This window comes from Conger conger, chromosome 11, assembly GCF_963514075.1.
Source record: "Conger conger chromosome 11, fConCon1.1, whole genome shotgun sequence".
In the NCBI taxonomy this organism is placed as follows: Eukaryota; Metazoa; Chordata; class Actinopteri; order Anguilliformes; family Congridae; genus Conger; species Conger conger.
Window position 1 is genome coordinate 25,915,169 of NC_083770.1, and position 144,179 is coordinate 26,059,347.

A 144,179-nucleotide genomic window follows, 5' to 3' on the forward strand; every position below is an offset into this window, starting at 1 on the left:
CATTGATTCCAATTTACCTTTTTGTTTGTAGCAGCTTTTGGCATATGCAGTGTATGTTTTCATTGACAATTCAATTCAATCTGCTGCTCCTGGATGGATAATGTTTTAGCTATTTTAAACAAGTGCTTATATAGCACCAGCAGATAATGGCACATAATGGATACATGTGAAGAGTGGATTAGAACAACAGGTGGAAGTGCAGAAAAGACCTTACACAGTGAATTTACCAGATTAATAAGTAAGTAAAATATACACTCAGTGACCACTTTATTAGGTAGATTGTACACCAGCCTGTTAATGCAAATATTTAATCAGCCAATCATGTGGCAGAAATTAAATGCATAAAAGCATGCAGATGTGGCCAAGATGTTCAGCTGGTTTTCAGACAAAATGTCAGCGTGGGGAAGAAATGTGATCTAAGTGACTTTGACCGTGGAATGATTGTTGGTGCCAGACAGGGTGGTTTGAGTATCTCAGAAACTGCTGGTCTCCTGGGATCTTCACACACAACAGTCTCTAGAGTTTGCAGAGAATGGTGCAAAAAGAAATAAAAATCCAGTGAGCAGCAGTTCTGCGAGTGAAAAAGCGGTCAGAGGGCCAGACTGGTTGAAGCTGATAGGAAGGTGACAATAATGCAAATAACCACACATTACAACAGTGGTATGCAGAAGAGCATCTCTGAACACACATCAAACCTCTAAATGGATAGGCTACAGCAGCAGAAGACTAAATAAAGTGAAGTCTAATAAATACCTAATAAAGTGTGTGTGTATATTTGGCCTAAAGTATATACAATTTTTAAAAAGCTGATACCTGTACATTTACTGTATGCGGTTTATTACATCATACAGATTTTGGTGAAATATGCAGCTTTGGAGCACAGAGTGACACATAGAGTATAGGCCATATAGTAATATATCATACTTTAATAGCAATATTCACTATAGTGATATGATACACATTCAACTCCAAACACAGGTAACTATCAATCCTCATCAATGAGAAATACAGTAAGGGGGGCTCAAAGAAATGAAAGGGGAAATTACACCTCAATTTAACAATACATTACAACAGACTGATATACCACTCAGACAAAGGCTTATTTTTATGATTCCACTGAGGGTAATGCACTGAAGCTATTTTATATTCATAACCGCATAGTTTCATTAAGCATATGCAAAGCACATCACATCTGCACCATAATGTCAATGAAGGGACAAAGATCCAAGCACTGTAACAGGCCAAGAGGCATGTCATGGACCGCCTCTGCAGATCCATGCCCCTAAACATTTTCTGAAGAGCCAGAGCATGCGAGATAAATTCTACAAACACAATTGTTCTTGGAACCTCATGAAAAGACAAGTACGCCATGTAACATAATGCCATGAAGTTGAGAAAGCAGAATGCAGTTGCCTCCTCATGAAGTGTTGCCATGGAACTGTTCATGTTTATTGGGTGTATAGGTGGCATGCACTGGTAAACATGTAGGGTGGTCGCACCCTGCTGACTTTGGGTGCCAGTCATAGGTCAGAGGTCACGGTGGACGATGTCAGCCAGGTTGTACCTTCACTAGTCCTTGGGGTTCTGCGTGAGGAATTGAACAGCAGCCAGTGGACTCCCCAGACCAAACCTCTGGATGAAGGCCTGTGGATCCCAGTTCCCTGAAACAAGAGACTAATTCCTGTGACAAGCTCACAGAATTTAACATCAACAAAATTCTGAATACATTTTAAAGGATACCATCAATTGCTCCATTATCCAAGAGAAAGATTGTACAAATTGCAGAACAAGAAGTAATAAGAGCCATTTTATTTGATTAATTTAACAGACCTAGTCTGTTAGCTTTGGGATTCCCCGCCCCCCAATCCCCCACCCACAAGCACACTCTGCCCTTGTGTCCCTTTCTTGAACGAAAAGGACATCCCAAAATTGCTTCATACAACGTGTTCTGCAGTGTGCACTGTATAAGGGCCGAAACCGAAAAAGAATAATGGAGGGGAAACGGCATTAGCTGAAGCCTTTTTCAAACGTCCATACCCGTAACAACCACTTGCTCCACGTTTTCAGAGAAATGAGACGCAGCAGTGAAGCACGTGGCTCTGGGGCGTGAGTCACTGCGAACAGCACTGCTGAAAATAAAACATGTTGCCGTAGCGCTGGAGGTGGGAACGCGAGCACTTTTTGGCAACTAGAGATGATTCGATCGCCTGTACTGTTTTTTTTCTTCCCTTTTTAAAACAAACACCAGACGGCCGTCCGGCTGGTATGACAATATCACTTCATGGATTTTGACAACCACCCCATTCCCACCCCCTCCCCGCGCACAAAATCTGAATTAGAATTCCAAGCCGACAAACTGATTTTATTTTCTTGCCGTCGGAGATGAACTTTTTTCTTTGTAAATAAAGCTTGGGGTGCTGCAGGAGGAGGAGAATGTTGGCCTGCAGTCTCATGGTAATGACGGCTATTTTAAGTCTTGTGCACAGAACGCTTCTCTCCCTGCTTGGACCTGTCACTGCACCATCTTTCCTATTTGCAATTCAGCAAAGTGGGTGTGAATGCATTTATGAAACCATAAAAAAGGGCGCAACATGAACTGTATGCAACACGAGCAGAGAACTTGAGAACAAGGGGACTCACAAAAGACGCAGTGAAACAAAAGGCACGTGGTGGCAGAAACCAAAGCATACAGAAATTATTTGGCAAATAATTTAGCCAACAAACAAATGACGGGGGTGGCAAAATCTTAAGATGTTGAGGGAAACCCCAGTGACTTCAAAGCTGCAAAGCTCGCCACATCCTGGAAAGAGTACACTTCAGTGACAATGTGCGCGAATGTATGTGTGTGCATGTGAGAGAGACAGAGAGTATAGGTGTGAATAATGTGCTTGTGAATGTTCTCGAATATGCATTCCCTGTGTGTCACAATGTGAGGGTTGAGACTGGCATTCATGAAGTGATTTTATGCGAGTGTCTGTTGTGAACCATTCTGCAGGTGGAAAATACAAAGCGTTCGGCTTCGGTCTCATAGGAAATAAAAGCTTTCCACCGCGCAACCTCACGGGACCAAACCCTTCCCAGTGCACTCATCCTCGGCAGAGAGGCAGGGGAGCACTCCCCTCCAGCACACTCACCTTCTCATATAACGGACTGACTGCCCAGGCAGCCATAATCCATTATCAGGGCAAGAGTTATTTCACTGCCATACCACGGCCTAGCAATTACCTTCAGCTTCCTGATGTCACCCCCTCTTCATTCCTCAATCTGTAATTGGATACACTCATTGCAAACTTCACCTGAACTTTACATTCACTGTCTGTGTCCAATTGACTGTAGATACATGTATAGTCCAATATGCCTTTACTGTACTGTTGAGTGCTGTACCAGGATGAGGTCCTTCATTTTAGTGTTGTGAGGTGTCCCAATGACCTGGTACTGTGGCCAGGCCACCCTGTTGTTCAGTGGCATTTTACAACGAATGTCCGACATGGTCTAAGAACATCTGAACAAGATGTAAAATAAGAGTTCTGTGTGTGGTGACCAGAGGGGAGGTGGTCAGCTAAGGTTCAGGTAAACATCGAGTCCATGATTTGGAAGAATAAAGAGAGGGCACAAAGGTTCATCTGCGCTCTCCTGGAAAACTGTCCGAGGCCATTTTCCGCTGAACTGCATGTCGCTTTTTGGAAAATCATTTGAATGTTCAAAAAGACCATCCATTGTTGTGTGTGCATTGTTGTTGGAAAGCATTGCTCACATACTGTCCAGACCCTGAGAGTCTGTGAGTGGTTCAGAGGCCGTAGTGGGTCTGGAGCTCAGCTGGAGGAGAAGATGAATAATAACCCAGAGCAGATTAGAGCTGGAGGCCCCCCTCACTGACCCCCGCCGCGCGTGCAGGGGCTGCCTGCAGAGGGGGCTCTTAATTGAGAGAGGGAAATGGGGTTGGCTGACCTGCAGTTATGAGATGACATGGCCGCTCGGGCCCCGTGCTCTCTGCACCCCTGGAGATAATGTGCCGCCTCTGCAGATCCGGACCCAGCCTGGGTTCAGCCCCTCACCCCCCTCCGCCCCCCCCCAACCCCACACACAGGTGCCAGGCCATTCTGGAGCATCTTTCAGCCATACAGTATTCCATATCGAGAAACAGGTCCCCAGTGACCTGTCAGTGCTGCCTGCTTTAACGCTGCTCCTTTTCACTACATCTATAGCAGCTCCCAATGTATGGCCTGCTGAAGCCCTTTACTGATTGTGTGAAGGAAGCATGAACATCAATGACTAAAGATTATGGAGAGATATACGGGCAGCAAGCAGACCCAAAGCCTCATGTTTGAGAATTTCTACCAGGAAATATTATAACTGAACATTTAAAGGCCACTTTATTAAGTACACCTACTGATTAATAGAAACAACCTGCTCCTCCAATCAGCTTGGCTGAAACTCAATATATAACACATTCAGACATGGTGAAGAGGGTTAGGCGTTAGAATGGATGATCTAATGTGTTTTAAGCAATTTTGACCGTTGTATGACTGTTTGTGCCAGACGTGGTGGTTCCAGCATCTTTTCAGAACAAGCACACACACACACACACACACACACACACATACACATACAAACACACAGACACACACATTCAGACATCACATACACCCACACACACACATACACAGATAACCTTCATGAACTCACGGGAATGAAAGGGTACATCTGAGTGGCAGGGGGAAAACCCCTTCTGGAGAGATGCTTTGCTAAGCAAATATATACACACACACTCGCATTCAAAAACACACAGTTTACAATACGGCATGTTGTCATCCAGGCCTGGGAACCACCCCGTTGCTGCCCAGATTTGCAGATGTCCTATAAATAGTTTTCTGTCCGTTTTTACATCCTTTCATAGCAGTTACACTCTTTCCATTTCCCCAATCTGCCAGCTCATGGAAAGTGCACACAGCCCTGTGAGTGACGCTGCGCTTCTGTCCCCTTTCTCCTTTCTCTCTCTCTCTTTCACTCTCTCTCTCTCTCTCTCTCCCTTCTCTCTCTCTGTCTCGCTCTCTTACCCTTCTCTCTCTCCTCTCTCTCTCACTTCTCTCTCTCTGTCTCACTCTCTCTTACCCTTCTCTCTCTCCTCTCTCTCTCTATCTCTCTGTCTCGCTCTCTCTTACCCTTCTCTCTCTCTCCTCTCTCTCCCTTCTCTCTCTCTCTCCCTTCTCTCTCTGTCTCGCTCTCTCTTACCCTTCTCTCTCTCCTCTCTCTCTCCCTTCTCTCTCTCTGTCTCGCTGTCTCTTACCCTTCTCTCTCTCCTCTCTCTCTCCCTTCTCTCTCTCTGTCTCGCTCTCTCTTACCCTTCTCTCTCTCCTCTCTCTCTCTATCTCTCTCTCTTTCGCTTGTGTAATACAGGAAGTGAATGGTGTGACTGTTGCCATGAGGGGGCGGAGCTGGCACACGGAGGGAGATGGAGGGCAGTGTGGGTGGTGTTCCGATTAACCATTTCAGCTGCCTGTTGTATGTGTGTGTGTGTACAGGCATACGTGTTGATTTACAAACACACTGTGTGGCTGTGACCTCAAATGAACTTGTTCTCAGAACAGAGGTAATGTCCCTTTAAGCATGAGTGCTTTAAGGGGATTCTTTCACCGTTTAAGATGTTACTCATCGCATCACACAGACCGCACGAGACTCTGACCTTCCTTCTCTCAAAGCTGCACTCCCACATAGCCATCTGCAATATCGCTGTCGCACAACCATATCTTTAGTAGCTGCAGTGGAGCGTCTCCCACAAAAACAAACAAACAAATGACGAAAAAACTGTCTCCAAACCTACATTACGCTGATGGCTTGTCTCTCCCCAAACGAGATGTTTCCAAGGGGATATTCAGCAATGCAAATGAAACCCTTCACAGCTATCGCAATTCCCGAGCCAGGAATAACCGCGAGTCATCCCGGGCAATGCCTGAGTGTTAAGCACCATCAAGGATTTGGCGGAATCAGAAAGTGAACTAATTTTTGTGTGGGTGACACACTTTTAAATGTCCACTGGGGTGCCATCATATCAACCAGGCTTTCAGATCCTCGTGAACACGCAGCCAGACAGCGTTTAGCACCGGGTAAGTGAAATTCCGAGACTCTGGTACAGCGTTTCCAGTACACTAACACATTAGCGCAGTCCGCTGAGTCTGACACAGTGTTAGCGTAGCTTCCTGACTTTCCCAGACTCTGAAACAGCGTTGGTATATTTTTCTGTCTCCAGCAGCTCTGATTAATGGGAGAATCTGTGGGTGGGTGGGAGACACAGATCTGACCATTACCACACAGCAACATTGCAAATGGTTTCAATTACTGCGGGAGCGCAGCTCTGCTGAGCTGGCAATATCATCCCTGTAGTCCAACGGGGGACAGTCCGACATAGCCGTCCACCCTGGGCATCCAGATGCACCCTCACATAGTGAAGTTCATCTCAGCACCTCCCTGCCAGAGGGCAGAATGGGAGGGGAGATCAAACTATCCGAAAATATGCTGTATCAATTATTTTCATTCACAGATATACACAAGTATATCTATGTACATACAGTCCCATTTATTTTAGTGTTCATTTTCCAATTGAATGTCAGTTCTGTACATAAACATTCAAAAAGAAACCATAAATATTTCAACAGTCTATCTTATGGGGAGATTATAGCCCAATTGTTGGCCTATGACAGAAAAATAACTTTTAAATTAGTAGATATAATTGTCAGTGCTGGATTTTGAAACTAATCAAGCCACATATATATGAACCATCCTTTTAGGTTGAATTATATTTCCCTGTTTGAACTACTTATTCTTTACTTTATGTCTAGCTCATGTTGTCATACCACCATGCACCCTGCTGTGCTGAATGGCTGAAACTAAGCAGGTGTGGGCTTGGTTAGTATTTGGATGGGACCTCCTGGTAAAACTAAGTGGTACTGGTCGCCCAGTAGGGGGCACACTTCCCTTTGGTCAATAAACCACATTGCCCCAGTGCAGTGATGTGACACTGTGCTGTAGGAGACGTCATCTTACGAATGAGATGTTAAACCAAGGTCCTGACTCACTGTGGTAATTAAAGATCCCATGACACACATCGCAAAGAGTAGGGGGTTCCCTGGTGTCCTGGCTAAATTCCAAATCTGGCTCTCAGCCTGCCACCTAATCTTCTCCTGATTTAATGGCCAAAGAACTCTCCCTCTCCACCTCAGCTAATGTGCGGTGAGAGTTCTGGCACAAAATGGCTGCCATGCATCACCCAGGTGGGGGCTACACAATATTAGTGGTTCAGAAGAATTTCCCCCTCATCAGTGTAAAGCCCTTTGAATGTGAGAAAAGTGCTATATAAATGCAAGGAATTACGTTTAGATTTGGCTGCAGGTAAGGCTGCTCTGTTCTGGTCTGTCCCTGATATTACGAGCATTGTTTGAGGGGGAAAACCCAGTGCCAAAACAGTAAAGATGCAAAGGTTGCATTCCTCCTCTGTGGTTTTCTGAGCGTCAACAGAGCCTGTGGAGCTAACCATGCTGCTAACAACAGAGTGTAAAATGGAGTGCCTGCACTTCCAGGTCACATCTCTGGCCTGATTTGTCCCCCGAGTGGGGAAATGAGGTCCCTACTGCAGTCTGAACAGAAGAAACCCTGCCCACCTTCTGATACAAACTGAAGACCCAACTCTTCAGATCGCAACATGGCTCCCCTGACCATGTTTATACATATATGCTTTCTTTCTTTTTATTTCCTTTTATTATCATGTTAGGTATAATAGACAGATATAGCTGTGTAAAGATGATTTGTCAAAGGTTATCAGTCTTGTGGTATTTTCTTTTGTTACAATACAAACTGTTGTAATGTTACATTACATAACTCACAATTGTCATATGCTTTTCAAGATCACAATCACAACCACAGCTAAAGTCAGCATTTTGGAAGGACTGCGCTGTCACTTTTAGAGCCCCACCACAGTTTGAAGGATGAGAAATGGCTTTGTTGTCGTGCTGTCACCTCTAGGACGGCAGACTGGGCCTGTGCGTTCAACTGCGGAGTTCCAACGCGATGCCAGCTGGCTGCAATGTGACACCAGGCTCTGTGTGTGCCCACGCCCGGCCCTGCCCCCGCCCCCGCCCCCGCCCCCGGCCCCCGGCCTGGTGAAACCCCTGGCACTGCGGCGGAGCACAGGGGGGATCCCCTGCTCCTGCGGCCTCTGGCTCCGCCCGCCAGATCACGGCCTTTCGATCAGCACCCGCGCAAATACCAGCTGTCTCGCTCCGCCCGCTGACCCACATTTCACGTCTCCCAGCCTGCACTGTGAGCTTCTGCGTCCCCTCAGCCATGACTCGGTCCTCCATTATTGAGGCTACAGCATGACTCACTCCTCCTTCTTCACGCACCCCCTGCTGCTAAACAGATAGTCATTATTTCTCTCATCGATTTGAAAAAGAAAAATAACCCAGCAGAGCAAATTGCAGTGTAAATTGAGTCAAGGGCCGAGACGCTGGAAATGAGCGAGATTAAAAGGAGGAATGTCCCACCCATCCCACCGGTCCTCTTCCCCTCCAATCATACGAATTAGTGTCGGCTGCCGTGAAAAATGCCCTCTGTACCAGGAAGGGCCGCATTGGGGCGGCGACTCAGTATGGCTTAATAAGGAGAAGGGGGAATTCCCCCTGTCCCCAGAAAGGCGAACCCCCCCCACCCTCAGATCCACGTGCGGCTTGCGAAAGGAGAGCCAGGGGACATCAGCAGTCTGGGGAGCTGCCACTCTGGGTACGGCGACCATCTGTGCCGCAGAGGTACACAAGCAGGTCTGCCGCGGGCCGCCATTCCGTCTCACCCGCTAACAGGAGTGCGGCTTATTAGTGTCCCATATGCTCGTTAGCCACGAGTCCCCCCATTATTCTCATTGTGTGAATCAACGAAAGCGCGCTGCAATCGCAAACGCCAATCCGTACAGAATGCAAATCTGAGCGCCAGCGCAGATGAGGCCTGAAGTTTGACGTGCGTCGGTGGCACACGCTCGAAAACACACCGTAGCCTCCCTCTCGTTCCCATGCACCACCAGATCAAGGGTCATGTTTAATTATCTCTGTGGAGCGAGAAGCCCTTCGTTTCACTTCCTTGTGCTGTCCAGGGGAAGCGCTTCTGAGGGAGCCGTGGTGATTTGTGCGGCGGTGTGGGCGAGGGCTTTCGGCGCCGACGGGACTGATGACTGATGTGCTGTCTGGTGTGTCGGAGGGGGGCGCCAAATGCAGAGGAGCTTCCTGGGGTCTCCTCTTCCTGGTGCATTACCAGAAGAACTCGGTTCTCACCAACATCTCCACAAACAAAAGACCATTGTCTTCACTGTCCAAAATATTATTGTTCATTTGTACCGAGCAAAATCAAGAGAATTTCCCCTGCCAAGATTAAATATTTCCCAGTGCAAAATAAATAATGAAAGCAGAGTCCATCTGTTTTGACACTTCTACATGAGGTTTAACTTCACCTTAATGTAGAGGTATAGTTTGCTGGCAAAACTGTCAAACACGTCAAACAGGAGGAAGACTGGGAGCTCTGCTCACACAGGGCGGTGACCACCAAGTCTCAAACCACACTGATCTCCCCCTATCTCACTCACACCGCAGCTCAAGCAGAACAGACAGCTGGACACACCACGCATGAGGTTCGGAGAATAGTAACATTCTGTGGAAGTTTCTGGCAATAAGACGACAAAAACACAACTTCTTCTGATATCGCAGCTGATTTTTAGCTGCACCCTTAACGTCCATAGAATGTTTAGGCTACTCTTAGGGACACAGCTCCACAACGTAGTTACAGAACAGAACAGTTATCAGCCTAGATGTCCTCCAGCCGTGACTAGCTTGTAGCATTGTGTGGGTTGGCACACTGAATGTAACACTTTCTCAGTAAGACCTGGGCTACTCAGACCGTCGCATAGATCCCTCAGCCTGTCCCATAGGTCCCTTAGCCTCTCCGGGACTGGAGACTTTCTCTCCGGGACTGGAGACTTTCCCTCCGGGACTGGAGACTTTCCCTCTGGTTCGAGTGGCGAGGGGGGGCTCTTTAATGTGGACGAGGCACTGCAGGTGTGCGTGGGCTCAAGGACTCTGAGCATGACCCTATTAGCCTGCTCTCCAAGATGCACACTGACTCACTAACTTCATTAGCATTTCCCTTATTAGGTTCGAGCACTTGGAGAAAATAATCTTCGGAAACTGGCTGCAGAGGACCCTGATTAAGCGCTGGCAATTATGTGTGTGGCTGGTGATGCCCTTTGCTGGAAACAATGGAGAAATGAGAAGGAGCAGAGCGGCGCAATAAACAAGTGCGCCAGACCCATGTCTGCTTTGATGCTCCCATCAACAGAACACTTCAATACATCAATGCAGCACTTACATTTCAGTTCTATAGAGATAAACCTAACTACAGAGACAGGCATGGAGGCCCATAGGAAATTTGATTTAAAATGTGCAAAATGGGATGTGGTAGCTTCAATATTTACTAAATATTTTGTAAATAACATACAGTAAGTATGTCAGTGTCCTATGGGAGTGGTGTGTTTAGCATGTCGCTGTTGTAATATTGAATTCTGAGTGCATGGGCTTTATGGTGTCATGGTGTGGTTGGTGTAGTATTGTGTTTAGAGTGTGGGCTTGCTCAGTCTCAGTTTTTAGGTTTTGGGAGAGTTCAGAGCATGGGTGTTGAGTGTTTCTTGTCGTAGGCGTGCCGAACTTGATGTGTCTGTAATTTCACTGTGTTGGTGTGTTCAGTGGGTTGTGAGAGTTGAATATATGCGTAGGTTTAGAGCTGGGAGTTTCATTTGTGTAGGTTTGTTCAGTGTGTTGGGTATGGTCAGTGTGTTAAGTGTCAGGATGAGTAGCTGTGTGTGTGTGTGTGTGTGTGTGTGTACATTTTGTGTATTTGTGAGTTCAGAGGGATGGGTTTATTTATTAGATAATGTGTGTATTTGTGTACTGAGTGTGCTTGCGTGTTCATTGAGTGGGTGTGTTTGGTGAGTTTGGTGCCTTTGTTTTTTCAGCGCGTTGGTGGAAGCCGACCACATCATTCATACCCAGTGAGGAGGACTCCTCCTGGCTGAGGTGGAGGGTCTCGTCGGCCGGCTGCTCAAACAACATAAACTGGTACCGATGGAGACCAGAGTTTCTTGGGGGGGTTGGGCGGCGATATTCTGTAAGAGACACATTTATTTTATTAACCTTTGTGCATACAGGCTAGATTCACTGAGCACTAATACACTTGCACAGATTGTTGCCCCCCCCCCCCCACACCCCCCACTTCCTCCCAGGTGTCCTCTGGTCTACCCTCTCTGACTTTTCTGTTTTTCTCGCATTGGCTTTGGAAAACTCTCAAAGGGTTAACAGCCGCTTTGATTATAGTAACCGTGTGGCCATTAGTGGAGAGTGGTGGGCTCGGGCAGAAAGTGACGGTTCGAACCCATTAAATGTGCCATGCTCACACCCCAGACCACAGCCTGGGAGGGCTGAAGTAACAGCAACCCGCCAGCACAGCTGTCACAGACAAATAAACACACCACTGCTACTGTCACCACCATTAGCACTGCTAGGCTCTAATGTCGCTTGCACACTAGATTATGACAAGGCTGAAATAGATGAGTACAGAAGACTCAGGTAAGTTGTCTTACAAAGGAAGCATTATCCATATCTGTACTTTACATAAAAATACAGATAATATTTTAAGTGTTCCTTCTGGTGTGGAATCCAATTAACGCCCACACGAAACAAACAAACAAATAAACAAACAAATAAATGCAAAAATTCTCACCAGACAGAACCGAGCCTTTGAAATCACCTTTTTTCAGGTCACTTCCCTGTAAGACGAGAGAAAAGGTAAGCGAGTGAGAGAGAGACAAAATTGCTCATTTACACCTGAACTACTGTGAGATACATAATTATGACAAACACATATTAAGACTGAAGGAACAACAGACAAAAACAACTGATTGTAATCATAAAGAGTCTGTCAAAAACTGGAAAACTGGAAACACGCAAGTAAATCAAACAAAAAGAAAACTTCATTTTGCTCTGAACAAATTCCAGTAACTGAATTAGAACAATACTCCATCTGTGAAAAATGAAACAACACAGGATTATTGGCCGATTAAGAACAACCAAATCTCTTGGATTCCCCTATTGCTCATAAGGAGACGGAGGAGAGACAATGGGCCCTCCAATCAGAAAGAATAAGGGAGCCTTATGGCATTCTCAATGACATGCTAAAATATGACAGCAGTAAACTGCAGCAAGCATTGTTATGAGCATGGTCTATCTACTTCCCTACAAGAATAATGGCCATCCTTAAGCGTGGAGATGGATTTAACCTCATCAACCAGGACATTAGTATGAACAGCAATGTGTGGAAGGTGTCTCTGTAGTATCATAAACAAAATAATTGTACACTTCCTTAATGAGCACAGTACCGTGAGTGAGTTGTTTTTTAGCTACAACATCAGATCACATTTACATTATATATTGCTATACACATTTACTATATTTGCCAATTGATAATTACAGTTAAATACATTTCATTTTCATAAAACACTGAATTCTGTTTGGATGCTTTTGTTTCAACTCTTTTACAAGGTTGTTGAAATAAGAGCTATGTACAAATTTACAGAAAATAAAAGTGGAACAAAGAGATAAAAAACTAAAAGAGAAGAAAAACTCCCTTACTCCAGGCTGTGGAGTGAGACCTTGAACCCTGTTTAATATTCATATATTAACAGACTGGTAACAACGCAGAAGCAATCTACAAACACTGCAGCTTACTCAACATGACAAGGAAATTACAATACATTTCCTTCTCGCGTAATGAAGGAAAATTAAGTAAATTACATCATACACACAAATCACCTAACACAGGTAATCATACACACAGATCACCTAACACAGGTAATCATACACACATATCACCTAACAAAGGTAAAAATAAAAAAGTGCCAACAAAGAAATGTCAAGAGCAACATTTTCCCTTCAATTACAAATAATGTTCTTTCACAAAATGACAGTTTGCCCAAATTTATATTTAAAAAAATCCCAATGAGGAGACACTTTCAATTATCTCTGGAGAAAAATGCATTGTTAATAATTATTATTGTTATTAATGTGGTACTCAAGGATTGACAAAGCGATGCCTTGTTTTTAATTTGTTTCCCAGTGATTGTTGTTAATGCCTTGGCAACATGTACTTACTGTATGCTATGCCAATAAAACCCTCGAATTGAGACAAAGAAAGTGAGAGAGACAGCATCAGCTGTGCAGCTGATTACCAACATGCAAGTACTTTGTGGATTATGCAAGTGCAGACCTAAATCTGTCTCTCCAAAATATCTAATCTAATTCCTAACTTCAAAAGCCAAAAAAAAGGAGTAATTAAAAACAATGAAAAATAATCTGAAAGCGACTGCAAATATTTTAAAACAAATACGTACTGAACAATTAAAACATATTGGATTAATATACAGCATTTCTACGAGACACAAATCAGAAAAGGCAAACTCAGAGTGAAGAAAGAGCAACATGCAAAATGAGAAACATGGCACTTCACCAAAATACTACACAACCCACCTTCAAATCCTACACAAGTCATTCACTACATCCATGAATAATGGAGGGTATTTTCATGAATCTTTTTGTTTTTCAAAATATGATACTGAGATGCAGTTTATTTTTGAGAAATTTCCCAACTTCTTTATAGTTCTTATGTATTTGGATAATTTCACATATACTACTATTAGCAAGTTGTATGCATATTCATCTTTGAATATGATACATTAAAATGCATGATATATTCAGAAAATAAATGATAAAATGGGCAGCAAGAGTATGCAAGGTTTCATCACAACCGATTGTGGCTGTACCTCCAACTGGATATAAAAGGAGCCGATGATTAGGACATTCACAAAAATCAATTAATAAATGTTATTGCATGTCGCATAAGTAAAAGAGCAACTCAGGGGCACTATTTGGTTTACTGCAAGACAGTTTCTCCATCACATTGTATTATTTCCTGGAACCTCGGATAAATATTGTGTGACATGCAACTGTTCTTTGTCCTGCATGCACGTTGCCAGGCATAAATTTGAGTGTATTATTTTGCACTAAGAAAACGTGTGATGATGGGGGTGAGAACATTGTCTCCGCAGAATTCTACAGTCAATGAGCATTTCAGAAACACTGAAAGCGATCTCCTTCCATATTGTACTTCGGCCTGCAAGTTCATTCCATGTCAATGCCTTGCTAATACAGTGACATCTCCTTGGAGTACAATATAATATAAGCAGAGAGAGAGAGGGAGAGTGTGTGAGAGAGAGACAGAGACAAAGAATGGGGGTTGTTTTTGTGTTTAATTGTAGAACAGTAGCTAATATGTCAGTATTTTAATATTTGAGTTTTTAGAAAAAAAATTTATTTGAGATGTTCAAAGGGCCTAATGTGATTCCTTTCTGGAATGTTGAGTTATATGTTTTCGTACTGAAGCAGGAAGGACCATGGGAGCCATTGAGAGATTCAACGCATTAGTCACCTGTGGGCTGAAAACCCTGGCTTAGTGGGAGCTGGACATAAGACTCAACAAGGCACTGGGCTGCAATCTCCAGCAGATCTGGGCTTAAGTGTGTCGATGCTCGCTCCACATGGGATCTGCAATATTCAATATCTGGAGACAAAGACAATGCCCAGCCAAATTAAGTACCTGATTGGATTTCAGGATGGAAAATTCCCATATTATTAATTGTATATGAACTCCCAGTTGCCTAGGAACAGGAATTCTGATGGAGATGAGTTGAATGAAATGTCTTTTTCACAGGCCATTTGAACGTTTGAAAATGAAGCCCCATCTGCTGGGAGTCCTGGCGGACAAGCACTTCACTGCACGAAGCCCTGAGGAAGGCCTGCTCCATACTGCTGAGGTCACTTACCTGCGTGGGAAGAATGAGCCTAAAACACTGTTTATTAAAACTGCTAAAACCCAGTCTCATGGTGAAGCCGGGAATCTCCCCTCAAAAACCATATGACTGTCGGTAGACATCTACTGAACTAGAGACTCACCCTTCCTCAAGGCCAACCTTTATTCACCAGACACATGCGCCCCCTAAGGGATGTCAGGAAAACTGCATTTTCTGAAAAATTAAACAGTTCTAACAATAGAATGAGGTTTTATACATGTTATAAATAGAGTAAGCAATTAAAAATATATGAGATTCCTAATTCATGTGCAACAATAAACAGTAAGTTATTTGTCATTCTATTTTTTATTAAAGTAGTTTAATTTGTTATGCGAGTCAAATCCCAGCTAAAGAATCGATTGAGGGGAGAGAATGTGTTAAATGAATAGTTGGCCATAACCCTGACTGTACACATACTGTACACAGTCTGATACTGCATACGCTATGAAATTGTGCTTATTGCCAACAAGGCATTATATGGCACCAGCTACCTGCATACTTGCACATTCTCACTACATGCATGCTACATATTCGATACTTAAAATCCCATTTTTAATTCTTAAGCCTTTTTGCTAAATCTTCACTTTCAAATGTCCCAATAGCCACACTGATCCCTCTTTTGTGTCATGTTGTGCACCCCCTTGCCTTTTTAATAATGTACTTAAAATCTGGTTATTTAATTCTGTAAATATTAATCAGCTGTAAATAATAATCTGTGTTATTTTGCCCCTGTGGTTTGAGTGTGAGGCAGTCCCAGTGATACTCCGCTCAACCTCCCTGAACAGTCAGTCTATTTAGGGTGCACTAGTTGCTGGCGGTTTTGGAGGCGATGACAGTGACATGGTCCTCACCAGCATGGCCTTATGAGCTCCTGCTGGCAGCACCCGATGAGCACCACTCACTAACTAGGCCCTTTCCTGGCACAAAGGCCCAAGACGATTGGGAGGGGGTGTTTGGAGAGGTCAGTCCGTCTCTAATACTGGGTTGTCAGACCACAGGACGGTAGCGAGTTTGGGAACCACTGCTCTATTATGCATTGTCTCTGGCACGGTCTGCTCGTGACAGTAACATCTGAAACAAGTGCTGGGTACCGAAGTGTAGGTGAAGACACTTCAGGCCTTCTGTTAGTCTGAAAGTCTCCCTCACCTTAAGACTAACAGAATCAGGTGTGCAAAATTACGGTTGAAATTAAAACGTTCAGGATGGTAGATCTCCAGGAGCAGTGGGAACCACTGCTGTAGAGAATGGAACACACTTCAGGGACGTGCACACTGCCTCAATAGTGGACCAACTCAACTAATCATTATGGAAGCAATGAATCCAGGCCTGGAGGGCTGGTGTAAATGCAGGATTTTGATAAAATAAAATGCTTATTTTATCAAATATCACAGAATCTGGATACAAATGACAGATCATGTAAATGATTGGGCTAATTAAATAATTAAGAGCAGAAGTTGATCGGAAATCCAAAACAGATACATATGGCCTGCCTTGCCCATCCCTGACCAGTAGCATGAACATTTTGATGTTTCGTTCATTGTAGGCCAACACGATCATTTCAACTTAAATGGTAAATGGTTGGCATTTATATAGCGCCTTTATCCAAAGCGCTGTACAATTGATGCTTCTCCATTCACCCATTCATACACACACTCACACACCAACGGTGACTGGCTGCCATGCAAGGCACCGACCAGCTCATCAGGAGCATTTGGGGGTTGGGTGTCTTGCTCAGGGACACTTCGACACAGCCCGGGTGGGGGATCGAACCGGCAACCCTCCGACTGCCAGACGACTGCTCTTACTGCCTGAGCCATGTCGCCCCCCCGAAAGACCAAAAGACCAAAACAGCATTACAATTTTGCTTCATGCAAAATTGGATTTTTCAATGACATTTTAGACACTGTTGAATCCTCCTCCTTGACATCATAATGTATAAATGAGAACCAACCCCTTAAACAAGGATATCACAATCAATTCAGTTGTACACAGTGCTTAATGGCTGCATTGCTTCGATGTGTAAGGCTGGGAATAGTTAGGCACATTTTGTATTTAAAGTGTTTTTTTATTACTCTTCCCAACTGTAACAGCTGCAAGTATCCACGTAAATCAATGTGATAACTATAATGAAGATAATATAAATTATGAGCACAGTTATTGCTTTGGTTCATTCCTATATCCAGTGTGCCTTAGACTGCATTAGAAATTACAGTACAGAAATAAGCCATAAATTTGTCATCATTACAATGAAACTACTTTCTTCCTGCAAAACATGAGATTCAAATTCAGCGACATCCATCACATGATGCAAAACTATTCACTGAAACAAGCGGCTGAAAAAAATGAACATAAATCTACTTTTAGACGGCCAATGATCAGACAATCTTGGTGCATTTATTTTAAAACTAAACTAAAAAGAAAGTAGCTGCTTGACAAGACTAATGTTGAATGCAAAATGCACCTTTAATTTTTAGTGTTCTTGAAAAAATATCTTGTACAAAAAATGTCAAAATGTCAAAGACAATGATGACGATAGTAGTAAAAATAATTAATTTGCTTGTATTCAACTGAACTACAGATTTCCAGAATATTCCAATATTCCACTCCATTTGAGCGATAAACAAGCAAACACAGTATCCATGTTTCAAGTTATTTTTTCTGGGGTGGGGGGGTAGGGGTATATTTTTGCCAAATCTTTCATTGCAAGATCAATTTCAATAGAGTCTTTGCAGTCTAATCACTTAAGTAATGGGAAATTACTTGGTCATAACCAACTAACTAAAGCCACAGGGTCTGATATGCAAGAATCCGAACTCTGAATAACTGTTGCCTAACCCACTGTGAGCAGTGGAAAATGCTTTATTTAGAACAGCTAAATAGATTTACACAGCCTGCTGAATCTCAGCTCATTGCCATAGCAACAGGTAGTCAACATTTAAGAGCGAAAGTCACAGTTTCCCCCACTGTGATGGTTTCTATTGATCTGTCTAAGCCTTTTGAAGACTTAGTCTGTGGCCTTTCACTTCATTTATTCTAGGGGGCCTGCTAACATCACCACCTGCCAGAGAAAATGATGAGGAATTGTCGCAATCAAATAAGTTACAGTGAAGAAAGAAGTGGGATACGCGTCACTGTGCCTCTTTAACGTAGGTTCTTGTTCTTCACTGTCTGCGTTAGCGACTGTACCTGGTGGTGACAGGCACCCAAATACTGAAAGAGACATCGTTTGGCCCACAGTTCCTGAACAGGGGAAGGACAGCATAGACTACTCCCAGCTAAAATGTAGAAATGCCAGCACCAATGGCAAGCAGAACAGTCTTTAGTCTGCGGTACAAACCTTTTGTGGAAAATACACCCAGAAAGTTTGAGACAAACATTTGGTGGAGTGATCAGTAACCCGCATGAGGAAAGGCCCCTCCAGGGGGATTCACACTTATTTACACGGCATTTTCACAAAGGGGACCCGCTACTCCCTAAAGCTGTGGGGCGGGGGCGTGACAGGGAATCAGTGTGAAAAGGCTAGGACATGGAGGCCAGTCCCTCAATTAATCCCACAACAGCCCCCCTAGGGGACTGCCAACTTTCCCAATCTCTGGATCACTCTCTGCACATGTATAAACATAAAGATGAACAGACAACTGAATGACTCCAGGAGTGCTTTTCCCTCAATTTCAGCTGCAGAACAGGGGATGGTTTAGCGCAGCTGTTATTTTCAAGCCAGAGGAGTTGCTTGAAAAGTCTGTTACAGTCCTGTGAAAAAGGTCCTGGAAAGGTTCTACTGCCTGTGGCTTGTATGGTTTAAGCTACAGTTACTGTACAGTGTGCATGATAGTTAAAGAGCCATAGAGAACAGGAAGAGCAAAAAATGGATCAAGGGGGTTGAGGAAGCATTTGGCAGACAGAAAAAACACAGCTTTTCGTCTTCTTAGAATAGTGAGGCTAAACTACAGGTAGTAATGCTTGCCCATACACTTTAACTGTGTGGGATACCAAAAGTCACCAGGCTGACAGCCATTTTGGAAGCTGAATCACAGTGATTAAGAAACACACTGTACACACCACCATCTTTTTTTGTTCAAGAAAAATGGTATTGTTTTCTTTTGAGTGTTGTCTGGGCTGAGAGAGGGGAAAGAACAGGATTACAGAATTCACAAGTGAAAAACACGAAGCCAAGCTGAGTTCACAGAATGCTATGGGCATTTTTATCGGGAGAGAAAATCAAAACACAACTTGCACTCAGTTGGTATGATTCAGAAAAACAAAAGACAGACACTATATCAAACTGAATATGTGAATTAGCCTATTAACAAAACAACCATTGTTATTGGGCTTTTTTCCCTCTCCGTCAAGAGTGAGTCATTCAAACTGAACAACTGAGTGTTTATCTAAGCTATCAGAGCGCTTCACTCAGGAAACAAAAGAGAATCCACGGCTCTGAAATGGAGTTTACACACTATACAATTAAAAAGAAAATCTGGGTCCAGCTGCATTAAGAGTAATTTTGGAAACAGAAAACACTGTCAGAAAGTCATGAAAAGGATAGTCATGCAACTTAAGCTGATGCGCAAAGTAGATTAACATATGGCAATATCTTACTAACAAAGCTGTAACAACACTGCGTTGAAATCAGACACTTGCAAAAAATGCACAGAAAAAAACTAAAATGTGCCCAAATGACCTGTGTGCAACTGCTTCCAGATTTTATTTGTACAGTAAAGACAATACTACATTCATACCAACAACATTTCAACAGCTTGAAATGCATACACTATCCATCTGTGGGGAATGGAAAAATAACCACTAGAAGTTGAAAGCCAAACCAAAGACGGGGGTGAGTCAGCTAATGTTACCCATATGTACCGGGCTTGCTAGGTGATGTTCTTAATATCTCATTAATGTCTCTTCCCTCAGCGTGTATGAGATGGCACATTTCAGGCAGTTGAGCGGATGAGTGTCCAGTAGAGCTGCCTCTGGGTGGAAGGGCACGGCCTGAGTCAGCAGGCCTGCTCGGGCTGTCCTCAAAGCGGGTTCACCAGTGTCGCCACCCCTCCGTGGCTGAGGCTTGAAATGACAGAACGCTTCATTAAGACCTGTGTGCTAAGCCCACAGCAATTACCAGCACCTCCTTCAATATGAACACATAAGGCAACTTCATATACTCACTGAGCACTTTATTAGGAATTATTATTTACTGTCCACCTACTTATTCATTGGACTATTTAATCAGCCAATCGTGTGGCAGCAGGGTAATGCAAAAAATCATGCAGATACGGGTCAGGAGCTTCAGTTAATGCTCACATCAACCACCAGTATGGAAAGAAAATGTGATCTCAGTGATTTTGACCATGGCATGATTGTTGGTGCCAGATGGGCTGGTTTGAGTATTTCTGTAATTGCTGATCTCCTGGGACTTTCACACACAACAGTCTCTAGGGTTTGCAGAGAATGGTGTGAAAAACAAAAAAACATGCAGTGAGTAGCAGACTGGTCGAAGCTGAGAGGAAGGTGACAGTAACACAAATGACCATGCCTTACAACAGCGGTATGCAGAAGAGCATCTCTGAACACACAACACATCAAACATGTAAGTGTATAGGCTATAGCAGCAGAGGACTAATAAGTCTAATGAATGCCTAATAAAGTGCTCACTGAGTGTACAGTACTGTACAATAAAAACAATAACTTAAGTGTTCTGCAATAATTATTGCAAGGTGGTATTTATATTTCACATATAGATATACTGTAATAAGGCAACAGTCCAGGGGTCCACACCAGTCATAATTACTTCTTATGCAACTGTCGGTCTTTTTAAGCAGCAGTCTATTCAATTGGTCTTACAGGCAAAATAAGCCTTGGACTACCCCTATCCATGAGGATGGGCCTGAAATCATTTCTGGATCCAACAGTCAAGTGCTGTAGCCGTTCCGTTCTGCCTCGCATAAGAGGCATAGAAATACCAGACTCGGGTGTTGCATAATGACAAAGGTCTGGCCTCCACAGAGCCAATGTTCCAAATGAGCTCAATATATTTAACTCTAATTAAAAGTATTGAATTTGCATGGCAATGTATTGAGCCAATTTCAGCGATATCCGTGCAGTCAGTTTATCACAGAAAATTGAAGGTCAGTTCATCCTTCGGCATCCTTCGCCGTGTTTTTTAATCTCTCGTTTAAGCGGCAGAGCCGTTCTCAGAGCTTTCCGTGTGCCAGCCACCGACGGGCATGGAAAAAGCCGACGGAGTGGAATTCTCCGATAGGACTCACCTGGTGGGAGGCTGGCTGGCTGGGCGGGTGGGTGGGTTTGGGGAGGGGGGGGGGGATTTTATCAGGGATGCCCGCTTGCCCACCCACCTCTCTTCTTGTCTGTGTGGGTGAGAGCTTCCCTTTGTCAGCAGGGCTTACTCACGCACCCTATCCCCCCTCCCTCCCTCCCTCCCTCCCCCTCTCTCCTGCTCTCCGCACACCCACACCTACGACAGTGCGCACCCACGTCCTTCCAGGCCCGGGATGAGGGCACGGCGATGCGCCGCTCCACTCGCAGTCGGGGGAACAGACGAGGAGAGGGAGCGTGACAGATGGCGTTCACAGCTCTATTTCTGCCGCTGGACTTTCACTACCGCTGCTACCCCTCCCCCTTCCCCCGCGCGAGCGGAGCCATGCCAGCCTCTCCTCCTCTCCTCTCCTCTTCTCTCTACATAACTGGAGTCCATTCATCACAGACTAAGTGTGAATCGAGTTAGCCGAGCGCTACGGCACAGCTCCCGGCTTGCTAGCCTTCCTTTAAAGGGAATTTGATTGCACATGCCAAAGATCAATACACCATCTTTCAATTACCCGTCAACTAACCTTCTGGTATATACAGTGGTCTCCAAATGTATTTCTGAGTACAAGTAAAATTGTCCTACATAGCAAATTGTTAATAGAGTGGGCTCCAGAATTATTGGCACCCCTGACTGGCAATGCACAAAAAATACTTAAAGAAATAAAAAATAATGAACAATATATACTCACTGAGCACTTCATTAGGAACACCTGTACACCTACTTACTCAAGCAATGATTTAATCAGCAAAATCACGCAGATACAGGTCAGGAGCTTCAGTTAATGTTCAGATCAACCATCAGAATGTGGGGAAAGATGGCCCTCCAGGCAAGACAATGCAAATATTTGACTAATGTTAGGTTCACCTAAAGTAGAGTGCCTTTTAAGGACTATTAAGACTATATCTGGTTATATTTATTTAGCGTTACCTAGCTAGCTAGCTTGCTTTCATAAGGTGACATTATCGATAACATTAGCTAGCTAGTTTGTTTTCATAAGGAAGTTATATATGCTTTTATCTTAACTTGGCTAACTAGCTAGCAAAAATTACTATTGCATAAGTCAGCATCATCACATCATAGCAAATTGACAGTTCTCATTACCATGCCCGTATAGTTTGGGTGAACTTTTATATTGGGATATTTAGGCTTCGAAAAATAAGTCTTAAAATACATTTTAATGACTGAGTAATAAAAAATTATGCATATTTGTTTTGTTGATGTCTAAAGACAACTGGCAAGTGTCACATTTAACCGCCATGTTACTCCTTTCAATGGAACTAACCAAAACCAAACATTCATTTAGTAAAAAAACAAAAAAAACTAAATCAAGGTTTCATAATTATTGGCACCCCTGTAATGCTTAACCAGGGTAAGGAACGCATTTGGAGGAATTTTGGACCATTCCTCTGTACAGATACTTGCAAGATCCTTCACATTCTTGTGTTTCATATCAACTGCCCTCCTCAGTTCAGCCCACAGGTTTTTTATGGGATTGAGATGGCCATTGCTGAACATAGATTTTGTTGTCACAGAACCATTTCTGTGTGGATTTTGAGGTATGCTTTGGGTCACTGTCTTGCTGGAAATTCCCCCTACTGCCAAGTTTCGGCCTTGCTGTAGAGGAAACAAGATTGTCAGCAAAACTGTAATGATACTTGATGGAATCCATTATACCATTGATCTTAACCAGTGTCCCTGGACCTCTAAAATTAAAACACCCCCAAAACATCACTGACCCACCATCATATTTCACTGTGGGTATGAATTGCCTCCTTTTATGCAACTCAGTTTCATAGTCTCATCTGACTACAGCACCTTCATTCTATCTTAATGGAGCAATCTATTTTTTATAAAATGAGTGTTTGATTTTGGTTGGTTGCATTGAAACATTAATATAGTACAGTATTTTCCACATTGTGAGTAAAAAATAAATTATATATATATACAGAGCATCCAGAAAGTATTCACAGCGCTTCACTTTTCCCACATTTTGTTATGTTACAGCCTTATTCCAAAATGGAATAAATTCATTTTTTTCCTCAAAATTCTACACACAACACCCCATAATGACAACATGAAAAATTGAGCTCAGGTGCATCCTGTTTCCACTGATCAACCTTGAGATGTTTCTACAAATTAATTGGAGTCTACCTGTGGTAAATTCAGTTGATTGGACATGATTTGGAAAGGCACACACCTGTCTATATAAGGTCCCACAGTTGACAGTGCATGTCGGAGCACAAACCAAGCATGAAGTCAAAGGAATTGTCTGTAGACCTCCGAGACAGGCTTGTCTCGAGGCACAAATCTGGGGAAGGGTACAGAAAAATTTCTGCTGCTTTGAAGGTCCCAATGAGCACAGTGGCCTCCATCATCCGTAAATGGAAGAAGTTCGGAACCACCAGGACTCTTCCTAGAGCTGGCCGCCCGTCTAAACTGAGCAATCGGGGGAGAAGGGCCTCAGTCAGGGAGGTGACCAAGAACCTGATGGTCACTCTGTCAGAGCTCCAGCGTTCCTCTGTGGAGAGAGGAGAACCTTCCAGAAGGACAACCATCTCTGCAGCAATCCACCAATCAGGCCTGTATGGTAGAGTGGCCAGACGGAAGCCACTCCTCAGTAAAAGGCACATGGCAGCCCACCTGGAGTTTGCCAAAAGGCACCTGAAGGACTCTCAGACCATGAGAAACAAAATTCTCTGGTCTGATGAGACGAAGATTGAACTCTTTGGCGTGAATGCCAGGCGTCATGTTTGGAGGAAACCAGGCACCGCTCATCACCTGGCCAATACCATCCTGACAGTGAAGCATGGTGGTGGCAGCACCATGCTGTGGGGATGTTTTTCAGCGGCAGGAACTGGGAGACTAGTCAGGATTGAGGGAAAGATGAATGCAGCAATGTATAGAGACATCCTGGATGAAAACCTGCTCCAGAGCGCTCTTGACCTCAGACTGGGGCGACGGTTCATCTTTCAGCAGGACAACAACCCTAAGCACACAGCTAAGATATCAAAGGAGTGGCTTCAGGGCAACTCTGTGAATGTCCTTGAGTGGCTCAGCCAGAGCCCAAGACTTGAATCCGATTTAACATCTCTGGAGAGATCTGAAAATGGCTGTGCACCGACGCTTCCCAATCCAACCTGATGGAGCTTGAGAGGTGCTGCAAAGAGGAATGGGCGAAACTGCCCAAAGATAGGTGTGCCAAGCTTGTGGCATCATATTCAAAAAGACTTGAGGCTGTAATTGCTGTCAAAGGTGCATCAACAAAGTATTGAGCAAAGGCTGTGAATACTTATGTACATGTGATTTTTCTTTTTAATAAATTAGCAAAATTTTCAATAAAACTTCTTTCATGTTGTCATTATGGGGTGTTGTGCGTAGAATTTTGAGGAAAAAAATGAATGTATTCCATTTTGGAATAAGGCTGTAACATAACAAAATGTGGGAAAAGTGAAGCGCTGTGAATACTTTCCGGATGCACTGTATATATATATATATACAGATAAAGTACTTTTTGTGCATTTCCAGTCAGGGGTGCCAATAATTCTGGAGCCTAATTCTGCCAATGCTCCACAAAGGAACATGACAATATACAAATGTAGGTTTTTTCACCTGAAGATTAAACTTATCCACACCCCTGCAGTAAGTATTTTTGCATCCTCTATTGACATTAATGAACCTGAAAAAAAATCCCTTTTTTTAAAGAGGTTAGGCAGATCGGTTTTTCTGTTTTTGTTTATATTTTTAACTAATTTGAATTCCAAATTTTGTCTTTTCTCTTGTTTTCCATGTCTATTTGTATTCATAGGCTTGTCTTCTCCCCTGCCGTACATACGGTCTGTCATAACCATTCTTCTCAATCTGCAGTCCACCAGCTGAGCCGTACTGTCATCGCGTTGGAGGTGCGCACAGTTGGCAAACGCAAAACGTAGGCACCGGAGGAGTCGCTAACAATGAAACTGGAACAAACCCACCAACTGAAACCTTCCCTCACAAGGCAATCTCATTTCTGGGTTTTTCCACATGTGAATGGCTTTCCTGAGTTCAAATTTTGTTCACTCGAACAAAATTTAGACTTGAATCCGATACGGTAATACCGTCCCTCTACACTTTGGCTCCTTATGTCAGAATATCCACCCTTGGCTGAGCTGGAACTTCCTAATAGGAGGCTTCCAGCCAATGTGGGGGAGGGGGGGGGGGGGGGAGATGCAAATGTTCTCATCGTTAGCTTCCATTTAAAGCTCTTGCTAGAGAAAGCAAAGTCAAACCACAACCATCTTTCATGCTCCTTCTGCACAGTGCACCTGTGGCAGTTCCTTGTGGTTTACCAAGAAACTTCCAAGAAAAAATACCCTCAAATGTCAACCTTAGGTCTGAATTCACAGGAACATTAACGTATTTTTTGTGTCCTCCTTCTAGCAGGGTAAAGATAATTTCAGCACCTCTGAACTAGAGGGCCCTCTGGTGTATGGCATCATTTTAGAACCATTACCTGATTTTGGAGGTGAAACGCCATGAAATTAGCATATTTTTGTGGACAGCAGCTTGACTTAAACTACAGCAAATAAATAAATGTGATCTGTTTTCAAAAGTGTAAAGACAGGTTTTAGAAACTTGTTAAAATTCCTCTGATAAATGTGCTTCTCATAACTTTCAAATAAGAAAAGATCAAAGCAGGATCACACAGAAAGGGTTTTATTTAAAGCAATATTTTTATAAATATAATCAACCTTTTTTAAATATATAGCTGTGGTATTTTGGGGTCTTGATGGGGTAGATGAATGGGACAAATTCTAAGTAGGTCCACTCCAGCCTACTACTTCATGCATGTACATTTCTCAGAGAACCATTTGAAGAAGTACTAATGAAAAAAAAAAAATGTAATCTGATTCTTTACTAAACAAATATTTACTGATGGTTGGACATATAATTATGACTAGAGCGACAGTGAAAAATATCTCTGAGCATAGTGGTGATCTAAATGAAGAGCTATCCTTATTTGAATATAGTGAGCATTTTTTAAACTGCACCCAAACCACCTTAGAAAACTAACATGCAATTCATTGGGCTGTTCCTCCAACAAGTACAGTATCTTTAATCAGATGTGTTTTACTTGGTGTTTGCAAAAAATCAGTAAATCCTTGATCATTATGTTTAAAAATGAAAAACAGCAGCGTTGTGGCTGGGCTCAAGCACTCATTCTGGAGTGCTCGCTCAGAATATGCCAATAACAACCTAGCACTCCCTGTCTGTGGGTTTTATTCTGAAACACAAACTGCCGTGTCCCAAAGAAATTATGTTAGCTTATTTCTAGCTCCATTTGGACATAATATTTCAAAAGATAACAAGGGAGGGAATGAGCTGCTATTACCTCATAAAGCGCCTGGGAGCCCGAGGCCTTAAGACGAGGCTGTAGGCCTGAGCCTCGGGGCGATCAGCCAGCCCACGGAGCGTGATGTGGCGTGGGCCGGACAGGGCTGAGACAGTGGGGGAGTTGCCCCAGATCTGCTCCAGTGCCTCATCAGTTCTACAAATTAACTCCCCTAACAAGTCCTCCACTAGACTAATGGCTTTAGAAAAGAAACTCATTTGCTCCTGGTAATGAACAGTTAACAATGCAAACAGTTCAGTTAATAAGCCAACTTCCACCACCACCTACACTACCTGGCCCACCACGCATCTCTGCTTGAGATTTCAATGAGGCCTACAATGTAAGGCCTGCTCCAAACCAGCAGCTGTCCATCAAGTACCAAGTGGGAACTCTTGAAGAAACAATGAGAGTTCAAATCAGTTGAAATCATATATAAAATGCCGTGAGGTCCGTAAGTATTTGGACAGACATAATGTTAATGGATGTACAGTACATACCCTCAAAATAAAAGCACGTTAACGTGAGGGTATTTACATCCATATGAAGTGAATTGTGAAGGAATTGCAGTCCTTGAAAATTGTGCCACTGTCCAAATACTTACAGACCTCACTGTACTTATAAAATAAAGACACTGATAAAAGTTTTGTGTCTCTGTGAGCCTGCTGCCTCAGTCCAGCCGGAGATGGGGCCTGTTTGTTTGGAGCGGACCTGGGGGAGCTTGCTTGCATAAGCACTCGATAATGCTAATTCGGTCTCCCGTCCACGCCTTCCGCTGCAGCTCGCCCGCCCGCCTCCCTCTCTCACAGTCAGCGGTGAATTTGCCACGCAGCGGCGGACGAGGGAAGCCCCCAGCCTGAGTTCCCAAGGTAACAGTCGGTTAGACTGGGGGCTGTCTGACTCATTTGGAGGGAATCCTAGAACATGGCTGCCCACTCGCCTCCCCCCTCCCCCGGCCTCATCAGCACAACAAGCAAACAATGAGCTGACATGTCCCCACGCAGGAGCTACCCAACGCGGGGGGGGGGGGGGGGGGGGGGGGGGGGGCACCGCGGGCACGCAGCCGGCACCTCCGGCATCCGGGGCACACACAACCCCGCAGCCCTACACCAATTAACACCTACGGGCCCGGACCTTTCACAGCAAGGATCAAACACCAGGACCCCGGCCCTGCCCCAGGGTGCTGAGGGAGGAGGGTAGGGGAAGAAGAAGAAACCGTCGTCAGCAGCAACACAGAGCGCATTTCCCAGAGGCACAGAGGATTTCAGAGACTTATAGTGAGGCGACTCCTCAGATGAAAATGGCAGAAGTTCAGGGGCCTGCTGCTGACAGAAGAAGGTAGGCCACTGCACGAGTAACAGTCGAGGGCATTGGGGCACAAAAATATTAATCACAAACCACTACAATCCATTTAAAACATACAAAGAATAAGATGGAGTTTTTATTTTGGCATCATACAAGAAGAGATCACAGTCTCTACACTGATATAAACAGAGTAAGCAGTCAGCTACACATCCTGGTCCACAACATCCAGGCACACAATGCAGACACACAAAGGAAAAACAACCGTGCCAGTCAGTTGGCTTTTCAGAACACGAGGCGTGAACATTGGCGCTAAATGCAACCATGAAGCTACAAGTACATACATACGAAAGTCATGAAAGTACAGGCCCTGCATGACCTCGGCCAGACACAAATGAGGTGGAGGAGGAAGAAGGTAATGATGAAGGTTATTTAATTGTGAGGGCAGAACAATCTCAATTAAAGGCGCTTCAATTAAAAGGCCATTAAAAGGGATCAACAGGCGTGTAATTAAACTCCTAATTAGTTCAAGGTCAATCGATTCCTGTAGGAGTTGGAGGAGGGTGCGGGGGCAAATTGGTACGAGAGACAAGAGGGGGTAGAGGTGATGCCAACCCTCAAAAATGTGAACTCTCTGGATTTGTGCAAGGCTGCGATACTTAAAGGTAAAATAGATAATTTTGGACTCCTAATGGTCAAGGGAGGAATTACAGCAACAAACACCCTAAAACCAATGTTTATCCTTCCCACAGTCGATGAATTATTATACAGTTCAGTGTTCTGTTTTAGAAAGCTGACAATGACGTGACAGAGCCTGCCATCTTTTCGTAGTGTTCTAGTAAGAAAATGTCCGAACAGGTAACTTCATGAAATGTTGACTTTAGTGTGCTTCACAACACTATATTTTTTGTCTTTTGTCTAACTAATTATATTATGAGCAAGCAACTTATTTGGCTATGTAACTAGCTGGCTATATAACTAAGATGTGATAGTCTACCACAAACGATGCAACTGTAACTTAACAGTTTGAGACAAATAAAGGTTTAGCTAAACCCGCATGATTGAAGACACAAAGAGAAAAAAGGAATGTGCAGCTGCCCAAATTGCACTCCAGACAAGCGATCACTGAAACTCTGTTTACTATTGCTTATTATCCAAGCAAAGAATACATATCTAGTTATAAAACGATAACAGTTTGTTATCGGTAGCAACAAGCAAATTAGTTATAATTTTAGAAGTTATAATAACAAGCTATTAGTTAGCTTGCCGAATTTACAAATAGCCTATCCATTCTTACGGATAGCAAACTGGTATTGTTTTATAACTAAATATGTAGTCTTTGCTTGGATATAAAGCAATAGTATACAGAGTTTCAGTGATTGCTAGTCTGGAGTGCAATTTGCACAGCTATATGCAAACAATCAGAATAAGCCCCCATGCCATTGGCTGTGGCAGTCAGAACCAATTTTCAACTAATGAGCTTGAATTATTGTACAGCTGTTGTTGTATTGATACAGAGTGACGGTATATTTTTAAACCCGAATTTAAGGACTATAAACACAGGCAGAGGGTGAGTTAACATGTCAGTAAGCCTTTTTCAACGATAGAAAGGGATTTACAATGGTCTTGTAACAATGTTTTAACACAAAAATCACCTATTGTACCTTTAACACACCTTAAAAATGCTACTATGTCATTACATTAATGGCATTTGGCAGACACTCTTACCCAGAGCGATGTACATTAGTACTGATAATTCACCAAATTTCAGATGATAATGAATACCTATATACTAAATATATACTCAGTGAGCATTTTATTAGGTATTTTTAACTTAAGTCTTCTGCTGCGGTAGCCTATCCACTTAGAGATCTGACGTGTTGTGTGTTCAGAGATGCTCTTCTGCATACCACTGTTGTAATGCGTGGTTATCTGCGTTACTGTGACCTACCTGTCAGCTTTGACCAGTCTGACCCTACTCCTCTGACCTCTCTCATTAACAACGCAGTTCTGCCTGCTGCTCACTGAATGTTTGTTTTTCACACCATTCTCTGCAAATTCTAGTTCTCCTGCTGGAGATCATCAGTTTCTGAGATACTCAATCCACCCTGTCTGGCACCAACAATCATTCCACAGTCAAAGTCACTGAGATCACATTCCTTCCTCATTCTGTCATTTGGTCTGAACCTCTTCACCATGTCTGCATGCTTTTATGCATTTAGTTGCTGCCACATGATTGGCTGATTAAATATTTGCATTAACAAGCTGGTGTACAGGTTTACCTAGTAAAGTGATCACTGAGTGTATATGCAAGTGTGTGTGCATACGTTTGTGTGAAATGGCTGTGAAAGAAACGGTGCGATCTTGCAACAGAAACGTTCAGAAATTCCAAAAGTTATGCTTTGATAAGATTCAGCTAAACTTCGGCCTCTGGCACGGTCAGACGTAGCAGAGGCATCTTTTGTTTATGCAGTTAGTTAATGTGTGATTCGCGGAGGCCGCGCGTCGCGCTCTTTGTGACTGCCATGTTTACTGAAGTCCCATTACCAAAAGAAAATGATCCCTGCATATTTCATGCATATTAGCACGCCCATTGTGTCCTGTTCAACTCTGGCCATTACGGCTCTCCTCGGCTTTGTGTGCGATTCATTCAGCATCCTCGCCGATTACCAGGCCCCGGCTGCGGCAGAGGCATTTAAGAGCCTGCATTACTATTTTGAATCACTGGATATTTAATTCTTCTATTATAATGGAGATCGGAACGGAACAGAGGTTATGGTGACTGCTGAAAACCAGGCCCACTTCACAGAGAGGTTAATGAACCGCAGTTCCTATGGGAGATGGAGTATGCTGTTAATTTGACAAACGTGGAAAATAAATGCTTTTATGCTTTTATTGACAGTGACCAAAAACGGCCTCTGCTGGAATGAAAGGTGTCAGACTTGCGGGTGCTTCGCTATCTGATGCACAAAGATTGGGGGGTGGTGGGGGGAGGGAAGCCAAACAATGATGCGCAACGCATTTATACGAAGGAACTAAGTACATAATTGTCTGAATAGCAATTACGGGCTAAAACGATTCTTCATTAATTCCTTTTTTTAGTGGAAAAACATACAATGAAAACATACAATATAAGTGCCACAATCACCGTGTTTGATTTGAATAAAATTTGCATTGAATGGGGCTTTTTACGAGATGGAAATTTACAGGCGTACAGTTGCAAAGTCAGTATTTTTCTTTGCTTTCCCCCCTTTTGTGAAACATTCAATTAGGGGTCCGGTGGGGACAGGACTGCGCTGGGGGGGCCAGGGTCACGTACCCTATGACTGACACCTCTCTGCTCCACTGTCTCCCGCGGCAGGGGAGAGAGGCCGCCACACTAACAGACCAGCTCTCATGAGAGAAGGGACCATGCTGCACGCTCCTCCATCAAGCAAAACAGAAAAACAGCATCGTGCAGAGGCCAGACGAAAAGTGCTCCACAAAAGCGACTTTAATGTTTGTTTTTTTTTGCTAACAATCCATAGCACAGAACATTAACTCTATTGACACTAAGACAGGGACCTACACTGCCTATTCTCAGCTGTTCCTGCACGGCATATACAACAATAGCGGCTATAGCTTCTCAGTCTCCACACAAGTATTAGCATTACCTCCCAGAAGCTACACCCCCTCCCCATCATGTCCAATTTAGCTTCCGTTGCACAGCGGCGGTACCGCGTCTGTGTGTGCTCTGCTGCACCGCTCTGCTCTGCCAGAAGATGCAGACCTCAGGCTCAATGATCCCTCTTAACCTTTGACCCCTGGCGGTTCTTACCTGTGAGCGGTAATGCGCGCGACCTCTCGGCGCAGCCCAGCGAGCGGAGCGAGTTTGCTAACGTGGAGGGCAGGGGGAGAAGGAAACAGAGAAGCCAGAGATTTAATCCACCTCAGAGGAACTCCCCTTTCAACCTGCGCAGCGAACTCTCAGGAAAACCGTGCGCCTCGGGCACATCGCTGTACGCTGCGCTGCCATTTTAATTTAATCGAGAGTGAAAAATCTATACGGTGACTTGGAATTTAACAAGGCTGAAGATGGTGGTGGGTTTTAACAGCCGAAGATTTACCCAACTCTTGACTAATCACCATGAATGTAGTCTGCATTGTTTTTGTGAACACTGATCTACCGCTGAAATTAGCAATGGCAGAATTTGAAGGTCTTGTTCTGTATTCAGACCAGTTATGCTAACATTAGCAACAGTTTGAATGTATGATCATGAGGCAGACACAATTCTGCCTGGTATAGTATCATAGAGTACATCTACAATATATCTCTGAATGTAGAACACATGTAAATAAATCTGTAATACACATTGTGCAGTTCTTGTCAGATTGTGACTCGCTCAGACGTTGGGTACCGGCTTCATGTGGACTGACTAACCCCCCCAGGAGTCAGGGTACATTTGGTGGAATAATGACAGGCTGCACTTTGCCTATAGTACAGCCAAGGCAATCTGGTGCAGGCCTGGGACGGTCTGGTGATCTGCTGACTCACTGCTCGACATCCGCAGCCAGGCCCTCGCATTACTAACGGTCACATTCTGCACAGTCACTCCACTCAATCCTCAAACACATAAACAAAATCACTTTTTCTCTGGATCAAGTCCACATTTGGCTCTCTACACAAGGATAATTTATTGCAAAACAAAAAACCAAAAGTAGCATTTTGAAAAACAAAATTTTTCCAGTATTAGTCAATAATGATAACACAAAAAGCCCCAAAAAAAGTATTTAAACAAAGAGATCTAAAAAAAAAATTGTAGTCGGGGAGAGCGGGGCACGTTGTTACACTTTCTTACATTTCTTGGACGCAGGGCATCACAATGGAATAAATGTCATACCACATTAAAGAAAGAAGTCTCAGGCACGTACTGTATATTGCATTCATTACATCTTCATATCTTATTTCAGCACAGTTAGAGACAATGAAGTAGTGGGTGTGCACTTGTGACAACTTGCTCCATCAGTGGGAAAGTTGTCACACTATGAGGGGTAAGTTGTCACATTGAATATTTCAACAAATTAGAACACAACCAAGTTATAGTGAATATATATTTTTATTTATTAAAATTCAAAACCAAATATAACTTAAAATGTGGGAGGTGCTATGATAGTACTAACATTAGTACTATAAGAAACCGACTTGCTGATTACACCATATCACAATGATTTTTCAGCAAGTTTTATGTGTCAATTTATAGTGACACACAGACACGTGACAACTTGCCCCAAACTGACGTGTGCTAATATTGGTGAAATCTCAATGTCCGCTTAATATAGGACTGCAGCTGAAGTATCAGAAGACACTATCCTCTCCTCTACTAGAACAAAAATATAATTTTGAACATTCATATATAAAACAGTTTTATTACATAAATTGTGATGTGCCATTTTATTTATTTTTGAGGGTGAGGGACTTTGACCACACATAAAGAGGAAGTTGACCTCACACGAATTCACACAAAAAAGCTATTGAATTTTTGAGGTAGGGAATGTCTGTGAACTTACCCATGTGACAACATACCCCACTCTCCCCTAAGTCAAACCATGAACAATAGCAATAATTTGGCATTAAATTAGAAAATGAACCTCACCCTAAAAACTAGGTTACTCTTCTCAAAACGCCATTTTTGCGTTCCCATACGCCGACCTACTGTGCAGGATTGTCCACAACGTGACTCATAATAGTATAATAGGGAGAGTACAGTCATGTATGATACAACCTAACATGAGCAACAACCGAAGGAGTTTGAGCAAGTTCTTGGTAGGTCTACCTTTTTTTTGTTAATAACTGACACAGTTCCATATTCCAGAATTAGGCTAGCGATCACATTGCAAGGTGCGATTTGCCCGCCTGTCTTGCTATTTTGAGCCAGCTTAATTGCGGACGAGGCGTTTTTAAAAGCCGGCCTCCCTCCCCCTCGCCGTGCCCTGAGAGGTGTCACAGCCCATCCCCCAGGGAGGAAGGGTTTTCCTGGGCAGCCCCCCCTCCGCCATGATCGTCCGGCTTATGCAAGCGCAGTAGGCGGGCTCCTCCGGCCGGCGCCCTGGAAACGCCGCTCGCATCATTGGCGAGGCCTGCCAGAAGAGCCCGCCGCACTGACTAAGGGAGCGCTGACAGCTAGCGTGGGGGAACATTGTCTGTAGCAGCATGTGGTGATCTTTTCAGGGAAAAACTGGGATTTTATACACAATAGTGGTGGGTGTGAGGAAAGGGAGCACTTTTTATCGAGGCATTTGTGTGCACGGAGCCGCGGTTTTAAACTGCGTTTCCGTGGAGAGGGTCCAATTTGTTTTTCCGAGTGTCTGCGGCATGACGGACTGGATTATGGCGGGTTTTTTTCTTCAAAACAACAAGACCCCTTTTTTTCTTAGAAAGTCAATGCATCTAGGACAGTAGTGTGGTGTGTATGGTGAGATAACACACTGACATACTACAGGCGTGAAGCGAGAAGTTTTGAATAACCCTGATGCGTACCGTGCACAGATACACACAGACAATAATGAGAAAAGCGGCCTTCATTCATATAACTGCCGTATGGAATGTTCTGGAAATCAAACCATGCCGTTCATTCCAGCACCCACTGGATTCCTGAAGGTAAAACCCGCTGACAAAGAAATCTATTCCTGGCCCTGCATGCTCACCTTCCACCAGCCGCTCCTCACTCGACCCGCTGAGCCACCTCACCACGGCAACCGCGCGGCCCCGGCGCCATGCGGAGCGCAGTTGTTATGGTGATGGCGAGAGGCTGCGAAGGTTAGCGGCACGAGTGCGGTGTGCGGACGGGGGATGGAGATGCTGAGGAAGCGGAGGACTCTTATGTAATTTCCCCTTTAGGAAGAAAAAAAAGGCAGCAGCAGCAGCCCACACTCAGCATAACCTGCGTATAAGTTAGCTGACAACGAGGGCGAGCCACTCGCAGTAATTATAATGTGATTACTACCTCTCCAGCAACTGCCTGAGGGGGAGCAGCACACAGGAAAGACCTGCGCCACACACTATAAATATAAACAATACACACACACACATACATATACATGCTCACAAACGCTCACTCACTCACACGCTCACACACACACACGCTCACTCACACTCACACTCACTCACACACTCACACACACATGCTCACAAATGCACATGCACATACTCATTCACTCCCTCACACACACACACATACTGCAAGCATGCACACATGCTCACACACACACACACACACACACACACATATACATGCTCACTCACTCACACACTCACACTCAGACACTCACACACACACTCACTCACACACTCACACTCACACACACACACACACACACGCTCACTCAATCACTCACTCACTCACACACACACATACATGCTCACAAATGCACATACTCATTCACTCACATACACACATACATATACATGCTCACAAACGCTAACTCACTCACACACTCACACACACTCACTCTCACTCACTCACTCACTCACTCACTCACACACTCACACACTCACACACACACATACATATACATGCTCACAAACGCTCACTCACTCACACACTCACACACACTCTCACTCACTCACTCACACACACACTCACGCTCACTCACTCACTCACTCACACACACACTCATACTGCAAGCATGCACACATGCTCACACACACACACACACACACACACACACGTGTGCACACACACAGGTGCAAAAACTCACACACACACAAACACAAGCACAGACAAATACACACAAACAGACACACAGTCAAAGCCTCTGGAATGGGGTGGTGGGAGAGGGAGTGCCGGGGTTGATGGAGGTTAAGAACTGTGGTTACCCTAAGATGAACTCTATTCATGGGGGGCTGCTTTGACTATTGTCTGGTGTAGATATGGAATTTGTAAATAATGAAGAAACAAGAACCACGCAGACACATGTGCAAGCACACACATTTACAGACACACACACACACACACACACACACACACACACAAACAGAGCTCTTGGCAACTTTCTTTGCAAATTCAGTATCAGGGAACAGCCGACTGCTGCTGTTGAACTTGTCAGAGTGTGAACATAGCTCATTAAAACATGAACTTACTTACATTTAAGAATATAAGTATGGCTGAAATATAAAATACATTTAGGCTTGGAGGCGAGAAATGACATCAATTTAAAAATAACAGAACCGTAAAAGTGCACATCCATTCTCCCCTTGATAGCTGTAAGTAAAAAAAGAAACTTGCAGAAAAATGGTAAAAGGCAAATAAAGAGCAAATATTAAGAAAACATTGGCGGTTAGGGTGAAAGATATGGTTGGGGTGATATGAAGATAATTTAACTGGCAGTGCTGTAATCATGACTTTCTATGTTTTTCTTGTCTAAAGAAGCTGAAAACAGAAATGTCTAGAAAGATCTCCATGCAGGATGACTGTTTTAGGGATTTGAATGTATTTAATGCCCCTATATGTAACAGAAAATCAAAGTCGCTTTTGAAATCTAGGCAGCTTCATCCTGTTGGAAATTTATCGTTGCTTAACAGTTACAATGTTAGAAATGATGCTGTATATTTCACACTACTGCCAAACCTCTTAAAGAGGAACCTAATGCCGTTCTGTCCAGTACTGCACAAAATATCATCTCCACAGCATGAGAAATTATTCTATAGGCACATGGAAATCGCAACACGTTCCAGCCATGTGTATGGCAGGAACGATAGACTCAAAGACTGAGTAAATTGGCTCTGCTACTCTGAACATTGATCAGTGACATTTTTGGTGTTAAGACAGCAGACGTTTGGAGGAACATATTTCATCCTATTTTCTGCGGCAGCAGCCTCATCCTACAAAGACTTGATCACAGACGTGATTTTCTGCCAAGTTTTTGATTTTAGCACATTTTTCCAATCTTGATGCCTTGTTACTGAAATCCTTGATGTGCTGCACAGATATAGTTTTCACACGTGTTCTTGTTGTTATTTTTTCCCGGTAATATGCATTCAATCATACTATCCTTGAAGGACGCTCTCAATAGGATAAATAAATTCACTTCAGAATAACCTTCTACTGAACAATATTATCCTTTGCTTGATTAAAACTGTCTTGCTATAAATATTCTTCTCCAGTGCACTCCATACTCAACAATGGCAGTTCTGTTTGCCAATGTTGTAGAGTCTCAGTGAATGCTCTACGTGAGTGTCCAGGCAACTGCCCTACAACCTTTGTCCATTTCTCGGTTTCAGTCTTCATCTGAAAGACGTTCAGGGCCTTCCCCAATTTAGAATAAGAAATGACTTCCTCACTGGTAAAAATACCATTGGTGGTAATGTCCTACACTCACACATACACTTTGAAGGGTTTCAGTATTGCCAGTTCTAAATTTCAGGTGACTTTAACAACGGCGCTCCAACACCGAGGGCTCATCAGCAAACCACACAGCCCCCAGGTGGTCATCGCTGAGGATTTATGCTGGCTGTGCTAACAGACACAGATCTGGGATGCAGTGCTTTCCAGACAAAACGAAGCAGGAAAGTGACACGCTGTATCTTCAGCCCGCGGCTCAAGGCACTGCACGCGGGAGAACAGAGCCTGAGAGGGGGGCTGGAAGTCAAGTGCATGGTGAATTTAACAACACAAACGCAGAAAAAGGCGTTTATAGAGGAGATGGTGCACATGAAGGTTCAACTCCAGAGTTACTGGCTATGGCAAGAGTTTATTTTTAAAGATGCAAATCAGTGTATTCTTTACAGAGAAAACACATACCTCTCAATATTTCTCAACACGGCCCGACTTCATTACCTGCATGCAATGCAAGGCACCAGCTAAATACTTTCTTCCAAGTTCCATAAATTCTCCGCAGACATATTGCAAACCTAAATGTGTGCATATTTAGTATGTCTGCTATACAATGACTTGAAATAAATTGCTCAATTCCCCAGCCCCCCTCTACCCCAACCACCTGCAAAAAAAAAAAAAAGAGAGGAAAAAAACACACTCATGTCCCGTAAGGTTATCTGTGTTTGTTAGGAACTGAAGTGCTCCACTGGAATTAAAAATATGCTGCATATGTTGGGAAATCTGTTTCCCTGGGCGTGTGAGTGTAGCGGGCAAGTGTGAGGCGGCAGCTCGCGTCTCGGGGAAGAGAGAGGGCAGACACTCTCATCATTAGCCGGGTAGCTATGTGCTTCTCTACCTGCTCCAATCTGCATAGCCGGGCTCAGCGCTGACGCCAGACAGATGTTCCCTCCGCAAGGTGCGAAGCACAGAAGGTGGGAACAACAACGCAACACGAATAAAGAAAAAGAAAACATTTAGCAGAGTACACGAAAGGGAAATAATTATGAATAATGATACTGGGAATTATCTTTGTTCGTAAGGAAATAACATAGCTCTACCAGCGCTTGCTCAGCCGACAAAAAAAAAATGCAGCCATGTCACTTTTCTCACTTTTGGGAACTTGTACGTAAGACATAGAAAACCGAAAGGCTAATGCCTTAGAATTAGACTGCTAATTACACAACAGACCTGCAGACAGGAAGAGTTGCTGTGTGTTAACTTGTTTCATAGAATTAATTGGAAGACACTTTCGATGCAAACATGAACCAAGATAAAAACAAAAATAGTAAAATTACATTTTAGTGCATGACATGCATGGATAATACAATGTTAACTTACAGTAAAAAGGTACTTACTAAAAATCTGCAAGCAAACCCTGCCTAATTAATTGAGGAAAAATGATGTGTCTGTCTGTGTGAGTGAATATGATACAGCCAAGATTACATACTGTTGTACCACAAAACTTTCAATATTGATTTCTTATTTTTGAACTTGTCATTCAGACAAAAATATCATTATCCCCAGACCGTTATGTTCTGTGCACTATGCATGAGAATCTTTTTGGCAGTGATTATTATAAAAGACAAACAGGAGATAAATATGACACATTGGGGTTGACTTTCAAGGTATTAACACAAATAGAAATTGTTACCTATATGCATGTAATATTATCATGTAGCACAGATTGAAACACTCATTTTTCTTTATTGGAGGACCCAATGTTTACATCTTTAAGTGACCTACTGGAGGGGAATGTGTAAGCTACAAAATCCAGTGGAGTTATAAAGCAAACATGTTTAGATCATTAAACATCATTGTAACATAGTTCTAATTGAAATGGGAAAGAAAATCCATTGTGAATGTAATTCTTTATCATGTAAACTGGGGTTTAAGCCACTCAATTCATTTTCCTACATTGAGGATTTGTGTGTATACCTTGGAAATGGAAAAATATCCTTAATAATGAAAAAGTGTGAATAATACTTTTCTTTCTCACTAGCACATAAATGGTAAAATATTGGCTCCAAAGGCTACTGGCCACACTGTGTGTTATAAACTGGGTTGTCGAAGTGTAATATTTTTCAGCCTGTTGTGGACTGTAACCATTGATTCCCAATGATCCTCCAGTGTTTAAAGGGACCAGCTGACATTGTACACTCTGGAGATTAGGTAACACATAACCAGTGATGTCTACTTCTTTTATAGACATAAATGACTCTCTGGATTAAGGAGAGCAAAATTTCCACCAAGAACAGTGATGCTTTCCGATATGAAGTGTATTTGTAGTTTATTTTCCCCACAAGTGGCATACGCACTGATGTCGACAATTCTGTTACCTTTTTAATCTTTTCTTTATTGAACCTAATTTAACTCAGTTGTTCCACTGAGATACACAGTCCAAGACCATATCAATTAGCTAGGAAACACAACATAAATAATGCATGACGCAATACAAAATTACATGGCAATTAAACAAACTATCGCACATTATCAGCCATGAAAATATTATCAAATTCAAAATAAACTTTTGCCTGAAACAATCTGTACTCTTCTACCCACTCACTCATCTCAATTCTCAATTTACCAGATCCAAAATAGGCCAATTCCAAATTTTAAAAACAATTATGGCAAAAAATCATTCTTCAATCAAAACACTCCCATCAGGAACTCCCTGCCATTATCCCTCAGAACATCTACATCCATAAATACTTTCAAATATCTGTTCAAATATCTCTTGCCCTATCAATCATGCAACCACTATTTACAGTAGCTGTCCCTCTATCAACTCACATAATATACATGTATTATTTTTCTTTTTATTTCCTTGTTCTATATATACTTTCTCTCATTTTACTCTTCACCCTCTCCCTTTCATTTTTTGCTGTAACTCTTCTCATTTTCTTATTTTCTTCCTTGTTCCTAATTCACATCTTCCTTTTCTTCACTCTGCAGGCGGGAACCCACTGAAAACAAGATTGTCTGAGTTGGGCCTCACACTATGTTTGTTCTTTAAAGCACTGCTTTCATTCCTGTTTAATAAATAAAATAAATAAAATAATAATAATAATACATAAAAACCAATAAATGAGAACTACAGTTGCACAGGATATAACGGTCATTGTATACTGTAAAAGTATATTTGTTTGCTCATTTCTCAGTTTTTGCATTAGTTCCAATTGAAGTGAAAAGTTTAAACATTACTTCACTTGAAATATGTTCTTATTGTGAAACCACACTGCAGTTGCAAACGACAGCACACGTTTAAAATGCATAAATTACAAATCTATTCCGAACACGATTCAGCACGGCTGGGGCTGTGTGACCCGCTTCAGCCCTCTCCTTTGCTCAGATAATTAAAGCTCATTACTAACCACCAATTACTGAAATATCATATATGCTATATGCTCTCAAATTTACAAATTTTTCCCCACTAATGACATTGAATATAAATCTGTGTCACAGCCAATCTTCCAGATTTTTGTTTTCACAAAGTTCAAGATCGCAGACATTCATGCATGTGCAAATATTTTTATGGTATTGATTTTCTCCATATGCTTTTGTCCACCAGAGTAGATGCAAAGAGCACACATGCCCTCTCTACGCTTCTCACAAAGAGCAGAGCACATCCTGACACTTGACATGCTGTCTTTTGGGGAAAAAAAGCCTGTTTCTCAGATGAAGAAATCATAATGTTATCTGCGAAGAATGAAAGTGTTAAAGAGCAGAGCGGAGAAACCCCACAGGGCTCCTAGTCTTAGAGCTGCAGCTGTTCTGACACCACCACAATACCTCCACTGTTTGTGTAACTATGTCCTGAAGCGCGAGCGGTGCTCCCCATCGGGGATCTGTCTAAAATAGACTGAGAGTCAACGGCAAAACAGCCATCCTCCCTCCTGCACGGAAACTGTACAATAGCTGGCTGTTGCCCTCAACTGTCCATCTGTCCTGCGCTGACCCAAAAGAGCAAAGACGTGGTAACATAAGAAACACTCGGGTGCCCTGGAGTCCAAAAGAAAGCTGCGAGTCTGAGGGTGGGGCACAAAAAAAAGTTCCACTTCCACTCAGACTGCAATGAATTATGGGAATGCGGGATACAAAGGCAGCAACCCATATTGTACGAGCCTTTTGTTGGAGCCGATCAAATCCAGGTTTAAAATACACCAGCAGAACATCTTAGTCTATGATGTATGTATAGCATGTTGGAGGAGAAGAGCTGGCATTGAGAAGCGGAAGGTTGTATCTACAGTATGTGCCGAAACACTTGCCAAAATAGCATCTACCCACCATTCACTTAAGCAGCTCTGCGTGTGAAACGGCAGGATTAACATGTATAATCAAGAAAACTAATAAGCTTTACAGTTGTACCCACTTCAACTCTAGAACATTTTCGGAATCTTTAAGTCAGCCATTGGCTAATTTGATGTGAATTTTCATCAAATAAAAATGTTATGCTAACATAATATACACATGAATGAAGTAAATTATATTAGTTGCATACAGGGCGATGTGATGAAGTGGTTAAGGAGCAGGGCTTGTAATCATAAAGTTGCATCTGGAGTCCCAGTGGGCACTATCCTTTCAACACCGAGCGTGCTACTCTCTATTTCCACAAATACTCAGCCGCATAAAAGGATAATATGTAAAATGTAAGCTATGTAAATCACGCCACATAAGGGCCTCTGCCAAAACAATGCACAAAATAATGTAATCACTGATGAAAAACCTAATCCTGCAAGCCATTCAAGGGCAGCTTCTCAACAGCTAATAGCAACAACGCGTGGATGACTGTTAATCTTAGACCGCTAGCTGAAAAACCCACACCTCTGGCTCACACTAACCGTTACTTGGGACTTGCCTTGGAGCATCATTCCAAACAAGATATGCCACAAACAGCCCAACGCACAGGAGAGATACTTTGTTTTTCATGATTGGACACCCTTAGAACATCTTCTGAATTCATTCCTGTGACCTCAAATACAGCAGATACCATCTGAACAGAAGCTGCATATACAATTAAATAGAGGAACATGAACTTATAGAAAGAACCTGATAAGATTCTGTTGAAATCTGAACGACAACAGGACAAGGCACAGAACGTCATACAAACTGAAGCTGTTATTAATCTCATTAGTGAATTCCATTGCTCATATGCTAAACTTTCCCCCTCCTGCTGGGCTTGTGGAAACCAGGGGCAAATAGGTGATACTGTTAGTTTTTCTACAAGTTTAACTACAAGACCTGCAAGGGTTAAATCACATTAAAATGGCATGTATGCCAGGGAACAGATCCCACCCTAATTAAATCTTTAACAATGATTTACCTACAAATACGCCGCCCCCCCCCTCCCAACAGCAGAACAGTATACCCAACAGGTTATTTACATAAGCAAGCTGCTCTTTTTAAATTCTAACGGCTTAGCTGTTAATTATCGCTGTGAGAGCAAACATGAACATCTGCATCTTTCCAGACATGGAGAAGAAGCTAACTGAGAGACAAGCAACAAGAGAGCACGAGAGAGGAAGGGAGGAAGGGAGAAAGGGAGAGCGGGAGGGAGGATGAGAGAAAAGGAGGGATGGGGAGAGAGGGAGAGAGATGGAGAATGAGAGGGAAAGAGATGGGAAGACAATCTGGATGGTGCGTTAGGTACCGCATGAACAATCTGTTACAAATCATTTCTGTAATTGTCCATGAGTGAAAGTGGCAGAAGTAGAGCCCGAATGGCCGTCAAGCTGTGGGTTGGGGTTGAAGGGGGTGAGCGATGAACTGGGGAATATAACTCGGTTCACAAAGCAGACAAACACAAGCCGATACTGCGTTTCCATCTGCTGCACTGCAATTAATATCTTTACTGTTCTGTCAGAGGAAAAAAAAAAATGTGTGCATTTATACTGCTACATAAAAAAAATTGTCTGTGCAATCCTTTCACAGTCCCATGGTCCTTATTAATGGATTAATTATTGGCATCCATTAAGTAGAAAATATAAATCCAAAGCCTTAAGCTAGAGAAAGAATTTTACATCCATCCAAAGATTTTTCAGAAGGATGGATTGAGAATACAGTACTACAATGAAGCCCTTGGGGCTAAGTGCCAGGAACAATAGTACTCGACTACTCAACCAAACTTAATACAAGTCGTCTCAGTAATTCTGCAGATTCACACGCATTATGTCAAATTCAACCTGCTGCTTCCTGGGCCCTGGTTTATGTGAGGAGTTTTGAGAAGTGACACGTCGGAGACGGCTTCTGCACAAGCCTCCGAGTGGAGCCCGCATGGAGAGTGACAGCTGACAGACGGCTAAAACAACGGTGAGCAGAGGCCGGGCAGGATGCAGAGAGCGCAGACACGGGGAGAAGCGCCCCAGAGCGCCGAAACACAATCAAACATGCAGAAAAACATTAAAAACACTGACACAGAGACACACAGATGGTTAAGGTAGGCATGAAACAAGAGGTGAGACCAAGAGGGAACACAGTGAAAAACAGAACTTACTGCGACACAAAGCCGAGACATAGAAACACAAAATACTGTAAACATGAGTTCAGACGGAGAAGGATGAGACACCGAGAGAAATGTATCAGACAAAGCTGAGACAGAGACACACAGACAGTTCATACAGACACAGGCACACACACACATTATTTTTCCTCAACTGACACTATAAAATGTATGAAGAAACAGCGAATTTGGATATGGATGGCTGACACTGACAGAACTTGTCATAACTGGATTAAGTCATCTCCCGACGGTCCATCCATATTCTTATTTTTAGAAAATGTCCAATGGTCTCAATGCCTTAGTCTTTCCTGCCCGACTATGTACTCGTTTTAGCCGCAACTGGAATTTAACAATGCACTACTGCCGAACTGCAGATGACCCGCAAACTTTCCCCAGCCGCTTTCCTCTAAATAAGAGAAAGTACTTAACCTCCTAACCTACGGCCAAGACAAAGCTGAGAAAAATAGCTAATTATATTCAATCCCTGATACTTGTGAATTCAGTGGTAAATCAAGTTTAATCTTTCAATACAATGTTTCAAACAAGCTAAAGTCTCCTGTATTTCAAATAATGAGATTTGTCATGCTTATTCACTGTTAAATATATTTCACTACTATACTGCACAGCTATGCAAAATAAGGTATTCCAAATAGATACTGTTTAAAGCAAATATTGCAAGTATAAAGAAATAATAATAATAATAATAATAATAATAATAAGACAAAAATGAACCTGACACACTGAATTCCGGAATAAATGTAATTTCTGTAAATTGTAATTAGCCTAAGCATTAGTTTAAGCAAGAAAGGATCCAAAAGATCCACCTTTGATTAATTGAGCCATTTTAACAGTAGTTTCCTATCATTTCCTATAAAGGCCACTTTCTGACAAGCCAAAAGGTACTGTGGCAGCAGCCAGAAGACTCAGTATCTACTTAACTTACCCACTTTCTTCAATATTTCAGACTTTGTAAAGTCTATCCAGTAGAAAACAACATTGCTTAATAGTACTTACATCTGAGTTCAAAGAAGGACAGTCATGTAATGGGTTGTAAAAAAAAGTAATAATTAGTTTGAAAATACAGTGAATCTATATATATAGTATAACCCCAAAGGAATTTGTGAATAATTTGACACATTCACACGTGCAACCTGGGTAACTAGACTAGGGTCATAGCATGTCAGTCAGCCATTCCCAGCAATTAAACACCTCCCACTGAGACTAGACATCACTCAGAATCCTCATTAACCCCTCTGACCAACCACCATCCCTGACACCGCAAACACCCCGGCGCAACAGCCAATCGCTGAGCAGATTTCCTTTGTCGACGCCTACACAGTGACAGAATATTGAATAGTAGGTGAGAGGCTGTCTGAGAATCCTGAAATGCATTCACGTCTTCACCCACATCCTAGTGGCCAGACAGGAAGGAGTCCTGACTGTCAAAGATCTTCACAAAAAAACAAAAGCCAAGATTCCCAACAAATTAGGTGCTATGTGCAGCAGGGCTGATCAAATTAGGTCACAGTACGGCCGCTCTGGAACATCATATAAAGAATGAGAAAAGTAATTGAATCTGTGAAGAATTGTCATTTATTACAACTGAAGGAGTATCTCAAAACCTCACCTTAAAGCTTGTTATCAGTATTTTTGGTGCTCTCTTTCAAATTTTCTTCTCACTTGTGTGATTTGTATATGCGGAGAAACGGATAATTATGTGTTTGAATTTAGCAATTATGCCTCTCTATCAAGGTGAAACATTTTGATGATCATCAGTTCTCTGGTAATAAAATGCTAAACACAAGGGGCAACTACACAACATGAATATTAAACGGAAGTAAACATTACATCCCTTCCATTTAAGTGGGCCACGTCTTTATGAAACGCAATCAATCACAGTGCGGCGAGGATCTCGTTTGCCTGAATTAACAACGTTTTTCCTTTAATGCTGGGGCCAATCTCCAATGACACACACTTTGGCACGAGAAAACAGGCTGCGTCGGAAACTCGCTGAAGGATCTCGGCATGAGGAGGAGATGCGAAGCGGTGGAGGAGAGGGAGGGGAGGCGCACTTTCACATAAAATATGTGTGGAGGGTGGGGGGGGGGGTGCTGAGCCTCGAGGAGCAGATGAAGGGGGGGCGGGGGGAGGGGGGGGGGGGACACACTGCCAAAATCTCTCGGCTGGGTGGGGAAGGACAGGAGCCTGGAGCAGTGTGAAGAAGCCTGCGCTGGGGAGGCTGCTCCCCTCAATCACGGTCTCCATGCCCGCATTGACACGTCCCAGACGCTCCGCGCCAGAGGAAAATCACCGCTGACAGGGCCTCACAAACTTTCCCTGCCATTTAAAAAGACTTACTCCCACACTTTTGTCACATGAGTTTATTGCTTAAGATGCACAGAGAAAACCAAGAGAATCCTCACCCTGGGATTCAAGCGTGCGCGTGCGAGGGAGAATTTACAAATGCTTTGAACCTCAGCGCGGCGAGAAAATTCGCTTTTGAGCAAATTAAATGCTCAAATTGGGTTCGGCGGTGGTGAAACAGTCAATATTGAACTTGATAAACCGACGCTTCAAACTGAGCTGCTGAAACGAGGCGCAGCCATGGTGTGGAGAGAGAACCGATTCAAGATATTTCAAATCCTGTGAGGATGATGACTAAGTTGATATTTTTATTCTGTAATTATGTAACAATACAGAAACCACAAGTGTGAAGTACATAGGGAAATACAATCCCCCTAACCCCCCCAAAGTGTTTTTGCACCATTCTGTCCTTATGCTTTACCATACATTATGTCTCTGCCAAATGAGTGTTTTTAATTTGGGCTCTTAAAGGCTCTGTTGATAAATGACTGGGGCACTGTTCAGACCCATTGACACAGCTGAGGTCTTGGGAGCAGTGACCTTCCTCTTCAATGTTAAAACACTTGCAGGTAACGTTGACCTCCATTTGGGCTCAGCAGATGGTGTCAGATGATGTGTCAGTTGAGTTCTGTGTCCGTGGCCTGGACGTTTGCATAAACAGGGCTCTTGCATAGTGTGGCTGGCGAGCAGAGACCAACGCAGTGGGCTGAGTACTTACCGCGATGTCGGCGACCAGCCAGTGCCTCCAGTGGGCACGGGTGGGACTGCAGCGGCTTGGAGCATCTGGGTCCACCATCATCAGAACATACCTCTTCCCCTGACAACCGGGAAAAAGCGCACCATTACAACCGTGAAAGCTTTTCTGTCAATGGTCAACATAATCACCAGCGGCCATTTCAGACAGAAATCAATGGAGGCCCTTAGCTTTTAATATGAACGAGAGCAGTACGCCTTATAGCAGTTTATTTGTATTTTAGCGTAAAGTCACAGTGTAACACGCATTACGGAGGGCTGCATTCATTATCCGCTGAAACCTTACTCGCAGTGAGATATTTTCAGACACTTAGATTCCAGCTCTTCGGAACATCTTTCCTCCCTCAATCTGTCAGCAAATTTCTCTTTCGCAAAACAATCCTCAATAAAGATTCTGCCCCAGTCATTGGGCTCAATGACAATAACTTGCCAGCTTAATTGCACAAAATATCCCTTTCTGTCTGTCTCTTAAAGTTGGAGAATTATGGGAGCAGATTGAATTATTGCAAGAGCACATTTGCCATCTCTGGTTCCCTGCCCGAAATCTGCCAGACCATATGATGGTTCTTATTTTACACACTTTCCAAACCAACAGAGATGTCAATCACAGCCATCCAGCTCTGATGGGGCCTCTGTACAGTCATGAAGCAAACATTTCAAATGCACCGAGATGACAGCACTTCACAGAGCGGCAGTATTAAGAAAGAAAACTCCAGAAAAACACACAGTGCATGATGTGCCCCGTTCTTTGGAAGGACGAGAACACCATCACAACCATCTCTAGAAATCAGCATACCCACACACACAGGGTGTAAAAATATAGGCACGCACGCCATGGGCGACGGCTCGCGATTGGATCACGCCTTTCACGCCTCCTTAAATTTAATGGCTGTCACAGGTGCGAGTGAAAATGTGTCTAAATCTATGGACCCTTTGTCCTCTACAATACCGTCTCTGTCCCCCACCCCACCTTCTCAGCTACATTACCAATTCCCCAATCAACTTTTGGACTTAATCCCGCTTTATTGTGTCTTGCTATGAGAAAAGAGCGCATTAAAAATTGAGAGTGATCACTCTGGCTGCTGGAGTCTATCAGCAAGGGCTTCCCATATCATTATCCAGCACGTCAAGGTGGAAATCAAAATGGCTGCTCTGCACAGTGTGTACGGTATTAGCACTAGATTTATTAGCCTCTTTGTTTGATTAGCTTGCCTGTGCTCTCCTGAGAAGCTTACTGGGCTCTTATGAGCCCTGTGCATCATCGCAGGCTGCAATATGGAGCACGTAAATAAAAGCAAACTCTGCGGTTTACATTTTCACGGGAGCTGCGGGATACCCAGCCTACCTGATGAGCAGCATTAAACCAAAACAGCAATAAGCCTAATAATCGGATAATGCTAAACTGTGTTTGACAGTGCCTCCGAGTGATTCCCCAAACAGGGGAGCAACCGCACCTCTCCCACAGCCTGTCAAGTGGGGGTAACTGTCCCTCATTTACCCCCCCGGGCCAGATTACATGCCAGACTGCCTGCATGCCTGTCCCTCGTTTGATTGCTGTAATCCTCGGTTTTCCTCGTTGGAAGTACCATTTTACAGGGGCCGTCTGCCTCTCTGCGACAGTACGTCAGCGCAGATGTGACCACGGTCACAGTTACGGTTATGCACCTGTGACCATAGATGAACCACTACCTGTTCAGTCAAATAAAGGGTCTCCTGACCGTGATGCTTACCATATGGATCCCTGCAGGGCGGTGAACTAGACTGTGTGGTGGGAAGCTACAACTCTTTCCCGAGCGCACTTTGTGACTCTCCAAAAAGCATGAGTATGTCTGCTACATCATGTCCCCAGTTACAAAAGGTGGCTTTTAATACGAGGTCTTGTGCTACTTCAGAGGTCCACATTTCAGTGACTGCAATAAATGGTACTGACTAATGTCTCTCTGAGCATTATTTTAATGGAGTCAAAAGTCACTAAAGTAGCAACGGATATATTCACCGGCTTGCCCCCAATTTACAGAATACATTATTGACTGTGCTGTGGTACCCAGAGGGCACCTAGGATTCTCCTTTCAAAAAATACAAAACCCTACAAAAGTGTGGTTGAACACACGAAGCAATTAAAATCAGTCTTATAAAGACCAACTACTTGAGAGTGCTTGGTAAAACTTCCACTGAATGTCCTTTTCTAATACTTATTTAATCATCACAGGAAATGCAAAAACAATTTTAAGCTCCCAGTGATATTCAAATGCAAGATAATAATGGCAAGGTGAACTGCTGATTGTGAAGGCTGCCAAACTCCACAAAAAAGGAATTCAGACAAATTTAGCCTCTGTGGTGCTTTCAGAGTCTGTCGTTCTGGGTCAGCTTATGAATATGAATGAATGGATACTTTAATTATCCTTGCGGAAATGTGTTTCACGCATGCATGTGTATGTGTGTGTGTGTGTGTGCATGTGCGTGTTAGCCATCATGTATTAGAGCATGTCTGTGTTAGCAGGTGGATTTGTGAGTGAGAGTGCACGTATGAGAGGATGTATGCCTTATTAGGTGTGAGTATATGTGTGTGGGTGAGCAAACATGTATGAGAGCATGTGTGTGTTAGCAGGTGCGCACGTGTGTGTGTGTGTGTGAGCGAGCATGTATGAGAGCATGTGTGTGTTAGCAGGAGTGTGTGTATGTGTGTGTGTGCGTGCATGGGTACGTATGCGAGCATGTGTGTATTAGCAGGTGTGTGTGTGTGTGTGTGTGTGTGTGTGCGCGCGCGTGCAGGTACGCACGCAAGCATTTGTGTGTTAGCAGGTGCGTGTGCATATATACCTATAAAGGAGATGTCTAACCCAGCTGGCATTACCTGCAGAAGAAGGGACCTGCACTTCACACGCTGTGGTACGGTGCGCTCTCGTACAAGCACACATTTACTTCCATCTGTCAGAGTGCAGGGTAATTGCAGATAGATATGCATGAGACACAGGCTCCGGGGAGCAAGACGCATATTCTTATCTGTTATAATGTCATTCAATTTTATGGACACATTTTTTTAACTGAAAAGCACAGTCAACGAACATTAGACAAAAGCCAAAGGAAATACACTACATACTAGTAAATGATAAGGGTAAAAATGTTTAAAACTGATTAACATTAAAAGAGGTTATTCTCTCTAATGGCTGTGGGCCTTGTGTAACTGAACTGAAGAGGCCATGTGTAAAAATGAATTTAAACCTCTACCTCAGTGCTAATCACCCAGATATGCCTGTTTGCCACTACTTTACACATCGTACAGAAATGCATATGCACTCAAACACACTCATGCCTGCATGCTCCCTCGCTTTGTCTCTCTCGCTCCCTCACACAAACACCACACACACACACGCACACACCACACACACATACACACACACACACTAATCAGCCTCATTAACTTGCCAGCATTCCCACCCCAGAGCCGATCCATAACTTCAAATGCCCCTGACCTCTCTTCTTTGATGGGGACCTCCCCCAGTGCATTGATTCCTGTGGATGGGGGAGGGGTGTGTGTGTGTGTGAGCATGTGAGTGCATGTGTGTGTGTGTGTGCGTGCGATGGGGGGCAGGTACACAAACAGGGCCGTGTAATCCACACAATGCAGCCAGCTCCACACTCATGCAGTGCCAATGGAGTATGTGTGACTGACAGTTCTGCACTCCTCCCCTGCCCCCTACAGTCAGTCACATCCTGGGGGGGGGTATAGGGGTGTACTCTGATTGGCCCTCCCTGCTGACACCACTGGGGTCAAGAGACACCACCGCTATTACCTGCCAGTGCTGTTTACAAACTCCAACACCTCATTTCACATGCAGCTCCCAACATTAGCACATCTCATACTCAAAAATGAAGCAGTTATAGGCATAACACCACACACAGCTTTCATGAGGGCGCTAGGCATGAGGAGTCATTGATGATGATAATATTTTGCATAATTTTTACATTCTTCTGGTGTCAGTTTTGTTATTTTATTGAGCACTTCACTGTTTTTGGTAGTAAAGAGGCCCCAGGAGGTGATGTAGGTGACAGCAAGCCGCCAGGAGCGCTGAGACTCAGAGAACCCCGACCGGGGCTGTTAAAGCCAGCGGTGTGTGGGCCCTGGAGCGCTGAGACTCAGAGAAACCATCATGCTGTGGCGCGCAGCTCCACCGGGGCCGTTAAAGCCAGCCGTGTGTGGGCCCTGGAGCGCTGAGACTCAGAGAAGCCATCGCGCTGTGGTGCGCAGCTCGACCGGGGCTGTTAAAGCCAGCCGTGTGTGGGCCCTGGAGCGCTGAGACTCAGAGAAGCCATCGCCCTGGAGCGCTGAGACTCAGAGAAGCCATCGCGCTGTGGTGCGCAGCTCGACCGGGGCTGTTAAAGCCAGCCGTGTGTGGGCCCGGGGGCGGGAGATTGAGCCTGGAGTCTCCCGGGATTAACCTCCCACTGTCGATCCGTGCTCCGAGCAAAACGCCCCGTTGGGAATTGTTATTAGGCGGCGGGACAGGGTAATTACCCCAGCGAGAGCTCCTTTTGGGGGAGTCCGGCTGGGATAACACCTCAGCTGTGCTCTCCATGGGCAGCAACATTTAACCCCCTGCTGAAAGAGCTCCAATTTGCACGGTGGAGTTATGTGAGCAAGAGACACAATGGCTAAAAACAAGAATCTCAACACATATTTTTTTTTTATATTTCATTTTCATTTAAATTTATTTATTTTACAAAAATGTATTTCTGTAAAATAAGACACAAATTTAGCAAATGAGGTGAGAATTATTCCAAGATTTGCCAATGTGGTAAGAAAGAAAAGATAATATATTTTAAAAATGTAACTTTTTAAGCCACTAGACTAAACTAAACCTGATGCTGCTGTTAGTTATGATTGTAGATGGACCAGACAAACCTCCACATCGAGTAGAGTTAAAGTGCGGAGTGAAATGCAAATAACTCCAATGCCGCTCCTTTCAACACACCTGTGTACCTGAGAGTGTGAAAAGAACAGGACTATAAATGTGCTTAAAGCTTTAAATGATTTTCAAAATGCCTGCGAAGAAAGCAGTGAAGATGGAATCACACCTGCTAATTTTTATTTGGCAAGTGCTTCGGACAAAAATCTCACAATAACAAAGAGAAGACTCCAGGGAGCCACAGACTGCACAAATCAAATTTCTAAATGTGAAAAATAAATTAATATATTTGGTAGTTGATGGTTGTTTTGCCACAATAAAAAGGGTGATTCTGTACATGTACATTCTGTATATGTGTATGGGAGAGTCATACATCATAAAGAAACATCTCTGAAGAACATCATACATCTCTGAAGAACAGTGTTATGGGCATCACTGCTGAAATACACCAATGTGTTGAGGGAATAATCAGGAAAAACGGAAAAAAAACGGAAAAAACTGTAATAGTAAAAAGGAGAAAATTTACAGCCCCCCCCCCCCCCCCCCCAAACGGGCAGGCATTGTGCTGGGACTGCTCTTGTAAATACAACATCTCAATGGGGGCCCCTGACCGAGGCACTAAATCCAGGGCCCTCTCTCCCATGAAAGCGCATCGATTTGGCACGTTCTCCCGGCATGGTGTCCCGAGATACAGCCTGAGGACAATGTGCCGGGCAGCCAGGTCAACGAGGCGACCCGCGTCACTGCAACCCCTTATCTCTGGACAGGAGCCACCGTCTGGCCCACACAATCACACAGGGCAGGGCGTACAGGACTCCCCCAGCCCCCATTTTAAAACTAAGGATCCCCCTTAAACATGGGGTAGGATTTGGGTACCACAACCACACTCCTCAACCAACCTGTCTTTCAAAGGGTGGGAGAGCAAGCAGTGGATATTGTGCATCTCAACTGCCGTGTTTGAATTGTGCTTCACCGACAGTTGTACAGCCGTGTTCTGCACTGTTATGCTGGTACGTGGGGCCACTTGCCCATACCATAAATTTTACATGTGACACACAGATTCACATTGACCAGAATGTATGCTTTGGCAGTCTCAGAACATCAAATGCTTCCGAATATGTCCGCCGTATATTCTGGTTTGGAAGTACGCCCTCAGCCTAGTCTACCCTTTGATAGTTGTCACCTCTTTGTGAATCTATTCCATGGTGTTGACAATATGAAGGGGAGCAAAGGTTCTCTTAGAAACACCATGAAAATGCAGAGGTATTTGCAACACAGAAGACTGAGTGGAACAAAGAGGAAGGAGGCAGCCGTTTCTGAAGGTGAGCCTTACCTCTGTGTGAACTTCGCCGGGGCTAAGAATCAGAGGCTTGCTAAACTGCGGTGCTGGTTGAGCAATGGCATCGACGGCTGGGCCGCCCGAGCGATCGGCTCTCTGATGACAACGAACGGGCGAGGGGGGGGAAGCCCCTCTGTGAGTTTACAAGTTCACGCGTTACCCCCTGACCCCACACCAAACCTAGTTGTTCATGGAGCTGCCTGTTAATACGGCCCCTGCCTTCATCCTCTGTTCTTCGCTCTCCTTTGTAGGGGGGCCCCAACCGTTCCTCTGCCCGCCCGCTAACCCGTTCAGCAGTGGGGGGGGGGGGGGGGGGGGGCGCAAAAAGCAGCGGCGTTTCATTAAACGGTCAACTGTACTCGCCGCTCACCCGGAGCAAAGCAATAAATCGATCCCAAATCCCTCGTTAAGCAGCAAAAACACTTGAACTCATTTGGTAATTACCAGGTATCTGTGTTGTGATTACGAGACGGAGACAGCTTAGCAATATCGACTGCGGCTTAGAGCAAGGTTGGCTAATCGATGCCTAAATGAACAGAGATCTTCCCCTTAAAACTGACCAGGATATGAATTCTGAGCTAATTCCAGACCCGAATCCATTTCAAATGTTCTTTTGGTTACTTTATCTCAACAATGATCAAGTCCTTGAAGGTCTTTCCTCACTCGCCTTTGAGTCGGCCGTGGGCAAGCAAGATACTCTTTCATTCTTTCATGTCCAATGACACTGTTTAGAGAGATAAACAGAATTTGTGGACATTACAGACAGTTTACATCCCAAGATTAGCATCACTCTAAACTGCCCATCACTCTGGTGTCCATTATGCAGGGCGTTAAGTTAAGGAGCGGAAACGAAGAGCAGACGGAAGGCCAATCACAGCGCAGCCGGACGCGGAGAGATAAAGAGGACACTCAGAGAGGTTCTGCGGACCTCACAGGGAGGCGAGTGGAATTCTGTGGGTGGAGGAGAGGGAGAGAGGAGAAAGAAGGGGTTAACCGTGGTCCCGTCCGGCACGTCTGCGCAGGGGCAAGGGACGTGGTCTGTCCCACGGGAGGGAGCTGGGGGGTGGGGGGTCAGGGGTCGGCGCGGCAGCAGTAATTGAATCCTGTCTGCGGAGCGGTGGAGACGGAAGGTCCAGAGATTAGAGGGATGGAGGGGAGACGGCAGGCGTGCTGTCCTGACTCCGCCTGCGGCCGAGCACCACCCTGGAGGGGGGGTCACCGGATTGAGACTGGAGCAGTATTCCTCTCATTAGGAACATACCCCCCCTCCACCCCACCACCTCGCCAAAAAAAAAAGGCTTCATACCCCACCTCATCCCACCTCTGTGTGACCAGTGGCCCACTGCCTCTCTCCCTGCCAGGCCCAAAGGGCAGGGCACTCATCAGTCTAAGAGGAATTGGCTACAGGAAACCATTCTGACAACAAGTCACCTGACCGTCATTCCATCACAGTGTCATCTGTTCACATCACCTGCGTTTTTCCCTGGTGCTGCCGGCTCGGAACCTTAAACAGGCTGTGGTACTAGCCCAGTTTCTACAGAAAACTCAATAATGTTCTACAGAACTTGAGGCCTGATCACCTGATTTAATGATCTCATGCATTATACTGTGATAAATGTGGTCAAGTGTACACGCGTCGTTCTGGTTCTGTAATCACGGCTGTTGTTTCACACCGAGTTTTCTCTGCGTTCGGAACCGAGGGAAGGTATGGAAAAAACACCCGTACCAGGAGAAAAACGACCTGCTGATTAAGCACAAATTGAGCGAAATGCAGGTTCACCACAGAACCCCGCTATGGAAGCAGAATGTCATTATGCTAATTCGGCGAAAGGAGTGGATGACATGCGCGACGTCCATCGGCACTCGACGTGGCGGAGTACAATGTGCTTCCTGCGCTCTCAGCGCTATTAGAAGACACAGCCCCCCCCCCCCCCCATTAGCCGCTCAACGAGTCTTTTAAAGCATCGGCGAATTAGCTTCCATTTAGAAAATAATAACTCCCACAAGAGAAGTAAGGGTTCGTAACAAGATAAATCTGCATTCCTCACTGCAGGTAAAACTGCAACGCCCGAGCTCACCTGAACAGATGAGTCATGTTGGGATTGACACGGTCACAGAGGAAAACACTCTGCACGGTGCAGTGCACAGGACTTTAATTCCAGCTACTGTGGTGCTCCTGCACTGAGACCCGCCTGCTACCTCCAGTCCTGCCTATTTTTATCTCTGCCTCCCACCCACACAGTGTGGAGCAGCTTCATAGGCCATGGGCACCACCACATCACGCGGTCCAAACCGCAACCACATGACCTCAACCACACCACTATGTGGCTGAAACCAGTCAAACAAATCTGACCTTATCCAGGCAACTATGGGGTCAAAACCAGTGACCCATACACATAACCAGGGCACAATACTTTCTAAAACATGGAATCCCATGACAATATGACAACCATAAAGGACAAGAGAGCCAGTATAGCCCTAACCTGGCTGCTCTCTGGTCCAAATCCTCCCCGCACCCCTCCAATCAGAGAATAAATACACCACAGTTCCCATTGTACCCTAGATTACCGCATCCCATTCCAGTGCCTTCACTGCAGCAGCCTAATGTGCAGTTCCACTCAGCCATGCCGAAGCAGGCCAGAGGCATTGTGGGTGAGGAGCACTGGTGCCACACAGCGAGAAACAGCAGCAGTAGCCCTCTCTGGGAAAGTTCTGCCAGGGTAACTTGACTGCACACCTGAACCACACGCCGCCCGCGGCTTCAGCTCACCATGCCTGTACTAGCTCAATGATCCGCTGCACTCGCAATACCCTACAGACTGCGACTCACATTTTCTTTATTGTTCCATATAATATGGAGGCAAGTATAGCAGTTCATAGCGCTTAGATATCGGTAGTTGATGGAGGGAGCGATGTTTCCCTGTTTGTATGAGGGTGGAGGGGTGTGTGGGATTTGTAGAAGCCCTGAGTGCGATTCCAGCATCTCTCTCTCTCTCTCTCTCTCTCTCTCTATGTGGAGAACACTTTCGGCACCGTGTGCTTGCGAACAGAGCCATGCTCATGTTAAGCTTGTTAGTCACCCTGGATGCGATCTTGTTAGCTGTGGTTTTCAACACTTTCTAGTGGTGGCTTTACACATATACACCTACTCACAACCATGAACACAGTCGCAGACGCACAAAGACACACGCATAGGAACGCAGGCACGCACGCACACACACACACACACACACAGACACACACATACATACACAAAACATACACAGTCCCAGGATTGGTGTTTGTGTATTCCTGGGACAGGGTGTGTATAGCCAATCTAACAGTTGCAGGAGTCTGGATACGAACACACACACACATACGCACGCGCGCAGCCGCACACAAAGAGAGAGACACATAAAAACAGAATTCTGAACGAAGAGGAGAGCAACTCTTGTAATTCTGGAAGGCAGTGCTTTTTTCCCTGCTTTGTACATTGCTGGGTATTAATATATCAAATACATATATGATTAAAACATGTATCAATCACCACAAGGGACTGATATCTGTTCTGGTCTGATATGCATTACACCTCATTAGACGTGTAGACTGGTAGTATCGCCATTTGCTTTGGGGTTGCGCGTGAGATCCACATTCAAGGTGAAAGCCATGCTAATTGTTTCTGTATCTTTAATCAAAATGAAAACCGCGAGCGTTTGCCAAAACTCAGAGCCTGGACAGTGCCAACTTCTGCAGCAATTTAATTGGAAACACAAGTATATTCTAAGGCAGCAAGCTGTTCTCCTCTTCCTTCCAAAAGTCACACAATATCGAGAAAGATTATTTTTTCAAAGCTATAAACGCCTGAAGACAATTAAACAAGGTCTGTGAGAGCCATCTGATATTCAACCCTTTGAGAAGGATATTCTAAATATAAACACATATTGGAAATGGGATTTTAGTTTGACTTCAGGCAGCTATATGGTTTCCATGGAAACCCTTTTTTGTTTGTGATAATGACTGGGGGAGGGAGATGGAATGGCACATTGTCTTGAGAAGTCTACCTCCAGACATTTACATCGCCATTGCTGTATAATGCGAGGTCTTCACTACGGATCCACCGTGTCAATTCATTCCCCCCCCACCCCCCCACCCCCTGCGTTGGCCCCATTTCTGCAGCAACATATGCAGCGCTTAATGGCAGAAAGGCATCTTCAGCTCCAGCATTGTCCCACCGAAATGTGCTCTGTTTCCAAGTCTGTAAAAGCCCTGAAGAAACGTATACAACCTGATAAATGCATCACAAAATATTAATTTAATATGTACTAGAGTATGTGTGCTATCAAGAGACAGTAATATGTTTTGCATCCAATTTGTGCTGAAAATAGATATATATGATGATTCCTTCATAATGATGGACAGTTTGTGTGCTGGGGCTAAATCAATGGTAATGCAGTACTTAATAGATTCTTCCATTGACAGCATGTCATGACCTCAAGTACAGCTTCTGACCTCGAAGGCTGAAAATCAGGACCTCGCCACCTCCTTATAAAAATACAGCCAGACCCCCCCACCCCAGACCAAAATCTGCCTTGGAGTTCTGCCCGGCAATGATTGCCCCTTCTATGTGAATATCAGGGCAATCACCAACCCCAAAAAACGTCAATCTCAACAAGTATTTTAATTTTATACTGAGAGTTAAATCTTATTTATTTTACTCCTTTGCTAAATAAGACAAAAATATTGCCAATGAGTCAAGACAGTTCAATATCAGCCATTGCGGTAAGAAAAGTTTACTTGTCAAGAAAACAGTAACTTTAAACAAGCTAATATTTTCTACCTGAGAAATAAAAGATCTTAAGTCTTATCACAAGACTAAAACACTTGTTAAGCATTTTCCATAGTGTAGAATCTGTCCTTAATGGGTCATCTGGGGACGACATGGCTCAGGCAGTAAGAGCAGTTGTCTGGCAGTCGGAGGGTTGCCGGTTCGATCCCCCGCCCGGGCTGTGTCGAAGTGTCCCTGAGCAGGACACCTAACCCCCAAATGCTCCTGACGAGCTGGTCGGTGCCTTGCATGGCAGCCAATCGCTGTCAGTGTGTGAGTGTGTGTATGAATGGGTGAATGGAGAAGCATCAATTGTACAGCGCTTTGGATAAAGGCGCTATATAAATGCCAACCATTTACCATTTATCTGACCTTGCAATTCAAGTCCACCAAGAGCTTGAACCCTCCAGCCAGACTGGCCTTCTCCCTCCCCCGATTCTGGGCCCTCCCCCTTTCCCCTCCAATTGGCTACAAATTCCACTGTGGGAAGAAAAAAAGCTCTAGTTCTGGCAATCTGCATCCTCATCCACACTGTTCCTCAAAACCCCCATCTTCTCACCGCCCCTCTTTTATTCAAACATGGCGCTCACAATCACAATCACTCATTTATTCGAACTGAATTCAGGTTCTCCTGAATGCTGTCCAAACTGTATGACTGACTGGATTAGGGCTTCATCTGGATTTGACTTTTGGCTCAATTTCACATTTACATTCTTGATGAAATTGTGAAATATGCTAGTTATTGAGAATTGTCACCAGTTTTCCCCTTACACTATTGAAAGTTACTGTATTGTCAGAACATTCTTCTTCCTCACCTTCTCATCATCATCATTATTATGATTATGATGATGATGATGATTATTATGATTATTATTATTATCATAGCAGCAGGTAGTGAAAACAGTATTTCAGTACCCTGCCTTGCTCCAGGGAGATGAGCGGTTAACAGTAAAAGTTTGCAGAAGTAAATGAAAAGTAACCTGTGTGGCGAGTGTAACACCAGAGACAGACACAGATTCACTGGAGGCCGCGTTCCCAGACAAGGGGATATTTGTGTGCTGACGGGCTCCCGACTGCGCGACGGTGACACCTCTCCTGTCTGCCCATCACAGCTGTCACGCGTGTTCCCCGGCACCGCGTGTATCGCCAGGGAGGACAGCCTCCACTTCTTTCCTTCACGTTCCATCACCGTTAATTACGGCTGCTGATGTTCGTACGTTGCCAGAGCGTAATTGGGTGTCACATTCCTGCGTTTGCACTAGGCTTTACTCATGACTGTGGGGGAAGATGCCACCGGTGCCACTGACGCCATTGGCACCCGGGCCGCTCTCGCCGTGGATCAGCGCGAGGGAGCCGCCGCCGCGCGGCCACCCCGGCTGGACCGGGACCAGGCTGCCGGTGGGAGGGCAGTTCCCAGAGTTCCCAGTGCCAGCTCGGGAAGCTGCGGCGTCTGCGGCTCTCTCCGTTCTGTGGGGGCAGTCGGGTGTTGGAGACGGCCGCGCGACGGCCCACCAGTCTGACGAGCGGAGCCCCGTCAGCGCTGGAGGTGCCAAGCCAGCCTCGCTGGTGTCAGCAGCATCACAGGTCAGGAGGAAAAGGAAAGGTGTTCGTGCCTCAAGTGAGTTTTTTTAATTGTGGGGCAGCAGGGATTGAGTGCATATGCACGAAGATCCACACTGAACCGAATCAAAATCCACAACGCACCCGCTTTCACTGTCTTTTTTTAAATTTTTTTACTGTTTTTATATAATTTCGCTTCCAACAGGCTTCCAAAAACAGGAATTTCTCTGTGAAGAATTTAAAAATAAATAAGAAAATGTAATGCTTCACAGAGCACAACAGACTAAGTGGTCTGTGGCATAGGCAGTTAAGACATAGGAACTAAACGTCAACTGGCGACAGTGATCTCTAGCAACATAAACATTGTACAGAATATGTACGAATGCATGGATTCGAGAATCCTGTGCAATTTGTGAGCGTGACAGTTGTGAACGTGCCAATACTGTACACCTGCAAAGCCGTAGGAGTCGGTGTGAGCATGCATATGTGTCACTTCTTGGTGTTAGAAATAGTTGAGGCATAAAAATATTAAGCTTAGGCCTACGTCTTTCATCGCATTTAATAAATAAATTAAGACAAAAAAAGAAATTGGACAAAGAAGGCCACAGCACTGCTCAAGGAGTACTTGGATGACCTTCTCTTTTCCCCAGCAAATAATGATTAGTCTTGTTAAGTTAGCTTGGTGGGGTTCAAAACCCACCCTTTGAAGTAGAAAGTCAATGCATTATCAGTTCACAGTCTACCTTAAATAACAAAGGCAGTGTCATCTTTAACCCTTTCATTCTTGCTGTTCCATCACCAGTCCCGATTTCCACATGGGATTCACGTCCGGGCAGCCTGTGGCTTCGTTGGGAATTACACGGACAAACAGCGGATGGCAATACAGGGAAGCTTTGCAGGAGCATCAGCCCACAGCTAGCGCCCTACCACACTGCTGTGTATTACACGCGGAGCGTGAACTGTATCCACAGGCAGACCAACCGCTTTCCTCTTAAGACTAGCTGCTTGCTGTGGGGCCACCATGCCCCTGAGTCCATTATTTGAGTGCCTGCACAGATAGCTTTCCATTCCAGTAACGGAGTGATAATAGGCTTGTCACGGTGCTATCAAAAAAATTATGATTCCGATCGAAGGAAAGTTACGCCGCGTTCGACTGAAGTGCCACAGACCCACTGTATGGACCTGGCAGCTGAGAGCAGGCAGAGCTGGGTTCTGAGCTGAAAGGGTTACATTCACATCCAGGCTGAACTAAATTCTTCAATACACACAGAGCCCCAAATCCTGTTGAGCTGAGCTGAGCAGAGATACCCTACATGCTACTAGCCCTCCAAGGCACAATTAGGATTTCACGGGAGGAAGAAATCCACATTCCTGCACACATAAAACCCCTTTCTTCTTCTTCCCTACAATCTCAACTTTTTTCTCTATGAAGAACCTGGAGCGGCATTCGATGGGATTTGGGAAGGGGGGGAGAAAAAACAAAACCAAAATATTTTTTTTAGACTGTGAGCCACTTTTGGCAAGAGATGCGTGGCTAAGTGAAAAAGCTTAGGTATTTCACATCCTTTCAGTTTCAATCAATTTCTTCAATTTTATGTGCCATGAAAAGAAAGGACCAGTTGGTGGTGCAGTTTGTTTGAAGTGTTTGCACTGAGCAGTGCTATATTGACAGAGCCTGGATCCCACATTTAAGGTACTGCGCTCCCTTTCCATCTTTAAATGGTAGAAAAACGGTCAGCACTTCATCTGTACTTTCACAGGCATTGTGAAAGCCTCTGATATTGCAATTTAGTCCTGGAACGACATGGATGGAAAAGATTGTCCAAAGTGGCTTTCACTCAGGACAAAATGTGATTGAGAGAAATTGGAAGAGCAAAATGGCTGACATTTTTGAAGAAAAAAAAAAATACACTGAGGGAGAAAGCCCAGTTTTTTAAACCAATTTTCACTCGCAAAATAATATATAACCTTAATCAATCTGCTCAGCACTGTTTTAATACAGATACAAGACCAGAACAACCAAAGAATATCAACATTTAATGTACTGCATATTGAGGGTAATAAATTCTCTTACTTCTGCTTAATTTGCACATTCTTCTCAGCAGAACAAACAGTCTGCAGAGGCCGAATTTCTCTGATATGCTCAATGACTGTAATGCCTCCTGCAACTAAAAAGCTAACTGTGCTTATTAAGTACAATCATTTTGAGTCTCCATGTTGGGGGGGCAGAGAAAAATAGCAGCTAAACTGGCACTGGAAATTAAAAAGGCCTAATCTCTTCATCAGTTAACGCTTGAGGTGACAAAGACTACAAGAGACTGTGATTTCAAAGACATTTTAAATAATGCAGAACGAAATATCAAGCAAATGCCTCATTGCATCACCATTGTAATTATTAGGGCAGCATGCAACACAATGCACATTTTGAAGACATTGGTACATTTTAAAGTGATCAATGTGAACTGTTAAATCTCAGGCCACTAAACGTATGAAAGACGCACCCGGGATGTCACTGAATGCGCCTCTGATCAGTAATTATGTAATCATGCTAATTGGAAAGAGCCAGGGCCCAGGGCCCAGAGGAAAGATCATAGCACATAAGGACTCTGATTGTGGATCAGTTACTGAGTTTGACTCTGACATTTCTGTCGCCTGGCCAGAGAAGCTGGGATCTCAGACAACACATTGTAGCTGTCATCACCAATATAAGCACAGCTCTTCGTACTGTCTGTTGGAAAAGGTTAATAACATCTTTTTCTGAAGAAACAGCCAATCCTGTTGACAGACAGAGGCCAGCCAGCATATCTTTAAACATTCTGACAGTGATTGTGTCGCCTTTTTTATTATAAAAGTCTAATTATTTATTTAATCAAAAATGGCCAAATTACTGGGCCCGTGATAGTGCGACTGACAGGAAGTAGCTGTGGTGTGCACTGGCCCTGAGCATATGTGGGTTCCACTGTGGTATTAGAATAACAACAACGAGAGCTATGAGCAGAGAATGAGAGAAAAGCGCTTTCCACACAATTCAAAACCTGGGAACTCTGCCACCGTCCACTTGACTGTAAAAAAAAAAAAAAGGTCTGCAGTCCTCGCAAGGCAAAAAAATCTAAGTGTATAAGAGTGACAGCTGGCACACATTACACACAGCAGAGATGGCCAGAGCACATGCACCTGCGGCAGCTGACTCCTGCTCCCCCTACCCTCCCCACCTCTCCTATCTGAGAAACGCGATTGTCCACATCTCTTTCCAAGTCACTGCGCAGTGAGGGGGAGGAGCACAATCCAGCTTCACTGACTGCAGGGTAATGCAAATCACTTTAATATGTTAAGAAGATTAAACTGGATAAATGTCTAGATACATTTTTTTTGTAAAGCCACATAAACCTCTAGTGTTTTTATTTCAGGAGGGGTGGGGGGTGGGGGGGGGGGTGTGAGTCAGTTGAAATGATCAACAACAAAACCACCCGAAAATGCAATGCGATTGGCTGGGGAAAATTGAGCTTATTTGAGATTTTGGTTTTTAAGCCTCTTGGATGTAAGACCATCCCACCTCTTTCTTATTATTTTTAACACCAACCCTTAGGACAACAAAAACAGCAGACCGACACGGGTCACAGGCTCATATCTACAGCCTGCCTCTCCTCAATTAGACTTGGTTGTCTCTTCCTGCTTTTGTCAAATAAGTGGTCTTAATGCTGTTGAGCACTGAACTATTTTTGGCAAATTACTAAACTGTGACAGTTTGGTAATTTATTGAGAAAACAATAAAAAGTATGGGCAAACAAAGGAAGGAACTTGTAGTGTATGGGCAGAAGTTTAAAAAGTTCAAATAACGCTGCAAACAAGGGATGAAACCTGTTGACAGAACTGAAAAGTGGCTATGAATCTTTGACATGGTTTCACACCATTTCACGCTGGTCTTCATATAAAGTCAACTAGACATTTATATCCAGCAGCAAACCATCGGGTTTGTATCTAATTACACTGTACGTACGGTTTCCCTGACGATTAAGCCTCAGGCTAATTTAGCTCAAATTATATTTGCCTTTTATTCCTGAGATAAGTCTATACTGGTACATGACTTTATCTAATTAGTTACATTCCCAAAACACGACCGATTGATTGGCAATTGTTTTTCAGTTGGAAGCAGAGTGGAACTAAGGAAGTCCTGCTGTTCTACAGAACGCAGACACCGGAGTTGGGAAATGAAAGGGGAGAAATGGAACAAAATAACGTAAGGGATTAAGAAATGATTTGCATAACATTTCCATAGCTTCCAAAGCGCAGGATCAGAGGAATGACAGGGAAGTGATGGTTGCTGTGTGTTATCAGTCTGCTGTGCATCCTCTTTGAGAAACAAAGGCAGATGGGATCACACTCCTTTTTTAAAACCAGGAAACCAGGTCAGGAAATTTAACAAATTTTCACATTCATTCATTAGATATGGAGAGAGCCACAAACAGGGAATTATGCAAGATTACAATCAAAAACATCAATGGACCATATCCATTTTCATGATTCTGATCATTGCAGTAATCATGTGATGTCAATGACATCACTCAGACAATCAGTGTTCTTAAAACAGGGGGATCCTGGTTGTTTACTTTAGGCAAACAGAAGTAACACACTTTACGAGACTGGACTAACAGGGCAGCCTGCATATTTACAATCACATCCATCAGGCACGTTCAGCCCTTCCAAACAGGTGAGTGAGTGCTAAACTGCAGACTATTTTATGTCAATGTCAATGAGCAGAGTAGAGACATAGGGCAAAGAAGCAAACTTGTATTCCTTTTCTGTTAAATGAAGGATGCACCACCAAAAAAGCACAAGAAACAAAGGTATCTTAGGCAGTGAATGACTACAAAACAGCATTAAATCACGGGACTGTGCTTTCCACGTAATTGTTTCAAAACCAATTGGCTACAAAGGACATGAAACAGATTTCCTATGACTCTTCAAAATGTTAACTTTTAAGTTCTAAAACTTTTAAACCGTATGGTTATGTACACAGTATGGGTATGCACATGTTATGGTCACATTATACAAGTTCTACCTAATAGTACAAGTGTTATTTTGCCATCACGTTTCCAAAGTCCATTTTAAAATGAATTTATTTTCACTATTTTAACTAATTTGTCCCAGTATTTTAATATCCAATATATTTTAATTAGTGCGCACAAAAATAACTTTAAATTATTAGTAAGAAAACTGTATACTGCACATACAAATTCCCAAGGAATTTCTCTAAGCTATCTAATACTGCTATAAATAATATCCGTGTGTCTATTTCTTGATGTGGTCTGGAATTTGAAGACTGGTGGGAAGGGTTACAATGGAGTATAGCAATGAGATTGCACCACGGCAAATTGATTTGTCTTGTCCTTTAAAAAAAAAAGCGCCCACAAAGAGACCTGAGCCAAATATGCCTTCACCTCATCGCTCTCCCACCCCATCGCTCTCTCACTTCCTGTCTCAGAGCTGGAGGAGAGGAAGTGGGGAGAAATCATCGAAGGTTTATGAGCAGCCCCCACAGAAATTCTTCAAAAGGGTGAATCAGAGGATTGGGACAGGAGCTAAACCTCATGCTAAACGAGTGAAAAAAAAGGCACATTATCAATTGGGCAAAGAGCCACCAAATAGCTCTTCTGCCTACAGTATGGTGGTAACTTAATCACTCTCAATTTCTTAACTTCAACTTCATAAACTCAACACGCAGGCATAAAATACATATGAATATATATGAAATACAATGACGTACAGAAGTCATACAGCACCCGAACAGTGATTAACACTTGCCAAATTGGACAGTGCCACGGAATGGAGCACCGAAGGCTTTGAAGACAAATTGAACTATTTTGAGGTATTATTTTAAGGGAGAAGGGGTCAGCCATTTTATATTTGGCCATATAGAAACTGCTTCAGCACTGAAGTTCCTTCTCACCAAGCCCTGAAAGACAGTGCTCAGAGCCCCTCATTAACAAGTGTTGATTTCTCTTGAAACCTGAATGACAGTGTGACAGTATTCATGCTGGCAAGTGAATCCAACCCATATTGCGGTGTCTAGCAGTCAGTGTATGGTTTCTATGGTTTGTATAAATAGAATTTCATTTCTGCGTGTTTATTCTAGCATCCACAGCACCAGCGCCTTCACGCCCCGATTATGAATGTCTCAACTCACGGAACAGCTTCCCAGTCCTTTATGAGCCGACGCTTCATCAGAGAATACTCTCACTTTTTAATGAATTTTACTGTAGAACTTGCAAATCTGGGTTTATTAAGAGAGAGATCTGTCTCTCTCACCCTTTATCTCTCTCGCTCTGAAATGATGAAGGTCAGGAAAGTTCTCAATGTGTGCGAAAAGCTAAAATTGTATGTCAGTTGTCATGTACATGCGAACGAATGACTGGATTTGCTCCGGTTCCATATTAACCCAACATAAGACCGAAAACTGGAGAAGACAGCATTAGCCTGAGACGGCACTTGCAGAGGACATCTGTCACCTGAAAATCAGTTTACTTCAGTTTACTCTGCCACCTTAAAAGGGTTCCTTACAGTCTGGCTCCATAAAGCTATTAGACCTCTCACAGTGCATATTCTGTGCCGCAGTACACCGTCATGTTCGACAGACACCAAAAGACGGCACTAAAAAGTAGTGGCTAGGTTGAGGGGTGAGTGTGAAGGGGTCGCAGGGTTCGCTTGTGAGTGGAGCTCAGCAGGAGAAGCCTGTTAAAAATAAAGTGCCATTATAGCTAAAATATAAATAAAAAAAAGGCTGAAATCGCTGAAATGGACATACATACTGTATGTGTAGAATATTCAAGAATACTCTATCCCCCAGGAGATGTAAGAAGAATATGGTCTACAACAAAATGCAATGACTGTTGTGGAAGGAGAGCACAAGACCGAGAGAGAGCAAGCGAGAGAGACACAGAGAGAGCGAGAGACCCAGAGACAGATGCAGAGACAGAGAGAGAGAGTGAGCTAGAGAGCCCGTTTGTTGGACGCCGTTTAGAGAAAGTGGCACTTAAGCAGACGGCCCGTGCAGGAAGCCCCGTATGAGGGTGTGAGGAATCCCCTCAGAGCCAGCAAACCACGAGCGGAACCAGGCCATTCCTCCAGAGCGTCTGGGCCTTGCGTCGGGCATCCGCCCTCCCTCTAATGCTCCTGCCTGCCCACAAGCCCAGCTCCAGCCATTCACACTGCCTGGGCATCTCCTCGGATCTGCCCTAATCCCCTCATTGATGATAAAACACATTTTCATGGTAATTGAAATCATATTTTACTCTCCGACAGCCAGTGAAGCATGAGGTTTTACTGCCTGCTCCACTCTTCCCACTCCCCCAAAGAGAGAGGGAGAGAGAGACAGAGAAAGAGAAAGAGACAGAGATAGAGAAAGAGAGGAACACACACATTGGAAGAGAGAGGAAGAGAGAGCGCCGTCTCTATTCTCTCGCTCTCTACCGGCTGGTAGGGGGGCTTGCTTGGGGCCACACAAGGCTGGGGTGTACATCTCACCGTGACCCCATTTTCCTGGGCCCTCAGTGCCAGCACAGCCCAGCAGAGACAGCCTGCGACATCACAACTAAAAGTCTTACCAAGTGAGCCAGCGCCAAGCCGACTGCTTACCTAACATGTAAATCATTCCCCTTTGTGAAAGTGTGGATTATGTGGCTTATTGCTTCTCTCAATTCAACTGAATATGCATTATCAATCCCGGGCTTGTGATAACAGGGGCCATAAGTCTTCCCAGTTCTGAGCCCAGCATGAATCATACATGTTGTGTAAGATTTGGAGATGACTGGGGTAAGCGGGTCAAAGGTCAGTTTTATGCAGCCACTACCGTACCAAGAGGCAAAATTAGTGGAGAGAATAAAAACCTGAATCTTGTCAAATGAGCTTATGGGATCCACCCTGTCAAAGACACCCACCTGACCATGCCAGATTTATGTGCACGACTGTAACTACTACGGCTGACGTGAGTTATTTGCCAACTTGATCTCATGGGTAATTTTAACTGCTGCCAGGAGAGTTGCCTTTGGACTCAAATTTATGCATTCATGGTTGCCATTTGGATGCTGCAGAATGGACAAGACAAGTTAGAGGTTCTGTGTCCTTTCTCTTTCCCTCTCTCTCTCTCCCTCGGTCTGTACCCCCCCTCTCTTTCTCAGTCCCCTCTCTCCCACCCCTTCTCTCTCTCACACTGTCCCTCTCTGTAGAGCAATGGGAAAACCTTTCAGGAACCTCCTTCAAGGGTGGACGGGTAGGATTCCCTGAGAATGACAGGACCTACTGGAGCATAGCCATACGATGGTTGGGGGTGGGGTGTGTGGACCACCTGGGCACAGCCAGGCTTAACGCTGCCCTGTCGTCATCAGCAACTCACTAACAAAAACACAGAGATTCACAAAAATATATATATGTTTGGTGGGGGGGGGGGCGGACAGTTAGAGGAGAGCATTTAAATCCTCTCTCACCGCCCCCATACACCGCTACTTTACGAAAGCGTTCAAAATCATTCACACGCAGAGCGAGGAAGAGAAAGAGAGAGCGAGAGAAAAGAGAGCTCAGCCATTAGCGGCAGTAAGCAACGAGCCGCGCTTAGTTCTCATCACGGTAACGCTTTAAAAGGCACCCAGGGCACTTCTTTAAGAGAGAACTGAATTCCTACACCAGATCTGTAAAGGGCCTTTACATGCATGGCACAAGTGGTACATCCAGCTATATTGTTGAAAGTTCATTTTACAATAAATAATTAAACAAATTGTAATTGATTTCATAATTTAAATAAATGCATGTAGTGCTGCTCATTTCAAGGCGGCCCTGACACAGAGATCATTAGCTGATTCTCATGACCTGATCACTACTGATCACTTTCACCTTGAAACTGGTTTGGGTGCTGGTGTCATACCGGAAAAATAGTTCCACAGGCAGCTCGTTAAGGTTCCACAGGCAGCAAATGGTATGGAAGATGGCTGTATTAGAAGGGTGGCTTTATCTGTACTGGGTTGCAGTAGCTATACTGAGCGAGAGAGAGTACTTGATACAATGAGATGTGGACAGTATTCCTCATACTTTGAATTGAGGAATACTTTACTGTGTTCAGAGAGAGTAGGGTCAGTGGGGTGTTAAAGTGAATGTATAGGAAATGGAAATGAAATTATGATCAGTGTGTGGTATGGATAGATATCAGAGTAAAGGGCAGTGGTTGAGTCATGGCCAGTGTGTGGTAGGGATAGTTAGAGTTATGGTCAGTGTGGCATGAGGTATTCAATGGGCAGCAGTGTGATTCTGGGAGGGGAATGGCTAATGCAGAGTTTATGTTCTCTAATGCACAGTTTATGTTATCCAACCATAGGAAATTAAAATAAGTATTAATAATTGTCAAAACACCCATTAGCAATTGTAATGTCATTGAACAAAATACACTTGACATAGCAGGCCCATTTATTTAAAATATGTTAGTCATAAACTGAACCCTTGTGCAATTAGCACATATGTCCACCTACATTACACAGCACTGCTGCAAGCTGCAGCTTAAGTAAAGGCCTATTAATGGCATGGCAGATCTATATTTTCCTTAATGTGTTCTTCATTTTCTTTATGAAAGAAAACTTCAAACAAAATGACATTAGGAAAATAATTATGTGCAGTTCTTTTTGATAGATGAAAACAGATGATTATGACTTCAGAATCATGTTTATTTTGATAAAGTCTTCTGTGCCAAACTATCCTATCGAGCCAGTACAGGCTATCTAAGGGATATTTGCCTGACCCATTCAAAGTAGCTGTAACAAAGCCCTTACTTACAGCCAAATTTGGATCCAAACAAGCACAAGTATTCAGGATCCATATATAATCTTACACTTACACAATCTTATCTTGTCTTACACAATCTAAGATTCTTAAGAAAATGGGTAGCAGGTGGGTAAACAGGTGGTAAGAGCAGTCGAAGGGTGGCCAATTCAATCCCACCCTGTGTTGATGTGTCCCTGAGCAAGACACCTAACCTCCAATTGATCCTGATGAGCTGGTTGGTGCCTTGCATGGCAGCCAATCACCATTGGTAAGTGAGTGTGTGTGTGAATGAAAAGCATCAATTGTACAGCGCTTTGGATGAAGTCACTATATAAATGCCAAATTTTCCCTTTACCATTCATTACAGGACAAAGTGAGCAGGCTAAAAGCAACTGCCCAAGAATCAAAGTACCCCTCATCTGTGAAACATGGTGGCTGCGGTGTTATAGTTTGGGCATGTATGGCTGCCACAGGTGCTGGCATGATAGCAGTAGAATGGCAGCACTTCATCCCACAGCAATGCAGTGAGCCCAAACATACACCTCTTTCTTCTTAATGAAGTTTATTTCGGTAAGCCGTTTATTTGGCCTATGTCTCTGACTGTGTGTGTTTTTTTTCATGATGGCTTCCTTGACTTTCAGTGGCATAGCTCTGATCCTCAAGTTGACAAACGGCAATACCAGAGTACAAAGGCAATCAAAAGCCCAGAATCAAAAATAGATACTGTAAGCTTTCCTAAAGAAGCAACTAAATACATCTGACTAATTAGAAACAGCCCAGAAGCCAAGTGTCCAATTACTATTGGTCCCCTAAAACAGGGGGACTATATATAAAAAGGATGCAATTCCAACACGGATCACCTGACAAGGATGAAAATACACCCAAATTAAAGGTGGCAGTCTGCGCTTTAACTTCATATTCATTTCAAATCCAGTGTGCTTGAGAACACACCCAAAAGAACAGAGATGCAACCACTGTCCAAATACTTACACATCTCTCTGTATATACATACATGCAAATGATTTTCCCCTCTAGCCCTCTAAACACCATCTCAGGAAAATGATTTTTCACACAGCTCAGATGCAGAGCGAATTGAACATACAGATGGGCTTGATAGCATGCAAAACGCAACCCTTCATTTTGCATTTATTAATCAAGAACGGATCCACACGCTAGCGCTATCAACAGGAACGATGACACATTTCACTCCCAAATATTCCTAAATCTAATTTGTGAGAGAAGAAGTGGCTAGTCAGATTAGGCCCTCACTACTAGGAGATGCATCGATTGCAGAACCACATTTTTCATTAAGCTGGTGCAAACAAAGACATAATTTCGGAAACTCATTCTAAAATCATACAAAGAGGCTACAAATATGAAAACTCAGTTTACCTAAAGCGGTAAATAATTACTTAGAAGTTTCAACAACAAAAAAATGTTGCGGCTGTGGCCTTTTGCGTTTGTTGTGGCTAACACAACCCATTTCAGTTTTTCTGTTGGACCTCTGCCCATGAGGGTGCATTACAGTCACCCAGCCTGCTCTGTCCAGGGTAATGTAGGGGGTGTCGCAGTGGGAGGGCGAAACTGCGCGTGACCAGCGCACCATCGTTTGGCCTCGGTTTCCACGGCTGCGATTCTGGCACGACTGTGAAGCCACGGCAACCTACCACACACGCAGCCAAATTGCCCCAAAGTTGAGAGAAATCCCCGCTTTTAACCCTAGCTACCGTATGTTTTTATAAGCGTCAGGGAAAAAAGGAATTGCGTTTCAAAGCCCAGTAAATAAAGTTCGTATTGATTTGATCTCACATGTAATCTGTTTTGCTGTCTGCCACCAACTCTGGCAATAAAAGAGAATCATGTAAGACAGCATTATAGATAATACGACCATACATCAATTGGGGTTTGGGAGACACGAAGGCGATATATCATGTTCAAGCCAGACTGCTTAGCTATGGAATTTATAAACTGCCTCCTAAATTGAAGTGGCTTTCAATTTTAGTTTTCAATTTATAGATATGGCCTTTTCTCTGGGTTGATTTTATTTTATTTTTAGTTTACTGTAGTGATCCTCTGGGGCAGTTCTGCTGGTTTCGTCCGATGAGGCACACCTGCCACCGGGTGTACTCCATGATGCACTTCCGACCCGTTACCAGGCTTATCGTGCTACTGTGGAGAAACCCTGTAGTTGCACTGCAGCCCGTTCATTGCAGAGCAGAGGACAGGAACACAAATGGGCGAACTGCTGAGGAATACGGCGGCAGAAAGATGTGGAAATTAAATTCATACACGCACAGTAAAATATTCAGTATTAATTCAACTCTTATTATTGAGTCCATATTGCCCCTATTGGACTCATACTGCATGTACTCTGTTAGAGTTGAATTAACACTGGACATTTTACTGTGTAAGCATGATCCTGGCTAGTCGGACGAGGTGCACTTCCCACAGAGAGTACCACAAGAACAACTGAAGAACTTTATTAAAATGTTATTCAGAATGACTTTTAATAGATCCATCAGCAGTTGAGCAGCTCATGCTGTACGTACGTCAGGGAGAAGCACACTGCCTGGTCTGTAAGTGTTTTTCACAATACCATATATCACACATTCTATGCATTGTATGGCTTCCCAGGTTTTCTATCGAGGACCTACTCCGTCTGGATGTCAGAAACAACAGATGTATGGCTCAACTTCTCAGATGGTACATTATACAGCCGCCTCGCTCATGCAGGTTTTCCTAATTTAACCTGCTATGGAGCTTGCCACATTCATACAACAGCAACACCTCTCAGCATAATCTGAAAACCACAGCAGAGGCTGCTACAGACAACGGCGCCATAGAGACCTGATAGAGCATAGAGGCTGGAACAGATGGACCTCTTTTGCATTGTGAGAGAACCTCCAGGAGAGCTGAGTGACGGTTGCTGGAGCAGGGCCCGGTGGAGTGAGAGGTAACACTGAATGCATCCCTCGCCTGGCTCACTTTCTGCAGGGCCCGCCTGGATGCACAAACACACACACGCATGTGCACATGCGCACGTACACATGCATACACACACCCGCAGGCACACATGCATAAGTGCACACACACACCCACACGCGCACACATGCACACACATACATGCATAAGCGCACACACAGACACACACGAACACGCTCACACACACACACATACATACACATACACACATGGGAGTAAGCACATGCATACACACACCTGCACGCACACACATGCACACACAAAACAAAGTATGCACATACATGTACACAACATGGACAAATACAGGGCGGCCTGTGGCGTAGTGGTTAAGGTACATGAGTGGGACCCACAAGGTTGGTGGTTCGATCCCCAGAATAGCCACAATAAGATCCGCACAGCCGTTGTATACACAGGCATGCAAACAAGGAAACAGACAAACATGTACACACATGCGCGCGCGCACACACACACACACACACACACACACACACACACATGCTGGCACACAAATAACACATAGGGTCAACTACAGACACTAGATCACTAAATGCAAAACAAAATATGCAAGCCTGACTTAGTCAGATTGAATTGAGAAGATGCCTTTCCAATCAGGGCATTGCCACAGTCCTGTTTTTCTCTTATGTTCCAGTGTGTGAAAAATATTGCAAGTTCAAATGTAATATATCACACTAGACTCTTAAGCAACAAACTCACCCTGAATTTCTTAGGAAAACATGGATAGTATGTAATATCACTATCAGGAATGCAATAAGATGCTACCACATAATTAATCAAGAAAGGGGACACTAAATCTGTATGCAGATTATAATAAATGCAATAAACTAGATTAAATAAATAAAATAAATACACAAAAATCAGTGTGTCATTATATGAACAAAAAGGATGGAATTAAAACTGCCTACAAAGAAAAATGTACCAGAAGAAATATAACATAGCATAAAAACCTGGTACCACATCCATTGCAAAGTAAATCTATCTCACAACAAAATCTACATACATAGATGAATAACCAAGTTAATGACAACAAAATGTATGTTCAAAGGGTAACTGCCATAATTTAAAATATAGCAACAAAATTCAAGATTTTGAGCACAGAAGAACAAAGGAATGTTGGTTTGAACTGCAATGAATTTGAGGGGTGATGATAGTCAATCCTTTAAAAACTGGATATTATAGGACCAGATAACAGTATGCTTGCACCATCTACTGGTCAATGAATTATAAAACATACACTATAACTGAAGCGGTTGCAAAAAGGCAGCAACACAAAAAATAGGGTCTTAAAAGGGGGCCTTAAAATAGGAAATGTAGGTGGGCGCAGTGCGTGTTGCTAATTTAAATCTTCAAGTCAGTTCCTGAATAAACAAATTAGTCTTGATTGTTCATTTATTCAGGTATATGAAACACCACAAAGAGTTCTCACTGAGAAACATTTTTCAAGACTGAGAAGCACAGACTACATTAACTGATAGAGAATTATACTTGAAAGGACTACACCGAATTGAGAGAAAACAATACTATACAGTATATGAGAATTATTACAAATAAAAAAATCAGCGGAACATGACATACTTGCAGAGAGCTGGGCTTGATACGATTCATTAGTTGTTGATGAGTTCAAAGTAACTGGCAAAATAATAACCAGAAAGTGCTTTCGCGCAGGATTACATCTGTTGTTTCCTCAAGTTCAACTTCATCATTCAGCATACATAAGTGTACTCATAATTATAAAACAGTTTTGTAAGATAGCGATATCTTACTTATGATTATTACAATGACCAAAACAATGCGTTACCGCTACCTCCGAGACCTACCTACTTCGGAGTATCTGCCCAGATGTGAACTTTTCGTTTCCAGATGTTAACCAACAGCTGGCTAAAAGATCTAAAACTTTTTGGCCACCTCTTCAGCGTGATGACAACAGCACCCTTGCCTACCCACGCACACACTCACCTTTTCGATACGCGTCAGTCGCACGCGAGGAGGTCCCCATTCCCTGCTGATCTTATCCCTCAGGCTCTGTCCCCTTGGGACGATACTACAGATGCTGATCTTCAACTCAGGGTAAATCACCTCTAATCCCCCGCTGCAAGAACAAGAGTAAACCAAAAAGAATTGCCACAGATTAGCACCCTCGGCTAACAGTACTACACTATATCTGTCCCTCCATTTCTCCACATTATGTGTCAGTGCGCTGCTCTTAAACACCTTTATCGGACAATGGGAACCATCTAATCAACAGCTAATTATTGCAGTCGTGTGCGCACGTTATTTGACGAAGACTTAATTCAAGCTTCACTTCACTACAGTTTCAGGTTTACTAAACAGGCACGACTCTGGTGTTGAGGGAGTTTGAGTGGGCTCGCAGCTTTCAACTGACACCCTTTGATTAAACAGTACTGTACATTTCGCAACTGCAAAGATGCCCACTTATTTCAGACGCAAAAGATATGCTAGTGCTTAATGGATGCTTTTTTGGTGAATCTATTTTACTTTCATTGTAATAACAATTATTGTAATAAAATAGATATGATCGAAATGAAGTGTTTGGAATTGCCACAAATCAGAAGGCAATTCCAGTCGCTGAGTGCCACAGGTCAAGTGGCTTTGTTTCAGCAATACCTCTTAATTGTTCATTTGACGTAATTTATTTGGATTCCAAGTCACCCAGTGATCTGTAGGTTTAAATAATGCAACAGCTTGCTCAGAAGGCGAAGACGGTGCTGTAACTACCTGTCTCTAAAGTAAACAATTCCACAGCTGTACTTACTGACAGAAACCCGCATCGTGCTCGCTCAGAGTTTCTGCACCACACTCTCCTCCACAGACTTCTTGTGTTTTGCACAAACTGACGGTAGCACAAAGCAAAAAAATATGAAGCCTCTTCATGTCGCAGCTGCAAAACAACAACCAACTTGATGCGAATATAGTTTAAAAAAACGTGCACAGAACTATACACTTATATCCCTGTATCCCTTACAATGCAATCTTGAGAGATGACGACGGAGCTGGAATTTTAAAATAGCGTCGTAGCTTGATCTGTATTGGTTTTTAGCATGGTTAATCCTCATGCGCATTTGAAATCGACCAAAATCTTTCTGATCGAGTAAAAAAATACAAGTTTAACATCATGCGCCAAATTGGTTTTAAACTGTTGACCTCGGTAATGATTTCATCCACGCACAATTATTAAGCACATTTTTTTTAAATGGATGTTAGCTAGGCTACTACCACCTTATCAAGCGTCTGCTATTCCATTTTCAAGTTAAAATATTCGAGTATTTATTGCAGGACTTGAATTTTTTTAAAACTCAAGGTCTGCTATCTTAACGCCTTACCCTTGTTTACGATGACTTCATATGATGGAGCTAATTTTAGCGAAATACTACCCCATTTACCCACAATCCCTACCCCGTCGTAGGAAAGAGCACTGAACTATACGCTATGGGAAAGAGTGGCACTGAAACCATAGGGAACTCGTGGCGCTACAAGCAGATTCATTCGACGCAAATTCGGAGGAGTTGTCATTTCCCCCAAAATGTAGGCTACAAAGAACATCATCTGTAGGCCTATAGCCCAAAAGGTAGGTTATGGCGTGCCAACCTTACTGCATGGATTCCAGGCGACTTAGACCCTGCTGTAAAATCCAGCTATGCCAGCTTGAAAACTGAACAGGAGTTGGTTGAGCTGAGTATGAGCTGGTCAACCAGCACAGCCAAGCTGATGATAAAACTGGTCTAGTTGGGTATGAGCTGGTCAACCAACTAAACCATGTTGAGCTGGGAGATGGTCTGAACTGGTCAACCAGCTACCAGCTGTTTCAAAACCTAGCCTGAGCAGTTTTCTTCAGCAGGGGGGCAATGCATACAGATATAGCAGATGAAATTAACACACAAAAAGGTACCAGACAACATGTTAATTGCTTACTCATTTAATAAATAAACATTATTTACACATGTTCAAGGACACATGCTACAGAATTCCAGATTTACGGCTCCTAACAAACGATACAAACAACCGTTTTATTATTTAATTTTATGCCTAGAACAACTAAAATGACACTTATATAGTGAAAAGGTCAATTCAGTATAACGTTGAGAAAACATTCAAGTTTTGTATTCAGCCATTAACGTCACAAGGCTTCTTTATTAAAACGATTCTACGCTATAGTGATTGTACAGCATAATCTTTTCCTGGTGCTGCTATAAGCTCCCTTTGGTTTGTGCTTCTCTGCAGCGCTGGTATTAGCACCTAAACACGTGGAGAGGGACTCCAGAAGTTCTGAGTAAAAACTTTTTTTGTTGTTGCACTTAGCACCTGATGTTTTCTAGTCCAAGCTTTGAGTGTCTCGGCTCCAAAGACTACTGAAGCTCACCTGGCGAGAGTGGGGCGGCATTTGCTGGAGATGCACAGGCGATTCGCACAAGCTCAGCTATATCTTACTGCCTAGTGCACAGAATCGGTTAGCATCTATTTTTAAAAATAAAATGTATGGGTTCATTACCAACAGCCACAAAACCTCAGGTTGTACCAACTACTTTTAAAGCTTGGACTTACACGCCTTATCCATCATAGGTTGTAATGCGCGCACACACACACACACACACACACACACACACACACACAAATCCATCTGAAGAACCTAGTAGATATTCATAAATAAAAAGTGGGGTTTCCTGCATTAATTTGACGTAGCATGTGGTCTGTGTCAGAGGATGGGGTAGAATGGCACAGTTATACAATGGAATACATGTGGGTTCACATTGTGTATGTATCCATAAACACATTTTCACAAACATATACTGTACATACATTTACCATCATACTGCACACATAATAAATTAAGGCATGAGGTGTCCTGTCTCATGCAGTGCATCAGTTAATGAGAGAAGCCAGTCAAGTGCATTTCTGCTTCATACCATCATCTAGATATCTTGGATTATTATACATACAAAGAAATTCACCCACAAGTCTCAAATGAAAAACTACTTATGGTTTCTTCTCTCTTTGTTAATGTGCACAAATGATACACTCACAATGCTTCCGAGGCATAATGACAACAATAAGAGGATAACACAATGTGCATTATGGCACAAATGCGTAATACATCGCTATCACTTTACTTCCTGTAACATAATATGGTACAACTTAGCCCATAAGACTTACTGTTGTCAGCCTGGTGACTGAATTACAATGGAGTTATTTAAATACAACTGGGTTGTAATGGAATACCACAATACAAAGCGAAATCGTACAGACCTCACAAAAAGGAGGGACAAGTCTAACTGGGACACACTACAGGTAACTGCAGCTATAAACAATCATTTTATTTCTTCATCTTTCCATTGGTATCAACAACAAAACTGACCCCAGACATCCCTTTACTGTACTGTATGTGTGTGCCTTTCCTTTTCATTTACTCTAAAAACAATACTGTTAACAACTGCGTTTAGTTTTTTTACCCATCTGTAACTTTAATATCACAGTTTTAGTCTTGCACATGCCTTCTACTTTTGCCTTTGAGCAGTCAAGCAGAAACATTTCCAGATAGCGTTTAGATTTTCAATGGAAATCCATAGCATATGAAGTAAATTGTGCAAGTAGTTTTTGCACACTTCATAAATGTGTCACTACGTGCATGTAAATGCAATTCATGTTGTGCATGTGCATACAAGGTGCAAGGGAGTGTGCCGTACTGTTAATATAAAAATAGGGATTATCATACACTTTATTACAAGCACATAACGTTATCGCTTTAAATGGGCATGAGTAACACATCAAGTATGGTTGCTATACATCAGGTACGTGTTGGTATTTTTTAAAACTTTTTTTCTTTTTTCATTTGCTCAGTAGGCAACTGCCTACAGTTTTCATCAACACTGCACGGCAACACATGCCTTAGGAAGAGCCTATGGGCTTAAAAAACAGTCCACTGAACAATAAACCTGAATAAACGACAACAACATCAAGAAAAGAAATAGTCCAGTCTTGCCTTCCAAGCCAACAGCATCTAATTTTTACATTGCTCATAAAGCACTGCAAGACAACTGACCTTCTTTCCAAAGACAGCTGAGAAGATCACAGATATATATATATATATTAAAAGAAAACACTTTATTGAACTTCTTGAAAGTGTACACTGAGTTGACTGCACTTGATTTTAACAAGATACTGGAGAGGTTCATGATTCTCACAGATGAACTCATTCTGGATTTCCTGGGCAATGCTCCAGTGTCCATCTGTCTCCACATGGTTGGTGCTAACGTAGGGGGCCATGAGACACTGTTGAGGCTTCAGTGCTATCTGTGGTGTTCCTGACTCAGGCTCTCATCAGCACAGTGGTAAATATGACTTTCTGTGGGGAGTTCTCAAATGGTGATGAGGAGGAAGAGGGAGATGAACAGGCTCAGGCATGAGGCAGACCTCCATGTGAGCATCATCAGCGCCGCCAACAAAATGGCAAATAAATCGGTCTACTTTTCTATTATTCTTTTTTAAATTCAGAATAAACCTTTGGTTACTCTCATCTTTGCACAGCACAGGTTCACTTAGAAGAACCTTCCCAGAAGAACCAATCACTACTTTTGCCACTGCTTTGAAAAACACTGTCTTAGTGTTACCTCTTTTTTTATATATATATTTTTACATTTTGTTAGCACAGAAGATGTTCTTGCTGAGAGTGGTGTTTGCCAATGAAACCTGCAAAATAAACCTGTGCAGCTGTAGGTGTCAGATAAATTGCACAAGCCTTAAGAATGTACAATTTGCAGCTTAAAAAAAAAAAAAGAAACCTGATTTCATAGTGCAAAACATATCGAAATAAACATTCAATCATTTCAAAACAGAAACACAAGATTTCGTTTTCAGTGAAATTACAAGAGTAAAAGGCTGACGTGACAGAAGTTCCCTTGACTCCAGACCATTAACTGGCTTTAAAAAGTCTTCTGTAGAGCATGTGTGACTTGCCACATTACTAATAGAAGCCCTTTTTCTGGCACGGGGACACAGACTAAGATACTGTACAGACAGCACACGGGGCACACACACTATCACTTCCACATCAGAGCCACCACTTAACACAAAACGCCCACATGTATAGAAACATCACAACCAAGAATTCAAAGCTTCGGCTTTTCCTTCAAGATCAATTCAGAACTCTTGACTGTTGTTTAGGAGTGTGAAGAGTGTCTTTAATGTTACTCTTTTCGCTCAAAGTAATTGCCTAATCAGCAAGACTTCAAGCTGCAGTGTTGGACCAATTACATCCATTTTGTTTGATCAAGATACTATGTCTGTGTCCTTGAGGTCCACTGGTTGAACAGTAGCTTAGACAGTGATAATATTGGCATGGGAGTTGTTATTAAGTGTTTTCTGAAATCAATGTTGAACGGCTGAGACTTGTTTTGCTGTTTTTTTGCTGGTTGTCTGTCTTTGCTGTTTGTTCTGTTGCAGCTGATAAGCATTTGGTTATCAATTTCAAGAACAGACAAGTCCAGGAGCCACCATGCAAACTTTCTTGAGGTTATTCAGGTTTCACTCCATCTGGTGGTGACTGTAGAAATAACAGCAATATACTGTCAGCATCAGTTATTGGCTGCACTTCCTCCAAACAGGACATCAGGCATCCAGAGTCTGAAGATGTAGGCAAAGTTTGAACATCTCTGTGCTCTGTCAAACTGTGCAGGAGTGAGGGCATAAATCTCCCAGCAGCAAAAAAAACAAAACAAAACAAAAAACAGCCTTGAACAACTGTACCACTTTCCCCTTCACAGCATGAGAGATCTCTTGGACCTGGGAAAGCACAGCTCCGTTGCAGACACAGCTATGGAGAGGATGGGCCTGAATGAGCTCGCTGGCACCAGCCTTGGTGAAACGTCACAATCCACACCCATCCCTCCGGTTTCTAGATTTGTGCCCAGCACCTCCTCATGAAACCGTTCAGACTACAGCTGAGGAACCAGAAGAGGAGGAGGTGGAGGTGGAGGGAAGGTTCCAGAAGAGCCACTTGCGCTTGCATTGGCGTTTCTGGTACAGGTAGTCCTCCTTCTCCCGCTCCTTTCGCGCTCTCTGGTAGTGATCATCCTCTTTCAGGTACCACACTGGAGGCCAGCGGTGCTTCTCAAAGTAGTCCTGGTTCTCTGGACGACACACAGCAAGAGAGGATCAAGACACCGAAAACTACAACAGCAGAAAACAGAAATGTGTTCTTTTGACCACCCCCTAAAAGTTTCAGTTTGATACATCTAAATCCCAGCACAGAACAAGGATTTGGGCAACTTTGAGACACTCAGCAATGTTTAAAACTGACAACTCGTGATTGGACTACTTGAATCACCTGCAACGGCAAGCGCCAGGATCAGACGTTGCGACGGGCAGTTGCTGCTGCAACACCTCTGCAACATTCTGAAATGGTTTGGTCACGTCACAAATCTTTGTTCTGAACTGTGCTATATGACCAAACCTTTCCTTTCAGAGATCTGCACATTAGAACAGGCCAACAATTCAACACATGCTGTTTACCAAAGAGCAAAGAGCCAACTTGAAAGTTTTTTTGTTGGCCATTGCTGGTGGCCAGTCAAAATGGCCCATTAAGAAAAATTGCATTAGTCCAACACTGGGCCAATGAGTCATGTTTACCAGGGTCTGTAATGTACTGTTGTGTACCTGGGGACTTGGCCTTCATGTCTCTGGGGAATTTGCGACAAACACTGTTGTAGTTGGTGCAGATGTGATGAAGGCACCAGTTAGTGAGCTGATGGGCACAGTGGAACTGCCAAGGGGAGGGAGGGAAGGACAGAGAGAGAAAGAGAGATCACATAGCCCACCGTGAGGGAGAAAATCACAAGAACATTTCCCCGTTTTGTAGCTACTAGCACATTCAAAAACCCATGCTTTACATTCTCAAAAAATGATTTACAGCAGCATCAGCTATATTCACAAACATCCCAATTGAACATATGCTCTGAGTTGCTTGAAATATTGGTCGACTGCAATGCTGTGCAATACAATTGTGTTTGCTAAGGCATTTTATGTAATGACTTAGTCCTTGGTGAGCGCTCAAAGGAAGCAGAAAGTGAAGGATTACAGTCCAGCCTGCTTCCCTGCAGTTTTAGTGCTCTGACTTGGCTAGTTTTGAGACGAGAGTCAGCAATGAGAGCTCTGAAAAACCATCCCATGCGACCACCTTGGACAACCACCCCACTGGACAAAGGCATCGGACAGCCTGGCATATACCAAAGGCGCTGTAGCCCTCATACCTGAGCCATCTCGAGGTACACCAGCACATCCCCGTCGATATCAGCCCCCATCATGGCGGCCTCCATTAGAACTGTGACTGTGTACAGCTCTGAAATAGATAGCACATTCCTCAATGGCATTCAGCCCTGTCTCCTGGCAACCACATTGGATCCTGGCTCAACTCTATTTCTACACACATTTCATGAAAGCACTAGCAACACAAGGTCCATGCAGCACCAAGCACCATGAAAGATAAAACTGTTAATTGGGATGGCATTGTATAGCACTTTATTTGGTATTTATTGGACTTATTTTTGCTTTACTTTTTGATTGGTCTTCTGCTGCTCTAGCCTATCCACTTAGAGGTTTGCTCTTCTGCATACTACTGTTGTAATGTGTGGTTATTTGCGTTATTGTCACCTTCCTTTCAGCTTTGACCAGTCTGGCCCTTCTCCTCTGGCCTCTCTCCTTAACAATGCGTTTTTGCCCACTGAACTGCTGCTCACTGGATGTTTTTTGTTTTTCCAACCATTCTCTGCAAACTCTCAAGACAGCTGCGCATGAAAATCCCAGGAGATCAGCAGTTTCTGAGATAGTCAAACCACCCTGTCTGGCATCATCCACAGTCAAAGTCACTCTGACATTTGGTCTGAAAAACAGCTCTTGACAATGTCTGCATGCTTTTATGCATTTAGTTGCTGCCACATGATTGGCTGATTAAATATTTGCATTAACAAGATGGTGTACAGGTCTATCTAATAAAGTGGTCACTGAGTGTATGGTTCTACCTGTAAGGGCCACCAGGTGAGGCAGGCATAGGCGGTTGGCCAGGACGATAAGCTCCATGGCGTCCAAGTCGGGCCGTGAACAGAAGCGTCCGGTGTACAGGTACTCCAGCACTGCCCGCATACAGCTGCGTGTTGTGTTGGGGAACAGAACCTGGGGATCAGGCACACAAGTTATAAGTCTCTGCCTCTTCACACACAAAATCCAGGTCCCCAAGATGATACTGTGTTCTCCCCATCAAGAATGTGAAAGGTCCACCTCTTTAGTGCAGCTCTCCACAAAGGGCCCCCCAAACATGGCTGCCATCCAGTCACAGCTGGAGATGAGCAGAGGCTTGTGGGCCAGGATGGTGCCATCATCCAATTTGAAGACCACATCTGAAACACATGCACCAGGCTGCACCATCACACATCCATCCACAACCGTACAAAAGTCACCTGTGATGGTGTAGTCCACACTTCTTAAACTACTTTTTACAAGGGGCCATATTCTTTTAAATAATGGTGCTTATGGGTCAAATATCTGCCATACTGTTTAATTAATAGTGTATGAAAAATGTTCCATACGTTGAGTGGATGTACAACATACATTCTTGAATTCATTATTAATACTATTGCTTTCACTTACTATTGTGTCACATAGAGCCGCGTACATTATATGATTTTCTCACGGGTTGCAACGTTGGGATTGAGGATGCCCTCTCACACTTTACGAGGCCAGACTGTGATAACTGATCGGATGACAGCATAAAATCTGAACCATGAATCGAAAGTCTGGCCTTGGTTTTCTTTTTTCCCAGGTAATTAGCTGAACAACTAGTGCCACTGAAGGACTGTCTTCACTCCTGACTCCCAGGTAATGGGAGGGTGAAAAACCAGCAGTTACCGGACCTCAAGGATTTTATGAACCCTGGCGCAGACCAGACGGGCTCCCGACCAGATCAGAAAAACATCATACATGGAACTACCTCCAGACAGGTCAACAGGAATCTAAACACAGAATCCACTCCCAAGACCTTGCACACCTGACAAACTTTTTGACATGCGAAAGAACAATCAGAAGACTGTAAACCAGACGGATCAGGTCAGAACGGTATCTCACACCTAGGACGTAGCAATGTTAAGACCTAATGTTTTTCTTAAGATTTGCTCGTGTCTGAAAAAACTGTGTTGCAAGTCGTATAACGCCCGCCCTAATCAGAGATATGTTGACACTGCGAATGCAGACCATGTCAATAGCTAAAGGTCAAGAATATGTCTATGGCATGCTGCATTTGGCCCTTGAGCCACTAACAGAGTAGCCCTGGTGTAGACCACTGTAAGAACCCTTCAGACATGCCTCAGTGTTAGAGCTGGCATGCTGATGGCTCTTATTGTCAGAGAGACACTGATTTATATAACCTGAAAATGACAGCACAATAAGTCCTCAGTGGGCGGTTTGCATTGAGCATTAAAGCTTTTCAGAATACCGCGTTCTTTCATTTCAGCATCTTCATTTATCCTTAGTAAATGCAAATATCATGTTTAATGCATATACTGCACCCCGGTCCACCCACACAGACCACCAGGCATCCGAGCAAACCTCAGTGGAAAACTGTAATCATTTTCTGAACACTAACATGTTAACAAAAACAGCTCACACCTGAATGCTATATGCCAGTACTTTCACATATTTCCCCCTTCTGTTACACTGTAAAGCATCTTTGTGACAGTCCTCTGTGAAAAGTGCGATACACATAAAAATAAAATTGATTTTGCATATCACCGGATGCAAACAATGCCCTTTTGCTCAGCATAAGAATTTTCTATCTTCAGTATGACTGGCTGTCTAAAGTTAAGAATAACAATGCACATAAGCTCTCCTGTTTGAGAAGAACATGCACTTACAGGTGCATGGAATATTTAGAATTGGACAAAGTGAACAGTAAGAAAAAGAAAATGGGTCCCCAGACTCTAGGGATTATTTCCATATGCCTATTTGATGCATATCTGATGGCACATTCTCAAGACTCCTCATTCGGAATGTGAGATACATTCGGATCTGTAACCACAAGGTTATGTGAGCCTGAGCAAAACCTGTTCATTGCCTGTGATAAAAATATAGTAGAATAATTAACGGATGAGTAGTCTATGAATTACTACTCGAATTGGAATTACTCCAAGTATTTTTGTAGGCTCTGTCGATTTGTCCTCAAGAGGCCTAGATTTTCTTCCTGGAAAGTGTGTTTGCACTTCTCACCTGAGAACGTGCCCTTGGCCAGGCACTCCTTAACCCTATTGGTGCGGCGCACGTGAAAGGCCTTGGTGATCTCCTGATTCATGAAGGCCTCGTTGTTGAGGATGTTGGCCACCATCATGCGCAGGTCGAAGACCTCCAGCAGCTCGGCGATGTGGGCGATGTGCATCAGCTCCTTCTCGTGTTCGTCCAGCTGCCCTGTGTACAAGTACCGCAGCACCGCGCGAAAGGGCCCTAGCTGCACCGAGGGGTCCATGCGCACCACCGTCATCAGCCTGGGGTTGTAGGTGACGGGGTCGTCCACCAGCTCCTCCTGGATGCTGACGAAGGCGCGGCTCCAGGCGGACAGCATCCTCCCCCGCCGGTCTCCGCCTCTCAGGGTGCCGTCGCTGGTGCAGGCGCGTAGGCCGGCCCGGCTGCCATCCTCGCTGCTCTCGCACACGTCGAAGCTGGCCGCCCGCATCAGCAGCTCCCGCCCGCTGAGGGGCGGGGGGCGGTGAGGCCGCGCCTCCTCCTCGCTCTCCTGGGAGCACAGGTCCATGATGAACAGGTCGTAGAACTTGGAGGAGGCGGTGGCCAGGTAGATCTTGTGGGCGAAGATGCGCTGGCGCTCCTGGAGGACCAGCACTACGTCGGCGCAGAGGGGGTCCTCCAGCAGGCGGCCGGGGTGCTCCTCGGTGGAGGAGGGGGGCGGGGGCACGGTGATGATGGGCGGCGGGGGCTTGGGCGGGAGGAAGGGAGCCTGCAGGAGTGGACGCTGCACGTTGCGGAGGTGGGACTTCCAGAACTGCAGGTGGCGGCGCGAGATGAGCGCGGCTCGGATGGCGTTGTCGAAGACGTCCTTCACCCCGAACTGCGCCACCACGCTCGTCTCGTAGTACGGCACGCCCAGCTCCTTGGCCACCTCGCGGCCCTTCTCCGGTGCCAGGATCTCATTGGACTTAATTGGTCTGTAATGCAGAAAAAACAGGAAAGAGCATGACTTGTAAATGGCAGCCAATTACAAAATGTAATACTCGTACTCAGATAATTGCAGGTACATAATATCTATTAAATCACAGTGTTTGCGTTAAATGCTCATGGCTACAGAGAATATTTAATTGAGTTACATTTTTAGCTAATTAGATTCTCCCAAAAATAGTGCAGTAATTGACAGGTAGGTTACATGGTGTCCTATATGCTACAAATGAGAACAGTACTGCTCTTAAATGTCTCACGAAAGTCACAGACTAGTCACTCTAAACTTAGAATTGGTATCATCGGTATAGAATAACTCAAATGTACTCCAATGTGGGAAATGTAGTTCCCATCTTAGGAGAGCCTGAAAATGCATGCAGTGACTGTTTACCTGGCTAGGGGGCGCCGTGCCCTGTTCACAGCCTCCAGGTCAGCGTAGCGCAGGTCCAGCTGGCAGCCGACCAGAATGACAGGGGCACGGGGGCAGAAGTGCTTGATCTCAGGGTACCACATGGTCTTCACATGGTGCAGAGAGTTGGGGTTGGCGATGGAGAAGCACAGCACCACAACATCCGACCTGCAGCGATGAAACGGGTTAAGAGAGGAGGGCTCACATACATGCCCCCAGGCTTCACCTCAGGCAACAGGACAGGGACATGCAGGAGTACACTGGCCACACCTGCCGTAGGCAAAGCGCCGGTCCTTGTGATGATCCCCAAAAGTATCCCAGAGGCGTAGTGACACGCTGACATCGTCCACCACATCCCTGGACCGCTCCAGAACCTGACCACACAGACACAGCCATGCGTCACACACACACAGCCATGCGTCACACACTGACATTAATCAGATTCAACGTGCCATCAGCAGCAGTTGGGCACTACACCATGCACCAGCGCTAGCTTTTTAGCAAAGCCACATTGTTTTTGTAGATATTTGGTAAGACCTCCTTGGGAAAATAGGCACTACAAATATTAACTGTTGGGGTTATTGCAATATTGCAGTGCCCATGGGCCTCCAGAAATGAAACCTATTTCTTGTGGGTCGCTTATTGGTTTTTCTGCATTCAGAGAAGGCACAATGCTTTGGCATTTCCAACTAGCTTGCCCACACAAAAATGGTAAGAGCATTGTTTACATAGTATTAGTATAAGTAGAAATTATACTGGTCTCAGCATTTTAGTGACATACATTTTACCCAGCTAACCCCACCCACTTGAAAACCTGGCATTTAGCCAAGGGGGGGGAAGCTTAAAAGCTCATTTTAAAATATTACTTGACCATTTGTGATTGAAAGAATGTATTAAAACAACACATCAGCAAATAATTAACAGATTTAAGTTTCCTAGACCTTTAAAGCTTAAATAAATCATTAGTCCCTAACAAGAATGTACCATAGAACATTAGACATGTTTTAACCATGCACAGGGCTTTACAGTACTCCCATTTTAGGAGCAATTGCTCCTGAAAATAGATGTGTGCTCAACTGGAAAAATAATTTAGGAGCACAACTACTAATTGGAACATATTAGTGTGCTACTAAATGTTCAGGTAATTAGCTATTTCCCCCCTGTGAAATAATGTAAGTGTTTCAGCAGAGTTCAGGACCGGATTGATGATTTGTAGCAGGGAAATTCAGACGCAAGAAAGGTGCTGTGGTTTTTGCACACGTGGTTAAGAAGTAGACACTCAGGGTCTTGAGGGTAACATATACTGTGCTTCCTGAGACTACTGCAGTGCTGTATCTAAGATCATTCCTATCCAATGATACAGCCAGAACACTGCAGAATTATTGTAAGAAGATCATGCATTAGCTAGGTGGCGATAAGAGTGAAATGATCATATCTGCAGCAAAATTGCATATAACTGAAGCAAATAGACCACTACTCATCCAAGTCATGTGAAATCAGATGTGATCAGTCTCTGACTGACATTTAGCAAAGAAATGCATCTGACAAAATGCATTTCCTGCATGACAGAATTCCACTGCCCAAGTAGGGCCTCCACATAGCTGGCTGATGAGCTGTAGGCCTTGCTCTAGGAACTGAATGAATGGATGTTACCTTCTACATGGTTCCTCATCTCCTCCTTAGTTTTTAGAGGAAGGAGTGAGTCAGGCAAAATGCATTGGCCTGATAGCACAGTGACAGTGGGACTTCACGGCATTGCGTCAACTCACCTCCTGGCAGACGCGGTACTGATCGATGGCCCAGACCGTGGGCACGTGTGTGGCTAGCAGCTGGTACTGCGTGAGCGTGGCGTTGCAGGCTCGTGCGCAGATGAGGCGGGTCTTCCCCACGGCGTTGTCCCCCACCACCACGCACTTGATAGTCTCAACGTTTGGCCTCTCATAGTCCATGTCAGAATCCATCAATTGGGACCTGTCAACGGTGTTGAATTAGAATAAAACAGCAACAGACAAAAATGCACAAAGGCCCCTTCTGCTGAACTCAAAATCAGACACTCGCCTGTTAACTTCAGGCCTGACCCCAGACCTGAGGCACTCAACCTGAACACACTCAAACACGAGGAAATTGTACCACCCTAGACTGATACATGACCCAGGGAACACTGATGATTCTCATTCATTGTGGCTATTACTGGTCTGCATTACTCATACTGCTTGCAGTGCTATGAATGCTTGGTCATGCACTTCCTGCCTGTAGCCAATTCAGCCCACTCACTGACCCTGTCACTCCCAGCCTATCTCCTGTTTCTGCAAGACACATCACAGACGGGCAGGAGCCCTGGGAGGGGTCCTGCTTCAGGAAATGTCCCTGAAAGAAAACAGTGGCTCTCCGATAATTCAATTCCCCCATTCTAAGTGCGGAAGCAATGTCTACGGATGCAATAATACAGTAGTGTGCAAAAATGTGGGCACCCCTGATCAAAAAACCTTTTACAATTAATATCGAAGTGAACAGAAGTGAACCTGACCTCTAAATGGTACAATGTTAGACATGACACTTTCAAAATAATAAAAAAGGAAAGGCCCTGTGCAAAAGTTTGGTAACCCTGTTACTCTACTCTATAACTCCTCCTTGGGCAACTACAACAGCTTGTAAATGCTTCCTGCAGCCAGCCAAGAGTCTTTCAATTCTCACTCTTGGAATTTAACCCCATTCTTCCTGACAGAAAACCTGTAAGCAGAAATATTCTTCAGCCTCCTTGTATGTAAGGCATGTTTAAGATATCTCCACAGATTTTCAATAATATTCAAGTCTGAGGACTATGGTGGTCATTCCAAAACCTTCATCAGTCCATCTGTTCATCTTCATCAACTTCATGGTTTGGATCATTGTATTGCTGGAATACCCAACCTCTCTCCAACTTCAATGTCTGGACTGGCCTTTGGACATTAGCCTCTAGGATTTCTTGATATTTGATGGAATCCATTCTTCCTTCCACTCAGAAAGTTCCATTTTGATTTAGTTAGTCCAAAGTGCATTGTTCCAAAAGGCTTCCAAAAGGCTAATATTGTGTTGAGATCGTTCTTTCTGGCAACTCTGCCATGTAGGTCTTTGTTGTTTAAAGTATGTTGCAGTGTTGTTATGTGAACAGCTAGACCTGTGTTTGCCTCACCAGGTCTTGGCCCATTCTATCTGAAAATTGTCTTGGTCTTCCAGACCTTGCCTTGACTTCAACTGTTCCATTTGTCTTCCCATTTCTAATGTTTCTGACAGTGGGAATAGGTAGTTTGAAACATTATATATATATTTTAGTTTTTGTAGCTTTCCCCTTCTTAGTGGAAATTAACAATCTTCAATCTGAAATCCTTGGACAACTGTTTAGAGGTGGTTGTTAACACCATACAGAACAGCCACTGCAGTTGGATACTTTAGAAGGCATGGAGTTACTTCAGAATAAAAAGTTTAGCCCTGGAATTATACACACTCAAACTTATTGAAGCCCTAAAAAGTAAATCACCTGGGTCTGGGCCTTAGCAATCATCTTTTTAAAAAGTAACAAAGAATAATCCAAAAGGGTTGCCAAACTTTTGCACAGGGCAAAACTTGCTTTAAAATTTGCAGAAAGGTCTCATGTCCAACTCTGTACCAGTTCAGTTTTGCTTTCGATCACAAACAGATTCATTGTAACAGACATTTAAACCAATTTTTGCACCCCATTGTACTTGTCATTTTGTTGGCAGGAAGACAAGCCACCAGTTTAAATATATCACAAGGTGCAGGTGCTACAAACCACTCTCAATTGCACTGAATTAAGAATAATCTGTCTTCACATTTCCTGTGAACCTTGTAACTCAGCATAAAAAATGATTATATATGCATTAATCGATGATTCAAAACAAAGGGCAGGACAAACATCATCTTAACTGGATGTGCTGTAATATGATTACAGTAATATGATGTCCTTTTGATGCTGACTGGCCATAACTTATTTCAGAGATCCATGTTCCAGCATCTGAAGGAAAACCGTGATTATAGCATCATTGAGAAAAAGATAGTCGCACTAAGACGAGTATTGTAGTAGCAGCAGGATACCTCTAGTAAAACCACAAATAATATTTTACTGTGATTCCTGCATTAAAACAAAACCTTTCAATTTTTGAAAAACAAATCCTTTTTGATTGTACTTGTGTTTGAATAACCTCACACCCAAGGTGTGCATAACTCAAATGTGCTTTGATTTAAAAAAATGTTTTACATCAACAGGAAATGGCTAACTATGATAATCATGTTGTCTATGTAAAGTATTAGACACCGACAGTACAATCTTCAGTACAATCTTATGAAAGAGAGTTACACCTCCTTACCTTTCCCTAGCCTGCCTGAACATTCAAAGAGATAAGTATAAGTATAACAGGCTGAATTTGCCACACCCACACAGACTCTGCATGACAGCAGAAAGCATGTCTCATTTGTAACCCCTCCTCCTACTCAAGCATGTTTGCAGTACCCTATTATGATCTATTGTAATGATGCCACAATCACACACAGATGACAAGCCAATGAGCAAAATATTTCAGAAAAACATTGCCCCTTACCTGTTATTGTGAATAGTACCTAGCTCCTCTTTGCGCACTCCCGGAAGGGGAGTGCTGTTGATGACTTCGGAACAGGAGTGTCTAGCAGAGCTAGCTACTGTGTACACACCACAACCAACTTCCCCTTAATTCCCTCAAACCCTTCTGCCTAGCAACAGCTTCCTATTGGCAGACAACACCTCTCTCCTTTATAACTCCATGGGTCAGTTGATTAAAATAAATTCAAACTCAAACTAAAACATACTGTATGTAACAGGAAATAATAATATAGGAAACAGGTAGGCTAATGTTCTCTGACAGTAAATTGATTGATTGCCTTGGTTTTTTTTTATTTTTTTTATAAAATTTCTAGCAGGTTAGTTTTTCAGGACGTTTTGTAAACAAATGAAAATCTAATAAAGCACAATTAAGCGTGCAAAGATTGAAAATCAATAATGTGACAGACAGAAAATAGCAAACACCCACAGGAGATATTATAGCACAACAGAACCTGTATTACTATATTATTTTAAGGAAATGATTACTACAATAGTAAAGCTGTATCAATCATTGCATGAGAGGGAGGTAGAGAGAGTGAGGAGTTGAAGAAGACAGATAAATTATGTTAAATCAAAACTTTTGGCGGATGTAGACAGCAGATCACTGGACACTAAAGACACACTGAATTCTCCCTTGACTATAACATAGGTTTATAAAACCTGTGCATGAATAGACCATCTATTTCCCAAGAAGTCCCAAGAAACCTATTAACTAAACTAATTTGTTCCAAATGAAAGACTATTTTTTTCAGCATCTAAGATAATTACAAAACAGCAACACCTACACTGCGAAGCACCACAACTACATTGAACAAACAGCATGGCATGCTGCCCTGAGCAAGCTTCAATAGTACAATAATTAATAACATTCATTGAATCACTACCGGCTATTCTAACCACATCGGTATGTGTTTCCTTTATACTTTATATGCCAGCAAGTAAACCAGTAGTCTACTGTATGTTCTGTTTCTTACTCGATATGCATAATTGAGTAAATATGACACAGCTACCCTGTTGTGTACAGTACATCACAGACACGACTGAATTCCCGTGAGACAGTAGCCATCATTTTTAATAAGAAACCTTTTTGAAAGCTAGAATACTGGATCAATGGAAATCAAACACGTTTCAGTGATATGACAATATTTACATTAAAAATAATATACCAACATTTGGAAATAAAATGCATATCCATTATAATTCGATTTTTTAACGACAAGCACGTTAGAGCCAATATGCAGATCCATGTGGTGGTAGCAATCCATGCAACCTGAAAAATCGACAACAGTTGTGGAATGTATTGACAAATTGTTACCTTATTCATTCTGCGACTGAGTACCTTCATATTTGAATTAAATGGTCGGAATAATATAGGGAAACACACTTTGCTCACCTCCCGCCTGGAAAATGGTGGTTGTTGATTTCGCTATCCAGCCTTTGGTTTCCTTGGAAACGGAATTTATTTCTCTCCCATATCAGTGAGCAAACGATACAGCACATGCTGTTTGCGTTTACAAGAGTGTCAGCTATTAAGGCTATATTTTAATCAATGGGTGAGATCTAGAAATGCATCTGAGGCCAGCGTAAATTATATGAAGTGAAATAACGTTATTCCAAATAATTCTAAACCTCGTCTAAAATGCAAATAAATTAACATGCATTAACTAATACTCATTTTAATATTAATATTAATACTAAGTAACGTAATTGACTGTACAGTGTCAGGTGATATGGGAAATGGACAGGCTGCATAATTTGCTAAACAAAATGGAGCATAGATGTCCACATGCACCAGAACCAGATAGGCAGTGAATTTTGTAGTTAACCAAACAGGGTACCGTCAGTTAGAGTGCAGTGCAACATATCCGTTTAGGCCCCGTCTACAACTGGAATTGCACCAGATCTATCAAGGTACGGGAACTGCCTTATAAAAGCTTCCCGAGTAGCGTTCCCTACATTCTGATTAGGCTACAGTGTGTGACAACGACAACGTCAATTATAAAATCGTAAATAGTACACAGTCTGTCTTGGCTAACCCAGAATCTCCGAGACAGAACATAATTCTTTCTGGCCTGTCCTGCACATCTTCTCAGCTGACGCTTGTGGGCTTCGACTCATTCATAAAAAAAAAAACAGAGCGCAACTACGGGCCAGAGTCTGATACTAAATATAAGATAGTCTGCTAAGTTGGGCTGAGTTACTTTTAAGTGACACACGATGTCAATATGGTTCTATTGCTCATGCGGATAGACTCACATTACGAGTGCATAGGTTATTTTTGGTGAATGATGTAGGCCTATACTATTACTGGCCGTCCTCAGAATGCGCTCAAGAACAGTGCAATATTAGAAGATAGAGCAGGAGAATAACTTAGCATGCACAACCAAACGGTAAATGAGTAAGTCAAAGGCAACCCTGTTCAGTGTTTTTATTTTATTTTTATTTTGCCTGTTGTATTTCTGAATCACTTTGCAATTAGATGTTTATGTAAGCAGATAAAATACACTATAATATAAAGAACAATTAGGCCTACTGCTAGGACTACTACTAACAACAACAACAACAACAACAACAACAACAACAACAACTAATTATTACTATTGTTGTTATTATTATTAGTAGTAGTAAAATCGTGTAAAATGCATGATGTTGTATACGGGATAACTGGACTCGATAATGTACCATGGAGTCGTTATATACTTCATAATAAGGCAATATTTACTATACAGTGAATGGTGCAATACTCGCCCATGATGCAGTGATTATCTAGCTTACTGCAGAAAATGATTTGTCACATTAGAAACAGTATTAAGATCGGCTAAAGTGCATCAATAATGACAGTGTTTACCATTCTTGGTAGGAAAGGACAGACCGTTCAATGATGGAATCAAAATGTCATGCAGAACTCTCATAGGCTACGGTATTATGTTTAATAAGACACAACCAAGTCATAATCAAGGGACCTAATCTTTACTGAAATTACGTCGCCAAACATGCCAGTCTGTTTTGTATTTTAAATAGAAGGCAGCCTAGTCATGGGTGACGCCTCTCAGGCAGCAACTAAGGCACGCGCCACTCATTGTGTGTTCTTTTGACTGGCCAAGGTCTCAAACAGGCTGTGCTCAGCAAGACAGCGTCGTTATGAATCATCGGGGCCTGACAGAGGCACTTTCACCCCGTTTGCGCTGCAGTCAAGAATCACTTTCCAGTAGCTACTCCAGATGCAACCAACTACACCTGCGAACTGTCTTTTGCTTGAATATGCTACAGTAGCACATGACATGGCTGGACAGTAACCTTGACGATTATAACAAATATGACAAATCCAGGACTTAATATCGGTTCTTTGCAAAATAGATCGCCGAATTTGGCGTCGAAGAACATTCAAGACCCTAATATTTCAGTTCAATTTAACACATGCTTTCTTTGTAGGCTGTAGACTATCCCTGGTAGCAGTAACCTAGCTAGCTAATGCTTATAGCCCATGTCAATTTGCAGCACTGACATTCTAAAGTTTACGTACGTTTAGCTAGCATACTGAACAGAAGAAAATAATTTGTACGAAACACATGACGTAACACAATAGTTTGTTATATTCCATTTTACTGATATCACGAATAAGAGAGAGATTGATATCTATTTGCATCCTCAAACATACTAACACTTGTGTACATCTTTCTGTCTTATATTTCTCATTCGAGGCGACTGCATCAACTGTTATGCAAGACTGCACGTCTTCCCAACAGAATATCTCCGTGGTAGCCTAAGCACTGTTGTCCGCTCTTCTGGTAGTGTGCATGATATTACGACATAGTTGCATTCAGATTACTTTAATCGTGGAATATTTGTTGAAATATCAATTATACACTTACCGCAATAAAATGAAGTGGTGCATCGGGCTGGCCGATGTTTGAAAGCGAAAGGACGACGCGATCCCCATTGGATGCAGCTTGCACCTTCAGGAAGCCGGGGCTGAGCCTCATTTTCCCGGCAGTACAGCGGGGCTGGCTATGCAAACTGTCGGCAGTAGTCGCCGATACAATCGCTTTGGATATCTCTGTAAACCAACCAGTCTAGGCCAAAACTGATGTTTTGTATCTCGCAGTGACTCTGAATGCTCTTCCTCAGTGTCGTACCTCGAAGCGCGACGAGCTACCTCGTCTGCAGCTTCGGTTACCGTAGGCACTGTATTGATACGCACAACAACAGTCCTCACTGTTCTACCCAAATCTCACATTCCAAATGTAATTGCCTGTCGTAGCTTCTGGTCAAAAACTCTCAAATACCCAGCATTTTTTTAACTGTGTGATTGCTGACTAGCAGCTTATGGTGATGTTTACAAATGTGGAAATCATATTAACTTACTTCACAAATTCTGGGGCACATTGTTAAAGCACCTTAAAACATGAACGACAGTTAATGCTGTGTTAAGTAGCCTTGGTACCCATCTATAGCACCGAATTTCTTTATCACCTAGACGTAGAATATATTCTAGCGCTATCTGTGTCAAATTACAAGTTTTTCTAAGCACACTAACCCAGTCTAACATTATTAAAGCTGAGAACTTTCTCTGCGCAAGCTCATTCGTAATTTACAGAAATTGTTAATCGGGGGCTAAAATTATCTGTGTCAGAGTCAAGGTCGAACAAGCTGTATAAAAGAAGTAAAAGCCAGAGGGGTAAGAAGTTGCATTGTCCTCTAGAACTTGCTTTCAGCAACTGTAGTTGTGAACATCTTAAAGGTACAAGGACGGCCAAAACCAACACAGAATTATAAAAGGTTAGAGAATCTTATAGTAAATTAGAGGTTGCTCGGGTTTACGGTATACCGTGGTTATAAAGCAAATACATTGTTTTTATGTAGGCTACTATTTTATAGCACTTTACAGCAATCTCTCAATTGTCCAGTAATGAAGTAGGCTTTCAAAATTAAGTCTGATTCAAACTTACTCATAATAGGCTGTTACAACTTCCATGGTGTCCTCAGTGAAGCGTTTGGTCTTGGAGTTATTTCCTAAAAGGAAAATTTGCAGTATCTTTGACAAAGTATGTAATCAGTTTTTCACTCTCAGATTACCAAAGTATTTATGAAACAGCAAAACATGTGGATGTCAAGCCCATTAGGTGACCACTCATTTTATGCAGAAAAATGGATGCCATGCTACCTATAGGATCGAGTACTCCCACCAAACTCTTGAGTCAGTGGCGCTTTGGGAAGGTCACTCAAAGTTACGTACCTGTGTTCCTGTCCTGTGTACTACACTCCTGGCCTTATGCACTGAGCCTTAGTTAAAACCTTTCACCTTTCATCGGTAGTCCCTCCATTTCTTTGCTTTGTTGTCTTTTGTCATTCGCTACAAGTTAAGCAGGTGTGCAGCATTGTCAGCCTATCCATTCACAGAACTTTGTAAACGCTTTCACTCATACACACATAAGCACACGCACGCATGCACACACACACACACACACACACACACACACACACACACACACACACACACACACACACAAACAAAATATCAAAGCTTTTAGGCAGCTAACAACACTGAGAAAAGGAGGAATTTAGGTGCACACAGTACTATTGTGTGTTTTACCTTTAAGTAGAGGGAGAAAGCAGCATCTCATGTTTCAGTTAACCCTTTAAGTGTTGGCCAAATGAAGCATATTGAGTTAGTAGACATACTGAATCCAAATATTTTCTCTTTTTTTTTTGTTCTTTTTTTTTTTTTTACACCATCCCACTCATACCTCAAACTGCCTGTACAAAGTAAGTACACTGCAAACATCCAAGAGTGATTCATGAGTACATTTAAAAATAATGACTGTTGACATGAATAAATGCTGCAAGACACATATTAATAAAGGATGTTGAATATGTAAAAGAGGAGAATAATTACCTTAATAAATATATATATACAAAAAAGTTAAATAAAAAAAAGGGGTACATAAAAGTCACAGTAATACATTTGCAGATTGAATATTTCTTAGTAACACCATGATTTTGTATCCCATCACTCAAACAATGATCCCAGCCTGCGACCATCGCCTTTTCATAACCCATGGAGGAGTATTTAATCTTTTCCAACATAAGAAAAAGCATTAACTTTAGATCATAAAGCCGATGCTTTAGGAGGTCTCGCAGATTTCCACTCCAATAGGATCCTCCAATAGGCTACAAGCGAGGCAAAAGCAATGGCATCTTTCTTGCCAACCATCAGGGATAAGCCTATGTCATCCTGTTTCCCCCCTAAGTTGTATATCAACATAAAATATTATGTTGAATATTTGTTCCAAATACAGTGGACCAATAGCTTGTTATTTTAGGACCAGAAGATGTGAAACAGGTCAGCCTTTGCGGTGTGACAAAGGTCCCCTTTTTTTTAATCTTGAAAAGCTATGCTAGCTAGAGAACCACGAGCGTAAGATACTGTAACGTTAAAACAAACTTCTTCTGGTTGGCTTGAAAAACTATGTACATTTTCATTATCAACGTAGTTCACACAAACAACCGCATTTTCATTAAATTGGCCATGTGATGGGAATTTTGATCTGCTGACCGATGAAGGGTTGCACTATTTTAAAAACCTTTCAGTATGGTCTTTAAGATCGATATGCAAGCAGGACAGCGAGTGATATTGAATGTCTTGTTTTTTGGTGTTCCAGTGTCATACAAATATGAACTGTATTCTGTATTTGAGAGAGCTTGTTTGTAATTGACCTTAACATTAATAGCTTGCATAGAGACCGAGATTGGCATGTACTGTAGTTGCATGCAGTTTTGAAATGATTTATAATTTTACTATGCAATGAAAAGGTAGGAGTATATTAATAAACCAATACTGCAATGTGATTCAACACTAACTAACTGGTTCTGGTGCATGTGGACATCTATGCTCTGTTTTGTTTAGCAAATTATGCAGCCTGTCCATTTCCCATATCACCTGACACTGTACAGTCAATTACGTTACTTAGTATTAATATTAATATTAAAATGAGTATTAGTTAATGCATGTTAATTTATTTGCATTTTAGACGAGGTTTAGCATTATTTGGAATAACGTTATTTCACTTCATATAATGTACGCTGGCCTCAGTTAACTAAGTAACTTCATTTACAAATACAGTTATAATTATTATTCTTGAGTCCCAGATGCAGATTAAGGCTAGTCCTGGACTAAATGCAATGAGAGATTATCCATACAAAACTGCATTTAGTCCAGGATTGATCTTAATCTGTGCTCATGTAACTGGCCCCTATTTTGTTATTGATCATGATCTTATATTACAGCCCATGATAATGCTTTCATTATGTTACAAGAGTTACACAGAGTTCTTAAAATAAATAACCATTCTATTTTTTATCTTATTTATTGGTATATCAATTACCTACTGCACCAGAACTGAGATTTTGGCATAGTTGTTCATTGCTCATCTTTTTGTGTGCCCCTTATAATACTGCTTCTTCAGTTGTCACACACTTGATGTCATATACACAATATAGTAGTATAGGAATCCTGATTAATTTATATAACCATACTGTTGGTTAGGCTGCACCATTCTGGAGACTTGGGACTCGACCTGGACTCTAGCTCAGAGTCTTGGGACTTGATTTGGACTTCCATTTGATGACTTTTGAACATCTCTGGCAGAACACGCCTAGCTCAGAAGTATTCTTCCGCCTCCTTGAATATACAGCATGTTTGAGATCTCTCCACAGATTTTCAATAATATTGAAGTCTGGGGACTGTAGTGACCATTCCAAAACCTTCATCCGTCTTTCCTGGAGGTACTTTATTGTTGATTTTGAGGTATGCTTTGGATCATTGCCTTGTTGGAATACCCAACCTCTCTTCAACTTCAATGTGTAGACTGACCTTTGAACATTAGCCTCTAGAATTTCTTGATATTTGGTGGAATCCATACTTCCTTCTACTCGCACAATATTTCCTGTGCCCCCCGCTGCCACACAACCCCAAAGCATTATGGATCCAACTCCATGCTTCATGTTTGGCTAGGTGTTCTTCTCTACAAAGGCTTTATCCATTTTTCTCCAAAGCCCCTTCTTTGGTGGTAGCCAAAAAGTTACATTTTGGTTTCGTCAATCGAAATCACATAGTTCCAAAAAGGTCCCTCTTGCATAAAGGATCACTGTTAATGATGCATTTTTAGTACGTGTTGACTCTGTTAGCAGGTGTACTGCAGAAATTAAGACCCTCATAATTGGATCTAGTGTGAAGTGTTTTCCTGACTGGATTGCCTCCTTATTACAATACAAGGGTGGATTTATTTTTCCTTCTCAACCTAACAAGAGGTAAGGAATTGATTCAGTTTATGAGGGAAGCTTAAATCTCACCTCCAAGACCTGTCTGCTGAGGTATGTAGAATATGAAATATACTGGATATTTCCTGACTTAAGGAAAATAATTTCAAATCCAATGGTAAACTCCAACCTGTGCAGTACAGTCTTCAAAGCTTGAAATGTAGAGCACCCATGTCCCAAAATAACTACATTCCCTGATCTTCTCATTCATGAAACATACAATAACATACAGCTTTATTCTCAAAAAATGCTCTCATACATTTTTATTATTTCTGCAACGTGGGACATAGTCCACCAGGTAGAGGTACCACACTGTCAATCATGTTTGTGTTAAACAGATTACTGCCACTGTAGCAATAAGGCAGTTATTTTTATTTTGTATCGTTTTCTATGGAAAACCATCTATATTTGGTGTCATTTGGCCATTGATGTGGTGTACGCAGGCACAATGACCTGGTGGTTTGTTTAGTAACTCCCATATCTATTTCAATGACAACCACTTTGCCTTAAGGCTGCATGTAAACCTCATGTTCACCCAACCCCCACTGGGAAATTGGTAGGACTGAAAGTTGTGCAATACCTAAAAAGTGACTAAAGGTAAAGTAAAACTCTGCTCACCGTCAGATCACCAACAGATCGCCTCCTCTACCGATCCCATGGCCAGCAGCCCCACAGACGACCAGCCACCCTTCTCCCTGGATTCCTACCACGTCTCCAAACAGTATGGCTTCATGCTCCCGGAACCCCTGGTAGGGAAAGAGATTAATTTCTTTATGCGGTTGGAAAGCAGTAGGAGAAACAGCACTTCACTTCACTTTAACTTTGTTGAAATGCGTCACAGCAATTCACAGTAGGAACAGTTACTTCTCAGCAGTTATGTGTGCAATGGGGACACAGGGACAACCATTCATTAACTAGTAGGTTAAGTGTTTAGCCAGCAGTCTCTGAAGGCTATTTGGTCACTGAAAAAGAGAAAAAAATGTCTAAATGCAATTTTCTTTTTGTGTTTAGACACTCAAAAGAAAATAAATACAGAATGTTTTGTATTTGCTTTGCAGCAGAACTTTATCATTTTCAGGGCAAAGGTGACTGTTCTGTAACATTTGTTGATCATGTATATTGATTTTTGCTAAAAATAGATTACATCTTCTGTATGCATCAGGGGTGCCACTGCCTGTCTAAAAGTAGTATGGCAAAGTGGAGCCCCCCAGCAGTATGCAAACTCACTGTAATCCACAGAAAACAACCTAACTTGCCTTGCTATTTTTCACTTCATCATGAGCCAATCTTGAGGTTGGCTAATCACTCACTGGGAATTGTGCACTGCTATGCAAATAGTCGTATTTTGAATATTGATAAACCCCACAACTACCAGAAGATGGCTGTTCTCAAATTTTCTCCTGTCATTTTGAATCACTTCATGTAGATTTTGCCTACTTCATGTAGATTCAGATTTGTATTTGTACGCTGTTGTTTGTGTGTGTGTGAAGAACTGCAAGACTGTTGATGCAGTTGTTCTAAGATACTTTTCTGAGTGTCTCAGGTTAAAAAGCTCCTCTCTGCTGTAGTGGAGGATGTATGGAGTACAAATGACCAGCTAGGCTGTAGGAATTTGGTTCTTTGTGAAATAAAACTTATTGTCCAAAATTCAGGTCAATAACAATTTATTAATGCAGCAAAATAGTATTGATTACAGTATGAAACATACTGGTTAAATGCAAGGGAGGGCAATTACAAAGTAGTGTTGTGTGGGCACAAGCTTTATAGCCCAGTTGAGAGCTGTGAAGAAAAATCCCAAAATATCAGACAGTGACATCACAAATAATTTCCCCAGGGCAGGGGTGAAGGTAACTCAATCAACCATCTAAAGAAGACTTAGACAGCAGTATTATAGAGACTATACCCCAAGATGAAAAGCACTCATCTGTAGTAACAATCGGAAAGTGACATTACAATTAGCAAATAAGTACAGAGATGAGCCACAAATGTTCTGGAACAAAGTTTTATGGACTGAGTGGACTGAGGAAGTGTCATGGCTTGGGATTGCATGGCTGCTTCTGGAGTGGGCCAACTAATCTTTATTGATGATGTAAATTGTGATGGTAGCAGCATGAATGATGAATTCAGAAGTCTACAGGAACTTCAGCATGTAACAAAACAATGACCCAAAACACTCAGCCAACACAACAAAGGACTTCACTTGGGAGAAAAAGTGAAAGGTTTTAGACTGGCCAAGTCAATCATTAGCCCTTAACCCAATTGAACATGCATTTCTCCTCCTAAAGAGGAGATTGTAGGGAATTGGCCTTGCTTTTCCAATAGGCCTTGCTTTTCCAATAGGACTGTATATGCGGCAATGTGCCCGTTAGTAAGTAATGTTCATTGACATGTATATGTGACGGTGTGCCCGTTAGTAATGTTCTTTGACATGTATATGTGACAGTGTGCCCATTAGTAAGTAATGTTCTTTGACATTGTCGTGTCTAGGAAATGACAGAATTCTAAGTCCAATCTCTAATTTGTCGAAAAACAACTTCATGAGGGAAAAGACACCACGGCAGCAAACTCTTCAGGAAAATCAGAATTATTAGCACAAGTGCACAAAGCCAGACCAGTTCTGCAGAAGTGGACCTCGATTGTTGGTTTCACACACATTTTATACACTTCTTTCAACATAACTTTGTTTTGTCAGCTTGATCTTAAGAAAGCACAGGCATACAAACTGCCCTCCACAAATGTGTTCTCATCAAAAATAATTGACATGACATGTTAAATGATATTTTGTATCACAGGCTATATTTAAAAATAAATGTTCTTATTGCATTGTACAGGCATACAGCTGTTCTGAAAACTGTCTTTGCCAAAGTTAGCCCACCCCCATCACACAAGACTCCCCGTCCTGCACGGCTCATACGTGAACTGTCCTTGACATTGATAGCCCACCCCCACAACGCCAGGCATCCTGCCCTGCAAGCAGTTTTCTAACACAGAGGAATCATAAAAAGTGAATCATGCAAAACATGGTGTTATTCGGTACTTTCCAACTTTTCTTAAGCATACACATTATTTTATTCAATTCAGGTTACATATGGGTCACTATACTTCTAGCTCAAATGAGCAGTTAATCAGTTTGAAAATATATAGCCATACTTAATCGTACTTTAACAATTGATTAATGGTGGTTTCTTGCGTTTCCATAAGCTCATCTGTAATGAATGACATAGGTTCATTGGATTACATTTTCTACAGTTGACACTGGTTTCTTGCGTTCCCATAAGCTTTAATGATATAGGTTCATTGGATTACATATTGATTTTATGAGTAAATAGGCAGCATACATATGATATACATTGATTATAGGCTGCATACATATTGGTATATTTTTTGGCATGAAGCTTTGAGAGTTTTGGAGGAACCAGCTTGCTCAACTTTAGCAATTTGATGCTTTGGTCTGATTTTGATTTGTGATTGATTGTTTTAAAATAGGTGATTGATTGTCTTAACAGGAGGCAAGAACACCTTGTTCTGTGAATTTTCTCCTACAACATGTATATGAGACAGTGTGCCCATTTGTAAGTAATGTTCTTTGACATGTATATGTGACTGTGTGCCTGTTAGTAATGTTCTTTGACGTGTATATGTTACAGTGTGCCCATTAGTAAATAATGTTCTTTGACTTTTTGGGTAGGGCTTCATGCTGAGGGGAAAACACAGAACAAAGCATATACATCAGAGACATGCAAACACATTTTCTCAAATAAAATGTTTTAGAGTTTTAGATTTTAATTGCAAATTACCTCACAAATTACCTGTCTCGACTGATTATTTTGTGCTAAATGGTATACTCCATTTGATAGTCATGAAGGAAACTACCACTTCATTAAATTCCACTATTGTTGGTTGAGTGTGATTACACTTGAGAATTGTTTGTGTGTAGTGCAAGTGTATGGTGTTTGACTATAGTTAAACCATAAGTGTCATGTTCAGATGGTAAAACTGTGCCAAAACAGAAAAGCAATAGTCTCTCTCATATTATATAAATTATAGTCAATTCAATTATATAGTCAATTTCTTACTTGGAGACTGGTCCGGAAGTTCTTTTGTCCAGTCATTAGTTTGGTCAGTAGTTAGAGTAGAAGACAGAGACAAATATGAACCAGCTTGATGCTGTATGTTCTTTTTTAGTCCAGCAGGGGGAGTCCTTGCTCTGTGATCCAAGCACATGATGGGCATACTGCAGCTGTCCTGTAGTTGATGCCTAGTTTTGAATAAAGATCATGAAGGCGCATTCATACAAGCCTGCCACTCTCTGATTAAGTCACAAAATGCTGTACATGTTAGAAAGGTATACTATACATTTTGCACAGATATTTATAGCAATCAAGCTAGGTACTGTGCTGGCTTGGGTACATTCTGTTACATAACACATAACCGTTCAAACAGTACATATAACAGTGCAGGTATGTATGTTCCATTTAAACACTGTGTGGCTCACATAAAACACTATCACTCATTAGTGGGGTTATGGGAAAGTTCACCTCTGAATTCAACTGGCCAAATAAATGCTTGCTAAGTGCTTGATGGAGCAGACAATCAGGATGGTATGTTAAGTGCTGGTTGCACAACTCTTTAGAATTGGACTAAGGATGAACTGGTATCCATCACTGCAATTACTGTCCATGAATGCATTAAAACTGGTGGAAGTGGACCCTGAATTTATCCTTGACAGGTGCTACATCAGCATAAGGCATTATTCGCATTATTCACTAATTCTTCCCAGAGAGGTCTCGTAAAGTCATGTGAATTCGCCCATGCTAATAAGTGCGGATCGGTAATGAGCCTCTTCTCCCTTCAGGCTGAGCTGCCCCCATACTATCAGCCATGGATGGACATTGCCCAGTGCGTCCCAGAGCTTATCCACTCCCATGCACTACGTGCCCGGATCCATCAGGTACCACATTCTCTGCACACCCGTACGTTTAGGCACACTGCAAAAAAAATCTGAATGAACAATGCTCTGGTTACATAGCTTACTGTTTTTACATTACATTACATTATTGGCATTTGGCAGACGCTCTTATCCAGAGCGACGTACAGTTGATTAGACTAAGCAAGAGACAATCCTCCCCTGGAGCAATGCTGGGTTAAGGGCCTTGCTCAAGGGCCCAATGGCTGCTGCGGATCTTATTGTGGCTACAATGGGATTAGAACCACCGACCTTGCGTGTCCCAGTCATTTTCCGCACAGCCATTGGGCCCTTGAGCAAGGCCCTTAACCCTGCATTGCTCCAGGGGAGGATTGTCTCCTGCTTAGTCTAATCAACTGTACGTCGCTCTGGATAAGAGCGTCTGCCAAATGCCAATAATGTAATGTAACATCAATTATTTATACGGCTGGATATTTACCAGATATATTAATTACCTTACACAAGGGAACAACAGCAGTGTCCCCACATGATAATCAAACCTATAACCTCTCAAAAGATACAAGCAGATGCATAACCATTATAGTACACTACTACACTGAAACTGAAACTATCTGAAAGGCACTGTTTGTGTCTCTATCACGTCTCTGGTGTGTTTTTCTGAACATCACAGTCTGTGAAGGTTATTGATACTGATTAAGTCTGAGTGCTGGACTAAACTGAGTATTGTATGGAGAATCTCCATTCAGAATTGAATTCAGTCTAGGGCTATAGGCTTAATCTGTGTCTGCGAAAATAGCCCAGATATTTGTCATTTTATCTGGGTTCAGTCAGTCAGTTCATGTCAGTGTGGCAGGTAAGCGGACAGTTGCTTCTCATAGGCAAAGTGTTGGATGCAGGAGAAATGGGCAGGCGTAAAGACCTGAGCGACTTTGACTAGGGCCAAATCATTAAGGCCAGAAGACGCTCATCGATGTGTGAGGGCAACAAAGTTAATCATGGTTACAGGAGGAATGTGTCACAACACACAGTGCATCGCAGCCTGCTGCATGTGGGGCAGAGTGCCCATGCTAACCCCTGTTAGCTGGGTGTCCACGCTAACCCCTTTCCACCATCGAACATGCCTACAATGGGCATGAGAGTGTCAGAACTGGACCTTGGAGCAATGGAAGAAGGTGGCCTGGTCCGATGAGTCCTGTTTCCTTTAACATAGTGTGGAGTGTGATGCTCTGGGCAATGTTCTGCTGGGAAACCCTGGGTCTGGGCATTCATGTGGATGTCAGTTTGACACGTGCCAACTGCCAAAACATGGTTGCGGACCAGGTACACCACTTCATGGCAGAGGTATTCCCCGATGGCAGTGGCCTCTTTCAGCAAAAGGTCTCCAAATTCCCTGGATCTCAATCCGATCGAGCATCAATCAATGGTCTCTGACTTCAACTGTAGACGTGGCGCCAGAGATGTGGAGTTTCCTTTGTAACTATGATGATGATGTGGAGCTTCCTTTGCAAGTATGATAAGAAGGCCATCAGGTTAGACATGTCTGGTCAGAAATAACTATAATTTATAAAGTATAATTTCCAACAGAAGTATGCACACAGTCTGGAACAAACTTTACTAGGAGATTTTAATGATTTGAGACATAGCATAAAGGTGAGCATTAAAAACTGCACTGCAATCTCGCAGCTGATGACAGCTCCTGCCATCTGCATATTATATTCTGTCTGATTATCCTTTGGCACAGAAATAGATTTCAAAACATGACGTACATAAAGTTGTTCCTTCCTGTCAAAAGAAGTTAGCACAGCATAGTTTAAGCCGGGATACACGAGATAAATAGGCATGCGGTAATCTTTCAGTCTGTAACAGTGAACAGGCTAATGTCCCAGCTCCTGCATGTCTGATGGCACAGTGCAGATAGGGGACTTCAGCTCCTCCTCTTTTCCCAGATGCCCCAGCTGGACCCCATGTTCCTCCAGAAGTACAGAGAGCTGCGCCTGGCACACCTGGCGCTCGCCGTAATGACCATGGGCTACGTGTGGCAGGAGGGTGAAACAGGCATCGTGAAGGTATTCCGCAGTCCGGTCACGTGCTGTGAGCAGACCCAGCTCCCAGAGCACTATGCAAAGGCAGGGAAGAGAGGGGCTGTGAGAATTCCTGGATGACACAACCCACCCCCTCTTTTGAGATGAGTCCCTTGTGCAAGGAAGTGCCATTTTAAAAGGTTATTTACCCCCACTGCCATTGCCATGAACCTGTAGACTTACCAAGCCGACTTAGCACACAGCACTTAATACTTAATATCTGATTTGTAACTGTCAACTGTAACTGTCAAACTTTTAAAAAAACATTTACACCTTATGTGAGCTACGCACTCTGCCAAAGACACATTTCCATTACTGCTTGAATTAATGGTCAATAAAGTTTTGACTCTTGAATCTTTTTATTGATGCAGTATTATATGCAGGCGTGTACAGAAATGCACACACAGACTCAAGTCCACATTCAAGTTATTTTTAAACCTCCCATCACCAGATTCTGTGGGCATATCTACTACAGGTGTGGAAGTTTGCCATTTACCATTTAACCAACCAAGTAAAAAGGTACAGTCATTGATGCTTTGTCACTGTGACAATAATGCTACTGGGTATAGGAAAGACACAAATTATAATAATATCAACTGTTGAACATCTGTAAATATTTTTCTAAATTCAGAGGTAATAAAATAATGTAAAATGTTTCTTGTATAGTCTACAGCTTACACTATGGGAAGGACCAACACATTTTTTGTCTCTCATTTGCAATCATTGTGCCAATAATGATTTAGAATTGTCATGGGAACAGAAGTAGTAGGTATAGAATGGCAAAATAAATGCAGGACAATTAAAAAGATGACCAGGAAAATAACGGCAAATTCAAGTTAGCAGCATGCTTTTCTCTACAGTAACACTACAACAGTCATAGTTAACTCTGCATTGTAAACATATTTTTATATTAACCAATTATGTAAGGATTTTATGACTGCTTTTATGTTTGGGGTCTAATTGATCCCAACAGTTGAAATAAACACACAATTATTGTAATAGAAATATAGTCATATATTCCAAAATGACTAGCCTTTTATCCATAAATATGAAAAATCTGTGAGAAACATCTCATTTTAGAGCCTAAGGTACAGAAAGTGAAGGTTTGGTATCTGTATGGGAAAGTGCCACCAGAATCAACCACAAAGAAATAAAAATGGTTGTATATTTTCTTATATTTTATACAGTTTCAGTGGGTCAAAATAACCCCACATAATACATTTGTATGCAAAGTTGCTACAGTATGTTTATTGAATGTTTACCATTTAATCCCATCAAATTAGAAAATTAGAAAAATCATACAGCATCAATATTAAACAAGGTTAATAAATTTTTAAGAGACTAAATATGTCACTTGTGAAATAACTCGTTTGGATGCAATTTTTGCTAGTTTCGTTTGGCTATGTAAGCAGTTTATTATCCTTATGTAAGTGTATAACACTCTTGTGTTGTGCTGTATAAAAACAGTTTTTAGATACAATCCACTGTCAGATAACATCAAATCGGCCCTAGTCCGAGTCCTAACCTAGATCCGTACTTTAAATTGTACTTCCCTCTAGATCTTGCAGTGCACTGGTTATGGGTATGCACTTTGCACTTTGTTGTACATCACTAAGAGCGTCTGCCAAATGCCAAGAATGTAATGTAATGTGACTGGGGTCAAATTGACCACAAACATAATAGGAGAGTTAACAATATGATTACAAGCTATGTATATTGACATGATTGGATATGCACATGTTAATTGCTACTTGATTCTTCTGGTATATTGCTGCAGTTTGCTGGTCAGCAACGAGTGTTTAACCTAATCTGACTTGAGCTTCCAGTACCAACAACTGGATGAGGTGGGGAGGGGTTTGGCGTGGCATCCTACTACTATACAATTAAATTAGCAACTAATCTTCTGTGAAGGAAAAATGTAACCTGCAACTGTACTGTGTGTCCTGGCTGGTGCATCATCAGCACGACTCCATAACAGAATGTGAAATGGTTTCCCGGAGGTGCAGGAAGCAGAGAGCCCGCTTCTCTTGCACAGTGGGCTAAATGCGACATGTCAGACACTGCGCGTTGTGAGGTTTGCTGCTTCAAACTCCAGGCCACAAAGCGGCCGCTAAAAACTGCGGCAAACATTGCAGGGGATGCGTTGCCTCTGCTTTTGAGACTAGAGAGGCTTGTGATTTGAATAATGATGCAAGATGTAACTTAAAAGAAAGGAAATATTGGGCTGCTTGGTGACTCATCAAAGCTAAAGCAGTGCCATGCCAGTCCTGCGTGTTTCCAGTAGCCCTGCTGGGCTGGGCATAATTGCCCATAGCATTGGCCACCGCAGGAGGGCTTCAGTCTCAGTGGGACTGGCCCCATCTCATTGAGCAAGGGCAACTTCGTGCATAATTGGCTGCCTGCAGTCTGCCTGTGCCAGCTGCTTACGAAATGTTCTCCTTTGATGCAGTGCAGAGGAGCTCAGCTAGAAGACTGCAGAGGAGAATGAGATGCAGAGCTGGCAGCATATGCTTTAGAGATGCTAGTCCATTAATGCGATTGCAGAAGAGTCAAAATGGGGGGTAGAAATGTTGCCCAAAAGAAAGGCCACGTTCTGAACTGAGCTCATCGTCTTCTCTCAGGTGTTGCCCCGAAACCTGGCTGTCCCTATCTGGGAGGTGTCCCAGCGCTTGGGGATTCCTCCAATCTTCCTCCACGGTGATGGAGTGCTGACCAACTGGAGGAAGAGGGACCCTGAGGGGTGGGGGGAAATGCATGCACTGACTCACTCACACTGACTCACATACACATATACATACACACAGACTGACTGGCATGCTTGCATACACACATAATGACTCACACACTTACATACACACACACTGACTCACACGCTCACAGAAACACATGCTCACATACACACACGCACACAAATGTAGGCGTGCATGCACACACACTCACTTGTGCACAGACATGCATGGACACAGACACACATGCACACACAGCTAATTCCACACTGTGACTCCCCTCCACGCACGTATTCATATACATTAGCTTCTCCAGACATTCTGCCATGCACACACATACACACACACACACACACACACATGGAGAGCAGGCACCAGCCCTTTAATAAATATGTCAGCAGCCCTCCCCAGCAACGCAAAGAGCCAGACACCAAGCGACACTCCCACACAATTCCCAGAGCACATCCGCACAAAATCCACACAGCACTGGAGGAATGCGACCCACAGAACTCTGGGATGTGGCCGTCAGATGGGTACACATGCTGAGACTTTCAAAGATGCAGATGCAGTCGGGGCCAGTCGGGCTCTGAGCAGGGTGTGATGCCACACACACGCACACACACACGCACACACACACACGCATGAGGCCACTGTTCATATCCAAAAAATACATTTTATATCTTCACATGTGAATTAAGGCAATTGTGAAAAAGCTAAATGCCACATGTGAACTGGACATTTTCATGTGATTAGCTTTTTTTCCCACATGTGAATGATAATTTCCACATGCAAGAACAAAACACAAAACACAAGACTGACTTCATCCAATGTGAACTACCATTTTCATGTGAAAACAAAATGTCTTACTTACAAAATGTCTCACATTATTTTAGGTTATTTTGGGTTTTGGGATGAGTTGTTTTTATAGTTGGGTGTTTATATGTGGTTTTTAGACAAGTGATTTGTTATGTAAGGGTCATACCAGTGTGGCTCCAGTGTCTAACGGGTGCTGGAGAGAGTGACCTTGCCAGGCCTTCCAGGGGCCAAGGCTCTGCTCCGCATCGGAGTGGCTGTCAGTGCGAAAAGCAAACAACATGTTGTGAGGGTTTGTGGGATGGAAAATTATTGGCCAAATCCTCCTGCAGGAAATATAAATCTCCCTTCTTTCTCTTTTAATGCCATCTCTGGATTCCTTCACCAGCCCCTTTGACATAGAGTAAGTATCTCATTGAAATCAATCCTTAAAAACATATTCATGCAAGCATGCGCAGAGATTCACATGCCCTTGTAGAGGAAGGCTTTACAGGCTGTTGCATTACTTTCCTTTGTGAACAGTGAAATCAAAAGCAGGCTGAACTGACAGAACAGTGGGGACCTTCCGGTTAAGGCACCACACTGGTGTACGGATGAGCCCGACAGTCTCCGGTCATATCTGTGGCAGTGCAGCATTGTGGTTTCATTGGGTGATGTGCAATTCGGCTCCCCGGAGTATGGGAGGGTTCAGTTGGTTAGGGATCCACATTTCATCTGTCTCTACATGACCAAGCCGCATATGAAAGGTCTTCCTCTGACTCCGCTCTGTGCACACTTGTGTGCTGGTGACACCATGTGTTTTAGAGGCTCCACTCTCCCAGTGACTCAGCTGTGGGGTTCCTGCATGAATTGGCTTTGGCTGCAGATAAAGTAAATTAGGGTGGGAATTATACAATTCTCAGCCCCACATCGGGCATTAGATTAAAAAAATATATATATCTTGAAATTGAAAATTGGAATTGTGTGTGCGTCTATGTGTGTGTGTGCATGCACTCAGTTACCACTTTATTAGGTAGACCTGTACACCAGCTTGTTAATGCAAATATTTAATCAGCCAATCATGTGGCAGCAACTAAATGCATAAAAGCATGCAGATGTGGACAAGAGGTTCAGCTGTTCAATTGTCAGAATGGGGAATCTGGGTTATGGTTAAATGACTTTGACCATGGAATGATTGTTAGTGCCAGACAGGGTGGTTTCAGTATCTCAGAAACAGCTGATCTCCTGGGATTTTCACACACAACAGTCTCTGGAGTTTGAAGAGAATGGTGTGAAAAACAAACATCTAGTGAGCAACAGTTCTGTTTGCAGAAACACGCTGTTAATGAGAGAGGTCAGAGGAGAAGGTCCAGACTGGTCAAAGCTTACAGGAAGGTGACAGTAACACAAATAACCACACCTTACATCAGTGGTATGCAGCAGAGCATGTCTGAACACACAACGCTTCAATCCTCTAAGTGGATAGGCTACAGCAGCAGAAGACCAATTGGTCTAAACAATACCTAATGAAGTGCTCGATGAGTGTATGTGTATGTGCATGTATGTGTGTATGTGAATGCCTGTGCATGTGTATGCAGTATACAGTGAGTGTGTGTGTGAGAGAGAGAGTTGTCCTGTGTGACCCTGGTGTCACTGCCCCAGGAACATGGAGCTGCTGCTCAGTCTGCCAGGGGGAGAGAGTATGGAAGGGTTCTTCATCGTCACCATGATGGTGGAGAAGGCCGCAGTGCCTGGCCTAAATGTGAGTCTTCTCCTTTTAAAGTTCTGACTCTGCTGGTCAAAGCAACAGAAGACACAATTTTAGACACCAGCTTCAGACAGTTTAGTGTGTGCACTTGGTAGATCATTAATGAGCCTTCCATAGCTGCCAACCAATGCATTGAAACTTAATATGGATTCAGTACAACAGCAATAAATGTGAAAACAGTTGATAAATATAGAACAAAACAACATTATATCCAGAGAAACTTATAATATAGGATTAATATCAGCAGTAGTGGCAAACCTGTCTAACCTGGCAACATTCCAGGTTAAATCACTATCAACCATGCTAACCAAATACAAAAATACAAATTCTAAATACACACATTACAAACATTTAGAAATGTTTGCATTCTTATCATTCTTAGACCACAGCATACTGTACATTCTTTTGACATGTAATCGTGTATACAGCAGTATGTTTATACACACTGAGGACATGGAGGGAACATACTGCACGTTCTCCTGAACTTAAATCTAAAATGGTGGAACACCCTCCTGACCATCCTGAAAGCTGTCGATCAGGGCTTCCCAACCTGTTTCTGGAGATATTATCCTGTCTTTGGATTCACCTGCACGTCTCTGGATTGTGGGAGGAAACCAGAGTACCCGGAGGAAACCCATGCAGGCACGGGGAGAACATGCAAAACTGTGGTGTGCTTTGTAAAGGCTGGAGTGAATGGCAGATTTCTGGGACCAGGGTTAGGTTGGGTAGCCCTGCTGTAGGTTATTCCCCTCTACAGGGTGAGTTAGCATTGGTTAGCAGACGGGTCTGGGTTTATCTGTGTGGTTGTGGCATTGTGGACACTGGAATGGAGACGTGTTTGTGTTGCAGGCCATCCCAGTGGTGATAAACGGAGTGCGTCGCGGAGATGCCAATATGGTGACCAGGGCACTGGAGGACATTGCCCAAGCCATCGGCAGTATGACAGAGAAACTCAGCCTGATGCATAGTACAGTACTGATTCTTCTGAAACAGCTAAACTGGCACTGACATGCGAGAGTGAATGTGGTAGGAACTTTCTATTCCAGACTGGTCAAACCATCACACCTCTCTTGTGTGATTCCAGAACACGTCGACCCAGGCACCTTCTATGGGACCATGCGGATCTTTCTTTCAGGGTACGTACTGTGCCTGCACAGGGATATTAATGTTTTCTTATTCACACTGAATATGAGACACAAGCTCAAGAGTTTCTGTGTGCGCGTGTGTGTGCATGCCTTTATACGTACGCCTGGTGCATATGTGTATATGTGCATGCTCGGTATGAATGTTTGTGCATGTGTGTTTATAATATGTGTATTTCTGTGTGTGTATTGTTCAGGTGGAAAGATAATCCCTGCATGCCGGAGGGACTGGTGTATGAAGGGGTGCAGGCAGAGCCCGTGCGGTTTTCGGGAGGGAGTGCAGCACAGAGCAGTTTCATGCACTGCTTTGACGAGCTGCTGGGGGTGTCACACGAGCCCCAAAGTGGTAAGAGCCGCACTACAGCCTTGTGTGTCACAACTACAATACACTACACAACTACTTCAGTAGAGTACACAACAACAGTGCACTACACAGCTACTAAAGTACTGTACACAACTACAGTACACTACACACCTACAATACACTATACAACTACTACAGTACACTACACACCTACAATACACTACACAACTACTACAGTACACTATACACCTACAATACACTACACAACTACTACAGTACACTAGACACCTACAATACACTACACAACTACTACAGTACACTACACAGCTACAGTAGTACAGTACACACCTACTACAACATACTACACAACTACAGTACAATACACAGCTCCTAAAGTACAGTACACAACAACAGTACAATACACAGCTCCTAAAGTACAGTACACAACTTCAGTACAATACACAGCTCCTAAAGTACAGTACACAACTACAGTGCACTACACAACTTGTACAGTACATAATTACTACAGTACAGTACACAACTTGTACAGAATCTGAGGATCAAAGTGCTTTTTTTCCTGGCTAGGGGCCTTTCTCACACGTATGAGGGACTACATGTTCCCCCAACACAAGAGGCTGATCCAGGACATCTCCTCCAGTCCGTCCCTGCGGCAGTACGTGCTGAACCAGGACAGCGATCCCCTGACCACCGCCTTCCACCGCTGCGTGTCCCAGCTGGTGGCACTGCGCAGTTATCACATCAACATGGTGAGCCGCTACATCGTCGTTCCCGCCGCCCGCGCCCGCCAACTCCGCGCCCAGGGGCAGGGGTGTGTGAAGAATGCTCTGAGCAAGGCCCCCAAGGCCCTCGAGGAGACGGGCACAGGCGGCTCCGGAATCATGTCCTTCCTCAAGACCGTCCGTGACCGAACCAAGGAGGCCTCCCAGCCAACCCCCAAAGCAGACTCATAGCCAAATACCTCTGAGTCTCTCCACCCTCTCCTACCCCTCATCCCCTGCTCATATGTTCTGTACCAGAACATGCAACGACAAGAAATTTGACAGTGTACAATTTAAAGAAAAGAATAATACATTATGGTAGGCATCGCTGAAGTGCAATCTAATTTCTATTGAAGTCAGGAGTTTATGACTGTAACTATGTTTAAAGTAAACAAAACAATACTCTGCATACCAAAGTATCACTCCGCATTCCAAAATTAAATCTGTTCGACCAACATTTTGAGTTTAAACATGGCATCAGTATTACAGCGATTCAAGCACTTTTGTCCAAACCACAATCTAAAGCACAACCATTAATTTCAATGTAATGCGACCCCCAAATCCCTTAATTTAATCTAAATTAGATTGCAAAAAATATCCCACAAACCCTAATTCCTGGAAAGCATGACCGTAGGGGACGGCTGGAAAGGGTGGTTATATTCAGAATATCTAAGCAAGCCTGAGAAAAGCTAAGTTGGGAATCGTTTTGGAATGTATCATGTATGGAGGATTCTGCTTCTAGAACAGTATGGTTATAGCTGCAGCTACTCCGGTTCAGTGCACTGAAACCCACAGGGCAGAAGCACAGCTCCACACAGAGCTGCTACACATAGAGGGTCCACAGGAGGGCACTAAGCACACAGTGTGTTCTGAGGAGTGAGGCAGTGGTGGAGAGACCGCTGAACTGCGGTCAGTGTGACTGACTGACAGACACACACACACTCACATTCTGTGGTACTTAACCCTTCTCCCACAATGCACTGTATCCAAAACTAGCATTGTCAAGGAGTCGTGACTTCATATCTGCTGCTTAAAGATGTAAATTAATAAAAACAATAAAACAAACAAATAAAAAAAAACCCGCAATAACCAAAACTAAGCCAATGACTCATCTGTAACCAAATCCTGTGCAATAACCTGCTTTGAGTTGAATATGTATATGCGGTCTTGTAAAACAGTCCATGTACTAATGTTAAGCATTCCATTTTGAATCGGTCATCCAGAGGGAACAGCCTAGAGAAAATATTAGGATGATGACTGTACACAGGCAATATCCTGGGCCTACCCATGTAGGAGCTGCATCATGTACAGTGCAGTCTGTATTTGGACAATGATACGTTTGTTTTGGCTCTGTACTCCAGCACATTAGACTTGAATTTAAAAATATGAGGTTGAAATATGCAGACTGTCAGCTTTAATTTAAGGCTATTCACATCCATATGCAGTGATTCATGTAGGAATTGCAGCCCATTTTTCCATAGTCCCCCCATTTTAGGGGGCCAAATGCAATTGGGCAAATTAATTGTACAACATACTCTTACATAAAGTTGTCATAGTGAGGGCTTTGTTTCATTTGAAGACCCATAGACATCGCCAGATGCTGGTTATCTTCCCTGGCGATGCACTGCTAGGCCTGTACTGCAGACTTCAGTTCCTGTTTGTTTTGGAGGATTTCTGCCTTAAGTCTTGTCTTCTCAAGGTGAAACACCATTCAATGAGTTTTGAGAGATTTGGTAGGATCTGAGCAGATGAGATGTTTCTGTACACTTCATAATTCATCGTGCTGCTGCCATCAGCTGTCAAATCATCAATAAAGATGAAGCAAGCCAGGTACATGCATTCCGAAGCCATACCACTATGTCCACCATGTTTCACAGATGAGGGGGTGCTTTGGATTATGAGCAGTTTCTTTCCATCACTTAGGTAAAGGTTAACACTCATCTGTCCACACAAGTTTGTTCCAGAACTAATTTTCTAACGTACTCTAACTTTGTTATTCTGTTATTAAGGCTTACCAGTGGTTCACATATTGCAGTGAACCCTCTGAGGTTATGCTGGCAAAGTCTTCCCCTTATAATAGTCTTTAACACATCTATGTCTACATCCTGGAGAGTGTTCTTGGTCTGTTCAGCAGTTGAAAGTATTCTTTGGTCATCGATTGGTCTTCTTTGGTCAACCAGGTTGTTTGCCATTGCTGAGCTCTTGCTTGATTTTTCCACCCTATGATGGCCTGCATTACTGGCATTCACAGGCTTCAAATGTAAATTCCATACCTAGAATCATCTCTAGACTTTCTGTTAGGCTTCCTGTGAGTGCATTAATGATACATCACATGTGGCCAAATGGCTGAGCAGCCAATTATCCAATTACTTTTGGTCCCCCAAAATGTATGGATGTAAATACCCACAAATTAAAGTTGACCTCTGCCCCTCATATCCCATCATACATATTATATGCAGATAGTATACAGAAAATAGTTACGATCCATTCATAAAGAGATAAAAGATGAGTTTGGGGTGAATGTGCAGGGTCAGTGCAGGTCAGGGGGGCAGTGCCCTTTAGCACAGAGCTGAACACACACCCTGACAGCCAAAGGGAACGACTCATGCGGGTTATCCGCTGGTCACAGTTTCACACACACCTCTGTCAGGTGATCTCACTCGGGGAGGGGCGCTGGAGCACAATGCACAATGGCTGCCGGAGGGACCCCCCACCTATCGGAGCGATACCTCAGCTTCCGCCAGCGATAGCGCGATGGGGAAAAACCGGCCTGTGCCACAGGGCACACGTATCCTCTTCACCTGCGCTGGCTCTTCTCCCCCGGTGTCTCGTTACAACAACAGCCCCCGCGCCATCAGATAACGCCACGGCCATGCGTGGAAGTCTGCCACAGAAACTCTACTCTGCAAGCCTGTTCTACTGGGCCTCCGCTTCCCCTACCAACCGCAAGGACATGCCCAGACAGGGCCGGGGATGTCCTAACCGATGGTTAGCTTTAGCGTGATTTCACACTTTCAGCAATCATAATAAGAACATGTTTCTGTTTCTGGGAATTTGGAACAACCCATTTCATGTTCCAAAATAAACATTGTACTGTGGGAGCCCATACTTAAGAACCAACTAAAACTCCATAATCCCAACAACCCGAACAAAGGTATTGTCTCTCTATGCCTACCTGCAATAATTTATGGTGTTAATATTTACCTGCTCTTGCACACACCAGTTACCTATACCTTAATAACAGAGCAGGTGTTATGTATCCTTGTATAACAACAGAATACAATGGGGGCGCAGACTCTCTCCAGAGTAAGGGCTATAACCAAAACAAAGGGCGTTCTCTCTGCTGTTGTGTGAGCATGAACTGAACAAATGCATCTGCCTCAGAACCGCAGTCTGTCTCCCATCGACACGAAAGACAACATTTGTAAGCTTAGCATTGCTAATTGATCTTTAGTGACCTAGTGTTTGAATAAACTGCCCAACTTGTATTAAAAAGGTAATACATCTAAGGGACCACTTTGGTCATTGAGGACCAAAGAGAACAAGGCTCACTCCTTTCCCTCTCCCCTGTGCATAAATACAGTTTGATACATACTGAAAATATCTTCCATTTAAGGTCAATATATGTAATTACACAGACAGCGGTGTTAGCCAGAAATAAGAATACGAGGCAAAAAATTGACCTTTGACCTGGTCATTGTCCTAAAGCATTTTTTTTTACATTGTTTTTCATATTTCCTAGGCACAGTTGCCAGTAGCTATATTAAATCACTTTGTTTATGAGAAAGAACAAGAGATTCAACCCGCCCAAAGGGCACAAAGTTGATGCTGCAACTGACGCAATCGTACAAAACAGAATTGACCGTGAACCTAACTCAACGTGTCGACTCGTTAATGACGGCAAGCGGTCAGAGACAGGTTGAGGGTGATTATGGGAGTGGAACAGAACCCGCTCTGTCCCGTGTTTGGCTCTCCCCGGCCTCCGCTGGTGGAGGCTGTCCAAACGGTGACTGCTGTGGGTCATTATGAAATGAGACACCTCGCTCCTCTCATTAGACTGCACTCCGAGCAGCCCCATGATTCAAAGAGCCCAATCAGGGGCCAGGGGCCAGGAGGCTCTGGGGTGAGGACACCTGCACCCAGCCATGCGCACACATACAGTCTGAGACCACCGGTGAAAATGCTTCTTCATTTTTTCATTACAAATTATATTATCTGCGTAACAATTTGTGTGAAAAGTTGAATCTTGAAAAAAAAAAACATATACAGACACACACACGCATGCACAAGATACAAACAGACACACACATTCACTCACACAGATCGCTGCATGCACACACACACATATGCGCACACACATACATACAAACACACACATATGCACGCACACACACACACACACACATAGATACACATGCGCACACACACGCATACATATATACACATATGCGCACACACATATGCACACACATGCATGCGCACACAGACTCACAGATAAACACACACACACAGAAACACACCCACACACATACACACACACACACACATATGCACACACACACACACATGTGCACTCACACAGACACACACACACCTGTCTGACAGTGTATGGGAACACGCTGTACTGTATAGCTAAGGAGGGATGTGAGGGGAAGGAGAGGACAGTAGGGGCAGGAGTGGAAGGGTGAGGATAAACTCAGCACTGACTCACACATCACACACATATCTGATTACGACCTGGCCCCCTGGCCAAACAAAATACTCCCCTTCCTCATTACCTCAGTCCAGAGGAGTCCCTGACAACCGAGCGGTAAACAGCCGTCGTCTCTAAGGATGTGCTCATTGTGTGGTGACGGCGGACAAGCCGGTTGGGGTGGGAGAGCGCACAGTGGGTGTCACGGCACTAGAGGCTGCCCACGAGGCAAGAGTGCTCCCCGACAACGACCTCCTGTGCCCTCTCCGCTTCTCTCTCAAATTCAAATTCAAAAATGCTCAAAAATGGCACGATAAGGTAAATCCTATGTTGCCATAGCACAGAAAACAATGCATACAATTAAACGCATAAACGCATTTCTAGATATACAAGACAAATAGATGTTTTTTTTTTTTTTTATCAGCCAATCATGTGGAAGCAACTGAATGCATAAAAGCATGCAGACTGGTCAAGAAGTTCAGCTGTTTTTCAGGTCAAATATCAGAATGGGGAAGAAATGTGATCAAAGTGACTTTGACCATGGAATGATTGTTGATGCCAGACAGAGTGGTTTGAGTATCTCAGAAACTGCTATTCTCCTGGGATTTTCATGCACAACAGTCTCAAGAGTTTGCAGAAAATGGTGCAAAAAAACAAAAAACATGCAGTGAGCAGCAGTATTGCGGGCAAAAACGCTATGAATATGAGAAAGGGCCAGACTGGTCGAAGCTGACAGGAAGGTGACAGTAACGCAAATAACCACACATTACAGCAGTGGTATGCAGAAGAGCATCTCTGAACACACAATGTATCAAATATTTTAAGTGGATAGGCTACAGCAGCAGAAGACCAATAAGTCTAAAGAATAAGTCTAATAGATACCTAATAAAGTGCTCAGTGAGTGTATATTGTATACAGCACTTTTCTTCAGTTCAGTTGTCACTGGTTATCCCTGTTTATTGCAAGCTGAACTGTAAAATGATTTGTCACTAGTGTGAGATATTTTCTCTGTTCCCGTAAAAAATAGGAGAGCTCTCTTCCTCTGTCTCTTTCTTTCTCTCACTGTCTCTCTCTCAGTCTCTCTTCCTCTTTCTGTCTCTCTCTCCCTTGCTCTCTCTCTCTCTCTCTCTCTCTCTCTCTCTCTCTCGCTCTCTCTCTCTCTCTCTCTCTCTCTCTCTCTCTCTCTCTCTCTCTCTCTCTCTCTCTCTCTTCTCAGCAGAACACAGCCCCATTCATGCATGCTCCCGTGGTTCTCCACAGGGGTGCATCACTCGATGTTCCTGCAGATGGATGCTGGGATGCTAGCAGCACGTTCCCTCTCCGCCAAGCCCCTCTTCGAAATATAAGAGCAAATACACAATGAATATGTAATACACTGGAGCTGCTTGTGTGCACAGAATGTGGAATATGCATTATCTAGAGCCAGCGGTGGAGCTTTTGAGCACCACAACGCAATGACACTGTCTCAGTGTGCACCAGCGTCCCCTGCTGGTCAATCGAACTCCCGCGGGTCCGCCTGTTAAGCTGCATATCAAGCACTTTTCTCAGACTCTTGTCTGTGCAAGCTTGACTTGCGAACTGCAGTGTGATCAGTCAGGGGTTGTGGCAATGAGTGACGATAAACACTACCAGGCAAGGGGGAAAGGAATTAATAGACATTCACGCTAGCATAAACAGGAAATGCTCCAAATACAAAGGGGCTCAATAAAATCTCAATCAACTTTGCCAATCCCAATCCCTTCACAAGTTAATTGCCATTTCTTGTGAATATAAAGACGTTTGGCTTCCTTTGCCCTTTCGTCCTGTCCTCTCCTCACCCTGAGTGAGCACTGGCCCTTGCCTGTGTAACATGGGGGAGAGCACAGAGCCCTCCAAGCCTGTCCTGTCACACAGCAGGGGTCCCGGGCGGGTCAGCAGGAGTGCACGTCAGGGGCTTTTGTTCCGACGGCTGACTCCGTTCGAGGGCGGTGGGCGCCCCACTGACATCAGCGTGAATCACGGCGGGATGGGTGAGAACGGCGGGAGGGAGCGTGAGCGGGGCTCTGTCCAAAACCCAGGGCAACACGGTCCCCTGGTCCCGCCCCGCCCGCAGCCTGAACCCTGTCCAGAATGATGCAACGCTCCTCAAGAGCTGCTGCTCCCTCTCTGCCTCCCCACCGCACACTTCCTCATCCGCTAAAGGTTGAGCGTAATGTCACCTTCCCCCGCAGGCACCCACTATCGGCGCCCCATCAGGACCTTCCCAGTGGGGATTTAAAGCAGGCCAATGGGAAGTTCCACCTGGATTCTCTGACACGGAGGAGGAAGGACAACGGCACAGGCACGCACACGTGTGTAAGGACATAATGTACACAAAAACAGGCACGCACACACACATGTGTAAGGACATAATGTACACAAAAACAGGCACGCACACACACGTGTGTAAGGACATAATGTACACAAAAACAGGCATGCACACACACGTCTGTAAGGACATAATGTACACAAAAGCAGGCACGCACACACACGTGTGTAAGGACATAATGTACACAAAAACAGGCATGCACACACACGTGTGTAAGGACATAATGTACACAAAAACAGGCATGCACACACACGTGTGTAAGGACATAATGTACACAAAAACAGGCACGCCCAAGCACACACACTGCATACACACTCATACACGTGCCAATGTACGCACGCAAAACACACCTACACACACACAGACAGGTGATATAGCAGAATTCATCATAATGTACACAAATGTACAGGGTGGCCTGTCGCGTAGTGGTTAAGGTAAATGACTGGGAGAGGCAAGGTCGGTGGTTCAAATCCCGGTGTAGCCACAATAAGGTCCGCACAGCCGTTGGGCCCTTGAGTAAGGCCCTTAACCCTGCGTTGCTCCAGGGGAGGATTGTCTCATGCTAATCAACTGTATGACACTCTGGATAAGAGCGTCTGCCAAATGCCAATAATGTAATATAAAAAACAGGCATGCACACACATGTGTGTAAGGACATAATCTACACAAGAACAGGCACTCACAAGCACACACACTGCATACACACTCATACACGTGCCAATGTATGCACGCAAAACACACCTACACACACACAGACAGGTGATATAGCAGAATTCATCTGCCAAAGGGCAGATAACAGTGAGGTAATCGAAGATAAAAGCTAATCACACACCCATTTATCATGCTCTGAATTTGCATACTCCTCTTGCACAGATATCCATCATGCTGTTTCCAGGTCTGTTCTCTTAACAATACCTGTGATTGCAGCTGACCGTCAGCTGTTTCAAACTCTCCATGACCTTCATGTAACAATCATCTGACATCCAGACAGCAAGGTTGTACTAGTTTTACGTGTTAGTCACAAGCTCCAAACTTTGATGATTCAGTTTTTGGAATTACATTTTTATGGCCACCAGTTTTGAGATTTATATTAACCCACCTGTTTTGGGATTTTTATTTCTTGCAGCCTCCATTGTTGTTTGAGTTTTTGTACAGTACATGTTCTATAAATGCTCACACTGTAAAATCCCGACTGCTGTTCAAAGCCACCGTTTAGCATCCATGGCCTGCCAACGGCCCTATGTTCCTCTAGTTCCCATGGGTGGTGCACTAGCAGCATGGCTAAATAATGACATTAAAACATGAATGCGCACAACTGCCTTAAACATGTCTGACATATACGAGCTACGATTAACACAGTGGCAATCTAAAGACCAAACCCCAGGGCAAAGGTGGAGAGGCGTGTCTCACATGGAGCAGGTAGAGTAGAGTGTCACACATGGATAAGGTAGAGTAGAGTGTCACACATGGATCAGGTAGAGTACAGTGTCACACATGGATCAGGTAGAGTAGAGTGTCACACATGGAGCAGGTAGAGTAGAGTGTCACACATGGATCAGGTAGAGTAGAGTGTCGCACATGGATCAGGTAGAGTAGAGTGTCACACATGGAGCAGGTAGAGTAGAGTGTCACACATGGATCAGGTAGAGTAGAGCGTCACACATGGATCAGGTAGAGTAGAGTGTCACACGTGGATCAGGTAGAGTAGAGCGTCACACATGGATCAGGTAGAGTAGAGTGTCACACATGGATCAGGTAGAGTAGAATGTTGCACATGGAGCAGGTAGAGTAGAGTGTCACACATGGATCAGGTAGAGTAGAGCGTAACACATGGAGCAGGTAGAGTAGAGCGTCACACATGGATCAGGTAGAGCAGAGTGTCACACATGGATCAGGTAGAGTAGAGTGTCACACATGGAGCAGGTAGAGTAGAGTGTCACACATGGATCAGGTAGAGTAGAGTGTCACACATGGATCAGGTAGAGTACAGTGTCACACATGGAGCAGGTAGAGTAGAGTGTCACACATGGATCAGGTAGAGTAGAGTGTCACACATGGATCAGGTAGAGTAGAGTGTCACACATGGATCAGGTAGAGTACAGTGTCACACATGGAGCAGGTAGAGTAGAGCGTCACACATGGATCAGGTAGAGTAGAGTGTCACACATGGATCAGGTAGAGTAAAATGTTGCACATGGAGCAGGTAGAGTAGAGCGTCACACATGGAGCAGGTAGAGCAGAGTGTCACACATGGATAAGGTAGAGTAGAGTGTCACACATGGATCAGGTAGAGTAGAGTGTCACACATGGATCAGGTAGAGTAGAGTGTCACACATGGAGCAGGTAGAGTAGAGTGTCACACATGGAGCAGGTAGAGTAGAGTGTCACACATGGATCAGGTAGAGTAGAGTGTCACACATGGAGCAGGTAGAGTAGAGTGTCACACATGGAGCAGGTAGAGTAGAGCATCACACATGGATCAGGTAGAGTAGAGCGTCACACATGGATCAGGTAGAGTAGAGTGTCACACATGGATCAGGTAGAGTAGAGTCACACATGGATCAGGTAGAGTAGAGTGTCACACATGGACCAGGTAGAGTAGAGTTTCGCACATGGATCAGGTAGAGTAGAGTGTCGCACATGGATCAGGTAGAGTAGAGTGTCACACATGGATCAGGTAGAGTACAGTGTCACACATGGAGCAGGTAGAGTAGAGCGTCACACATGGATAAGGTAGAGTAGAACATCACACATGGATCAGGTAGAGTAAAATATTGCACATGGAGCATGTAGAGTAGAGCGTCACACATGGAGCAGGTAGAGTAGAGTGTCACACATGGATCAGCTAGAGCAGAGTGTCACACATGGATCAGGTAGAGTAGAGTGTCACACATGGAGCAGGTAGCATAGAGTGTCACACATGGATAAGGTAGAGTAGAGTGTCACACATGGATCAGGTAGAGTACATGCGCTCCCTTATTCCGTCCAGCAGCTCCTTCGTGTGGGATAAACCGCATTAATCCATATGGATTACTTGCTTATATAATGACATGAGTTTGTTTGGAGAAGACTGGGAGAGCGGCAGCGTGGAACTCCGGCTGGGTCCGCTAATCCCCAACTTCCCTGAGAAAACATTCCTGCTCCTCCCGCGGGACGTCTCCAACAGGAGCGGGCTGCACAGGCGCCTCGAAGCAGGAGCGGAGGAAACGGGGGCGCAGCCGAGCCGTCCCGCGGCGCTTACGGCCCAGGGGAGCCCGATACGGGACATCCCTCAATTCATCCTGTCTAGGCAGGGAGCATCCCCCATACAACAGGCCTACATGACTCAATGGGAACACACGCTCTTGCTCTTTTTTCCCATAGTGCTCCACATTGTCATAATTTCACAAAATGGTTTTTGGGACCCTTCCAAAGCCTCTCCTGGCTGTCTTTTGACATAAAGACTTGGTTGAGAGGGGGGGCAGTGTGGGTGTCTTTGTAACTGTGTGGACCGGTACAACGGATGTTAGCATTTCCTAATAAGAGTAAACAGTAGGGAGGCCTCAGTCTTTAAGTCTAAACTGCTCGCTTCCTTTTGCGACCCCCTGACACACAGAAATGATATCCTGGATCGTTGTCAAGAAAATATTTGTTTACCAAGATTTCCATCATTACAAGGTGTCCTGCCAAACCATGATCTCAATACGCCAAAGACAACCAACTGAGCACTCGTAAATTTAAGCAATATGAGAAAAGCAATGTTGGAACCCAAATATTGTCTTGAAAGCAGTAATTCACAGAATCTGACATCAAATTTAGACAAATCTGAAATGAACATCTGAAGATCAGTAAAAGAAGGAAAGAATTTCTAGCCAAGTATTTCATAGAAATATTGAGATATTGTAATATTACAAAAACTGCTTGGAATAGAAAAAAAAGGTAATTTATTTAGCAAGCTCTGCTTGTTAATGTCTTCTGATTTTAGGATTTTATTTTATGGACCACTTCAGTAAAGTAAAGTACAGTAAAGAAGCAAACTGTAAAAGGGGAAGGGAACTTTACAAGATAGCTTTTCACTGTTTAATCAAATTAGAGAGGACCTACAGATCACAACAACTTTCTTTCTACTCTTTCAATCCTGGACATTCAGCTAATACTGGTTTTAACTGGATCAGACATCTGAAAGTCATTTAAATAAAATGAGTTTTGGAGCAATGAAAATACTTTCAAGTCTTTTGATTAATCTGAAAATATCAGCAGGCCGAAGTCCAAGGTTGATATATAACAAAGCCCTTTCTTTCAGAGGGAATCATGCCCATTCCTTGATGAGAAAATATTTCCCATACTTTTATGTACAACACAGACAAATTAATTGCAAATAAATAAGAACACACACACTGCTCTGAAGGGAAAAATGAATGCCTGCAACATAAGGTGCATATGCATAAAACAATGTTTAATGGCAGACAAAATGAAATCTACATCGATTTATCCTGCTAGGGTCTGATCCCACTGTTAGGAACTGGATTCCTGTGAGGTCACCATGGGCATGATTGTCAGGGTGACATTTTGGATGTCAGCTAAGGCCACCGCAAACTGCAATAGAAGAATGGCTTTCACCGCAATCACTCGCTGGCTTGGTCACTCTTAAGCTGTGCTGAGCCTGGAAATAAGCTTCAGTGGTGGAGGATGGAAATGATTATACACGGTGCGGAAACACACTGACGTAGCAGTGAGAAACCTTTTCGTGATGGAAGAGCCACAGGTGTCGATAGACAGGGCGGTTCTTAGTGGGCATTAAGAGGGATGTATGCATTTAGGGTGGAAATGCTGAACACGTGTATGTTTCAGCTAGATGGTTTCTTCCACTTTAATTGCAGAGACACTGAAGAGACACTCCAAACTGTATTGTAGGTAACATACATATTTGTGATCTCTAAGTGATTCTAGATAGGCTACATGACAAATGTAATGTAATGTAATGAGTGACTGCAGCAGTTGCATCATGTTTGGACACCTGTTCTGAAGGTACACGAGTGATGACTACTGGAGGGCTGATTAGGAGCCAGCATGCTGTCAGGTCCACTGTGCTTTGCCATATTTACACTCAACGGTTCCTCACAAACCTCAAACTTCTCCTCTAAATACACTGAGCACAACACCATATGTATCAAACATTTTTAATGGTGCAGCTGCAAGAAACTATTCAATGAAAATAATTCTCTGCTATCCAGCAACATCAAGACATGCAGTCTGGCCAGACCTTGCGCAGAGCCTGTGGTCTGTACAGCCAAATTCATGGCCCAATTCATAGCAAAATTAGCCAGTGAGTGAGTTGCCCCCCTCCCCCCCCCCTCTCTCTCTCTGCAAACCCACAGTACTCTCAGCAGTCTCCACATTTCAACAGCAGTCTTCAAGAAGAAAAGTCTATAAAACGCAATTACCCTGAACGGAGTCTTGTAACACGGCGGTATATAGCGACCTGTGTGTAACTTTTGAAATTTTTGTTACATAATAAATTCAACACCAGTCTACGCCTCTTAAACTCTGCTTGTCCTCCCCTAGCTAGAACTGAGGTTTTTGACAACTTATCTCATTAGCTGCAATGGAAAATTCTTCTATAAGATCCATCATTCTTTTAATAAAAAAGAACGGAGGAAAAACAGAAAAGAACGACAAAAATGCCTAACAGCTCCCGAATTCCACAAAAACCATTTAGAATTATAGACCCATTTATAAAATGTTGGCCTGTACCGTATTTACCTTGGTGGCCAGCTATGCAACAGCCTGAAAGACAGATGCAGTTTTATTGATGTCATTATGTTAAGGTACATAGCCATGCTGAGATGGAAGCCTGCCCTAATGAGGGCTTCAGTTCAGCTCAGGCGGAAGGCTATTGGATACTGTGCTACAACACAGCACGGGACCAATGGCGTTTGTGGGAACTGAGCCTGCCTCTGCCCACCATGCCAAGTAAGAATGCCAAGTAACAGCTCCCTCTGCATCTGTGCACTGCCCACAGACAGTAATCACTCCCTCTGCATCTGTGCACTGCCCACAGACAATAACAGCCAACTCTGCATCTGTGCACTGCCCACAGACAGTAACAGCCAACTCTACATCTGTGCACTGCCCACAGACAGTAACCACTCCCTCTGAATCTGTGCACGGTCCACTTTCGGTGATCGTTAGCGAGGCTATACGAAAATAATGCACACCCACGTGGCACTTCTCGGCCAATCAGAATGCTGTATTTGCCCTAGGTGTATTTTTCAGTGCCGTAGTATAAATATTTTTAATAAGTGGTTTACTTTCAGTTGCGGATTACTGGTACAGCCAGGCAATCCTTATCATTCTCATCAAGAATGACAAATAACCTAATGGATGGGAAGGCCTTTTCTCAGAGATCCTGTACTATGCTATCAACATTCAAAAATATGTAAAGGAATCAGACACACTCTCAGTATTTAAAGTGTTAATCCATAATTTTTCAAATGAAAAAATAACATATTTGATACCTTCTCACAATGGCATATTGATTCAATGTGGTTGCATTCTTAAATTGCTCCTTTATATGCTGTTGTCCACTGCTGGTGTGGTTCCCATCACATATTCAAATGCGGTATACACATTCAAGTGCAGAAACCTGCATCTTCTAAGAAAACAGTCAATGTGCTCCTAGTAGCTAATAGCTTTGTTTCAAATGGAACAATGGATTGTGAGAACAAACTTTTGTAATCATACATGACCACAGTCGCTAAATCCTCTAAAACTGAAAAATGACAGATAAAACACTTCAAGCCTAAATTAAAAACATCTTACAGTGAAGTCTACATCCTGAGCTGACCAGGGGAGCATTGGCTCCATGTATTGAGTCCAGTCCCTCCCAGGGTCATTCCGGCTATTCAGGCTGTTTTTCTGCCCTGTTGTCCCCTTTGGAGTGCTGTGTTGGGGTTTAGACTGAGCTATACAGTGAAGCGTATGATTTTACTGCATATGACCATTCTCAGGCTTGACTCAGCATGTTATGGCTCTGTACAATACACCATATCCCTGCAGACTGCGGTTTCACTGTCACTTCTCCCCTTTGGAAAGTATGTATCCTTGCTCCAAAGGTCAGAATCCACCACATTGTTGTGAGCTGTGCTCTTGACTGGAGGGGGTTGAACTTGTGGACTTTGGCTTGGCGTTAAGTTTTGCCGTGCCATGCTGGGCGCTAGACAAATACAAATCAAACAAACTTGACGGAGGTTTTCGCCCGATGGCTTTTGAAATACTAAAATATGTTTTTGATATAAATTCTTGAACAAAAGTGGCAGGAAGGGACAGGGGAGCAGTAATTAGCAGAGAGAGAGAGAGAGAGAAAGAGAGAGAGGCAGGGCAGGCTTTTATGGAGAGGGAGTGAGTAAAGGCACAGGGCCATTCCATCAGAGCAGGCAGGATGCACTGGCTCTGTGCAAACTCTGTCCAAACTATGCAAACTCTGAGCCCATTGTGTGCCCGCTCTCCTGCTTTTCCACTCCTCACCCAGAGCTCTGACCCCGGGCAGGCCCAGGGTCAAATGCCTATCAAACAGCAGCTCTGACTCAGCTTGGGGTACACAGCCTCCCCAACAGAGGGGAATCAGGGCTGCTCTGCCACTCAAGAGGTGGATGCTTATCAGAGGTGTTTAAGTGCAATTTAGGAGGAAATGGTCCGAGAGGTGGGATTCCGAAGCAGTGAGAAGTGCTGTAGGTCCACTGCAGGGCTACTGCACGTGCTCAGACAATGCCACCACACACTAGTGAGGGGCTCGCTTTTCATCCAGTCTGTCTGCATTCCATGCAGATCATGAGCAACTGGCACAGGATGAATACGTTCATTATACCATTCACAGAGCTCTGCCATTCTACCCATACCTATAACTGCACTCTTTCATGTAGAAATCTATCATTTCAAACATTTTAAACACATTTCACGCACACCCAGTTGAAAAACAGTCGTATAATTCACGTATAGTGCTGTCTCATGAGTGCTGGTGTACATTTTGTACGTTGTCCACCTTCAGTTCAGTTTCAGTCAGTGTATTTCCCTATTTTCAGAGTAAATTGGGTTTTCCACCTTTATGTCACAGGGGCTGACAGTGGAAAAATGCCCAGCCCCTTGGCCCCTGGCCCCTGGCCCTTGTCTGTGCCTCGCCCTTTCACACCAGCATGCACTTCCCATCATATCCAAAAACACATTCCCTCTGTGCGTGAACATATAATATTACTGCTGTCCATGAAGCCCAATGACAATGCACAGTCTAACAATACACCTCTGCTCACAAAGCAGAAGCCAACTGCAATGGATCACATATCAAAGGTGTAAAATCTTACCTGACCTTTCTTCATGACTATGTGGGTTGTAACTTCAGAGATGAAAGATGACTTAAATAGGTACAATTAAGTGGTGTAATAGTTGTGTATTATTACTAAGCACAAATGTTTGTTGATCCTTTTGCCTATAATCAGTGTGGAGAGACATACAAAACTGACAGAAATAATGCTTAATGCTTTCAGAAAACACTGCAATTCATTACATTATTGCATCAGAAAGCTTAACCAGCAAAAAGTAATGCATGTTCTTCATGTATAATGGATTCCTTCTGAATCCAGAGAAACCTGTCACGTTTCATGCTTGTCATGTCATGTTTTATGTTTAGTTATTGTCTTGGTTATGTTATTGTCATGTCACGTATTATGTTAGTCTTGTGATGTCACGTAATATAGTTTATTATCATAGTTTTGCAAACTTGTTATGTCACAATTTATGTTTCATGTTATGTTGTACTGTTCATTGATTAGCATACACTTTTTCGTGTCTTTCTGCAAATCTTGCATTCCTGCTTTCTCTCTCTCCCTTTCTGTCACTCACACCCTAATTGTTTCAATTTCCCTTGTCTTCTTACTAATCTACTAACTTTAGAACAATATTGGGTAATACTAACATTCTAACCATGTGTTCATGTTACCTTACGTTTCTTGTGCATGTCATTTACTAATTTACTAACGCTAGGGCAGGATAGGTTTACTAATTACCTCGTTAACCTGTCAATCCTCCATACCTGATTTCCATTCTCATGCTGCTCTCAAGCTAATTGTCTACACCTGTCTACACCTGCATATAAAGCTCAGTATCACGTTATGTCTTTGCGAAATTGTTGCCCCCTGTTGGTCAGTGCACCTCGTTAACGGTTTTGTCAAGCCATTTGTCTACCCGTTATGATCCAATGGTAAATAGTTGGCATTTATATATCGCCTTTATGCAAAGTGCTGTACAATTGATGCTTCTCATTCACCCATTCATACACACACTCGCACACCAATGGCAATTGGCTGCCATGCAAGGCACCGACCAGCTCGTCAGAAGCATTTGGGGGTTAGGTGTCTTGCTCAGGGACACTTCCACACAGATCGAACCGGCAACCCTCCAACTGCCAGTGCATTTTGGGTCCAACCCCCGACGCACCCGTCTCGAAAGTAAATGAAAAGGTTTGAAGCACTGTGAGTCAGGGGCACTTTTTCCTGACAAAAGAAAAGAAAAAGTAAAGAAAAAGCAGGCGGTTACTCTGTTATCCACTATCTATTTGCGAGGCACAGCCGGGTCACATTAACGACTTTTCCCACAATGTGGTCTTTATTACCACAGCTAATAGCAACCCAAAAACCAGGTATAACTGAAGCTGCCCCACAGAGGGAGTGCGGAAAATTCTATTTAAAAAAATACCAACGTTTTATTTTACAACAATAACACCAAGCATAGACTCATTCTAACATTAAAACCCATATTAACAATAACAACAGTGTGTACTGTCCTCTTTTAATGGAATTTGTCATCGCTGGGTTTAATACGGACTTTCCAGGCCAACGTGAACTGTTGAGCATCATTAGCCTTCATTCAAACATAAAAGCCATTGTAGGCCTCCATTCAAACATAAAAGCCATCGTAGGCCTCCATTCAAACATAAATGGCCTACTTTAACCTTGTGAAATGCATTTGCAAACAAAACTGCAGAATCAGCTGAAGTGTATGTCTCTTTAGTGACATTTAAAAAGAAGAAACGTGACCTTTTAAAGACACTTCCTGCTAGCTCGTAAGCTGGGGGGACAGTGAGGAGATTACAGACTGCTGTTTGTGTCCTGGAACTATATTTAGCCACAGGATTAATTAAAATGAGCTCGGAGGTGGTGACCAAACATTCTTGTCCTCACGCCAAGTGTGAAGGGAAGCAGAAAAGAAAACAAGCACACACACACACACACACACACAAACAGAAAACAACGTGTGAATGTTTGCTTGATATTTACAAGCGTGTGGTCATACAGTCAGGAGACGTACTGTACATTCCTGTGCCCACTCTCTGTGCAGGTTATAACTATAAAAACATACACATACTGCACCATCTTCTTACATTTATGAATAGAGAGCTGTCCAACAGGCTAGGTTCCCTTGCCACCTCAGACTCCCAACATCCTGAAACAATAAACATGCTCATTTTTCAATGACGTCGGAAATGGTAAAATAACAATGTGATAAGATTGGCACTTTTCCCATTTACAAATTGCAAATGACACGTCACATTCTGTAGGAAGCAATGTTTGGCAGAGATAAAGTCTTGATCCATTCCTTGTCTTACACAAGGGCAATAGAATGTGTACCAGGGAGTTATGCCTGTTATATATAGTACTGAAAAGCACAGAAATGCATTTGCAAGATGCAAGGGTATTATTCCTGATACATTCCCTGATGACCCACACGATTCCCCTCCCTGTTCAGCACAGAGCAGTATTAATTCACTGTGTGAACCTGTATAAAGCCCATAAAACAACTTTATAAGATGAGAATAACAGCTTAGAAATATGTATTAAAGAATGTTCTGTAAACCATTTCAACACTGGGTCGGTTCTGGGTATATCCAATTGCATACTATATGTCATATATGTATAATAATAAGCATTACTTAAGTATAAAAGTTATGCATATTACTTACTACTGTATGAAAATACTATATGAAAACATCTTAGGATAGGAACCACATTGTACATTATCAGATGACCGCTCTTTAAAGGGGAATTCCCTGCTCCAAATTCTATATTTTAATTGTGTGTGATATGTTTCATAAACTTCATATACATATACTAAGTTCTTTCAGGTACTAACATTCCCATCAATTCGCTGTGAGCATAGACCTTGACCATCCTTCCCCAGTCAATGATGTATGCTCAGCTTTCATTTGATCTTAATTAATCAATTACGGCAGATTAGAAATGTCATAATGGGTGCTCTCACTTCGTGAAGATGTATTGTATGCATTACCCGGCACGCAACCTTACACTTCATAGTTTATTTAAGCCGTGTCATGTTTCTTCACTATGTGCAAGCACAGAGAATTATATGTATCTTCAAGCTCCAACATGGGCCAAATGTTGCTGGAATGTGAAAGGTCTGTGTTGTGTGAATGACTCATCAGCAACATTACTGTACAAGGTTATGACAACCGTGGAGAAAATCCACAAAGGCACATTTTTTCATGTCAACGCACAAGTGGTGTGATTTCTCCTGTAGCATGAAATCACAACCAGTCCGTCTGTCCGTAACACTGAAATATAGCCATTATGTCATTGGTTTGCGATGGAGGAGTGCCCCCACGTTCTCACACTACTGCCCCAGCACCCTACACAGCTTTCTCAGCCTGGGGTCAGTCTGAACTGAATCCCAACACCCCACTTGGGAAGCTTTCAACGCAAAACAGGCTGGCCTCTCGCCACTAAACATCAGGAATATATGCCCCCGCCCTTCCAGAAATAATGTTTTAGTTGTCAGCACTGAATGAACAGGAGCTAAATGTAATGTTATCTGTGGAAGAATACTGTTTCCAGAGACTGCGGGGTACAAAGCCACAGCGTCAAGCTCAGGAGCATAATAGCCTCTGGAGGGGAGGATTCCATATGAGCAGGTGAGGATTGAGCAGCTTTTCAAACACTATGGGAACCCATTTCGCACACTGTGAAAGGGAAAGGCCATTTAACCATGAGGTAGGGGGCAGAGGAGGCGGAGAAGGGGGGAAGGCCAGCACTACATGGGCACAATCAATAAACCCAATCAGGAGCGGCGAGCAGCGCTTCTTTTAAAGCAGAACAAATATGCGTGTGAACGAAAAATAAGCGGGCGGAGGAAGAAGCGTGAGGGAAAACAATGCGGCGGCGGTAACAGGGAGGGGAAATGAAGTCAAGCGAACAGGAAGTCCCACTGCTTCCTGTGCAAGCTGTGGATGATTAGCGTTGACGACTTTGAGCACTCCCGAGGGCAGGTGTCCACAGGGCCAGTTCCTTTCAATTAGCTTCTCCATCTAAATATTGGGCGGCACGGATGGTGCAGTGGGTAGCACTGCCGCCTCACAGCAAGGAGGTCCTGAGTTCGAAGCCCTGTCGGCCGGGGCCCCTCTGTGCGGAGTTTGCATGTTGTCCCCGTGTTTGCGTGGGTTTCCTCCGGGTACTCCGGTTTCCTCCCACAGTCCAAAGACATGCAGGTTAGGCTGATTGGAGAGTCTAAATTGCCCATAGGTATGAGTGTGTGAGTGAATGGTGTGTGTGCCCTGCGATGGACTGGCGACCTGTCCAGGGTGTATTCCTGCCTTTCGCCCAATGTATGCTGGGATAGGCTCCAGCCCCCTGTGACCCTGTTCAGGATAAGCAGATTAGGATAATGAATGAATCTAAATATTGACTGTGTGCGTTCAGTTTCTACTGTAAATGAATCACTACAACAATCGGCAGGGTGCCAGGGGAGGCCAGGGTCCCAGGGATCAACCTAAGCATGTACACAAACATTTACACAAACAAACTGTCTACTACTACAACTGTGGGAAACTGATGGATACTGCAGACATTCACATCTGAGCTGGGGCACCTGGAGGTGAAACCAACCACACTAGCAGTGCACAATTTATTCAAGAGTTGGAACCCTTAAAATCCTTAAGATCCATCTGTTATCTAAATGTTTACTTTTTACTTTAATGTTTCCACATTTAATATGAGAATATGAGGCTATCATCAAACAGCATAGGTTACTTTTTACTCTAACTGGATCCTGCTAAAAGCTACAATTCATAAGCACCATCTGTTTTGCACAATGGTTAATAAAGGGCCAGGGAGTCTTTTTTGAGCCAGATTGTGACACACTGTGTTGTCCGTCCAGGCTAATATTTCCACAAAAAATAAACATTTGTTTTCAAAATGATCTGTATTGAAAATGAAATCCAGCCTTTCCTATGCTAGCCTTTCCAAGAAGTGCACATAAATTTAATGAAACATTCGGTTAAATAAGCACAGTATTACAACAACTGAAAACTTTTTCCTAGAGATGATAAAAAAGTAGCAATTTAATGTTGCTGTTTGAAAAAAAATCTTTGCTTTCCAGGAAGGTGAAGTTATATAAGGTTTGGTGCTGGATGACTCCAATCTGGTTTAAAAACAAAAAAAAGATTCATCCCAGATGTTCACACACTGGAACAGCAGTTGGAGTGCTGAGAAAATGATGTGGCTAACAAAAGATATATTTTTTGGCTTGGTATAAAATAACAGAAAATGTAAAAACAAGTACAGAATAGTTCCAAATTTTACTCAGAAAATCTGAGCATTTCTGAGCATATTTGTGACTGAATGATTATGAATTTGTTATCTGACAGAAACAAATATTTCATGTTAAGAAACTAGATGATGGAATGCAGGAAAAAAGAAACTGTCCCAAAGCCAAACTGAAAATGACCTCATAAATTATGGCCAAATTTCTAAAACGAGTCCAGAAAGTATGGCTTGGAACCAGCACTATTAACAGAGAAGGGACGGCTTACATTCAGGGGCATCCTGCAAACACAGAGACAGAGCAGATGTGCATGGATAACCTGGAACTTGTATTTTTTTTATGGGTGAGACCACAGTAGACAGTGGGCCATGTCCATGCCTATAGTCGTTCACATTTTCAAAACAGCCCTACACTGTATCCGATCGGATGATGCAGGTCTATGTCATGATGCGATCTGTCAAACTTTGGCTCAACTCTGGAAAACTTTTTTGGCGGACAATGTGGCTACTTTTAATGGACTGTCATCCAAGAATGCATTGTCTGTGTGAAAAACATTTTCTGTGTTTTTACCTTTTGTCAGTGTGTATAGACCATTTGTGTGCTGGGTGTGGTAAACAGTGCTTGCTGAAGAATAGACACCAGCAATCTTTGCAACTGCAGTACATACGTTGCGGAAAGAGGAATTTTTTTCCATGCCAAAACTTAGGGTGTCTGGGACTCAAGAGACTCAATAAGCTCTTTTGAAAATATTGTGAGAAAACCTGTTATAGCAGCATTGCCCAATGTGGGACGTTCATTGTTTATTGTTGAGCAGGATGCTGAATTAACTGATTCATTCATGAATGTGATATGACTCAGCTCTGGACCTCTGGAGTAGTCGGCTACACCTGCAGGCGGTCAACATCCGTGTGTGGGAAACAGATATTCTCATTGCCATTTGTTTCACCACACACACACACACACACACACACGCTGTACTGGCAATTCTGAGCTGAACATATTTGCCTTTTGTGAACAGTTTACTTTGAAGTATCAGCATCACCCAACAGGACACTTCTCCACTTGGGCCCGTCCGGACTTACACAGTGCTGAGAAGAAAGTGTAAGGAGGGCAGACATCCAATGCAAGGGAATGTAGCATTGTAGCGGCCTGTAGTGGCCTGTAGCGTAGTGGTTAAGGTAAATGACTGGGACACACAAGGTCAGTCGTTCTAATCCCAGTGTAGCCACAATAAGATCCGCACAGCCGTTGGGCCCTTGAGCAAGGCCCTTAACCCTACATTGCTCCAGGGGAGGATTGTCTCCTGCTTAGTCTACTCAACTGTACGTCGCTCTGGATAAGAGCGTCTGCCAAATGCCTGTAATGTAATGTAATGGAATGCAGAGCGTCTGTCTACTGCAACTGGGACAAGAATGCAAAACTCAACATGAAACCAAATAGCTACTCACTATAAAAACCATTGGAGCCACAATCAGTAAATTGCTCTTCAACTTCCCAAATGGTAAAAAAAACCCTCATCACGGCATCCTTCCACATTGCGCATACTGTTCTCAGGGAGAATGTGCAGGCGGAACACGCTGTACCAACAGAGCAGTCGCAGACATACCACAACTAACTTCTCCTCAGGTTAAAGAAACCCAACAAAACGTATTAGATCCCTAAGATTAGAAGCAGCTGTCAATTCACTTACATAATGTAATCCAAAGATCGTTACCATTTTGATGGCACACAAAATTGTGAGCGGTCATCTGCCAATGAAGAGGTAACGTGCAAAAGCTCATTATGAAAATGAAGCGGTCCTCTAAGGTTACGAGAAAGCAGGGCACAGGCAGTTAAGAGGAGAACAGAAGGAGCCTTTGAACATCAAAAACCGAAAAGAGACCAGAGGCAAAATGACCGCAAGAAAAAAAAAGGAACAGTAAAATTTGCAGCAGAAATTAAAAACTACGGGCAGTCTTGACAAAGCGCTTTTTTTTGCGTGACTCAAACCCCTTGGCACCGCAAAGACGGAGTCCAGTGGTATGGCCTGTTAAATTTCACAGATATCTCACAGATAGGCTTAAACAGCCACACAGCCTGCGTCCAGTCACTCCCCTCAAAGCTGTCCACTCCAGGACAGCACATGAGCATGCACACAGGCACGTACACACACGCACATACACACACACACACACACACACACACAAAAACAGACACAGGCACATAAACACACATGTGCACACACACAAACAGACACAGGCACACAAACACACACGCCAAGACACACGCATGGTACAGGGTCACTTTGCAGACGTACTTGACCAAGCCTCCAGACCTCCCCGTGCGATGATCCTCATCTCTCTGTTCAGCACTGAGCCAGGTCTGCCTGAGGCTCCTGTGCCTGCCATTCACAGCTCAGCACGTCTGACGTCTCACACACATGCAACAGAGCACCAATTGTACCGAAGAACACACAACAAGATGGGGGTACTCATACACATAAAACTGAAGGTAGGGGAATCAAGGTTGGGGGTGAGGTGCCATTTCTGTGGTATTAGAGGGTGAACTCAGTAGGGGAAGAATGTCAATGAAAACAAAAATAGCAGCAGAAGTTCTTCCCAAAACATGCTGGCTATCATCGGCATCTGCACAACAACAAGCTCTGCAGGATGGTGGTGTTTACAAGCCGATGGTATTCATCATGGAAACCAATTCACTCTCTCTAATGTGTTCTTCCCCCTGTAAAAATAATATAATGGAGCTGATAACACACCTTTACTTTTTCCATATAAAACTAACCACACTGTCCTGAAGTGGCCAAACGTTCGAATGCGTGTTAAACCTGTGACGACAGTCTGCGGGCCTGGCATTGTGCTTTCGGTGACTTCAGGGCAGGTGATGCACACGGCATGTATACTGGAGCCAAGCACTTGCTTTGACTGATATGGCTGACTGATTTCTTTAAACAATGGTTTTATTTGGGGGGTCTGATTCAGAGGATAGTTGTTTGTGTGAAACGCTCATTCTGTGCTGAAGCACGGCAAAAAAATGCAGAGTGACTGCAACAACTTGCATCAATTAAAATGAAGAGAGAGGCCAGTTTTCCCTTAGTTGCGGTCAAAACATAATTCCTCTCACTGCCTCTTTCTGTGAACCATGTAATTTTGAGCAGTTTTATTTTTAAATCTTGCACAGTGACAGAAACATTAAGCAGTGCTGTGTGCTCAGCACAATTGGGGAGGTGCTCCTGAGTGACTCAGCCGATAAAAGCGCTCACTATGAGCTCAGACAGTGGCCCAGCCGTAGATCCTAAACTGAGCTCTGTCATTCAGTGAGCTTCTCTCAGAGGCTACGTGTTGTGATGAAAGATGGTACTATAGTACGGAGGTCGCCCACATAGAGAATTCTAAGGCGCCACCTCAATGAAATTTTGGGCCACCTCCACAAATTTGACTGGTGTCGGCACAAAAAAAAACAGGAAAATACAAGCATTATGCACGGTGGATTTCAATCACTTGTATGGTGGCATAACTGTGATGCGGCACTATATCGTAATCATCACAATGCAGCAGGAAAGGTGCCACCATTACAGCCAACTCAAAGCAACAGCAGCTATGTGCACAGAGTACATGACCAGATGTCTCTCTGAGTTCACTGCGTTCCGACCAATAATATCCAACCATTTCAAGAAAGTTTCCTAAATGTTCCTCAACTATTTATAAATCTTTTTTAGAAAGAGAGTTCACTAGGAGGTGCAGGTGAAAAGACAGTACAGTCATAGTATAATTAACATTACATGCAGTAAGCTTAGGTAAATTCAATCACATGATCACAACTGAAGCACCACTTCATTTTGAGCCATGATAAACATTGGCTTGGAGGCAAATACATTGTAGGAGCTGGTGGCATTGCAATGTCTCAGCATCAGAGAAGTGCAACTGCCAATTTAAAATATAAAAGAAAAAAGGAGGGAAATTCTCCAGAAAAGGCGAACTGCAAATAAGACCGTGGCCTTCAAAGAGGGTTAATAGTCTGGTTGCCCATCTGTTGGATTGTTTAACTTCGCTTTTAAAAAGGGTTTCACCTTCAGTCCAGCAGAATTGCCATCAAAGAGACCACCGCATAAACGAGGGCCAAGTTTGAGCGGTTAAACCATACAGCTGACTGCCTGGGCTTCTGACCACAAACAGAACTCAAACACCCATTTCAGACTTTCACTCCAGAGGACTGTTTGGCTTCCTTTCCAAGAAGGATCGGTTTTCACACAAAGCTTTGAAATGTAATGCTAAATTACAGGAAATGAAGCACTATGAAAATAAAGTTTCTTAAGTAGCATTAATATGATTGTCGCTGTCCCCCACCAACCCCAACCCCCATGCCTTGACGGAGCAAGTTCAGTCCTATAATTCACGATTGCTGTATATCCCCTGGCAATAAAAGTTGACAGTGGGTTCAGTGAGCTAAATACCACCATGCCTTGCCATGATATACAATATAGCTAGCAGCATAAATACTCAGATTGTGAACTCCATTGTATTCATTTGGAATATGCCAGGTGGTGAATCACAAAGCCTTGCCAAACCCAAGGGTGAAAATGATGGGGGGACAAGGGAGTCACAACTCCCAAGTATTACAAGACAAGCTAAATAATCCCCAAATAATAATGAAAAAAATAATTTCATACAGTTACATGGGAATTTCATGTTCGGGATATACTGATCAGTAGTCTGAAGCATTGTCCCCTTACAACTCACCATACAGTAAATTACGTTTCCCCTGGACCCCCCTAGAGGGTTGCAGTTCTCAGGGTCTATGCCTTTCAATTTCAAACGAGTTACACCCTTGATCTAGCCAAACACACGAGCTTTGAAACAGCAGTTTAGTACTATAATTACTCGAACCAAATAAACAACATTCATATGCTCACAGAAATGCAGAAGATGGAAAAGTATGGGAAGAATTTTAAGGACACAATGGAATCACAAAATGCTAAAATAATTTAACATTTAGTTTAAAATTACCCTCTGAACTTGACACACGGTGAATGATACTTTCTGAAACATATGTTGGCAATATCATATTTCCCCTACAGAGCATTTACACTGCTTCTTCAGAGCAGGAGTTTGTTCCTGGTTACCTTCAGCACTCACTCATTGATGTATACCAGATGCTGGTACATATTTATCATGCTGCTCTTTAAAAAATGCAAAACACCCTTCATGTCTTTCAATGTGCCTGAGAGCGACAATTAACAGTGGATCTGATCATTACCCATACATATAACCCATTGTGTATAATCTCATTTCAGACTGTTGAGCGCAAACACCAAACCAAGGTCACATACAGTACTTGTGGGAAAGTGTGTGGTAGGGGGGTAGGTGGATTTATACTGTATAATAGCACCGTCCATGCTAAACTTGGCCTTCAGCTGTGAGGACAATGCTGAGCATCTGCACTCACAGAAGAGATCACATGGAGAACATAGCAGGTATGGTTTGAGGATGTAGCAGGAGTAGGTATAGGATATATTCGGAACAGGTGGAGGCTCTAGTTGGCGTAAATGGTGGCCTTAGTAGAGCTTGCAGCAGAAATAGGTGGAGGATACAGTAGGAAAACGTGGAGGTTGTAGTGTGAATAGGTGTAGGATACAGTAGGAATAGGTGGAGGTTGTAGTATGAATAGGTGGAGGTTGTAGTATGAATAGGTAGAGGATACAGTAGGAAAAGGTGGAGGTTGTAGTGTGAATAGGTGTAGGATACAGTAGGAAAAGGTTGAGGTTGTAGTGTGAATAGGTGTAGGATACAGTAGGAATAGGTGGAGGTTGTAGTATGAATAGGTGTAGGATACAGTAGGAATAGGTGGAGGTTGTAGTATGAATAGGTGTAGGATACAGTAGGAATAGGTGGAGGTTGTAGTGTGAATAGGTGTAGGATACAGTAGGAATAGGTGGAGGTTGTAGTGTGAATAGGTGTAGGATACAGTAGGAATAGGTGGAGGTTGTAGTATGAATAGGTGTAGGATACAGTAGGAATAGGTGGAGGTTGTAGTATGAATAGGTGTAGGATACAGTAGGAAAAGGTGGAGGTTGTAGTGTGAATAGGTGTAGGATACAGTAGGAATAGGTGGAGGTTGTAGTATGAATAGGTGTAGGATACAGTAGGAATAGGTGGAGGTTGTAGTATGAATAGGTGGCGGGTGCAGTAGGAATAGGTGGAGGTTATAGAAAGTGTGGGTGCAAACTGCAGTAGTACTAGGAAGAGGCACAGAGTGAAGATGACACAGGGATGTACATTGAAAATGTCCCCATAGAAAATTTCCCATCAGCCCACAAGACAAATCTAGCCACTCTGCCCATCACACACATCACATACAAAAGTGTCACCAGTGGTTCTCACTCCTGGTCCTGGAGAGCTGCAGGGTGTGCTGGATTTTATTGTTACTCAGCACTTAATTGATCAATTAAAGCAGTTATTTGCATAGTTAACTCACCTTACCTGGTTTTGTGGGTCTGAATTAGTTGGTGATATTAAGATGAAAACAAAAATCAAGACACCCTGAGGCTCTCCAGGACCAGGAGTGAGGACCACTGGTCTAACCGTTCAAAGGATTAGGCCCAGAGATGCGTCTCACCGCAGGGTCCAGTACCTTCGCCAATCCACACACAGATGGTGAGCATAACACATCCAGGGCCCAGCGGGGGGTTACAATTGGTCTCTGGGGAGGGCGAGAGGCCACCATGCACCAGCGAGCAGTCGGCAGGTGTGGGCCCAGAGCGCCAGCTGTAACTTCTGATCAAAGACAGTTCAAAGCCATGGAGAACCTGTTAAGACCACAGTGACTCAATGTCGAGTGAAACCACCAGCACCTGAACTTTATGGCTGACGATTAATGCATCATAGATCCAGAATTTTACAAAGGCTTGCCTCCCAGGCAGGCTCAATGTAAAAGCCCTCTTGGGTGCTGGAGATAAGCACGGGCAGGAATGCTAACAAGATTACACTGATACCCCCTGTTCAGCTCTTTACACTCCCTGCAGCTACAACCACACAAATCGTTCTGTGTGCTTAACAGAACATATTAATATCAACCTGTGAGATCTCGTTGTTCGCAGCAGGAGTCGTAAAGACCACAATAACTTATCTGGCATTGACAAACATTACATCTACACTTAAATACTCCTGTATACACTGCTATCACCCACAAAAAAGGTGATTTGTTTTCAACAAAGCTGAGCAAGCTACCTACATGCTTTCAGTCATACAGCAATTGTTACAGGCATTCTATTCTACATTACACCTTAGTGTCAGTCAAAGATGTACTATTTTTGTACGTTTCCATTCGCCAGAAAGAATGCAACTCCAACTGCAATCATCTTAAAAAATCCCACTCATTAATATACTTTTATATATAGGTACATATGTCAAACAAAGAATGCCTGCTTTGCACTGAATCATGCTCACAGAAAGAGTTATGCAAACTTGCTCTCTGTCTCTCACACAGGAACCATGTCATGAGCATATCACTGACAGTAAGTTCTTGTTATGCACTAAGCTGACCTTTAAGGTGACAACCATCAGAGGAAATACTCCTATGACATCACTGTCCCGCTCCCACTCTGTGGACAGACCTGGAGTTGATCGGGTGTGAGGCACGCCACCATCCACCAGCCAAGAATACCTTTTTCATTATTACTCAAATTCCTTGCATCCAATGGAAAACATGACATCACTCCCCCGCTGCGAATTGCATTCTCCTCCGTTCCTCATTATTTGGTGAGATGAGAGATATGGAAAAAAATTACATTTCTGAGAGTTCACGAGAAACGCTTGTCTTTTCTCATGCATCCTTTTTTTCTCTGGTGTAATCTCTTCTGCGTGTGATAAATCTCAACATCTAATATCCGGACTAAACAAAGTGGGAACAAAGGGAGAAAACGGCACAGTCTGTTTCCAGAGAGTGAAACCCTAAAGGTTTTGTTTAGTGCTTGATGGATCTGTGGAAAATGCATGGTCAATTCTCTCTGTTCATCTGGTCTGGTACAGAGGGCCCCCTCTCTAATTGGAAGTTGTAAATGGCGCTCCTGTCAAGAGAGTAGACGTCACCACGGAGACCGACCCTGCATGAACGTCTCCTTGCTTGAACAGGCATTGCCGACGGCAGCCAGACTGTCGGGAGATGGGATGACTAAGCTATGTATATACTTTCTGCGTAATGATCAGGATGAAAGACAGGGATACTGTACATACCCATGGATTTTCCCCTGTGACACAGTATACCAGATACATCTGACTCCTATTCCCATTGGCTAAATAGTTTAGCAACATGGACAGGATTGTTCCCTTTGTTGTCCTATGAGGTTTTCCAATACAGCTGGGCAGGAGGGATCAGAATTCCATCACGGTTCGCGTGGATGACATGTCACAGGGATCCAAGATCCTTTAAAAGATATCTTAAAAGAGTTCTGTTTAAACCTTGGGCAGGTTGAAAAGAACAGGGGAAACCACTCTGAACCTCTTTCTGGCTTGATTGCCATTAGCTTATTGATTCAAGAAGCCCAGTAGGCCTTTTCGTGACCAATCCCAGGGAATTAACTTCAACAACATGACTGGTTAGTTTGTTCCAGATATCATCCACTCCTATTTTTGTCTCTGAAAGTCCCATGTGTTTCTTTTCCATGCATGTCCTCAGGTCTGCGTGTTATTAATGGACTCCAAGTAACCATAGAGAGCATCATCGACTCCTTCCTTGTTTACAACCTTAAACAAAATCCCAGTCTAATCTACTATTAAAATGGAGAGGGGAAAAGCAGGTTATCATGACAGAACAAGACTGCAGAAGGCTTATCTTGTACAACTTTTCTCCATTAAAAACTCACCATTTATTTAATCACAAAATAAATAATATTTTTGTAATGTTTCATAAATTTGTATAATTAAAAATTGTATAAGATCACGTTTTCATTAGTTACACATAAAACACATCTTCAAATGCACTTCTTTGTGTTCCATAATATTAAATAATAATAATATTGGTTTTGATCAAATATCCATGATGATGCGGTATCCCGCCATGAAATGTGCTTGTTCTACGGATTTAGGGAATGTTACCCAGAAAAAAAAACATAGGCTTTTAAAGTAGTCTCCTTTGGGTACGATATGACTATTGGAGAGGCAAATGACAATGGATGTCCAACACCGACAGGGCCGACACAACATAACAAAGCAACTCTTCTCTGGGCTCAAAATGGGCACAAACCTAATGAGACTAGAAGGTTGATGAGTGTGGGTTGGCACAAAAGTTGATCTGGCCATGCAGGTGAAAGGCTAAAAGGTCATGACGCTCCTGTGGACATGAAGATTATTTGCAAACTATATCTGTCGAGCTATAAATCATATTGCTTTCAATTTTACAAGACTGGTGCTACAGTCCATCTGACAGCTCTAATGCCATAAAAAAAAAAAAAGTTAAATGAGAGGGAAATGGCTAACCGAAAGGAGAAGGCTATATCAACTGCAGGAGACACTGCAGAAAGCCCCTGTATAAATGTTTCTAGCCTGCCTGAATCTGAACCACGCTGCCCTATTGCATAAAGCAAAGATGCCTGCAAGTCTTCACACAAGTCTTTTTAACACAGACGTCACGGAAGACACTTGGCTCTTTGCTCACAATGGACTGTGGATGCAGCTGAGACAAATGCTTTGTAGGTAGAGGACTTTGACAGGTTAGTGACTGTGGGGGCGAGCTGTGAATGGTGCCTTTGTCCACACGTGGCCTTGAAAGAGCACCCTCTCCTGAGGGTTGCCTTTATCCCACAGAGAGGAAATTTATCCATGCCATTGATAGTGCTGTATCTTCAAACAAGCCTATATTTAGCACTTAAAAATGTTTCTTTGTGACAGGGAGCAGAAGAGCAAGGACACTGGCAAAAAGTTCAATAGCACAAGACATTGATTCATCTTCCAGCAGATGAACTCTGATCTCTTTGCAAATGAAGTTTTCTCCATTAAGACGTTCTCAGCTGAGCTATCGATACTGACTAGTATGGTTGCCAAGTCTGATATAACCCCCGCACAAAGAAATGAATTCAATTTGGAAACAAAAGAAAATATGAATGAAGGTTGAT

General features: G+C 43.3%; 3 protein-coding genes and 1 long non-coding RNA gene across 8 annotated transcripts; 2 read left to right on the forward strand and 2 right to left on the reverse strand.

The window, feature by feature from the left end:
- Nucleotides 1-906: 906 nt before the first annotated feature.
- Nucleotides 907-76,062, reverse strand: LOC133139873 (phosphatidylethanolamine-binding protein 4). Of its 4 annotated transcripts, none has more exons than XM_061259323.1 (7): nt 75,962-76,062; nt 75,129-75,254; nt 74,312-74,444; nt 46,910-47,008; nt 11,809-11,854; nt 11,078-11,194; nt 907-1,661 (listed from the first exon to the last, which is right to left on the reverse strand). In XM_061259323.1, exons 2-7 carry the CDS (start codon nt 75,245-75,247, stop codon nt 1,570-1,572), a joined length of 606 nt encoding a protein of 201 aa, XP_061115307.1. In that variant the 5' UTR covers nt 75,248-75,254; nt 75,962-76,062; the 3' UTR covers nt 907-1,569. The 4 variants fall into 4 exon arrangements, with proteins under 4 accessions (XP_061115307.1, XP_061115305.1, XP_061115306.1 ...); XM_061259321.1 differs by lacking the exon at nt 75,962-76,062 and adding an exon at nt 75,697-75,854; XM_061259322.1 differs by lacking the exon at nt 75,962-76,062 and adding an exon at nt 75,339-75,593.
- On the forward strand, nt 75,803-84,139 carry LOC133139874 (uncharacterized). Its single transcript, XR_009709966.1, has 3 exons — nt 75,803-75,941; nt 80,131-82,483; nt 83,181-84,139. It is a non-coding gene; the product is annotated as an uncharacterized LOC133139874 (long non-coding RNA).
- On the reverse strand, nt 76,274-95,598 carry LOC133139869 (rho-related BTB domain-containing protein 2-like). Of its 2 annotated transcripts, none has more exons than XM_061259316.1 (10): nt 95,565-95,598; nt 87,752-87,953; nt 86,253-86,356; nt 85,965-86,150; nt 84,620-85,566; nt 82,640-82,758; nt 82,384-82,534; nt 81,616-81,704; nt 81,023-81,128; nt 76,274-80,496 (listed from the first exon to the last, which is right to left on the reverse strand). In XM_061259316.1, the coding sequence occupies exons 1-10, from the start codon at nt 95,588-95,590 to the stop codon at nt 80,297-80,299; spliced, it is 2,130 nt and encodes a 709-aa protein (XP_061115300.1). In that variant the 5' UTR covers nt 95,591-95,598; the 3' UTR covers nt 76,274-80,296. The 2 variants fall into 2 exon arrangements, with proteins under 2 accessions (XP_061115300.1, XP_061115299.1); XM_061259315.1 differs by lacking the exon at nt 95,565-95,598 and adding an exon at nt 94,488-94,830.
- Nucleotides 94,540-114,515, forward strand: ido1 (indoleamine 2,3-dioxygenase 1). Its single transcript, XM_061259317.1, has 11 exons — nt 94,540-94,835; nt 99,553-99,683; nt 103,790-103,885; nt 105,808-105,927; nt 108,564-108,682; nt 109,870-109,884; nt 111,123-111,222; nt 112,078-112,195; nt 112,313-112,364; nt 112,568-112,716; nt 113,260-114,515. Exons 1-11 carry the CDS (start codon nt 94,730-94,732, stop codon nt 113,643-113,645), a joined length of 1,392 nt encoding a protein of 463 aa, XP_061115301.1. The 5' UTR covers nt 94,540-94,729; the 3' UTR covers nt 113,646-114,515.
- Nucleotides 114,516-144,179: the final 29,664 nt, after the last annotated feature.

Bases quoted from the DNA above. Each gene is read 5' to 3' on its own strand.
- LOC133139869 (XM_061259315.1), bottom strand. From the start codon at position 94,555: ATGGGGATCGCGTCGTCCTTTCGCTTTCAAACATCGGCCAGCCCGATG. The intron at 86,357-87,751 runs GTGAGTTGACGC...CTGTGTGGTCAG, and splicing joins AGTACCGCGTCTGCCAGGAG to GTTCTGGAGCGGTCCAGGGA. The intron at 80,497-81,022 runs GTACACAACAGT...TGTGTCGTCCAG, and splicing joins CATGAAGGCCAAGTCCCCAG to AGAACCAGGACTACTTTGAG.
- LOC133139873 (XM_061259323.1), bottom strand. From the start codon at position 75,247: ATGAAGAGGCTTCATATTTTTTTGCTTTGTGCTACCGTCAGTTTGTGC. The intron at 11,195-11,808 runs GTGAGAATTTTT...TGTCTCTTACAG, and splicing joins CAAAGGCTCGGTTCTGTCTG to AATATCGCCGCCCAACCCCC. The intron at 1,662-11,077 runs GTATGAATGATG...CTCTTGTTTCAG, and splicing joins GGAGGAGTCCTCCTCACTGG to GGAACTGGGATCCACAGGCC.
- ido1 (XM_061259317.1), top strand. From the start codon at position 94,730: ATGCTCTTCCTCAGTGTCGTACCTCGAAGCGCGACGAGCTACCTCGTC. The intron at 103,886-105,807 runs GTACCACATTCT...CTCTTTTCCCAG, and splicing joins TACGTGCCCGGATCCATCAG to ATGCCCCAGCTGGACCCCAT. The intron at 112,365-112,567 runs GTACGTACTGTG...TGTATTGTTCAG, and splicing joins ATGCGGATCTTTCTTTCAGG to GTGGAAAGATAATCCCTGCA.